Genomic DNA, 144,179 nt, shown 5'->3' with positions numbered 1-144,179 from the left:
ATGGACATCTCACGAGAGGGGCGAGGAGAAACAAGTGACTAAGAAACTGACCAACTGTGTATAACATCCCATTCACGTGAATACTTCATATAAAAGTCGGAGATCACGAGGATCTCGTCCCTTTTTGCCTTTTCCCTTCTGCTTATGGCCGACATTAGGAGAGGATCTTGCTGGTCGTCCCTAAGAACTGAGGCCTAGTGAGAGACTGAATCCAGCTCCAGTTGGTTGCAGAGTCTAATCCAGGACTTCGGGTGCCGGCTCTGCAGTTGCTGAGACTTTCAAGATTGGTTTTGTATATTTTGTATTATTTCTCTATTCTTATTAGTAGCATTAGTAAAACATCTTTAATTTTTCCAACTCTCTTCTCTCTGTTCTTCTTTTCCTCCCGATCGCCTGTCCTTAGTGGGAAGGGGGGAGAGGGAGGGGCAAAACGGGGGCAGTAGGGGGGAGAGGAGGTTAACAATACATCTGCCAGGGTTTTATTGTCACCCTGCAATCTTAACCGTCGACACCTGCACACTTGAGCTTTTTCTGCATCACGTATTTAAATTCAGAGGATCCCCTTTGCAAAAGCCTGTCTGAGTTCTGCTCATTTAAAAATGGCCACAATGGCCACAAATGTTATTCCCCTTCCAATACGGATATTATTTTAAATTCTTTTGTTTGTTTTGCTTCTTCATGCAAGCCATTAAGGATGCAAGTCTATGGTATGTGTGAAAAATGTAACAGTTCTTCTCTCAGGATAACAAACCCACCGATAAGCAGTTCTGTCAGCAGCAGAAACTAATGAAGCTTGGCTTGCTCTGGAGTTGTCCCATGTCTATGTGCTCTGATGTCTAATAAGGTGAAAAATGAGTGAAGCTTTCCTTGACTATCCATTGCAGCTCAGTGTCCCGTGGCGGGTCATGCTGGGCGAGTCCTATAAACCACCTCTCTGTGGGAGTATTAACATTTGTCCCTTCCACCTGGCTATCTGTTTTCACAGAGCTTGTAGGATCTTCACATCTTGGAGGTTTCAGGTCCTGTATCACATATGTTTGATTTGAGCAAAGGATTCAAAAGCTACCTGGGAAGATTAGGAACAGGCACTTGACCAGCAAACAAGACATGAGGCTTGTTTCCTTGGGATGCCAAACTATAAACTGTGCTGTGCTGGGCAGCAGAGCCCTTCTTCACCCCATCAGATCTACCCAGCAATCAGGCTCACAATTGGAAGGTTGTTTGCTTGCTTGTTTGTTTTCTTCCTGTTCTCTCATCTCCTGCATTTGAATATCACATTTCAGTAAGGATATTGAGCTGGCTATTATGTAAAAACTACAGACACAATTCCACTGGGAGAAGGTGAGGCTCTTTGCATAAGCTCTTGACCTAATCATTAGGAAAACTATCCCAAAATCTTTCCATCTCCTGCTGCTGTGATCCTGTCATATTGGAGGCTTAGAGATTAATGAAGATAAAGACTGATTTAGAAACTAACTCATGTTATTTCCAGTGAAATCTTCTTGCCTCATAGATATAAAAATTAACTTGCTATGTTTATTTCCGTGTCTTTAAAAAATAATCTGTAGATAAAAGCAAAACCATGTCTGCTTTGGGGATGGTTTTAGGAATAACTTTCAATGAACTGTGTTATACAATGTTTTTTCAATTTAATTGTGTATTTCATTCACATTCTCTCACTATGAAGTTAATATTTTACCTGAAGATACACCTTTCATGTCTGCCATGCAATTGCAGTGATGAAGAGGAAGGTGAGAGAGCAAGGAGTGATGTAGGGAAGAATATGCATCAGTCCTCCAATAAATACCACAGGCTGCAAAGATTTTCTGCATAGCAAGGTGAGCAGAATTCTTCGTGAGTACCAATAAAGGCAGCTGCCAATATTTAAGATATGGAAGTGTTATAAAAGGAGCCCGATGTTCTTGGATGACCAGTTTTCTCTTATGCCAGAGCATGAATCGCCGCTGCACCTGCTCACCAGCTCCCTTTAATGAGTCCAGGCAAGACCTTAATGGCTCCTCTTCAATTAAAAGATCTCTGTCCTCTTCCTCGCTCTATGCTCATCTTCTATATACGTAGCCAGGTGGAAGAGACAAATCCTGTGTGCGGGGGAAACAGCAGCAACTGCAGTTACAACTGTTCACAGTATTTATATTACTAGTTTAACAGACCGGGAGATGAAAGCAGAGAGATTAAGGCTGAATTCTTCTAGGGTAGTCCACTAATATCTGAGGCTTCTGATTTTGGGGGGGGTCTGACTTGAAAAACCCATAGTTAGAGCAGGAGCAAATGGGAGCAGGAGGTGCTCTGCACTTCTGCAAGTGGGTGTTCCAGAGCCTCCCAAATCAGATATTGCTTACGGAACTTGGCCCTTACTGGTAGTACCTGGCAACATTTCCTTTATTCAGGCAAAATTACCCAGTCACGGAGGCTGTGCTTTGACTTTAGAGTCAGACACATGAAGTACTAGGTAATCTGGCAGTATAAATTTGATTGAATTAGGCAGGACAATATGATAACGATTTTTATTTAACTAGCCAGAGCGTACGCTATGATATTTATATAGCCTTTGTGGTTTCTGTTGCCTTTCTGCCAGTTCTGTAAAGATAAATGATACCTGATATGTCATAAAATCTGCCGAGACAAAGTTCTTACATGACATTTTTGTAACAGACTTGAACCAAACAGAGAGTTTGCACTAGTTCAGCACTTTGTTCTGTGTGTCATCAGAGCTTTTGATCTGGTACAAAGTGCCAAAACCAAGACTCACTCCTTTGTAGAACTGCAGGCTTCAGCTATCAAATAAGCGTGCGACCTACAAGTGAAACCTTGAATGATTCTTTACAAACTACATTGTTGATTTTAATAAGAACAAATCTGATCATCATGAGAATTTTTGCAAGCACTGTAATCCAAACCAATTGAATTCCCAATTTGGTATGCAGGGACAACAGGCACAACTGGAATTCATGAAACCTCAGAGCTTCCACCCAAGCTCTTCCAATGGCAAAGAGTTTCTGCAGGGGATTCCCTGAATAAATTGTGTAAGAGACTCATACAGCGAGTAGAACTGGAACTTGTGGGAGTTTATTTTTCTTCTGTGGTCATTAAGGAGCGATGATCAGATTTCTAAAAGCAAAAACGCTGTGGCCCAGCCAGCACGGCAAACTTACACACTAATAGTGCCCTGGGCAGAAGAAGAATAGATGCAAGAGTGCACGTGACCCTGCTTTGTGAGTGGGCTTTTAACCCACGAGACCTTCAGCACAACACCCTGGGGAATTCTCTTGCACAACTTAATACATTTATGCTTCATTTTCACTAAAAGAGCTGTTTCTGCCAAGACCGTAATTTCTGACAGTTTCTGCAGACATTTTCACTCCAGATCACACGGCGCTTAGATAACGGATCCAGACCACCCAGTACATCACAACCCACTGCTTATCTGTGGGGAAATCCGATGGAGTCCTGCTCATATTTTCTATTGGTGAGGTCAGACAGAGAGCAATAATCCTACCAAAGGGCTTGTTTCTAACCAGAGGAATTATTTTTACATTAATAATAAAGTCTTTTGAGGACAGATGACTGAATTCTTAACAGAGGACAGGTGTGGTAGTTGTGAAGGGCTGTATGGAAACAAGTATAACAGGATCTCTAACATGAGCACGAGTGTTCAGGCCGTTTCAACTGTTTAGAGACATCATCTCACCTATCACAACACCATGATAATGTGCTGGGAGGCATCGATTCAGCATTAGCAGTCAAGTGAGTCAGAGCTTCAGTAATGTACAGCAGAGCAAACCGGGCCTGCTGAACTCAAACAGCAGAGGATCTTCATGGGGTTCACGCATTAGAAGTGGCCACCTCACAAACTTGCTGGGTCAGTTTGGAAACAGGATCTCTAATGAAATATGAGTTGAATCTCTGCCAGCCGGCAAAGATGGCAAATTATTTAGATAAGACTTCTCAGAAGCTCTGCTTTTTAACAAGCTGTAACTCAGGGACACAGGTACCTAACTTTGAATTTCTACTGATAAAATTCTCAAATCTAATGAACTTGTGCCACCCTGGAGACTATAATTTACATAGGAGATATGGAAATAGGGTATAGTTACTTGGAAAAACGTATCCATCTGTATTGAGGACCAGAGAAGGTGCCCTGGAGGTGGCTGCCGAGGGGAAGGGAGGAGCAGCTGTGCAGCATCTCTCCTGTCAGGCTTTGCTATGCCAACCAGTAGTTTTTTACAGATTACAGCATTCTCTTCTTAAATCTTCTCTTTCTCCGTCATTCAAATTAAGATATAGTTTTCAAGGTACCCAAATTAGTTTTGAAATGACAGTATGTATATATACTGCTTAGTATGGCTCCTGGAATGCCAGCGGTCTTCAGCTCTCATTCTCTGTATCGCTTCGTTTACAAACCAGGCATTCAATATAAAAGAGAATCCAGAAAACAGACTAGAAACTATTACAATAAACGGATGCTTTTGATTCCCTCCAGAAGAGAGCAAGCATAAACATATGCATTCACCCAAATTAATCATAATATTCATTTGAAGTTTATCTCACAGTTCATCTCAAATACCTGAATTAAATATTCTATTAATGTTTTCTATGCGGTAGGTCAGTGTGCTTTGGCTTTCACACTGACTTCTGCAAGAATAAGTTAACATAGAATTGCATCTTGGCTATGAGACAGCACCTTCAAACAGATCCCATTCATTCGTCCTGTTTTTTACAAAGCTGATTCAAACCAAAATAACCTAACAAAATCAAGACCTGGCAACAAAACAGTTGCCACACAGACTATCGTCAGCTTAGAGGAGTACTTCAGAAAGGTGATGGATGGACAACATCCTTGGGGCTTCTTTAAGAATTACATCTATCACGATAGTACTTCATGCACAGGCAATTTTTTCTCTGTATGTCCTGGTTTTGTTAAAAACAAGTTTCTCTTTTAGTGAATTTGCCTGTCAGCTAAAGCTTCATATCAGCTGCATTTTCCTGGAGAACCAGATACATGTTTTGGTAAACACAGCAATGGAATAAGAAGTTATTGATAATGAATGGATACAGCTCTCGTGAGAGGGGCAACGAGAAACAGGTGACCCAGAAACTGACCAAGGAAGTATAATATCCCGTTCACGTGAATATAAAAGTGGGAGATCACGAGGATCTTGTCCCTTTTCCTTATGGCCGACATTAGGAGAGGACCTTGTGAGTCGCACCTGCGAACTGAGGCCAGTGACAGACTGAATCCAGCTCCGGTTGGCTGCAGAGTCCAGTCCAGGACCTCAGGTGCCGGCTCTGCAGTTGCTGAGACTTTCAAGATTGGTTTTGTATATTTTGTATTATTTTCTCTATTTTATCAGTAGCATTAGTAAAACATTTTTAATTTTTCCAACTCTCTTCTCTCTGTCCTTCTTTCCCTCCCGACCGCCTGTGCTGAGTGGGAAGGGGGAGAGGGAGGGGCAAAAGGGGGAAGGGGGACGAGGGGGTTAACAATACGTCTGCCACAGTTTTATTGTCACCCCGCAATCAAAACCCTCGACACTGTATAAATATGAAACTATGGCAAAGAATCCCTTGTTAAAGGGATGTTATGCATAAAAACAGATGACTTGGTGAAAATATTATTTCAGGGAAAAGTTATGCTTTTCTGTGCCTGTATGAAGACAGCCTGATGCAGCCAGGGATTGCAAAGCCCATTACCAATTAGTTTCCTGTGTGCAACTCATATTATGATTGTTTTGTTGCTCCTGTGTGTTTTTCAGTGAAGAAAACAGACTCGTTTCTCAGTTCACAGGCCAGCTCTTCAGCTACCCATGGATGACATATGTATCTCTCACTAAGATAGTTCTGAAATGGCAGGGTAACATGGTCTGCTGTATGCAGACACTGTTGCAAGAAGTTCCTGCAATTCTAAATCTTTGCCATACTAGATAATACCAGAAATATTAAATATATTACTGCACTGTGATACTAGTTCTATGTCCCTGCTGTCTGACATCTCTGGGGTTTTGCCTCCATCCTCTTGCTTCTCCAACCTGGTTCCCTCCCACTTTACCTGCTCCTCACTGTTGTCTCAGGTTACTGGACTAGGTATCACACCAGTTTCAAAAAGGGTCAATGATGCCACAATTCCAACTTTATGCCCAAGTGAAAAGCCTTGGATCACTTAAAAATGTATGCAACCACTTATTTGGTAGAAATATACTTGAAAATAAAAGCATTTGAAAATTATTTTCTATTATTGAAACCCAAAGCACTGCTGCCAGGTCCAGCCTGCAGCTGCTGGAGGCCAACAGACATTCAGCGGCTTAACCACCCAACACAAGACAAAATGAAAAACCAGAACATCTAAAACTCCCTTTAAAGAAATCACAGCACTTTCCAGATGAATTTGATTCTCCGTGTCACAGGCAAATGTCACCTACAGACAGTCTGCCTCTATACCCACTTGTTCACTATTCTGCATCCATCTCCTTTGTGCCCAAACACTATGTGACATGTTTTTGTTTAAAATTACTTCTTAATATCACCTGAGTACAACCCTGGAAGGGGCTTAACTATGATGAGGAATGATGATTCACTTCTGCTCAGATACAATGTTAACGGATATCATGGTAATACTGAAGACAGATTATATAGAACCATCCTCTCATTTGTGAAATGATGGGGATGTAGAAAGCAGTAACATCACATCAGTGTCTGCCTAATAATACAGACTGCTGGTTTTCCATGGCTATATTTACAGAAGCGACCACAGAAGACTGTAGAGCACCTTCTGGCTGATCACAGCTCGTGCGTGGAAATTCTCTCCATGCTCAGTGATCATTTCTACAGGCGCTGCTGCAAATGATTTCATTTAACCATATATTACACTTTTCCTCTACGCTTATTCTGGAGAAAAACATCAATGCGCTGCTAAGCTAACCAGTCACAACAGCTTGTGGGGATGAGTTGTGAAAAGATTTTAAAGGGAAGGGAAAGTTCCAGCAGTACCTGTCCCAGCTGGTGAAAAGCCATCTCATTGCTACAGGATGCACTCATCAATGAGACACTTGGCATCAGTTATTCAGAGATAAATCAGCTGCAATCACAGAAGCATTCAGGAGCAAAGATACCCATCCAGCAACCCTGATATGCACCGAAGTCTCCCTAGGCAATAACAACTGAGCTGGCTATTACAAAGGCAAACACATTTATTTCAGTATCGCAATCACAAAAAAATATAAACAGAGGTCCCAGATGTATGAAAAGTGTTTTGCCAAACGGGGTATAATATGTCTCCTGGGTTATAAGTAATTTTTTGTCATCAGTTTCCCTGCTGCTTCTGCTGAATAAACAATCCCAACTGATTTCCCTGCTCCAGATGATCTGTCCCAGCAAATAATATTTTCATTTCTTTTCCCCTTGCCTAGGAGAAAATCTTTCTTTTCTATTAAAAGTTGGTTGCATGGGAATTTTGGTCAATGGTCTATGAAATGGTCTATGAAAGAATGAGAGTGAAAGTCTTTGTTGATAATTTATATAAAGATGTATCTAGAGCCATTCTTCTGGGTTTATCCTCTCGGTAACTGCCATTTCACAAAACACAGGAGGAACAATGTCATTCTCACTGGAGTGTGTATGTCCATCGCTTCTTTCTACCGGAAAGAATCAAAATTGTTGATCTATGTGTCACAAATCCTAGAATGACATAATCTAATGGAAATGTATCCCCAGTTTATTGGAAAGTATCACCATTTTAGGAAGAAGGAGACTATTTTTGCATTCTAAGCATCAGTGGGCACACCGCTGACATCCATAAAATGTCCAGAAAGCGACAGATTTGTTTCAATATAAGCTGTCGCTTTGAAGAGGAAAACAGAACCGTGTGACACCTGGCGTATCTGGGTAACATCCTACAAAGACACTGAGACATATTCCAGCGTGGTCCCCAAGAGCTGGGCTGGCACAACAAGGGGTAGAGCAGAGCCGGGAAGAGGCAACGAGGCACGACAGAAGTGGAAGCGTTTAAACAGGCAGAGCCAGCTAAGCCTGTGCATCCATTAGTTATCAGTCTGCTTCAGTTTTCTCTAGAGTCAGCGCAAAGACAGAGAAAACTCTAGAAGGTGATCTAAGACATCCAAGTGATGCTTTTGCTGAGTAGCCCTCAGAGATTTGCTTATTCTTTGCCCACCTCAGAACAGCAGCCAGATATTTCACTAAATTAGGCACTTAGGAGAAGCCTAAAGATAAAGATAAACCTAAAGATGAAACTCTTCCTCCAGATTTTGTAGCACATGTATTAATAACACTTGTACAGTGCTAAGACTGAAAGGGTCCAGGTTCTCTTTCCCTTCGGTGCTATGGAATAATTAATATATATATGAGAATAAGAATAATCTATTCTGAGCTCAGACCCATCCCGGATGATGAGCTATATACTTATTGTTTCATAAGAAACACGTGTTCAAAGGCGTTTAGCTATTTAAGGCACCATGTCTTCACATAATAAAGGAATCTGGGTGTTGGAAAGGGCAAAACAACCACCTCCTGAAATACAAGGTCTCTTTAAAATGTCTCTAGTTAGCAACCTAGAAATACACCCAAAGGCACTGCTGCAAGAGATAGTGCTGCGGCGGCAGAGATCTGCTCCCGATGGCAACGCTTTTGGGATTTCTACCTTACTTGTACACAGGTGATGAATTTATAAGCAGATGCAGGCAACTTGACAGCCCTTCTCTTTTTATCCTACCTATTCTTATTCATATAATTGTCTAATCCTTATTTGAAACTCCCCAAGCTATTTGCCTCAATAATTCAAGTTTTATTCATACTCTGGGGCTTGAAGAAACAGAGCATAGTGTCTCCTGCAAGAAAAATCCAAATGATGTTTCTTTGTGGCTGGAATTTAATCTGTTCTAAGTGGTGTCTCTGTTCCCTGGTGCTTTTCTTACCAGAGGTTAGCTCTGTAGTGCTGAAAATAGAAGATATTTTAGCATTTATGTGCAAGTGTGTGTATGCAGGAATGCAAATCTGTAAAAGCTCCAGAGTTCATCTAAAATGCTAATAGAATTATAGAGCTCCCAACCTGAAGAATACATGGTGCTCTTCGCTTCTTCCCAGAAATAAGAAATGCAGCGGGAGGTCTCTCTCTCTGTCCCCACTGGTCAGCAGGGAGGGTTTTGCACTCTCGCTGTTGTTACGCATAGAAAATGGCCTTGAATTTTATTGAAGCTGCGGGTGTTGCTCATTATACATTCTTCATCTCTAGAGGTGCTAATTTCAGATATGGGGGCAGTGATTTTCTTCAGGGATTTTTAAACCTTTATAATTCTGCTCAGGTGTAATCTAACTGAAGAGTTAGAGCATCCTTCCGCATACCAAAGGGAAAGAAACAAAACCAATCAGCTCTCTCAGCTTTATTCCAGAAATAACAACAGGCTAAATCTACCACAGCTGCCATGAAAAAAGAATATGGCAGGATGACACGCGGCGTGGGGACTGCTCTGCAGAGAAGTCGTGAATAACCACATGTGGGCTGCCACATGGCTCGCGCCAGCCAGCGTATCGCAGCCTTGAGTGTGTACACAGAGCATTCCTACAATAACTCTGCACCAAGAAGTAATGGACTGCTTCTGTTCAAAGAGCGCTCTAAATCACTTTTCAGGCAATCTAATTTGACAGATCTCCTTCCTCATCGTATGTAAATGACATGTTCTTTATTTGCATAGCGCAACGGGAGCAAATGACAAAATGAAGTTTGGCAATCTCTTTTCTACTTCTGTCTACCACTATCTAAGTGACTCCAGGCAAGTTATTTTATGCTGCGTCTACTCCCCATTCGGGCAAATGGGCACATCACCATCCATGGGTACTGTCAGGCCATTTCACTTATTAACATTTTAAAGTAAAATAATTTTAAATCCTTTGGTAAGAGCTCCTGAAAGTGAAGATTTTGACTGGCTCTGCATTTCTTGGCTCTCTCCACAATAGGATATGAGCTTGTTCAGACATCACAAGAAAAACTGCTAGTAGGTCACTCGCAGCATAATGACAAGGCCAAGATATACAGAACCTGATCTTGCCAACTCTATATCTGTAAACAGAAGCCCTGTTCCAACCATTAGGCCGTGTGGGTGAGGAAAAAATGAGGAAGCTTGCCTGGAAAAATTTCATCCCAAAGATCAGATTGTTTCTGAAACCTACACTGGTGAGCAGGGCTTGGAAAGGTTACACAGATCCCCCCTCACGTCTGCATAAATCAGCAGCTCCCCTGGGGCCAGCAAAGCACCCGAGTTCCTTTAGAAAAGGATCCTGCAAGGGAAGTTAAGAACTGGAAAGCATATTTATCAAATAATAGTCTGAGGTAAAGTTTAGATCTCTCAAGGGGCTCCAGCTACATAATTGCAAATACATATTATTTTATCTGAACCTCATAACTCTAACCTGCAGTGATTAAACTAAAATTCCCATCCCAGATCTGCAGGAAAACAAGTCCTAATAACATCTGCTAAATCTCAATATGACATTCAGCCACCTTAGTAATCTGTTTTAAAAGAGCAAACATCTGCAATCACGTTATCAACCAGGCAAGGGGCTGAAATCTCCCAATGAGATATGCTGAGTTAGAGAGAAATTTTGCTTAAAAAGGAAGCTTATATCATCAAAATGAAAAATCCCAACCAAAGCAAGCAACTATGTGCCGTGAAACCTAACCACTGTAATGATTAGCAAGCTTTTTTGTCTCTCCTCAATGCCTGAAGAATTAAAAAGCTTACTACAGATTCTTCCCCTCTTGAATCCAGGTCCAGTCTGTTATTTAAAAAGATTGCTTCTATCACAATGAGTGTAGAATTCTTTGTGGCAAGCACAACTAATACAATAAATACCCTTACATTCTTATGTGTTACTGGTAAACAAATAAAAATAATCCCTATCACTAACACAATCCCCCATATGTCATCACGATAACAATGCTCTGGAGCATCTTATGCCTGTGCACTGTCATCATCCCAACAGCACCAGCCGGCTGCGTGAGCCAGGGCAGGTTTTCTTCTTTAATGAGTCACAGAGAGAAACCAAATGTTGAAGCTGATCCTGCTGAACATTTTCTGGTGGCTGAACAGAACCCTCACAGCATTATGATACATCCATAAAAAAGCAGAGGCAGACTCAGTTTCACATGGCTAACAGCATTGCCGGCGCTTCAATTTCTTCTGTCAAGATCAAGTTTCTTTGGAAGAACTACAGCAGATATCATTCCGTGCAATCAGTTTATAGAGGCAACTGTTGCCAGTGGCAACTTCAGTCAGATGAGGGTAATGTGGTGCTTTAGGGAGAAGTTTGATTTGCAATAGATGACAAACATAAAGACCTCTGACATAGAGAAAGGTGGGTGGGAAGGGAAAGGGGCTGTCAGGGTACTCCCTGTGTCTTCTGTCCCCAGTTCATGTCATTGAACAGTGTCATTGTTCCGCGTTGCTGCTTCAAGAAGGATGCAATTAGGCATGTAACATGATGCTTCACAGGACACTCACCTGCTGCAGTTTGCATGTGCGGCTGGTCTCAACGCTCCCCGCTGCACAGTTGGCCTGTGCCAGTGGTGGCAGAGTCTCGACACTCAGATGATTTTAAGTGAGGTCTCAACATCTGTGAGGAGAAGCACAGTCCAAATTACAGCAGGCTCTGCAACAGCACCAAGTTTCAGTGGTTTAGCAAGTTGCCACCTTCCAGCTGGGCTAAAGGCACCATCTGGTCTGTGTCTGCCTGCCCAAATGGAGGTAATATGGCTTGGAGTAAACCTACACAGTTTAATGTAAATTACTTCACTTAAGGCACCTGATATTTAACCATTATCTCAACCACTTTTCTGTTTTTGTTGGATGTTGTAGTTGCAGCACACACAATGGCCAGCTCAACACCTAATGCTTTGTTATCTTCTTGATAAATTACACTCATTGACTCTACTATTTATTGTTCTTGAAAGCAGGTTGGAGCATGGAGGGTGTTGGTCTCTTCTCCCAAGTAACAAGTGAGAGGACAAGAGGAAATGGCCTCAAGTTGCACCAGGGGAGGTTCAAGTTTGATATTTGGAAAAATTTCTTCACAGAAAGGGTTGTTGGGCATTGGAACAGGCTGCCCAGGGAGTGCCCAGGGCGGAGTCACCATCGCTGGAGGGGTTTAAAAGACATATAGTTGAGGCTATAGGGTTAGTGCTAGCGTTAGGTTATGATTGGACTCGATGATCTTAAGAGTCTCTTCCAACCAAAATGATTCTATTCTTCTGCAATTTGAAAGGATTAAGAAGATTTGGACAATAAGATATTAACAAGGACTGCAAAGCACATTTTCAAGGACTAAATTTTACATCTTCAGTTCTCTGTTGCTTTTCAGTGACTGTGAAGTACAGAATGAGGGGGCTTTACCTAAAAGAAGCAATTGAAGTCTCCAATGCATACTTGACTGAGTGCAACTACCCACCAACTGTGCTGAACATCCATCCACAGACAGGCAGAGATGAAGCATGGAGAGAAGGGACAACAACAGCTTTTTCCATAACAAACTTGCATGCTCTTGGTTGGGAAGCAGCATGCTTAAGGCTAGGAAGTGCTCTGATGCCCCTGCTTTCTTTCCAACAAGCAATACACCGACAGTAGAAGGAATGTTTAGGATTAAACAATTGTTAATATGTTGTAGCTATTAAAAACACATGAATTCAAGTCTCAGCATTAACATTGGAAATGATAAAATACGGGATTGTCTAGACATGAGGTTTTACTTAAACATGCTGAAAAAGACAGATTAGAACCAATTCTGGCTTTTAAAGACCCTCAAACATGGAATTTCTCATGTACACAGAGAGAAATTATAAATGCTGGAGAGATGTCCTGTCAGCAGAGGACAGAATGAGGAGCATAGTGGGCAGCACTGTAAATCATATTCTGTTCCTGACTTTCTTGAAGCTGGAAAATTCTCTTCATCTCCCTAGCGCGACCCATAGCTCTGAAAATCAGGTCACTTTGGATGTGCTATTATTCAAGATCTTGCACTACTATGTTAATCTGCTTATCCTCCCACTGGCCCTAAAACCTAAATCAGCTGCCTTTTTTAGTCTTAAGTCTGGTATAGCCTGACAAGATGTCGTTCCTTCTGCACTTATTTTGCAATCAGTATCCCAAATAGTTTAAAGTTTAACTGGGTGTTTTCACACGAGATCACATCTCTGACTGTAGCACAGGCATACCCAAAGTTCCCGACTCTCCGTCTCATTACAAATCAGATTAATGAGCATTTTACACTCTATATAATGCTCTGCACAGTGTTCACGACCAGTGGACAGCCCAGGACAATTCTACGTACCAAGTGACATCAGAGCTGTTCTTGGCTGTGGTCAGGTCAAGGCAAAACAGAGTTCTAAATGAGAACACCCCTACATTTCCTAGTCCCTCTGCCACACCATCAAGCCACACCTGTTACACAAGATTTATCATATTAAAAATCAGAAACAGTTGCAAACCCACTTGTTAAAGGGCTGGTCATAGAATATTACGATGATTGCTGTTAAAAACATCATATGCTACAGGTCAGCTACAGCACTGTTTTACCATTAGAAAATGAAAGAGAGATGGTAGGTATTTTTTAAATGACTTTTTTACCATTAGGACAGTGTAGTATATCTCCGATGATAAATATATATGGCCCTCAAGACACCTGTAATCCATATATGTTCTTCATCTTCACAATTCCCTGGCAGTTTAGGCTTAACTGCATAAGAAACAAGCAGGCTGAGCATTTGTTAATGCGTGAGGAGCAGGGAAACAAAGATCTGAATGGCAGCAAAGAAGAGAAAGATAAAGGCACTCTGGGGATGTTTGGTTTTGTTCACCTCTGGGGACCCACCAGGCAACGTACACTCAAATTTTGGTTCACCAAAACCACATTGGCAACTAGTGAAGGAGAAAATACCTCCTTTGTAAGGGAATTGGTAGTTTGATCATCCTTAGTAGAAATATGCAGGCTGAATAATCACAGAATTTGTACTGTCAGCAAGAAGCAGCTGCCTCAGCGTCTTTGCCTTGTCAACCAACAGCAAAACCAGGCACCCCAAGATGTCCATGGTGACAAGCAATGGCCTCTGACCCAGCAAAACTTGGCATCCCTCTGGTCTGCAGAGGAGCGGGGATGAAAGAGGCAAAGGATACCCAGGTACAAAACCTGTATTTTCTTTGGGGAAGCTACTGGTCAACATCGCTGATGTGATGCTATAATGACAGTTCTCAGGGGGCTAATTCTTGTCAGCAGCTGGGTTCCATCTGTTGATATTACTCAGGTCACTAGGTTTTGGCTTGTTTTTTTGGTCCTAGATCAAAATCTTGCCTACAGATACTTGGGTGCAAATTACCACCAGTGTGGGAGTCTGCAAAAGTCAAGTATAAATAAGAGCCCTCAGACCCTACGCTCTGTGCGTTTGTGTGCATGATATTTTTTTAAGCAAGCCCTTTCCAGTTCCCTTATGAAAAATATTTAGGAAAGATGTATTCCCTTTTATTCCATCAAATCAGCTGAATCTGTTCATTAAAGATATGCTTTATTCCTTGCACACTGCAAGCTCCTGCTCAGCAGGTGTTGCTGGCAAGCAGGATCAGTATATTCACCTTCCACAGACCCCACTGTGTTTCAAAGCCTCCTTGTCCTCCAGCACCACAGGTCAGGCTTGGTTACAGAATAGCTCCTTAAACATTTTTTGGGATTCTGTGATTAAGTAATGTCTTCAACCTTTCACTTCACAGGAACACAGCACCAGTGAGGCTGGAAAGAGCCTCTGGGGGTCGTGCAGTCCAACCCCTGCTCACAGCACAGACAGAGCTCAGCACTGGGCCCATCCGGGTTCGAAATATTTCCAAGGACAGAGACACCATGACCTCTCTGGGCAACTTGTCTGAGTTCATTTAAATTCTAAATTCGCCCTCCACAATTATCTCCACAGCTTTTATCTTTATACTTGGTGACTATGAGCAATGTCAGCATGTAAAGATCACACACAGATACTCCATCCTTGCCTGTCCTGCTGTGAGAATGGTGCCTTTCACCAGAGGATTGTTGTTGCCCCTGTTTAAAGCATCATAATTAATCATAATCATAATTAATTTGTTTTAAAACAATATCCAGATCACATGATAGGACTGAGTCCACAGAAGTTCTACTATTTACTTTGCCTTATCACTGATGTTTGGCATTTTCATTTCAATGCAAACATTAAGACCAGAATATCTCCTGACAGTTTTATCTTCCATTTTTTATCATGCTTTTATTTTGCTATAGGCCTCTCTCTGATACTCATAATTTTAAAATGCTATCTGATCTTCAACACAGACGAGTTCTAAAAGAAAATGGCAAATTGCTTTAGGAGATAAATAATCCAATCCAAAATAACTACCTCTACACATTTTGGTACTATAACTTTCCCACTTCCTTTTTCTTCTCTACAGAGCCTAATAACAAGAAACAGTGCTGTGGCTTCTATTGACTGAGAAAAGAGATGACTCTGCTAAGAACTGAGAAATATTACTAAAAGAGTGAAAAAGAATATCTGAGACTGGCCAGCGTAAAAATAGTAATTTATTCCAAGTTGACAGATAATTTGACAAAGTAGAAGCAAAGGAACCCAAGACAGAGCTTGCAGAACTCTATCTGCAACTAAGAAAGGTTTTGGATTCTGTCCCTTCATTAAAGTTAACGCCACTGCCTGCTAGACAGGTAAAATCTGAGGGAGCTGAAAACTTCAGCCAGGTCATCAAGAAGTTCTAAGAGAACTTCATGGTTAGCACAGAAAGATGCTCCCAAATCCCAAAATACTTGGGAAAGTAATCCTTAAGCTTTGTTCATAAGCAATAATATTTCACCCCAACAGTAGCTCATGTTTAGCAATCTGTGGAGGAAATATGGACTTTCTAAACTATGGGGGTAATACCTTCCCTTGCTTTTGCAAAATTTGCCACACACTCCCTTGTAGGAGACAGTTCTTGAATGTCAAGCTTGAAGCTTAACATCCTTCCCTATTCAAAATTAATATTTTCAAGGATCTAGTCTGTGCCCAGTCCATATTGAGAGACTATAGCCAAGATGGTAACCGTAGTTTTGAGGCCCATATGTTACAGCCTTCTTAATGTCTACACAAGTGCCTGAAAACACAGATGTCCAGCAAAACAATTGGGCCCCTCAGTTCCAGCAGGACAGGGAACTGCTGGAGAGAGTCCAGCGCAGGGCAACAAAGATGCTGAAGGGAGTGGAGCATCTCCCGTGTGAGGAAAGGCTGAGGGAGCTGGGGCTCTGGAGCTGGAGGAGACTGAGGAGTGACCTCATTGATGTTTACAGATATATAAAGGATGAGTGTCAGGAGGATGGAGCCAGGCTCTTCTTGGTGACAACCAATGACAGGACAAGGGGTAATGGGTGCAAACTGGAACACAGGAGGTTCCACTTAAGTTTGAGAAGAAACTTCTTCATGGTGAGGGTGGCAGAGCCTGGCCCAGGCTGCCCAGGGAGGTTGTGGAGTCTCCTTCTGTGCAGACATTGCAACCCGCCTGGACACCTTCCTGTGTAACCTCATCTGGGTGTTCCGGCTCCATGGGGGGATTGCACTGGATGAGCTTTCCAGGTCCCTTCCAATCCCTGATATTCTGTGAACCTGTGAATCTGTGTAATTGTAAGACACCCATCTATGGTAGTTCTATAAAAAAAAAGAGCAAATAATAGTCAAATAGTCCTCACAAATAATGCAACTACAGTTTTACAGTCAATAGAATTATCCACTATTCTTCCATGACAATCACTAAGTTATTCTCTTCCTTGTCTACCCAGAACCTTAAAATCACAGGTGAGATCAGAGGCAAATGAAGAGGAAATTACCATTCCAGGGATAGATATTATTATCTTCTGCTTCTAACAATAAATATATTATTGGTCATAGAAAAAGACAAAATATTATTGGTCATAGACATGGACAATAGCCAAAGGCAGCCAAGGATACAGGTACAGTTCAGCTGGCACATCACACCAGCCAGCTAAGGAGATTTTGGCAATATTTCACTTATTTGGGGAGGGGAGAGAATAAAGTTGAAATGACAGCCTAGCTTTTAAGTTAATAAAGCCCCTGTAACTCCTGGGATTGTATCAGCCTAGATCAAGGTCACCTTACTCAGATGTTTCTTGTTTTCAGACACAAGCCTGATCTTGTGTTTAATGTTCTCTGATGCTGCAAAGGATCAAAATAATAGTAAGGCCCTGTTGTAAGGACAAGCAATTTTATTTCAGGTACGGAACATTTAAACACACATAACAGCTTCTGTTACATGTTAACGGAGCCACAGTTTCACTGTCTCATCTTACTCTGTCAACTTGGTGGCTGAATTATGGTTTTAATATCTTAGTCTTTGCTCTGTGATTTTTCTCTGTTGTTTTTCTGATCTGCACTTCAGAGTAATACATTGTTAGAGACACTTTAGCTGGTTATAACACAGCATTGCAAAAGGAAAATCTCTTACGAATTATGTATATCTATGGCTGTACATGATCTAAACATGTTCAGAATTTGTTATTCTTTCAGAACATTTGAGTACAAATGAGTACAAATTCCTGATAGAACAGAAATACATCTTTACACTTCATTTTTAATTAAAACCAGCAGCACATTCCAGCATAACACTCTTCCCAGTTTACATATTTTCATCACAACCTCCATTCAAAAAGCATCTTCCATCTGTTCTTTACAATTATTTTGCTTTAAATATTTAATGATAAACATATAAAATACAATATTGGGTGAATGTGGCCCTTATTTCCTAAACAATTCCCAAGGGACTATGGACATGCACACAGCTTAATACATACATCAGTATGCAGCACAGTCTATATTACTATTCATAACTGAGAGAGGACTATAAATGTACATTACTTTTAAAAATTCAGGAACAATGTAGCAGCAGAGTATTTGAAGTTGAGCTATCACAGGAGTCAGCAGGTGTTCTATGAATGAAGGATCCGAAAGCTCAGGGCCTCCTAGCTGCAAGTGTTCCTTGGTTTGAAGAATTCATAAAGCTAAGTAGATGCAAGAAATAATAATGGAAAATTCTATTTAATACAGGAGAAAGGAAGGGTGCATGTAGATATATTCCTAATGAAGGGAATAAAGCTTGACAAGGTGTTGACAGCCTAGCCAAAACCTTCACTTCATCTGGGTAGATAACATTCCCCAGCTGAATCCACCTACAGATTGTGCAAATCACAAGGGGACAAAAACTGCCTTCCACCAAAGCAAGTGAAACACTTTTTCCACCATACCTGTTCAGACTTGATACTCCCCGACTTCATTTCCGTATATCTAACCTGCTCCACAGTCCCACCAGGCAGCCCCACTCCCTTCACGAGCTTTTTGATAATGAATAGAGGGTTACAATGATTCATGAGATTCATAGAATACCAGGCTGGAAGGGACCTCAAGCATCATCTGGTCCAACCTTTCCTGGCAAAAGTTGCTAGCAGGATGGGATTTTCAAGCAAAAACTGCCAGGCTCTCAAGTCCACAATTCAAAATGCACGGCAATGTGAAGATACCTAATCCAATTCCAATTTAGCTGTGGAGAGCTAAATTCTTAGATGTTTAAAGGGAAAATATCCAAGGCTGCAAGTTTTTATAGCTCTCCAGCTTAAATATAATTTTTGAAAGCATATGGAGTTGAGGTAACGGAAACAGAATGATAGTTTAAAAACAGTTTGACCGTTAGGTTATTAAGATCAGTTCATTTGTTTCAGTTGCTTTTAATTATCTTCTTTGGGGTAATTTTGGTTTTATACTGGTGTAAACACGTCACATCCCATGCTGGTTAATTTCCTTGTTTGCCTGTTTTTAATTTTATGAGGATTTCAACTTCCAGGTGTTTAAATCAGCAAGGAAAGAAAAAGAAGATCATCTTAGAATGAAATGGAGTCAATTGAAACTATATTTTAACTTTATGAGTGTTCATTTTCTTACACCGGCAATTCCCAGTCACTAATCTCAGGCAAGATAGCCTGACACTTTTAACCATATAAATACCATAATTTTGAAATAACTACAGGCCTCTGTTTGTTATTGCTTAAGATTCAACAGAGGATACATTGTAAATAGGCCTTTAAGGAAACCAATTCTACTATTGCTGCTAGCTAGGGTACTGCCTGCCATCATGAAAATAAAATGACTGCCGTTAAATCAAGGAACTAATTACAATCAGAGCATGAAGTTCATTTTCTGCTAGAGGCTTGGTCTACTGGCATGAAGTAGAATGATTTACCTGAGAGCACCTCTCAGGGCTGTGCCAAATCTGTTGGCGTAGTATATTTCTGATACTCAAGCTGCCTGAAGGCAGATCAGCAGCTCAAGAAGGTTCCCAGGCACTTATAGGCCAGCAGGTCTCACCAAAAGGAAAGCTGGGAACACGTACATCTGGAAACTGGGCTCATGCCTATATATGGAGTCAAAGGGAATCAGACTCGAATCTTCCTCCACAATCCCAAGAGGACAGGGAGCCTTCAGACTGCATCAAAACCAAAGACACTATTTTCACTTTTCCCTTTTTTATTATCGACAGCCCTCCATCTCCAAACTCTGACAGCAAAGATCAATGTGATATCAAATGGAAAGGATTATGGTGTGTGTATGCTCAGGCTTCTAAAGTAGAGCTAATAAATCTCCTCAGTTCACATAATGAGACGTAACTGCATTTGACAGTATTTGCAAGATACTCTTTACACTGAAAATCCTCCTTATACACCGACCCTGGAAATCCCCTGTGCACGTCATCATTTAATGTGTCTGCCAAACTCAATGTCAGCTTCTTACTGTCTGCCTTCTCCCTCTGTAGGTGGTTCAGCAACTCAAAAGGCGCATAATTATTCCATAAATATCCACCAGTGAACTTATGAAATGTGGGAAAAAGGCACAGGATTTTATAAGTTTTGATCTCATCCATACTTGAGATTGCCATGAAAAGGTGATTCACTCCAAATGATAACATAACCAATTAGACATGTTTTCATTATAAAAAGATAATGTCACAGCAAGAAATGCACAATTAGAATCCAGGAATCTCATTCTGTCTGACCTTAAAGGAATCAGTTACTCTCTATGCATGTGATTGTCCACCCATAGTGTGGTAGCACTAATATTTTAGGTGTCTTTTCAGAGTAATTAATGTTTTGAATGTTCTTCAAAATTTTATGATGAGTCAGTTGAAAAAGTGTTCCCATATGTATACTTAATTGGTTTTCAAGGATATTTTAGGGGCATGCATGCTTATATGCCTAATATGAACTCTTACCAGCCTGTAACGATTGGAGACCAGAAAGGAAAAATCCCACCAAAATTTACATATATGAGGTCCATCCTACTAATGGGACATCAGAGTTAACAATTTTACAATTGTGTTTTCTTTATACGCAACACACACTGGAGGGAATGATAAATGTACTTAATAGCTGCAGCATTATTCAACACACAGCCTAGCGGAACGTTCCGAAAAGCACCGAGTGGTTTGTCTGATCGCCTCCAGCTCCTTGTCCCACGGGAGTTGGAAACATCAGCTGTGTTTCAAATAAGATGCTGTTAAGAATATGATCGCTTAACCAGGATGATGAAAATCTCTATTGAAGATTGTAGAGGCTATATTTGTTGAGATATTTCTCCCTTAGGCTATGATACTAAAGTTCTCAAACATCTCCCCATACATACAAACACAGGTAAGTGGCACAAACTGGTTGCCAAACTCCAGACTAGTGTCCATTTTCTGAGTTCTCAGACCCAGAAAATTAAGAGAGAAGTTCTTTCTCCAAAAATACAGTCACTCAAAACAACTCATCTTATGAGTAGGGAAATGCTCAGAGCAACGCTGATGTTCCTTCTTCCAGGACCATGAGATTTCACAGAAATAAACGTGCCTTCAGAAGAGATTATAAAGATCTCAAACATTGTCCTCTGAACAAACTATAAAATCACTCCACCTTCTCCAGTAGAAGTAATATTCCACCAGTAAAGAATTAGAAGAAGAAAAACAGAAAGAGCCTTGCTAATATGACAGCATGTGCACTTCACTACTGCAATGATTAGTATCACAAAAGCTTGCTGAGGAACAAATAAATACTGTGTTTTTACAACAGATGGATATGTGATGGGTTAAACAGACTGTCAACGTGAAAAGCTGCAATTTCCAAATTAAGGATTTTCTGAAGTGTCAAAACAACTCAGCAGTTTGAAGTAAATTCTGAAAGATTCCCCAAAGAGTCAACCTATTACCAAAGAAAACTGATTAATGAGTCTAATATCGATCTGTTGAACGCGTATGATGACTTTGCCTTTCCCTTTGAAAGCTCTCGCCACAGCAACACACTGGGAATTCGTCAGGATGGTCCACTGGGAAATCATTAAGCAAAAATAATAAAAGGAGAGAAGAAAATGAGGAAAATCTCAAACATTTACTATATGGGTTTCTGAGGTCTCTTTTTTCACATGAATTAATGTTGTGTTCAGGAAAAAAACCCAAACAGAACAATCTGTCCATCTAAGGGAATGCATTATTCCTCAGAAGCACAATGATACACCACTGGTCTTGAATACCCAACTATTTAAAGCACCTCCTTGAAGGCACCTACAATAACTGCATGAGGAAAAATTAAAATGAACTGATGCAAATGTGTATACAAGGATGCAGACCGAGTTAAAAAACAACACCCTTGTCCCTAAAAGCAAAAGCACCGTGCATTGAAACTTTGTTATGCTCAAGCAGCACTGCATCTATTCAGACACAAAAGACCAAAACGATTGGTGAAAGACATGATTTAGAGACTCAGTCCCACCCCATACAATCTTAGGTTTGGGATCAGCAAACAGACAATTACAAGTTAAGTACTTTGAGAGATCAAAAGTGGATCTAACTCTAACTCTTCTCCACTACAAGTTTTATGTCCCCTGTGAAAAACTACTGTCACGTGCCTGGTGAGTCTCTGCTATTCAAGCAGAGCACTTCCCACAGCTGTGTGTGTTCTCCAACAGGCCTTCAGGTCTCTGGTGAGGGGTTCAGATATTTTCATATAAATGGAAATACATACGTATGTACATACATGAATAGGTATTTTATAATGCTGGCTAATGGAACTTTATTGCATTTTCAGGTGTTTTCCCATAAGGTTATTGCAATTTCTTGTTATTATGAGGAGAAAGTACTCACAAGGAGATCTGCAATCTGTGTTTGCAGTTTGCATTGAAAACTCCCCCAAACATGAGAAGGTAGATGATTACTATTAACCACCTCCTTAGGACACATAGTGAGTAAGAATATTTATCCAGCTGAAAGCACAAAACAAAATCAGGAAGGCAAAGCATGGTTATGCTAACTAGAATCTAGTCTGTGCGCTGAGACTCATACCAAACTTTGGAAACGCAGCCGTGGCTCCTTCACAATCACAAGTGATAATTTCTGTTTTGCGTTTCATCCTAAACACAACCTTTCCTCAGGTTACGCCAGGGAGAGCGTACAACGCTCTCCAGCAGCTCACAGAAACAACACATTGTACAAAAGCTTGGCATAAAAAGACACTTGTCACGCTCTTCATGACCAGATAGTTCTCCCCAGGCTGGTTACCAGTTCTGACACAGATGAAAGTACAACCGCCTGCAGAGATGCTCCTGTGACCAAGGACAAGATCATAAGAGACAGTTTATCTTTTTCTCCCAAAAGACTTTTAGTTCTCTTTTCTCCATCAGGAAGCCTAGTAAAAATGCAGCTAATTGTGGTTTCCTACGAGCAACCCAAGTATAATTAACAACAGCTACCTACAAATACAGGTCTACATTTTTCTCTGCCGGAAATTCAGTGGATACTTTTTAACATTTAATTTGTATGCACACTTTTGATCTGCCATGGACACCAGGCAGTCTCTAGCAACTTTAAGCAAAGATGAGTCCATTTCCTAATTAGAGATGTGAATTAATAGAAACGGAAACAACCATTTAAACACTAAACAATCATTTCCTGAGATGCTATTATACATTCCCTAGAGTGTTTCCTTTGTAATATTTTCAAACTATCCGCTCTCGTCAATGATTTATGGTGTCTAGGTGCTACTTGGCAGTACTTTCAAGGTCTGTGCTGCTAAAGAAGAAAACCTTTATTTTATCTTGAACTGTCAACAAATGTTTTGAAATTCCATGTGAGTTCTTGCATTTGTCCTTCATATTTCCAGACCTTAGAAAAACCAGCTACAAACTACATTCCTTTTCATATAGAATAATGCTTATGAGCATCTCATTTATGAGTCAAATTAACTTTTTCCCCCATCAGAATATGCTTAATTCCATTGGCCTCATACCATAATTCACCAACCAGGCACTGAACCTCGTTGTGACAGCCCAATTAGTTCTGCTGGCAACATTAATGAGATTATGATTATATGAGAAACATACCTAGCAAGTATGAATTGTTATGGAGCCCTCTGGTTAAAAGGGATATTACAACATTAATAGAAGGAGACATCAAAAAGCATTTGCCCACACAAAGGAATTCAACAATTGTGTTTAAATTTAATATAGCATATGATAAAGAGATGAGCTGGAGTAAAAGCCTTTCACTGCTTCTCAGGTAATATTATTTATCGCTCTACATAGGACCAACTCCATGACATTAGCAGATGGAAACCTTAATACCTTCTGACACAACTGGGTTGAGCCATATATTATCACCCACAAATCCTTTAAAAACAAACACTGGTTCAAATATTTATGCCATTCAACATATTAACTTCCTGGACATCAACAAGGGGAACCTCGGTGATAAAATGACCTGTTTTAGGGAAGATCAGTGAAAATAATTATCTGTATCCTGGGCTTCAAATCAAAAGCCTTTAATACTAGGATCACACTCTCCACTGAATAAATGTCAGAGAAATAAACTTGATAGAACAATATATTTTCCATGCTCTAAAGTTATGAATTTTAAAAAGGACTGAGAACATGAAACTACAATGTCTTTAACCTCTTGGGAATACATTCAAATACCAACCAGGTCAGTAATAATCTAATGTCAACTGTTCCCATAAAAAAGATGACGATAAATACTGAAGTATCAAGCTACCAGGGAGGTATTTAGTGGGAACTGTGAGGATCTGTGTTCTTCTTAGTTATTCTGTGTTATTCTCTCTGTATCTTGACTAGAATTTTAAAGAAAAGGTAATGATATTTCTCCCAACCCTATTTCACCATTGTTTATAACCCAGAGCATGAAAACTGCCAGCCTACCTCTTAGATCCTTCCGGATACTGATCTTATTCAGCTTGGGTTCTTCCTAGCTTGTTTGCAACATTACTTTCCTGAGAAGGAAAATACAACATAGACAATCAATGAAAGGTGACTCTTCGGGTTGGAAAGGTTTAGTACACAATGCAGATTTTGCTGATGTAAATGGCATATACTTTCTTAATTACATTTTCCTCCCCGTGTAGTATTGACAGCCTAAGTCTCATTGGTATTCAGCTGACTCCCCCTCCTGCACTATGGATAATTGCCCCTTCCATTCACGGCTACACACCTCTCTGATCACTACTATAATTTGTATGGATGGAAAATGTAAAATAAATGTTTATCACATGCAAATTATTTTAATTTCTTGTAGCAAGCTAGATGAGAATGTAAAGGGCCAGTACCAAGCAGTCTACTCTCTGCAGAAAGCAGTGAATGACTGAATCTTAAAACATTTGAACAATTTGTAGGTAGACTTGTTTATTCCACTTTGCTTTACACTCCACCGCATCAATGCATTTATTTACTCATCTATCTCATTACACTGGCCAAACTTTCTTTATATTATGGGTATAGTTGCAGCACACAGAGCTCTCTCAAGAGAAACAAGAGAACTTGAGATGCACGTTGTGAGCTGCACTGAATCAAAAATGGGAGAAGACAAGATCTCTGTCCTGAAGGTCTCGGCCACGCTGAGGCCTTGGCAAGTCAGTCCAAACACAGCACGAGGTGCTTCAGAGGGTAAAACCTCAGTGACTTACATGTGACAGACAACAGGCTGTGCATCCCAGAACTGAAGAATAAGCTTCTCTTGATAAAAGCAATGACCTCCCTGAAAGGAAAACAAGTGGTATTAGCTAACCTGAAATAGCAATATCAACTGGGGGGGACTACGGTGGGTCCGTGGATTCCCTGACGGAGGGTATGGGAACAGAGATTGACCTTGAAGATATTAAGGTGCACCTGTGAGAAAGAAGGGAGTAAAAGAGTAACATTAACAATAGCAAAATTAGCCACTGATATGTTACTGTTGCAGCCTGTAACCAATAGCAAAAAGACACATGAGCTGGTCAAGACTATATAAAAAAAGCGTTTGTGGCAATAAATGGAGACTGCTGTTTGTACGTAAGAACTTCATCTATGTCATTTGTCTGTCTCAACCGTGACAATTAACCCCAAATCCCAGTGCACAGAAGAACTGCTTTTATCACAGTGCACCTATTGAAACTGGACCTCAAGCTACAGGTAAATTTCATCCCCTGAAACACAAACTCCTTGCACCTCATTTCTGTGATGGTGCCACCTCCAACCAGCAGGAACAGGGAGGCACCAGCCTGCCCACCAAGGCCCTGGTTTTCCAAGCCACAGGCCCAGACATAAAAACCGCACAACTATATAAAAGCAAAACCTATTTTAATGAAAGGTCAGCTCTGCCCCGGCTGCCCAAGGTACCGCAAGACCCGAGGCCGCTGAGGCCGCCGCCCCCTCAGCGCGGACAGGGCGGAGCTTCCCGCCTTCCCGCCTCAGGCGCTGCGCGATGGCGCCGCGTTCTCCCCGCCCCGCTCCTCTCGGCTGCAGCCGCGGTGAGTCCCGGCGAGCCTTGAGGCGCTGGGCCCGCCCTGAGAGTGTGGTGTCCGCGGCCCCGGTCCCATCAGCGGCCTCTCCGTAGCGCAGGGCCCCGGGGCACCGCTCTGTGCGGCAGGCTCTCGGTGTGCCGGGGTAAGGAGCCGGGTGTGAGGAGAGGAGGGCGCCTTGTGGGAGCCCGCGTGTTCCTGGAAGAAAAGGGCGCCTGGAGGGGAAGGTGCCGGCGGGGCTCAGGGGAGCAGGGAGCCTGAGGAGGCCAGGCACGGGCCTGGGGCGCTTCTGTGGGGTGTTACCAGCCTTGCGAGCAAGATTTTCCCTCACAGAACTCTTGGTCACAGCGGAGCAGGTTACTGCGCTGGAGGGGGCTGGTATCAGGGGAACCAGTGCAGTGAAACGGCCTGAGCATCTGGTTCATGTGAGGCTAAAAGGGAATTCGTCAGTTAAAATGTATGTTAAATAGTTTTTAAAAGTCACGTTTTCATCATGGAGTTGCAGGATGGTGAAATGAAAAAGAGAAAAAACCAAAACCAACCAAAAGCAAAAAACACCGCACTCTGTGGCCTTCTGACCTAGAAAGTGCGTGGAGAAGAGTTTCTTAATGGGCTGTTACTTGCTGGAAATGTAGGGTTTTTTCGTGAGTGTGTGTTGCAATTGCGTTTTTGCCTCTTAAGAGGATAGAATTTCTTTCCCTCAGGTTTTCTTTTAAGGTGCTTCCCGTTTTTAGTGACATTCAATTACGGCAACATCTTCTCAGCAGTGAGTGAAGGTTTTGTCAGCATGTCTGTAAGAAAAAGTGACTCTTAGAAAAGGAATTCAAACAGTTCTGTGGCTTCTCTTTTTCAGAACCCTTAATGAAACACTAAGCTTGCTTTCTGCCAGTCTCCTAAGGTAGATATCATTATACTTCGGCCTTTTGAGTAATAGAAGCTGTGTAATAGCAGATGCAACTTTAAAGTTGTTTGCAAACATATTTTATTTGCTACTTATAAGTATACTTATGGCTTCTAAGTTGATCTGCTGATGTTGTAAAAAATACCTGTTTTTTACTGTGAAAATTAGCTAATATCAGTCCTATCTGATATATGAAGCATTTCTTGTTCAGCTGGTCACTTTACTTGCTGAAATTAATCTTCTCACTCTTTAATTGGCCATGTGCAGCTTGTGTATCTGCAACTTCTTAGCTCAGCTGTGGGCTGGGGAACTAATTGATTTTCTGTTTGCATTTCCTATTGTTTTTCTCCAGTGAAACTGGTCTTTATAACTAATCTCTAGCCTGAATCAGTGGTGATGTAATGAACAGAAGTATTACTTAGTCTTTATTTAAAGTTTAGATCAGAACAATTCTTTAATTTTTGAGACCAGGGTAAAACAAAAAGAAAACCTTCAGACCTAGAAATTTGGCTCTACAGATTAGTTGTGGAAGTCTCACCTTGGGAAGTAAGTCCTGAATTTGTTTTAGGGACGCAGTGTCGTTAAATAGCGCACAGATGAAGGAGCCGTGGCTGACCGCTGCAAACATCTTTCTGGAGGGATGTTGCCTGTACATTTACTCTCATTACATTACAAGACTTTGTAGGAAATTGGAGCAAAATTATTCAGAACAAAGTTATTTAGGTCCTTAAGTTCAAAGGAAGAGGGGTGTTGCATAATTCTAATTTAAAAGGGTGAAAAAAGTAATAAGAAAGCTTTAAAATAAATTTGTTACCTGATAGGTAACTGACTGAGGTCTGTTTTGTTACTTGAGCTTGAATCTGGAGAACTTTATTTCTGTTTTCCACAGTGGGAGCATGACTCCTTGTTTGAGAGCATCAGCTAGTTGATGCTCGTTATTTTTTCCTTTTAATTTTTCTAGACAAAAATCTAAGAACAAGGAGGTTTTGCGTTTCTGAGTGGTGAGAGGCTTAATAATAAACTCAAAGCAAAAAAACACCCAATTTTTAATTTTTTTGTTTGTTTTCTTGAGTGTTTTTATCCATGTGTTACTGTAATTCACTACAAATTTGAAAGGAATGCTGCGCAGAAGTCATTGCTGATATTTGGTGATGACTGTTCCTGTGTGCTTACCCAGTAGATCTTAGTGATTGGCAGGAGTGCTTTGAAGGGTGTTGCCTTGATCAAGTGCACTGATTAAGTAATTATTTTGACCACCTTTCATAGCTAAATTGGGTGTGAGCTGAGCTGTAATAGTCCTCCATTGCTGTAAGTAATCCACTCATTCTTCTTGGATAACTGAACCTGTTTTTGTTTACAGTGCTGCAGATATAGTACTGGTTACCATGAAAAGTGGTGGACAGAATGGAGCCAGAGTTACAGGAGCTCTGGTGTGGGCTATGGTGAAGATATGAGCCCTTTGGTGGGGAGGAAGAATCCTGCTGGCAGCGAGTGAGCGAACTGTCTGAATTGCGTTGTTCCACAGAGGATTTAGAGGGGTCTTGCTGTGTCAGATGATGTTGGAAGGCATGTCACAGCTGGCAGGCCGAAATCATGCAGGTATGCAGAGTTTCCTATGCTTGAGACCTGCTTTTCACAGCTTTAAATCAGTGCAGTGAAGACTTGAATCATCAAAAACCAAAAATGTAAAAATTGCATACTGCATTCTTGCTGTGCAAAGCAACGGAACCTCAGTATGCTGACTAGATCTGTGTTTTGTACTCTCAGGATTTGCTGACAGCTACGTGCAGAAGGGTGTGATTTGGTCATGGAAACCCTTCCTTGGTAATCTTGTGATGCTGTAGTTTTGTTGGCACATTAAGAAAAAATTCTGCAAGATAATGTTGACTGAGTTACCATGTAAAAAGATAGTTGGCCATAAAATAATTTTTCCAAGTACATGGGGAAAGTTCCAGGACTTCAGATTTTTTAGAGGCTTAGATAGTACCATAAAGCTGCATCAGATGAATGATAAGAAGCAGGCAGCAGGTCATAAGCTAACTGCTATAATACATTGTTGGGTTTCTTCTGTCTCTGTGGGGTTCTCTGTCATTCTTCTACATTTTCCTTTTCTCCAAGATTGGTCTGGTAATTATTTTGAGTTCTTGAAGAGGTGAATTTTTTTTTTTAAATCTCTCTTTAACTCAGGAGCTTGTCAGTGTATATAATCACTTTAGCTTTAAAATTTAGCTACAACACTTCAAATATGTTTTTTTAAAGTAGCAGAGACTTAAGATTTATTTTAATGTCTGTTGGCTGTTGCTCTTGTAATCTGCTTCTACTCAGGCCAACTTGATCAACTGGCATGTAGCAACGTATAATTAACCTTGTCTATACTTCAGAATTGCTGGTAGAGATGTTCTACCTTTCCATCATCCATTCAATGTGTTACTGTTGTGTTTGTGGTTTTTTTTTTGTTTTGTTTTTTTCTTCATTCTGCAGTATTAACCAGCACTGTTATAATTAGGAATCCCTTTCAAATACTGTTTAGGCATGATATCCCAACAATGCAGGACAAAATTTGCCGTTGGATATATATACATAAACATAAACCCTGTTTATCGTAGCTTAGAATATAGAATTAAGTATCAGTGCTTCAAAATATGAATAAAGAGATGATCATTGCCTTAGTGTTAGTTCATGTTACATTGGTATAAATGAGCAGTATCTAATAGATTTAACAGTTTGGCTTAAATTTTTTACTTTTTACAAATGGTAGGTTTTAATAACCTTTTTTTTTTTTTTTTCTGGAGATAAAACAAGGGGTTTTAAAAATATTCAGTGTCTAACCACTGAAGTCCTTTTTTCTGATATCAAGGAGTACATGCTGGGAGGAGTCCTTGCTGTGTGCACAGACATGTTTTTAATAAGTGTTACTACTTTTTATCTTTACAAGGTTAATGATTCATAAAATTACGGAATATTCTGAATACTACCAGTTAACTGAGAAACTAGGGAGTAATTAATAGAAAAATATTTTGGGAAACAGATACGCTGTGGTGCATATCTTACTGAGAGCAGCATATATAACTAATAAAAACCATAGAAAACCTGTCATGCCGGTGTCCCCATAGGGACATGTATTTTCTTTGTATCATATAAGCACACTGAATTTGCTATTAGTACCTTGAAAAAAGAGAAGTTAGCTGCATCCTGAGTGTTCTCAGTATTTTGAACTGGGACTATGCCACACGCATCTTGTTCTTGATGGCAGTGACCTTTCTGCCCTCTAAAGTCTTTTGCCTTTTCCCAGCTATTCCCTTTTAGCTTCTTTGCTCTTTCCTCAGTTTCTGCAGAGGTGGAGTTGTGCTGCAGCAGCCTGGAGAATGGGGAGTTGATACAGGTTTTTTAATTTCCCCTGCCTCACCATTATTTTCCCTTGGAATACCTTGAGACAGTTCACCTGAGCTCCCGATGGTACCTGAAGAGCCTGTGTATAGCTAAAAATAAGTGATGGGGTTGAATGAGGGAGCAGGTAGACTGCATTTAAATTAGCATTACAGATTAAATTGGATGTGTCAACAAACTCTAAGCAGTAGTCACTGTTTTTTTCAAAGTATGCTATATTGTCTTTTGGTGGAGTGGTTAGAAACGAGCACTACAAGATACTTTGTGGGACAGAAGCTTGCTCAGAATTTTACCTGGAAATCACTGATATTTGTATAGTCCTATGGCTTGGGGTTTCTCTTCTATCTACAGAGAAAACTCTCACGTTCAAGTGGAGGATCATTTGCCTCCCGCTTTGTTTTTCTGCACTCCTGCTTTCTTTACCATGTGTGTTCTGAGCTGCCTTTTTTCCATGTAGATGAGCAGTTGGAAGTAGCGGTTTCTGCAGCCGTAGAAAAGGATGTCGTGGGAAAATGGATTGATCCAAAAAATCCAGCAGCTGACATTAAGCGAGAAAAATCTCTCATCAAAACTCATGCTGGTGAGTTTGGTAACTTTAGTAGACATTATAATTCTTTTTGAAAGGTGATGTAAACATTTAACTAGGCTTAAATTTTATGTACAGCTTAAGACAGATAATTAGCCTGTCTTAATTAGCCAGGTAATTAAGTATGACGCTCCTCTTTTATGCTTTCTTGGAAAGCAGCTTGTTTCCCATAACACACGTGGCTTTGATTTTTTTTGACATAGTGACATTATCCTAGTGATGCATTATCACAAGATCTGTATAAATACATTAAAAATATATCCACATCGTAAATTTAGTTGGACTGTTTAGTTTTTCTCTTTTTTTCTCCAGCTGGACACGTACTAGGAGTGTGGTGGAGGTTTTTTGGTTTTTGTTTTGCCCCCCTCCAAAGTAAACTTCAGAATTTGTCTAAAATGTTTTTTCCCGTGTTAATCAGTTGTATTAATTACTGAATTACTTATTTGCCATGTTTTGGTTCCTGAGGGAGGCAGCAGGGCGCAGATTTTGGCAAGAACGATGAAGCAGCTTTAACCAAGGCAATGATGTGTAGGGAGGAGGAGGGAGGAAGGAAGGATCCTGTTTGCATGTGCTGGTTATGCAAGCAACTGTTGAGAGCAGATGGTGGGATGCAAGTCCTACTTGAGTCTTTCAAAAAAATGGGTCAGAGATACTATTTTTAATTAAAAAAGAGCAAGAAAACTGTAGTTGAGCAAAAAATAATTGAAGCAGAAGGGGCATCTTCCTCAGTCTGTACGTACATGAAAAGTGAACAAACTCTGAAGTTTTGCAGCTTACCTGTAAGACTGATTATCCAGGGAGATCCTCCTGCCTAGGTACTTCACGGCATTGCATTTGCATACAAGCATTCTCAAACTGTCCATATATTGTAGGAAAACATGACCCAAGATAATTTTTTAGGCTATTCTTAATTGCATAGCTCATTCACGGCAGTGATGAGTCAATGTGATGAGTTCCTGACTCATCTTCAGCATTTATCTTTCTATTACTGGTTTTCCAAGACTGCCATGTAGTCAAGTGAGAAGACAGTCAATGTAGATCATCTCATCTATAGTAGAGGCTTCTCCTGGTGAGCTCCTCCGAGATAGTCTGCCTAAAATACATGAGAATCTTGTGACCATTTGATTCATAGAGAAATTGGAAAAAAACTGATGAGTTCAGATTCATTGAATGAATTATAAACACCAGTAGAACATTGAGGTTTTCCATCACTGCAGAGCTTTCCCTTGAATGTTACACTTGGTAAGGTTTTATCCTCTTAATTTCCCTGCACAAAGGAACATTGTGCCTTTGGTTTATGGACTTGGAGTAGCTAGTTCTGTTTCATGAGCTTGTGCTGGTTTATGCAGTGATGTGTTGTATTCTGTCTGCTGTCCTAGCACTTGTCATGGTAGCAGCAAAGCACTTCTTAGGGACATTGGTAGCAGTTGGAAAAGCTGTAACAATGTGAAGAGCACAAAATAAGGTTCAGGCTTTTGCTGCTTTCATGCAAACACAGTACAATGTCATGGCATTGGCAAGTTCTCCCTGAATTCATCAGTGTCAATCATACTTAGCTATGTACTACATTTTTTATTGCAGAATATTAACATATAAACAAAATAAACACAGCAGCTGTTGTATACTGACATCTGTAAATGCCTGCTTTTCTTTGACTTAATTCAGTACTTGGTAGCCCCCAAACCTCTTACTTTATCAACTGGGGGCTTTTTTTCTTTTTTAAATACAATAGAAGATGAGCTCACCTAGAACTAGATTGCTGCACAGTTAGGCCTCTCAGTAAATTCAGCAGAATGAATGATGTATGCACTGAGAATGCATGGTACTTTTGATTTTGTCTTCAGGTAATAAACCAAATTATTTTTATTATCTTGCTACTGATAGCGTTAAATGTGGATAGGGAGGGCGGTGTGTGGAAATCCTGGTTGGCATATGGTAATGTCCTGGAATGTGATGCTTATTTTTTGTAGTTTTGTTTGTGGGCTGAAAGAAGACAAACCTAGATGTTGGCCTCAAGAGAAGTGAGGAGTTTCTGTCATAGCTATCCTTCAGTCCTCCTCTTCTCTGACCTTCTACCCAACTGTGCAACACAAAATGACTAAGTCCTCAATTCTGTATGTTAATAATATATAATAGGTTATTCCAAAGACTATTAGCTTTAAAATTTACTACAAGAAACTGCAGTTCTTCAACTTGGATGTATCTGAAAATTGAAGTGGGACTGTTTACCACTTCTGAGTTGTACTGCGTGCAGAAGTTTACTCTCAGCCTTTGTTTGTGGTTGTGTCTACATTAAATGCTTTGCTCATTTATTTTTCTGCAGTGTGTCCACTGCGCTATAGCTGGCAAAAGTGAGAGAGCTGTTACTCCTAATGTGTGTTATCTAGAGGCATAGCAATGTTTGAGCAGCATCAGGCAGGTTTGTGGCTGAAATACAGTTCAGTCAATATTACCGATTTAACCATTATTGTTGTTATGATAGTGGTGTCAACCATGGGAAATCTAAAAGTTAAAAAGGCCAGTATAGATACAGGCAAACAAATACTTGTGGTTTGTGTTGTTAAGGTGAAAGGCTCTAGCAAATATGTGTGTTTAGATATGTGTGCCCTGAGGGAAGTAAAAGTGCTTATTTTTCTGTATCAGATTTTTTCCCAGCTTGTCCAGAGTATTTTTGAGTAGATCTAGTTTATATTCATTTTGTTCACAAATTTTCTTATGTCCAAGCATTTAATTATTGACTTACCAAACAGGAGTAGTAATAGTCTCTTCATAAGAATTGAGAAAACATCCCCCTGTTATGTTTGGAGAAGGGAGCAGGTATTCAGTAGTCTATACTGTGTCTTTTTCCTATTTCTGAGCTTTTCAACACCAAAGTTTATTGCTTGAGAAATGTGCACGTTGTGGGATTCCTGCAGACCTAGTTAGGCCCTGAGATTCCACACTTCGCTTCTGATTCTGCAGTAGAATAAAGTAGTGATAATGTGCACTAGATGGGGAAATCTCAACCAGCAACATCTAAATGGAAACCCCTGCTAATAAAGAAAGTTCAAGTTAATTAATGCCTTTATGGAACCGGGAAAGAATTAGTTTCTTCCAGAAGACGTGGATTCTGCAAGATTCTTAATATTGTCCCATCTCACTAATGTTGGCGGAAACTGAGGGTATCCTTCAGCATCCTGGAGGAAACTTTAGTTGCTTTAAATTCATATTTGTTAAAAAAAAAAACAACAAACTTGGTATTTCAGACCATTTGTATCAGTTCTGTGTTATCTGCATGAATCTGGCTGTCAGTGTGTTACTCTGAGCTGCAGAACTCAGTTGTACAAATGCTATTTAGATAATTATGAAAATGTTATCTTGAGATGCAAAGTTAAAATCTTTCTGAGGAGTAGTTACCAGTTACTGCCTTTCACAGTTATGTTGCCTTTAACTGGTTTACATTTTTTCTTCTTAAAATAGAGTATTAGTAGAGAGTAGTAACAACAAAATGCCTGCCTGATTTCCTTTCAAATCAAAGTTGGACATCAAAGGAAAAGGAACCTCAATAAAGATTTTTCTTTATTCTTCTCCCTGCACTCATGTAGATTTAAAATGTCATACTTAAAGATACGGTTGCATACAGAAAGCAAAATCTATGTAGGTCACTTAGTTATAAACCACACAGCAGGGTTTAGAATGTAGACACAGAGATTAGCTAATCTCTGTTGGTACACACTGAGTGCTTCTGTCATCCAAGCAGCTTCTTGGTGCAGTTTGTTGTGCTTTACTTTGCAAATATTCTGTGCTGTGACCTTACTGCTCTGACTTGGTGTCTGTTCTGGTGTCTGGTTTTGCTCTTCTTGTCACCTGTTCCTGCCTCAGTCCTCTCCAGCGAAGAGGGGGTGGGAATGCAGGATTTGGGGCAACCAAGCGTCAGCAAAAATGTACTTCTGGAACGGTAATTGGCACTGGCAGGGACTCTCTGCAGACAGACATGCGGTGACATTTAAGTCTGTCACCACAAACGGAGACAGAGCATTCGAGCATGTCTAGTTCAAAGATGGAAAGGAGGGAATAGATAAAAGACACAAGAAATAAAACCAACTACCAAAGCAAGTGCATAGATCTCTTGTGTGCATCTTTTTTCTTCCAGCTGAAGGACAGGTGAACCTCATATACCTAGAAGAAAACGTGAAAGTGTAAATAGTTAACTTGCAGTTAAAATACTAGATTTCTCAGAATTTAACTGCATGCTGACTTACCATTTTTTTGTTCTTGTTTCAGTAAAATGATAGTCCTCGATAATTTTATTCTTTCTGAGCTTATTTACTGCTAAACATGAATTAATATTAAAGTAGTAACTTTTTGAAATGGGTTGTGCAGTCAGGTTTAAAAACTGCTGTTCTCTTTAGCATTTCTTCCGATGTCTGTAGGTGCAAATGAGCAAATGGGTGGGCGTATGGCAGCACACAATTAATGTGCTATTAGAAACCAATTTTTAATTAAAATGCTCTTCTGTATTTCAGGAGAAACTTCCGTGAATTAATTAGACTGGTATTAAATTGTCACTAAATGTTCAACAGACCCCATGTGTTTTACTTAAGCATTTGAATACTCAACTTAGGATATGTAAATGCTTTGTTCTAGGATTTTTTTCCTCCCTCAATAGTAACTTTTAAATCTTTTTACTCATTCTATGTGCAGCATAGATGAAAATGCCACTATTTTATTAGTGTGATTAAACCCAGTAGTGACACATGATTGACACTGTTTTACAGGGATTCTGCATTGCAATTTTAAGGAAAAATGGCCTGATGACTGAAATGGTGGTTTCTACTGAAATGGTCATGATCCTACCCAAGAGAAATCTTTTTGTTAAATTGGATTCTAAAGTATTGTTAATTGTTATTCCTCTGTCTATAAAGTATCACTATGTCTTTATTCAGTTTAATACGTTGTCTTCTAAGGAGGAATAAATTGCTTTATGATAACTGATTCTGAACAGTGGTAGTTGCACTTAAATCATGTACTTTCCTTGTTGTCCATAAAGCAAAGCTCATTGATTCCTGCTTGGCTTAGTCTTAATTGTAGATCCACTCATCTGTTACACAGATCAGCTGCATTTCTGAAGAGATACTTGGTTCCCTTGCAAAATTCCACAGCTCTATCTTATGTACTTGAGACTAAACTCACTGCAGCATATTTAGGCAAAGTTTCACATTAATATTGTTCGGTGTTTTGGGGATTTGTGTGGTGGTTATGGCAGGGTACCCCACAGGACTGGAATGCCAATGTCAGACAGACACCCTGGAATATGCAGTGCTTGTCTAGAAAATGTAGAACTGAATTTAATCACTGAAAACAAGTGAAACAGACAATATGGAGGGACTATTTGGATGATATAATCCTACTTTCTAGCTAAATGGGCAGTATAATTTGTTTCTGAATGCTTTGGGTTAAAACAAAGTGACCATACCTTACCTGTGCAGTCATTATTAGATCTCTGACCTTTTTTGACTGTGGAAGCAGAACCTGGAGGAGGGAACTGCGGTAGCGTTAGCGGAGTGCAAAGGTATTCCTGAGTCTTCCAGTAATGCTTACTTGAATGTTTTGTCTCCTCTTCATTTCTTCTTTAATTACACACATTAAAGTGTTTAGTTTGGCTTCAGTAGTAACAGAAAAGAGAAATCTGTGCAATAAAAGTAGAGAGGTACTCTCCCCTCTTTATATAGTTGAAAACAGCAGGGTGCCTTAAGGTCATGTAGTACTGTACAGCATCATTATAAGCTGATGCTAGCGAAATACTGAAATTGTAACGCAGTGACTCATGTTAGCTAGTCTGTATTGATTGGTTGTGTTTAAGCCTGTGGAAAATCTCCCACTAAGTGTTGAATGAAGTTGCAAATCCATCCTTACCTGCCCATCTGAAGTATAATCTCTCAGTTTTTATTTATTATTTCTTGCCGCTGGGAAGGATAAGAGAGGATAAAAGAATGAAAGATATTGTTTAAACAAGCTCGTATACAGTATTTAGGAAATTATAATTGAAGCTCTGTAGGTTGTAGAATATATTTGAGGTGTTCTCCAGAGTTAGAAATAGACTCTGCCTCTAATTGTTCAGTGTCTTACGAATTGCTCCTTAGAGGTACTAAATGAGTAGCTCTCTTTAAATGTTAATTCATTTTGTTTTAGCAAGTTGCAGTTTCAGGCAGGAAGAAGCTAAATCTGTATCAGACAGTCATTGAAACTCAGTTTATTTAATGGCATAGTATTTAAGTACTTGCTTTACTAAAATATTTGTGCTGTATCATTAAGTAGCCTCATTCTTTAGGGTTCTTATACCCTTTGCTCTTTGGAGACTATTTGTAGAGACGTTAATTGTGCGAGTTCCTACAGTTATCATCCATATTTTAAAAAAAATTCTGCACTGCTCTTATTACAGTCATTGCCTCTAGGCTTGACATTTGGTTTGTTTTTTTGCTAAATATATTAGGAGGTCACACAGATATAGTATTTCTTCTCTTTCCCTGATACAGTAATTGACACTTTTGTTATCTTGATTTATGCCTGACAGAAACTACTGAATTATTAGATGGAGAACTGGATGCTCTTCGGTCTTTTTGCACCATTAAGATAAGCAAGATGCGTCAGCAGCTGCACTCTAAGCAGGCAGACGGTGGCAAGTCAAGAAAGCTGCAGCCTGGATTCACAGCAAAGAAACGGGAGACAAGTGATTTGAACTGCATCGTTCCTGATCAGCTAATGAATAGAATCCGCCTGAAAAATATCAGAGAGACTGTTAAACAGGTACTGCAAGGAAGGAAAAAATGTAGATTTTGCCTATGCTTTTTGGAGAACCACTAGAAAAAATACCCACCAAACCCTGTAATATAAGGATCAAATCAGACAGACCTTACTGATGCCGCTCTCAGGCATCTCTGAAAGAGATATTTCGCTTGGTATCTCCAGATTTACCTTTTTCATGTTCTTGTTAGACACTACTGCAGAACTGTTGTTGGTAAATAATCAAATCATTATTTTATCACCACACAATATTTTATAATGATTTGTGTGATTGAGTGAGGCTGGGATGATCAGTTATTGCAGACCACAATAAGCTCTGGATCAACTGAAGAAAAAAAGTCTTATTTTCTGGTTATGTTTGCACCTGTTACTTATAGAAGTATTCAGCATTTTATTTTATTATGGAGGCTTTGTGACTACAGTATTAAAAGTATTCCAAAAGCAGAACCTTCCCCCCTGCTCCCAGCTGTCTTAGACATTAGGTAAAATTAAGAACTAAAGCATGTCCTATAGAATCTTGTTTACATCCGTTCCTTTATGAAGAAGCCTCTGGATCATCTTTATGCAATTCCCAGTGCTTTTCTTATGCACCAGCCCAGTGTTCTTTCTCACCACAGCTCTTCCCTTCGGCTCTGCTTCTAAGTCTGGTATTTTTTTGGGTGGTGATACTTGCATTCTTGCTTTGTGCTTGCAGTTGGATTTGAATATGAGGTTATGTGGATTTGAGCAGTGACCATTGCCTACGGATGCCTTTACCCATAAATCTGGGCCTTGGCGAATGTCTGTGCTTTGTTTGAAATTGGTACAGAATGTCTGCAGCTGGGGAGGTATTTCTGATTAAACAAAAAATGAGCTTTGAATAGTAGTTAGTAATTTGTTTTATCTCTATCATGTTTGCTGGCTTTCATTTATTGCCATATATCATAGTAATCCTCTGCAAAGCCTCTGCCAGGTGAGCAGGGAGTAATACTTTTAAAGTTGGTTCTGACATGATGATTATTTCAGGCTTCCTGTTTGATTAAATTGTTTTGAAATTTCAGCAGTCTGCAACTGCATTCTTCTATTGTATAAATGTTAACGCACCCACCATCCAAATCTTGTAGAATTTTTACTGCCTCTTTATTTGTCTTACAAGTATGGTAATACATTTTCTAAGAAGAGTAACTGTGACTGCTGTGCCTATTTGCTTCTGTCTTTACCTCCACATAGTAACATTTTTATGTAGAGGAGAAGAAATCAAGGAAGATGACAGAAAGACTTTAGATGTGACTTTCTAGGATTGATTCCACTGCTTTTGTAGCAACTTATTGTGTTTGTGTAGCCAGGTGGAATCTCTGTAAATTAAATCAGATAAAATTATTGATATCGGGATTTGTGTAATGATATTAAATATGCTTCAGATTTCATGGTGGATAAACTAATGTAGGAATTAATAAGTAGTATTGTTTATCTTACAGAGAAAACTGTAGAATTTTGTTTGTATTCTGACTCAGAGCTGCATGTAGATATTTGAACTCATTGCTTCAGAGTTTATTTACCTCTTAGAATTTGTAGAGATAATTATAACCTCTTATAATTTGGTATTTAAGGCCTTTTGTATACTGTCAGCACAGGAATACTGCTGTTGCTATAGCCTCATTACAGACAAGCAGTTATCTGATGAACAATTGCCATTACTGACTTGTGATGATCAGGTATTTGAAATGCGGAGTAAAATGCGTTAATTTAACTTAATTGAGCCTTCAGGAATTAGAGTATTTGCTGTTGTGTAAGACTGGGTAGCATGCACAGGCTGGCTTCTGGAGCATCAGGTACTCATTAAGCCAGAGTAACTAACAGCTGGTGGTGCTCTAAACGTATTTAGCACTAGCAAAATATGTATAGATTTACATTGGCAAAAATAGTAATTTCTACTGAGCATCCACCCAGGGTCAAATGAGTTATGCTTATTAAAACTTTTTTTTTACCAGTATAATTGTATCCTCACAGTTGGTTTTGGCTGGTCACTGATGTGTTGCTTGGCAATAACATGACTTCATTTTTTTTGACTCTTATAGTATCTGGAAGAAGTCGGAAATGTCTATGCAACCTCAAGCATCAGGGAAACTTTGCTTCTTATAAGAAGAATTAGCATGTTACACATCAGTGCTGTGGTTCTGAAATACAAAGACTAAGTTATCAGTGCTGGAAGGGACAATACCTGGGCAAATATATTTAGTGTGAAAACATTCAGACAGGCTCATGAAGATGATACTGTGCTGAAGATTATGAAATAATTTAAAACTGCCTACAAAAGCAAATCTTTGTCTGCAGACAGTATCTGTATTCTTATTGCTTGTTCTTAATGGAGTGGCCCTCTTGCTGGGACAGACATTGCTCATTGCAGTGAAGTCTCATCTTTCAGGTGACAGAAGCTCAGCTCCATGAATCTTCAGTGTGCCCTGACTGTCAGAAGCAGCAAGCAGAGCTAGCCAAGATTGCCTTTCTCAGACGGAAGAAGATGCTAATGGAAAGTGCTCTAATCCAAGAGAAATTGGAAGAACATATTTACTCCAGAGTAAGCAAATGTTGTTTATAAACAAAATTGTGGTACCTTTTATACATACTGTAACTGAAGGATCTGTGAGATTTCCCCTGATTTATGGCAAGGAGATGAGATTGACCTGAATGCAGTGCAAGTCAAAATAGAATTTGGCTCCATATCTTTAACAAAATGCTTAAGAGTAACATACTAATCAGATTATTTGAGCTTGCCTGATTTATGTAAGATGAAGGTCTTTACCAGGATGTCCTAGAATTGTTTTGCGGTACATCTTGATTATTTTTCCACAGTTTGTTTTCTGGTGGGCTGTCCAAGACAAAATGGTAAACAACAAAATGATGTGGTAGTAGGTAACTATGGCCATACTAGTCCTCCTTACTCATCCTTTGGCGTAGTGGTGTCAGAATAGGATGCTGCAGCACGTTGTGGAGGCTGAGGCCTCTCAGATACATGGAGATTTCTTGGAAGAACTGTCTGCGTCTCTTGTCAAAAAGATTCAAGCTGTATTGTTAGTAAATACTTCTGAAATAGACAGTAGGCACTGTGAGCTGAAACTTAGGGAACTCCTTGGGTCGTCTGTGGCTGTTCCTCAGGATGATCTTCCTGAAGGAAGAACTATCCTCTTTTTGGAAGGGAGTCAGATTGAAAGCAGGTTGTTTCTGAGCAGTGAATAATCGTTCTCTTGGAAGCCCCAAGATCTTTCTGTGTTTGTGAGCAGGGTGGGAATTTGTGCATTCTACCACATATTCTTTTTTTTAACCTAATAATGCCAGTCTCCTGATTTTTGACTCCCATTTACTTGGTAGCTAAGATGTGAGAACTTCAGTCTCAAGTGAGGCTTCACTTTTTTCTCCCAGCTTCCTCGAAATGGCCAGCTGCTTTTTCCTTCCCCTCCTTAGGGAATAAACCTACTTTATGGGGCAGATCACTGACTGCACTGTTTGACAAAGTTTTTAAGCAGGATGCTTTAAAAGTCCAGCAAAACTGCCTGCCTATTTGCTTTTTTAGGGACTGGATATGGCTGCCAATGGTAGGCCTGCGATACAGGACACGAGAAATGTCAGGGATACAAAACCAGGTAATTTTCATGTTCCTTTTTTATTTCAGGATGTGCTTACACGTATAGGAGAAGCACTTGAAAGCTTTCCCAAACCTTCAGAGGATCCCAGGAACTTATGGCAAAGGCTGAAAGGTCAGAAAATGTAAAGCCTGAAGGCAATAAACGTAACTCAAGGACATAAAGAACTGGGAGAGTCGTCTGCAGGCAGTCACGTACTGAATGCCAACGATTGTGGATGTAACCTGTGTTGTCAGTGATGAATTGGCTGGTGGTTTAATATTCTTGCAGGTAGAAGCAGATATGCCCAGCATGTGGGTGTCTGGGTTATGGTTCAACCCTTCATTTTCCCTAAACACAAATGTTGCAATATATTGTAATCCAGCTCAATACGTTTTTCAAATTATGAAACCAATGCTTTCTGTTATTAATCTGACAAGTAAAAAGTATTGTTTTTTGTGGGATTGCTTGTGGAATTTCAGAGCAGCTCACAGCTGCTTCCATCCATAAGAAAAACAAATGATTCTGTTTTTCAGGGCAGGGAGGTATAATTACTGGATTTCAGCTCAATCTTTGCCCACTGTGTCATAGTAAATTGGAAGCGAGAGCCCCAGGTGGAGGAGAAAAAGAAGGTTGCAAAGTAACTATAGAAAGGAGTAAAATGAAATCGGGGTATTTATAGAACTGAAATAATGAGACTATAAGAGAAATTAATCAGCAAGACTGAGGATGCCAACAGGACAAGAAATGATGATAAATTAATCATAGAACTTGTATAGGATAGGTTTCTGGGAATAGAAAAAACAACATAGATTAAAATTGGAGTAAGATGCCAAATAATATTTTTGACCATTTTTTGAATGTACTTTGGAATTTGTCGTAATTTTCTGTGATATTTTCCTAGATGGCCAAGTCACTGTATGTCAGAGTGGGTGAAAGATTGGTATTCAGTACATATCTAAATAAAATGGCTTTATGCTGGGGATCTTGGTGGGAAATCATCTTCATTGCAGCCTCAAAAGATGTGCTGATCAGTGGGCACAAATGCAGCCACCTTGCTGATCAGTGCAGATGGCGAGAGCTCGTGTCCCTCTTGCAGCAACCTTGGGCCGTTGGACTTGAGTGAGTCATGAAGTTACTGACTCTCACCTATCTCCAGTTTCCTGACTTGTGTGCACTTAGATGTCTGAAGGCTGCAGAAATCTTGAAGGAATATCCTTATCTATGATCTTTTCCTGAATTTTTCTTACAGAGAAAGTAGAATTAAATGTTACTGTTGCATTTTGTTTTCCCATTTTGGGACAAGAATATGTATTCTTGAAGTTGGTTTTGTGTTGTATACCCATGTAGTTATTTTCTTTTGTATGCTACATCTTGTTTTAAGAGTGTATGAAGGTTGTTGAGCCTCTTGTTTTCACTTCCCACAAATCAGTGGAAAACCTGATACAGAGGTAGAGAGGTCCTTCTATTTTAGCCAATATCTGCCTTTTGGTGCTTAAAACCTACCTTGGGTGATCTCACTGGGAGTTGATCCTGAGCGCATCAAGCCCCAAGTGAAAATATAATGCAGGCCGGAGTTGTTCAAAGCTCATTGTTCTCCCTGCCTTGGCACAATTTATTCTGGTTTCTTGTAAACAGCAGGTTTAATAGTCCATCAAAAATATTCCCCTAAGCTTGGCTTTCACTTTAGAATTGTCACTGCAGATTATGTAGCTACCTATATAATGAATGCAGCTTTTTGCTTCCTATTACTCTATAATCCTTAGAAATGTTTAAATCCCTTAAATCTCCTACCTTCCAATCTTATAAACCTTTTCTTTTTAGATAGTGCGTCTCTGTTTCTTATTTGCTTTGGACTATGCTCCTTGTTTCTTGAGTCTCTCCAAGTCTCTCACAACCTGCCTAACACCAGGCAGAGGTGCCTGTTACTCCATGTGAAGTCTCACACGGGCAGTCGGATACAGAAGTGGTGATCAGGAATGGAACCCTTTGAAAACGTAATTTTGCTGTTCTTGCCAATGAACACAGTTTTCAGCCCTTACAAAACCACAGAAAGTGAGTTCCAGGACTCTAAATGTAAATTGATTATTTTTATAAGTAAAAGACGACATTTTGATATTTTTGCTTTCAGTACTTAGGTGCTTTCTAGAAATACTGAAATATTTTTTTGCAACTCTTGTCAAGCCTTTATGCAGATATGTTGAACTATGAGCTATTTGGGTTAAGCATCTGACAATATTTCTCTGTAAAATAGTATTCATACTCGCACAGCACAGTGGCTGTATAATGCTTGTTTGTTCGCGTAAATGTTCCTAAGACAGTTCAGATAGCTTCTCCGAAAAATCAAAGCATATTTTGCTTATGTCTGCATGCGTTTCTCTACTGCTCACTACAGTTCTTTCATTTTTTATCAAGAATGACTCTGAGATCCAAGTGTTTGTCTTTTGCTTTCTTGTAGCAGCTCTTAGGAGTGTACAATGGAATGAATGATCTGAGTCTCTAAATAATTTATGTTATAATCCTGCAGTGTTTGAGACTAGAGATCTAAAAATTCTGACATGGAGGACGTAGGAAAAAAGAGTGGATCACGTCTCTTCCTCTTTCCCCTCACAGGAGCTCCCCCATCCACCTTCCTCAGCAATAGATGTTTTCTTTTGATCCAAAGAAACACCCTAAAACTATGATCAAGAAATATTTATTCCTCTGCTCCCTTGTTTGTGCTTGCTCGGGTATAAAAGGAGCGAGATGGATCAAGGGTGATTCATCTGGTGGGCAGCTGTAGTACTGAAACAAATCAATCTGCCTATTGAAAGTACTTGGGAGCTTTTGCTTTCTAGCTTCCATGCTACACATAGTGGTGTTATTTAATCTTCTGAATGATTTGTTGTGTAGCAGAGTTTATTGCGCTGAAGTTTGTACAAATACAGATGGGTCTTCCATATATGCATTGGTTTATTATGTGTATGTTGATAACTGGTTTCATGATGTTAGACTTCATAACTGACTCTTGGGATAAAATGATATTCTTCCTATGGAATGCAGCAATGTAATTTCCACTTTATTTTGTGCTTTCTCTGTACGAAAATGAACCTGGCTTCCAGGCTCAGTCATTCCTTAATCTTGTTTCTAACCATCTGTTGGGTCATGGGACTTCATTTGTTTCTCCTCTAGGATAAACTTCCATCTCATTCACAATAGGCTACTAGCATGCATTGGAAGGGGAATGAAGTTTTAGTGGAATTGACTTGCCTGGATATGAGCTGGGAACAAAGATGAATGTGTTTGAACACTGACTTCCAGGCACTTGTGAAATGTGTCATGGTGGAGTCTGGAAGGGACCTCTGGAGCTCATCTGGTCCAACCCCCTGCTCGAGTGTGGTCAACTAGAGCCAGGTAGGACCTGGTCCCACTGGTACCCCCTTATGTTAATCTTGAGGTTTTTCTCTGAAGCTACATTAAAATCTCAAAAGCTTCAGGCTCCCTTGGGGCCACTGCCCTTTTATAAATCCCTCTCCCAGTCTTGGTTTTGTTGTGTGCGAGAGTCAGTTGTTCGCATGTGTTGGTGTTTCTACTGCAGCCAGTGTGATCAGCTTCCAAGAGGAGCTGAACCCATTTATTCAAATCGGGAGCTTGACAAAAACTTTAAACTGGCAGCACTGAGGACAGGGGTTTGTGGCTGGTAGGGATCATGTTCCCCTGCGAAATTGTTACCTGGCACAGCGCCCAGATTCCTCAGTAAAAACCCGAATTGTAGCTTTCAGTGCAGTTATTCCGAATCAAACATACGCCAGCAAGACCTGGTGTGCTTCCAGCTCTGTATTTTTAAGGCATTTTGAAATATGCCTGCATTCTTCAAATTGTAATTTTATTGCCATTCAGTATGGTTTTCAGAGAATGACTTTTTATTGTCTCCACTCAGAGCTCACCTAGACACCGTGCAAATTGTTACTGCCTGCAACAGAGCTGGTATTCTAAATGCCGCTGTGTTTAAAAAATGTTTTTTAGTTTTGTGAATACCCATATTAGTCTTACAAGCACTGCATTTGCATTGTTTGTATACAACTAGCTAGCTGTTCCTTTTTCCTCCACAACTGATTTTGAAAGTCTTTGCCTGCACCGACAGCTGTGTGATCTGTGTGTGCAGAGTCACAGAATCCCAGAATGTCAGGGGTTGGAAGGGACCTGGAAAGCTCATCCAGTGCAATCCCTCCATGGAGCAGGAACACCCAGATGAGGTTACACAGGAAGGTGTCCAGGCGGGTTGGAATGTCTGCACAGAAGGAGACTTCACAACCCCTCTGGGCAGCCTGGGCCAGGCTCACTGGGAACAAGTTTCTTCTCAAATTTAAGTGGAACCTCCTGTGTTCCAGTTTGTACCCATTACCCCTTGTCCTGTCACTGGTTGTCACCGAGAAGAGCCTGGCTCCATCCTCCTGACACTCCCCCTTTCCATATTGATCCCCATGAATGAGTCCCCCCTCAGTCTCCTCTTGTCCAGCTCCAGAGCCCCAGCTCCCTCAGCCTTTCCTCACACGGGAGATGCTCCACTCCCTTCAGCATCTTGGTGGCTGCGCTGGACTCTCTCCAGCAGTTCCCTGTCCTGCTGGAACTGAGGGGCCACAACTGGACACAAGATTCCAGGTGTGGTCTCCCCAGGGCAGAGTAGAGGGGCAGGAGAACCTCTCTGACCTCTGACCACCCCCTTCTAACCCACCCCAGGTACCATTGGCCTTCCTGGCCACAAGGGCCCAGTGCTGGCTCATGGTCACCCTGCTGTCCCCAGGACCCCCAGGTCCCTTTCCCCTATGCTGCTCTCTAATAGGTCATTCCCCAACTTATGCTGGAACCTGGGGTTGTTCCTGCCCAGGTGCAATACTCTACACTTTCCCTTGTTATGGGAAGTATGTGCCTTCTGTCTATAAGGCACTAGGTCCTCTTTCAAATTACCTATAGAATTGGTCAGAGCACCTTAAAAAAAACTTCAGCTTTTGGGCATGGATATTCACTGCTTATTTATTCATTTATTTATTTTGTAATAAAATAGTACTGTTTGCTGTCACATAGACTAGTGTGTATGACCCATAAATACGTTTGTAAAATATATCCGTAGCATGTAACAGAATCCTTCTGAATATTCTGTGCAAATTCATATTTCATAAAGAACATTTACATCCTTCTTCTTGACATTTTTAAATAGAACATTTTTTTGCCTACAGAAGTAAGTTTACAGCATCATCACAGTATTATAGCTTGTTTAAAAATACATACAGCATTCATGGTAATTGCAAGCAAGCTATATACTTGAACAGGGGTTTTGGTTGTAATTGTACATGTTTTCTACTTTTTAAAACAGTTACATATATTAATATTACATCCATCACTTTGTTAGAAAATATTACTTATATGCTACTCACAAGAGATCTGTCACTTTTCTGTGATTATAATATTACAAGCTATGAAAATAGAAACACACCGTTGTATGGTTGGTTTAAAAATAATTACAAGCCCGGTTTAAAAAGCGTCTTAGGCTTGCTCTTTCCTTGGTAAGTTAGGTTCCACTACCATTGGAAGTCCTTAATCCACATATGGTTGGAATGCCACTAGCACCTCTCAGCACTGAACCTTACGGGGAAAGAAATGTGACTTTCTGCCTGCTGACAACTTCAGGGTTTGGTCCCCCACACTTTCTGCGTGGAACTTTGGCCAAACACGTGAAGAGTTCTCCAGCTACCGGCTGCCAGGGCCAGGCGGCTACTGCTGGGGATCCAGGGATCCCATTTACTTAATACTCTGGATTTTGAAATCTTAAGGCAGATGATTAGTTCAGTGCAAGACAACACAACTCCACTTTTTAAAAAAAAATTAGTTTTATTTTATTTTTCCCCAGCTGTGTTGGTTTGCATTAACCAAAATCTGCCCCTTTGCCTATATTAACCAAAGTCTGACCTTTTGCTTTCCACAGGCCAGCAGGTTTTTGAAAGAGCGTGAGCAGCAGATTTAAATTGACTGGTTTGGTTATACAACAGAGGTTAAAAATACGTGATTGCATTGGTTTTACTCTGCACAAATGAGACTAAATATATAAATATATATATTTATAGTAAAGCTGTAGGAAATCTCCAAACTGCTAACAACTCTTATAAATAAAACAAGGATATATTTGCTCGGAAATTTCATAGTTGCTCTTCTTTTATTATTTTCAGGTAATGCGAGAGTATTTTTTGATGGACCCTTTTTTATGAAACTAGTCCAGGCGTGCTTTGACAAATGCTCTTTTCGTGGTCTTTTTGATACTCCTCTTGTGCTCTTTGCAGTTTTTTACCTCTCAGTTTCCACTTGTGAAAGCAGTAGGTTACTAGAGATGTCATTACCAAAGAGAAAATAATAATCAGCACTATAATCAGTGCAATAGTGGATGAGAGGGACCCCTCTAGCTGCTTAGTTTCAGTGTCTCTTGTTGTGTTCAGTTCAGCAAAGTTTTCATAGTCTGTTGAGGTCAAAAGCGCAGGTACAGGAACTTCTTTGAACTTGGGCCTCATTGGGATTCAGTGGTTGTTCTCACACGGTTAAAATTTCTGAAGAAGCCAGAACTACGAGTCCCTCGTCACCCGTGTCATTCGTAAAACTGTTTTCTCCTCAGGTTCTCCAAGCATAGATGAGGCTCAGCAACTTGTTTTATTTATGAAGCCAGGGAGCGTAGGAATAACTGCACGTGGCACAAAGTCTACAGCACAGATCATCTATATCTGCAGTTGTGTAAGTCAGAAATGCGTGTGCACTGTTGTCTTCTTTCTCAAGGGGTCTTTCTAACATTATAGGCATTAACAAAATCTGCTACAAACCAGGAGCTCTCATGTTAATGAAAGGTTTTGCTTTTCCCCTCTTCTTTAATATTTTCTCTCAGACTTGGCTTGTCTGGAGAGGATTGCGATTTGTGGTTTTTGTCCTCGTTCTACTGGAGTTTAGATGTCCTCACTGATTGCAAGTCTGGCATCTGGAAAAATGACCTGGGTGAAAAATGATACAGGATTACTTCAGAGGTGAGTTCCTCTAAAGGCAGTGAGCTGTAATCTAGAATTTAAAAACCTTACTCTTTAATTTGGATAGAATTTCAAATACATTTAAGTAATTTGGCTTTGATACGTGCTGTGTGTGACAAATCCTAAAGAATTTCCTCATCTGAGCGGTTCTGAAGTTAAGAGCTGGACTACCCTCCCTCTTCCCTCCCCTCTTCCAAATCTCCAGGTTAAATGCTGAGGAACAAGGCTGGTCTGCTCTCCCTGGTTTCTGCTTCCACTCAGGACAGTAGGATTTGGCTGCAGGATGTTTTGCTTTGAGGAGCTGTAAGCACTTCCAGAGCTATTTATTTCAAATAACAGATTGCTCCAATCCCTCTCCACCCTACTCCCAAATGCTTTGAGGCCAAAATTAGGTTTCGGAGGTCTTGCAGCACAACTATTTGTTCAGAAGTGCTCAGTTCGATGGGATGCAGTTGTAATTCATCTGCTTTAGAGAAATCTGTGGTTCATCCCACTCAGGCTAGCAGAGAACTGAGGGTCTCTGTTACTAATTAACAGCACGTTCTTATTTGTAATAAAGACTGTTTACTATAGATTAGCATTCTGTTTATGTTAAAAGATGTAAATGAGCAGTTCTTGCCAGTTTGGAACAATATGTTCACATAATCAAAACTAAATGTTGATTTTTTTTTTTTTTTAAGTTTAAAAGCCAGATTTTACTGTATTTTAGGACCAAAAAAAAAGTGTTTGTAAAGCTGATTGAAAGTTCATTTTGCATAAGGGAACCAGTGCGACATCGTACATCTTTGATGAATGTCTACATGTTGCACTACTGGCAAGCCATATATCAGGAGGTTATGACAACAGAATATTTTAGTGCTACTTGGATATGTATTCAATATCTTTCTCAAGTTGCCTTAGGAAAGGAACTGCAATAAAAGAACGTAAGAAACTGAGGGATGCCTTTCTGATTTATGGACTAGCTAAGTGTCCACCACCCACATGAAAGTCCAGGAGGGCAGAGTGTCTCAGCACTAATGAAAATCAGATTTTTGCCATACTTGCCTGAACCTGTATCTCATCTCATCTGTATCCACAGCTATCAGATTCCTATGGGGAAGATATAAAATCATTAAGCATCTGGTACTGTATGGTACTGTTCCCAGAAGGTGAGTGGATGTTACTTGTAACTCCATTTCACCGTCAGGTCAGGTATGTGCATTTTCAAAAACAAACCAGGAATGCTTTTAAAATCTTAAGCCTGCAAACTACTGCTTGTGCTTCAGCCATAATTTGGGAGAAAGGAGACTGCTCTTATGGACAAATCCCTCCTCTTCACAACAGTGTCTGAGGATTCTGCTTATGCCTCTGCTGCAGACTCTTGAGCAACTATGACCAAACCATTCAGTGTCTGTGGGTAATACAGCAATGCTACCACTGATTTCTGGCCTGCTTTGCGTTTACATTTATTAAGGGCAAAGTATGGTTCTTGCTCTTGCTTGTGGATGAATTGGTGAACCAGGTTGGCAGGCAAAGGGTGCGGGGTGATGTGCATGAGAGAAACTTCAAAAATTGCAAACCATGGCTGAAGGAGGCCCACCTTGGTGTCTGCACAGCAATAAGCAAGTGCCAAGAAGATGGCTTAACAGAAGAAGCTCTTGCTTTTTCCTGGGGATATCGATCTGAAGTGCCTGTATGGTAATACAGTGTGGAGCAGAAACAAGAGGAGGAATGAGAAGACTTCATGAAGTTGCAAGGTAGTGACCTCACTGGGATCACAGATGTGGCTCACACAACCGAGGCGCTGCTATGGAAGCTGAGGAGAGCAGACCTTGGCTTTTTCAGGGGCCTGCTTGGAAGACTCTTACGTAAGACACTCTTAGAGAGAAGGGGGCTCCAGGAGATCTGGTTGCTTGCCAAGGATCACCTCCAGACTCAGGAACGTTTCATCCCAATATGCAGGAAATCAAATGATGGTGGCAGAAGGTGTGCGTGGCTGAACGAGGAGCTCCTGCCAAAACTCCAACATAAAAAGGAAGCATGCGGGAGGTTGATGCAGGGACAGGTGATCCAGGAGGAATAGAGCAACATTGAGCATGCAGGGATGGGGTTAGGAAAGCCAAAGCCTCTTGGGAGGTGAGTCTTGCAAAGAACATAAATGCAGCAGGGAAGGGCTTCTATAGATATATCTGCAGCAAAAGAAAGGCTGGTGCAGATGTGGACCTGAATGGTGCAGGGGACAGGATGACCAAGGATGTAGAAAAGACCAAAACTGGTCGGATTTGTCCTCAGCAATCTCAGCCCCCTGACACCAGTGGAGAAGTGTGGCACAGAAAGGACTTACCCTTGATATGAGAATATCAAGTTAGGGAATGCTTAAAGAAACTACTCAACGTTGACAAACCCATGGGAGCTGAAGTGCTGAGGAAACTAAATGGTGTCGTTGCAAGGATGTTCTCAGTAAGTTTTTAAAGGTTCTGGTGACCTGTGGGGCTTTCAGAGGACTAGAAGTGAATTTCATTGCTATCTTCAAGAAGGACAAGGAGGAGGATCTGGGGAAGTACAGGCTGGTCATCCCCGCTTCTGTCCCTTGGGAAGGTGACATAACAAATCTTCTTGGAAACCATTTCCAAACACATTAAGGACAAGAAGGTAACTGGGTGTAGTCAGCATGGATATAGGAGGGGGAAAGTAACCTTGACCAAGCTGGTAGCCCACTGTGATGAAATTATTAGCCCGGTGGCTGAAGGAGAGCAGTGAGTGTTGTTTATCATTACTTTGGAGAGGTTTTTGACACTGTCTCCAAGACCATTGAATAGACAAACTGATGAAATATGGACTGGATAAGTGTAGAGTGAGGTGGATTTAGAACTGGCTGAGCTGCTGGTCTCAAAAGGTTGAGATCACAGCACAGAGTCCACTTGGAGGTGAGTCAGTAGTGGCGTACCTTAAGGGTTGAAACTGGGGTCAGTGCTGCTCAATGTCATCACTGGTGACTTGGGTGATGAGATAGTGTCCACCCAGCAGGTTTGCAGATGATATAACACTAGGAGAATTGGCTGATGAACCAGCTAGTTGTGCTACCATTCAGAGGGCTCTCAACAGGCTGGAGAAGTGGACAGAGAATATCATCATGAGGTTCAACAAGGAGAAGTGCAAAGACCTGTGCCTGGAGAGGAACAACCTCATGTACAAGTACGTTCTGGGGGCCAACTGGTTGGAAAGCAGCTTTGCAGAAGAGGACCTCGGGGTCCTGGTGGACAACAAGCTGAACATGAGCCAGCATTGTGCTCCTGGTGTAAAGTCCTGTGACATCCTTGTCTGCATTAGCGTTGTCAGCAAGTTGAGGGAAGTGATTGTTCACCTCTGTTCAGCGCTGGTGAGACCACAGGAGTGGTAGAGGTTAATGTCTTGGCATCGGCTTATATTGGAATGTGCTACTGAGATTTCAGCTGTTGAGGAGGATTTGGGCCCCTAGTGCTCTGCTTAAATTTCGAGAAGACTGTTCATGTTATTTGTAATCATTGGACTAGGCAGACAACACACAAAGCACACATTTCAAGTTGAGTCAGGTTCCATCTACTGAACTTTCAATGTCAACACTTTCTCGTGAGGAAACTTTCTATTAAAAAAAATCCCAGAACATTCTTCATTGTCCATGCTACAATTTAGTTCAAACAGTAGAGAATAAGTTATTACATTGGTTGTTTTTGTGTGAGTCATAAGTCTTCAGTGTATTTTGAGCATTATGAACATGCAAACTAAGTATCTCAGGACTGCTCACATTTAATTCCCATTAGCATTGAGTGAAATATATTAAAAAGGTTCAGGTATTTATAAAAATAATTTGAGTGATATTTTGATCCATGTCCTCACCTAGAGATGGACTTTGCTACCATGGCTCATGTTTTCATATCTTTGTGGTTTAGAAAGTTCATGTTTAAAGTAAATACAACTCTATGAATGGGGAGGCCAAAAATCTGCTCCTTTTTTTTGTAATATTCTTGGGACAGGCATTTTCTTTCATTTTTCAAGCTCAACCTCTGTGCCTCTGAGTACCCCAACAAAGTAGATACAAATATATTTTTGAGGTTTTGTGTAGCTTTTGAGGGTGGAAAGTAAGAGCAGGTTGGGTGCAATTTATATGAGAAGAACAAAGGAAACTACAGTAACAAAAATCAGTGTCTTATATGTTAATTCAGGTTATTGGCATCTGTCAAATTCTGAATTACTGCAAAGAGGTAAGAATGTTGGTCAACAGCTTTTTGGTTTCATTGAGACTCTGCCCTTTTTATAAAGGCAAAACTTGTCTCTTATTTGCTGGTGCATTGGTCATAATGACATTATCAGTGTTATATTAAAAAGAGTAATGATGAGTTGCATTGAATCCTTAAAAAAAAAAAGCCAATTGGAAGACTAGACTTCTATGAAGTTTTAATTGGCTGTGGGTTGATTTTGGTTTTGTAATTGTTAGGAAACTCTGTTTTCTGATTCTGTGTTTCGGTTAAAGAAAGGACCGAATTTGGTGAATGTCTGAAATCTTCAGCTTCATCGGAAGGATCAAGGCCAGAAATTATACGTGAGTTATTGCAGTTTTGTTGTTTTAATAGGAAGCTGGTTGTACATGCGTGACCTTTAGGCCAACTCAAACTTCCTTGCTTTGCCTTCCTGATTATGTTGGTCTGAGTAAGAATGGTTGATAAGGACACGTAAACCAGCAGCAAGTGAGAAATATGTATCATACTGTTCTCAAATGAACACACAAACATCTTTTGAAGGAAAAGAAAACTCACCTGTAAATATAAATCTGCTCTTTGTGAATTAACATTAAAAAATCTCTTTGATTTCAATAGTAGGAGAATCTTTGGTTTCTACCTTTGTGAGCTGCTGTTGTGTGCTCATCCATATATACGCTGTGCTTTTTCAAATGTTGAGTTACTTCTAGTGTTTATATCATCTTAAATATGTATTGGCTTTTTAATATAGTTTCAAGCTTGCTTGCTTGCTTTCTGCCTTCAGCTTGCTTGCGTATTTCCCTGCTGCCTTTCAAATTCTCTTCCATTTTTATTATATTACAGAAATGTAATATGCCTCCTTTCTCTAAATTTGCATATTTTGGATATAAAAACATTTATGTTAAATGCATCTATCATGTTGTAAACCTGATATGTAAAAGCTTCTTTTCTCCTTTCCCAGAGCTAGAGTAGCAAGACATCTACTAATACACTTGTGTGCAAAATTGCAGCTGAAAGCCAGGGTGGGAGTGAGTAAATGAAACTGAGGACAAGAAGGAGGGAGGGAAAGGAGGAAGGGATGGGAGGAGGAGGCAGGAAAGGCTTAAAAAGCAGGTAGTGAGATGTTTTAGCCTTGCTACTTATTTTTCACCACATCTTCTGTAACCTCACGTGTAAGAACAAAGGGCCAGGTTTTATGAGTGTTTTAAGTATGTACATGAGACCACCCTTGCTGTTTTCAAACCCCATGCATGCACTAGTACGGATCTGTCTCTATCTTGCTTAAAGTACTTTTGGAATCCTTAAGGTTTCAAGTCTGTGAAGAACTGATCAGCTTCCAGCTGAGAGCCACTCAGCCTTTGTACTTCCAGGTAGGTTTTGGTGCTTTGAGGGGATGGGCTTAAATAATAAATATGGAGTTGTTACAGAAGGACATTTGAGGTATGTTTGTAGTGTCACTGGGTTTGTAGGTGTTAAACACTGTAGATTTAGCTGAGAAGTCCTAAAATCAAACCACCTCTTTATGACTTTGTCTTCCATAATATTAATCTTGGAACAAAATAGAAAAAACTTATCTAGATCAGATTTTTACATGTGGTTATCTTTAGAAACTTAATCTGCATAAAACCTGTGTGATTATGTCCAGCGATATAAGTGGCAACTTAGATAAAGATCTAAGCAAGTCAGTCTTCTAATTAAGTGTATAAAATTCTAGCCCTAGTCTCTTGGAATGCTTTACACTGTTTTTATCCTAGTGAGCAAGAAAACTCTGCTTTTAGCAGTTGTTGAGCCTGTTCTGTCTTCGTTATACCTAACTTTTTCTCCCTTATGCATGAAGAAAAAAAACCTGCAAGTTTTGGAAGCACTTGTAATAACTCATTCCAGCATTGGTCACATCCATGAGCCAACAGAAAGTTCAGTCTTGTTCCTAATAAAGGACCAATATTCCTGTTCTCCTTAGAGCTGCAACGGGCTTGGCTAAGTTTGAGGGACAATCTGTGTATGACAAAAGCAAATGATTTTACAGTAGAACCTGATATGATCTTACCTCTGCATGGAAAGGTGCTGAGCAGAAGAGCTTCCCTGGGTTGGGGTGGAAGCTGCCGGCTGTGTGGCCACTCAGGACATCTGCTTTTGTTCCAGAACAACTGCCATGGGCAGGTGTCTGTGCTTAGCGCAGCCCGTCAATTGGAACCTGCAATTTTCCTGGGCATTTGGTTTACAGAGAACCCATATGGAGCTAATTCTGCTTTTTAAGGTTATAATTAAAATGAAGTGGTCCCTGAAGCCAGAGCAATTGAAGCAGCAGACCTGTTGTGTTGTAGATTTTGACTCTCTGAAATGGATATTCATCCCACTGATTTTATTGGTGACTTCTCATGCTAGTATAACTTGTTAATTTAGTATAACTGATTTGATAAACACCAGCAGCTTTTTAGGTGCGATTACGGCCTCCTCGTACCTGTGTGTTTTGACAAATCCTGTCTTTTGTCTGTACAAGGTCTAAATCCTCACGGAAGTTGCTGGTGCCTGTTGCAGCAACAAGCTGCACATAAGTCATAATATAGACTGAACGCTTGACGAATTCCCTCCTTAACCCAGTGTCACTAAAATATACCTGTGATACGTATTTTAGCCTTGTCTGTGCAGTGGTGTGAGGAAAGTTGATCATCCTGATCAGTCAAGTCCTTGCGTAACGTTTCTAGGTTTGCTTTGAAACTGTATATTAAGTGCTGCCCACAGCTGTGCTGGCTGAGGCTTGGGCAGGCTGTAATAGAACATGTTAGGAGGAAACGGCAAGTCTTAGTCCTTCCACATGCTTATATTTGGGGAAGGGTTTGGGTTTTTTTCTCTTTTGAACTCAGTAAACAGTGTTGTATTGAAGTGCTTTTCTCTAAACAGTAGAAAAATCTGTTCATGATGTCCACTTCAAAAGAGACTTCAATACATTTAAAAAACTATGTTGAGGTTGTTTTTCTCGAAACAGCACAAGAAATTCCTCTTTCTGGAGAGTGGATTTCCTTGATAAGTCATTCTTTGTTTTTCCTACTTACATCATCAGCTAAAAAATATACTCTATAAAATGTGGATTTTTTTTTTATCCCTTTAAAATGGTCTTTCCTGGTTAACTTTTGACTAATTTGGTTCATATTTATTCCTCTTGCACAACATTCTATCCTGTTCTTCCCACACGTGTTTCAAAATCAGGGGCAATTACATTCTGTGATTACAGAGGCGGCCTTGGAATTTTTTTCGTTAGTCTATATTTTAAATGGTATTCTGTAAAAGTGCGAATCCTGGAGTGATAAGCATCAGTGTAGACTAGGGAATGGTTACACTTGCTCAGTGAATTCTTTTTTCCGTTTGCCTGTTTCTCGGATGAGTTTGTCCTAATGCCCTGTATTACATGGATTTTGGAGTCAGAACAAGTACTTACCAGCTCAGATACAAGTGGATGTTTAATTGTTCCCTTTCATTATACAGGATAAACTGAAAGCTGTTTAGATCTGAATTCAAATGAACAAAACCAAAACCTAAGCAGCTTCATAAAATACGATCTTAAGACAATCAGTAGCCTTTTAATTAAATTCTCATATTCTTTGCAGGTGCAGGAGGGTTCTGATTCTGGGCTCACTGCTTGTAAAAGGGAGATGAACAAATGCCATCTGCTTTTGTATCCCCCTCTTTTAATCTCTCATCTCCTTTTCTTTCCTTCCCTACTGCTACCAAGGAATGTAATTATGGATGGGACGCTTTGCAGCCTTTCTCTTGGGTCTAAAATCTGCCAAGATTGAAACTCCTGCAGGAATAACATATATATATATATATTTTTTTTTTTTTTAAATGTGCAAAAGAGTTTTTGAACATTCAAGTATTCATTGAACTAATTTAAAAAGAAAACTCTTTCCAGCTAGCGTGCCTGTTCTTGTTTAACAGTTACAGCGCAGGACTACAGCATATTTAATACTCAAGGAGTCTCACCTTTATAATTGTGCAAGAAAAGAAAAAGATAAAGGGTGGGAGGGAGCAGGGGGCTGAGAGGGGGCGTGATGAATGTCATTTTAGATTCAGCTACTTTATGTCTGTACATTTCTGGAAGAAGAACACACTTTTTGTTCCCCCGCAGCATGGGCTGGGGACGCTCTCTGTAATTGGAGAGGTGTAGGTAAGTACCAAGCGCCCTTCCTTCCTCCTCTCCCAGTCTTAAAGCTCAAAGAACTTGTTTCTGGGGTGGCTGGAACTGGTGTTGGGTAAGCTGGTCCCAGCACAGAGGCTAAAGCAGGAGGTGGTGGTGAAGGGAATAGGGACTTTGTTTAAGCATTCAGTGGTTACTCGTGAGTGTGGGTTTTTCTTCTAGATCCAAATCACATTCCAAATGGGAAAAGTTACGTGAAATGCATTTGAGATCAGTTAATCGGGGGTTCCATGGGAGGTGCCTGTGCGCTGCTTTAGCTGGGGATGGGAGGGGATGAGGGACATGTCACCTTCCCCCGTTGTGGGCTGAGGGGTTCAGCCTTCACACACAGGTAGCGAGGCGTACTGAGCAGGTGTGTGTGTGGAGGGGCAGGGACGGGGGTGCTGCTTCTGTGGGTGAGCAACAGGGACAAGTAACAGGGATAACTGGGCGGGGGAGGCTTAGCATGGGCATGTGGATGGGAAAGGGTGAGGGGTCCATGGGGCTCCAGTGGGGATGGAGAGGAAGATGAACATGGTGTGAGAGGAGGAGGGGGTGTTCATAGGGGTGTTTGTTGCCTCTTTGTGCTGTGAGGGAGGATGTTATTTAGTCTTTGTGAAGGGTGTGTGTGGAAAGCTGCTGGTACTGGGGGGAGGAGGGTCATGCCTCTGCTAGAGCTGGACGGCCGGGCTGGGGGAAGCAGAGTGAGCAGCACAGCCCTGGGTGCTGCTCTGCTGCAGGCTGGGCCACCCGTGTACCGCTACTGTGCCACCCCGTGTGCCGGTACCGTGCTGCCTGGTGCTGCACCGTGCCATCCCATGTGCCGGTATGTGCCATCCTGTGTGTCGGTACCACAGTGCCCAGTGCTGTACCACCCGTGCCAGCTCCCCACGCTGGGTATGGCGATGCCGTGCCGTGCCAGCCCCGCACGCTGGGTGCCAGCCGTGCCGTGCCAGCCCCGCACGCCGGGTACTGCACCGGGCCGTGCCCCGGCGGGGAGGCTGCGGAGGGCTGGAGCAGGTGCCCAGCCAGCCAAACGGCAGATCTGCAGCAAGCACTTGCTGATGCTTGGGCTTTTTGCTGCTGTGCTTTGCGCTCCACGCCAGGAAAATGAGCTTTGTTGGGAAATCAGCTCATTAGGTAGATCCCCTTTGAAAGGAGCATACATACCCTTCACATAATGGGGAAGGAAAGGAGGCTTTTGACTGTGTCCATTTAAATAAAAAGTTGTGACCGCTGCACCCTCCCTCTACTTTCTAACGAGGCTCCGGTTCCGCACAAAGGATTTATCGTAGCCATGCAGTACTCACCTTCTCCAGCCACATCTTCCCCGGCTCGCTGGGCTACTTTCAGAAGGGGAGAGCGCTGAGGGCTGGCGAGGCTGGGAGCCCCTGCCGAAGCCTGACCATGGAGGTAGCCAGAGAGCTCGCAAACTGGCCCGTCTCGTTCCCCTTTGGTCTTTAAAACCGAGCGGCGGATCGTGCTGAACAGGCGCCTTCTTTGTGCTGCAGCTGCGGGGAGGGTGGAATAGCTCCGCACACCCGCTGCCTCAGCAGCGCTCGCTGATCCCAGCCAAAATTTTCAACTTTATTTAGGGGGAAGAATAGATCACATGGGGAGCTTCACCAAACTGGGAGGAGCGTGTTAGTGCAGAATCAGGTCACTAACATAAAAACCCAGGAGTTAGTCACCGCCACAAAGATTGATAGTGTTAGCATAATCCAGGCATAAAAAGCAGGCTGAGACAAAGACGAGAGATGCTTCTGTTTTCCTCCCTTATCTGTCTCATTAAGCAGGGTAATTTTGTGCTGCTTTTATCGGGTGAGTTTTCCTAATTGAATAAGAAATAGAATAGAATGTGAAAGAAATATGCTTTTGAGCATATTTTTCTTGGCTGTCAATCTAGCATTTCTGAAATGCCTCCTGTCGTGCTCTATCGATCCAGTCCCAGAGAAATAGATGCTACAGACCTGTTCCAAAACATTACATATGCCCACATGCAATAGTCTAGGTTCACTAATTGTCTCTGACTCCAATCTTTAATTTGCATCTCGTGCTCAGACAAAGGCTCATCCATTGTTGTCCCACTGGCTGAGAAATCTTTGCGGAATTAAGTTTCTACAGTGCCTTTTTCTAATCTCTTTCATTCATTAATAGATGGCAAAGCTGCCAACAGTAGCAAGGTAATGTCAAACTGTCCCCGAGTGCCGAAGAGCTGATCGCTGCCAGGACCGCAGCATGATTCCTATGACTTTTAATATCTTTGTTTATTTCATCAACTGCACGTTCCAAACCCGTGATGGATTTAGGTTATTTAGAGGCCAAAACTCAAGTACAGATGCCTAAAAATGGGAGCCTAAATAATATATATCTTGTGAAGAAGTGGGCCTGACTTTTTTAGGTGCTAAGCAACTGTTCTTCTGCATTTCCATCTGCTTTTAAGTCACATCCCACCCTCTGCCACCTTCCTCATGTCCACACTTTTTAAAAGAAATTAGCGTTGGAAAGTAGGCTGTTTTGTTCCTTTGCTTACAGAAGCATCCTGCCCAAAAGCTCCTGCTCCGTTCTAGGAACATGATACCAGATGAAGGAGAAATCAGGAACCAAATGGATTGCTGCAACAGAGCCAAGAGGCCTGATGTGTGTAGCATAAAGCTACAGGAAAGCCTGGCTGCCGTGCACCTGAAAATGGCTCAAGCAGTTAATGAATAAGTTGCACCCACCTAGGGAATGGCTATCCTTCCTGCAGTTTGCAGAAAGATTAACCAGCTTTGGCGGTGAAAGGTTTAAACAGTCAAAATGATGATTCTTGGCAACTTCTTAATGAAGTGTCTCTGGCTTTGAGATGGTATCAATCAGGATATCACGTCAGGAGAAACAACATTCATGGCAAGGGAGAAGAATTGCGGTTGCAGTTGGTTCTTTTTATAGGGCAAATCAATGGAGCGGAGAAAAAGCACGTCACATCTTTACTACAATACAGACATGCTGGAAACACAGCGAGAAGCTGTGCTTTAAACTTGAAATGGTGTATTTGTCTTGAAGAGAACCTGAGTTTTATTATCTGGAGAGTGACATTGATGTCTAACTTTCATTTCAAGTGTGCAAAGGCCTGATTTTCAACAGAGATGCCATCTCTTCTGTATGTATAGTTTGAGATATTTTCTTTAGTTTGTTTTTTTAATAATTCCTCTGTATTGCCAGCTAGCAACGGAAGATAACAAGCCTAACAAAGTCTTGTGCAGGTCTGGTTAGCCCTTATTTATGTTCTTTTTTCTTATTGACTGAAATTTTCTGTCGTGTGCATATCATAAAACTTCATTTTCCATGTCTTCTTATACACAGCTTCTTACTGAAGTGTCTTATGTCAACTGAAAAAGCTATATATAATGTGTGTGTATGCATACATATTTATATGCATACATATACATATGCAAAGACCTGGTAATACAAATTTCAACCAGTTTGTGTTAGTGCAAGGGTAGTTTCTACCATCTTTACATTTAACTCTCTAACACTTTGCCTATGAATTCATAAATAAGCCAATAAGGATTGTCTGGAAATGTTTTAATATATTTTTGTGCTACATGGACTTTTTTCCCCAAATATTTGTTCTTAAGCCAGTATGGCTAATACGCTAAGATTTTTCACGCTCTCAAATCTGCCACTTCCTGAATCTTCTGTATTTCAAGGCCTGTAGCTGGTCAGAAGCTCCATCAGTGTGAAGATTGTGGCTTTGTCAGAAGACTGACCAAATACAGCAACAGTATTTGTCGGTGTAGCCCTATCTCCTCCAGGAAAATGGACACTTCCAGAAAACCACTGCCTCAATAAATACTCGATATCGTGGTTTAAGCCCACAGATCCAAATCAGCCACGACACCCAAACACCCAACTCCCATTGATTTCAATAGGATTTAGGCCAGAGCGTTGTTGTTTTTGTGATCTCTTGGCAATGAAAGCTATTTGAAGTTCATGGGAGCCATTAGGAAGACCACAGTATGTTCTGACAGTAATTGAAGACATAGAAGAAAAATGAACATTTGTAACTCCTTGAGAAGTTCTTCAAGCTTTGAAAAATGGCCCGAAGCTTCTCACCCAGTCTGCAGTGAAATGTTCCTTATTTATCATCGCCAAAATCTCCCATGGCCCAGTCAGATTGTTGACATTTCCATTGCTGCTTCTATTTCCGATGTTGTAATTAGTGATTTTTCAGGCTTCCTGATTGTCCCTTCTCTAAGAAATTCAAACTGCAAACAGTGACATATTAAAGCGCGCCGGGTAGCACTGGGATGGAGGTACACAATGCAAGGAGATTACGCCCAAGGTAACTTGTTATTGCTTTTACATTCAATGCTTATATTGTTGTTAAGGTGCTATTCTTATTATATAGAGATTGAAACAGGTCAATTAGGTGTAATGGGTCACCGTTTCACCTTGGTGCGGTGAGAAAGGAATATGGCTTTCCTTATTTAGAACTGAGCAAGCATGCATTAAAAATATATATATATATTAAAAGCAAAGTTTCTCATCAAAGTCAGGCCATCAAATTCCTCTTCATTTGATAAAGTTATAACTATTGACTGCGAGGGAAGAGCAGAATTTATAGCCAAACATAATGGAATGAAATCGCATTATTCAAAAAGTTTCAGTGCTTTTGTGGTGTTGCTCTTGAGTCCTTACCAGAAGGTTTGATTTTATTAGGAGAGATAAAATTTACTTAAAAAAAGAATCAGTTAGCAGTCTATTCCTGGATGAGTACATAATGTAAAAATGGCTTACCCTAGTACTGCTGCAACATCTATCAGTATTGCTAATTTTAATTGAATGCGGCCTGATCATAAAACCTGGAATGAGCTTTGAGATTTCAGAGGTATCGTTGGTGGGAATTATCACACTGTTCCACTGGTGTTGCTCGTGGGTATCTGTGAAATGGCTCCTGTGAAAGACAGCCCCTGAATTCTTTATTCCAGAAAGAAGGCACCAAGAGGGGCTGTGGTAGGACTGTGGAAAATACACAAAACTGAGGAAGTCAGTCAGAAATTCCTAAATAACCTCTACCATTTTTTTTGAGAGTGAAATTGAAAGGCATTCCAGATAATATTAATGGAGGGAAATACTTCTGTACGCAGCACATCATTCTCCTGTAGAATTCATCGCTGCGTGTATGCACCGAAGTTGAAAGCCTTGAAGGATTTCAGTAAAGGTGTCGGTGTTCATGTGGGAACACAAACATCTGCAATTATAGGCAGCAGGTTTTTATGGTGGCCTCTGGTTGTAAGACACACATGTAAAGGGGAAATTCCCTTTTGGGTAGATTTCTTGTATGTATTTTTCTCTGCAAATGTAAAAGCATTCTGACAAGCATCTGGGGCTGACCAGCGTCGGAAAACTGGGCTGCATAAACAAGATGATTGATCTTGTATAGCAACTTTTCCTTTCCTACCATGAAGCAGTTCTGGTTTCGTGTCTACTTGGTGAGGAATAAATTCTCGTTCAGCACCAGCAACATAAATCTAGATTTTTCCACTGAGGTCAACTCCTTCTGTGTATATCTACATAAATTTCTAGTCCAAGCGCTGGTGGCTAGAGAGTCAATGTATTTCTTTTACCAGATCAAAAATCTCCTCAAAACAGCTTGAATCAAACAGTGAACATTCTGGAAACATGAAATATATTATGAGCATTCTAATGCACGTCGGATAAGGACAGGTTGTTTTACACTGCTGTATTGCAAAGGTCAGAACTGTTAGAGAAGCTGACATGTTCTTTGAAACGACCCTGAGTAATCCCAGAATAGATCTTTGCCGGCACCAACCTTGTCATTTCGTGGATTTTCTTTTGTTGCCTCTCTTGCCTCATGTAGAGCACCGGTTAAATTTAAACACCAATCGTGTCTCTGGGCAGTATCTCCCATTCATGCAATAGATACATATTCTTGTAAGCGTGATGGAAATACAGCAGCATTTGGAGCAGAAGAAAGCCCTGTTCAACAGTTGGCAGACCTCAGGTTACCAGTTTGTTGTTTTCTTTCTGTAGGGAAGCTGCAGCAGCTTCTCCCTTGCTGGGAGGGGCAATGGGTACAAACTGGAACACAGGAGGTTCCACTTAAATCTGAGAAGAAACTTGTTCGGGGTGAGGGTGGCAGAGCCTGGCCCAGGCTGCCCAGGGAGGTTGTGGAGTCTCCTTCTCTGCAGACATTCCAACCCGCCTGGACACCTTCCTGTGTAACCTCATCTGGGTGTTCCTGCTCCATGGGGGGATTGCACTGGATGAGCTTTCCAGGTCCCTTCAACCCCTGACGTTCTGGGATTCTGAGGAATGACAAAATGCTCTGAACACGTGTGCCTCCGCAACCCCATGTGGAACCACAGACCCCTTGCCATTCCCTTCCTCCCAGCTCAAACAAGTGAAGCCCACTGACAAAGAGTCTCATCCCTTCTTGCACTGGTCCACACAAAGCATACCAGTTCAGGGATAAACTGGAAGCCTGGCAGACTACATTGTGAAAAAGTCTTTGACTCTTCTATGCAGCTTCACTGGTTGAAGGAGGTTGGAAATATATACCACACAATGATTTAAAGCACAGAAAAAAAGGAGATGGTCTCAGCAGGGGAATTGACATACATGAGTATGTCTGACATGGATTTTGATGTAAAGAGAGTAATGAGGCCCCTCATCCTGTTGACTGTAGGTGCTTCTCCCCTTCTCCCCCTGTCTTTCCGGTCTGGCACTTGAGTGGTTTGAGTCTGTGGGTCTGGGTGCGTTTGCACTGCTTATTCTGTTGATAACCACATCACTAGGTCTCGTTAACGCAGCTAAGCGCAGCCTTGGAAAATTTGATTTAATTTCTGCATTTACTATTGAAATTCTAACACCAAGTTGCTGCAAATGAAACCTCTTATGAAGTGTTCATTAACTAAATGTTCCTCATTTTCTGGGTACTCAATTTGAAGAAATATCTGATCTACAACAGCCCTATATACTTAGAGCTGCAGCTGGACCTGAGTTTTTAGATTTTAGAGTACCACATAAGCAGTCTACAAAAAGCATGGCCTTGTCTTGTAAATTTGGTATCCCAAATTAACGAAGACTTTTACGACACAGAAACTTTCTAATATTTTTTTCACCCGTCAGCCCAGATAAAATGGAAGGAAGTGTTGGGACAGTGAGTTCATCAAAAATGTATTAGTAATGTGAACCTTAGAAAAGCCATGAATAAATTAATCATGTACACTCAGAGTGGAGTTTGAGTTTGGCGAGGTGGGTTAAACTAAGCAGAGATGAAAAGATCTTGTTCTGTGATAAAGCGTTCGACTGTCTCTGAGTAACTCCCAAGTTGTCAGAAACGGGCTGTATGCTAAACAACAAGGAGAAAACAAATACTGAATCGTTTTTTATTAACTGAGAGTCATCCACCCTCTACACTGAACGAGGCAAAGGTCCTGCACAAAAAATCATAGGTGATCATGTAACTGATGTGGTAGCATACTGTGCAACACAAGAGATTCAAATTAAGATTGTCTAGGCAATCTTAATTCTGGAATTTCTTAACTTTTGACTTAGCATTTTTGATAATGTTCTTTTGACTTGGAATATTGTGTATAATATATATAAATGTTTTTAAATAAAACTGGTTTGTCTCCAAGTCGTGTCTTTTTCACACTGCCTGCTGTCAGCGTTGCTGAAGGAGAAGCAGCTGGTGTGCTAAAAGAAGTTATGGACTTTGAAATCCTGCAAGGTTAGGAACTGAGTGGTTGGAGGCAGATATTTACACAAATGTCATCTTTTTTGGCCTGCTACATTCCTCCCACTGTTTTCCCCGCTGTATTTTATGGAGCAAAGCGTAAACATTTGCTTTGAGGTATTTTGTGGCTCTAGTCTAGGAGTGATCCTAAGAGTAACTCGGTGGGGTTCCATGGTTGTGGTTTCTCAGTGGCTTCTCTCTCCGGTGTTCTCACTTCATAAATAGAAAGTTGAGGTTCTTCATAATTGCCAGCATGGGATCCGAGAGTCAGACTGAGCTCTGCAGCCTCAGATGCTACAGCAGGAGTGGTGCTGGGACCACAGTTGGGTTAACTGCTCTGTTCATCGCGTTTGGGCCAGAACAGGCTCCCACTCCAAAACTGGTGTAGGCTCTGCCGTGTTAAATAAAAAACAAATACCAGGAATGGGTGATCATCATCAAAGTGAGCAGGTGTATGTTTGACTACAGGGAACAGATCTAGTAAATAGGACCTTGTGATTTTTCACTTATTTGCTTTTGAACAAATGGCATTTTAAGGGAGTGGGGCATCTTCCTTATGAGGAAAGGCTGAGGGAGCTGGGGCTCTTTAGCTTGGAGGGGATTGAGGGGTGACCTCATTAATGTTTACAGATATATAAAGGGTGAGTGTCAGGAGAATGGAGCCAGGCTCTTCTCGGTGACAACCAGTGATAGGACAAGGGACAATGGGTGCAAACTGGAACACAGGAGGTTCCACTTAAAGATGAGAAGAAACTTGTTGGGGGTGAGGGTGGCAGAGCCTGGCCCAGGCTGCCCAGGGAGGTTGTGGAGTCTCCTTCTGTGCAGACATTCCAACCCGCCTGGACACCTTCCTGTGTAACCTCATCTGGGTGTTCCTGCTCCATGGGGGGATTGCACTGGATGAGATTTCAAGGTTCCTTCCAACCCCTGGGATTCTGTGATTCTGTGAAGGTGGTTGTAATCTTACAGTAGTTCTGTTTCATGCTTTCATAGCTGCAGAGCGTAAATAAAAACTGCTTACTTTTTCTTAATCTCATAATCTTGGCACAAAAGAAAGGGCAATATGTTTAACTCCTTGAGAAAGACTGTTTCATGTAATACTGTAGTAAGGGATAAAAGTCAATGACTAGTGGTTTAGGTTTTTTTAATGAATCTCGCATTTAAGCTTGTCCAGAGCTGCTCCTGGCAGCATAATATGAGTTGACCAGGAGCGGGAAGAGCTGGGAGGAATGTTTTGCCCAGTACACAGCACTGTTTGTCCAGCTATATTTGTTTGATTGAAGGTTTATCTTCCTCTAATACGGATTTCATCTTCGATGACAACCTCTCATGGAATCATAACCAGCTTTTAGACTGGGCAAGGTTATAGTGATACCATTGAGACAATCTTGATGAGAACTGAGCGATCATTACACAATTTGGTCCATTCCGTGTAACGAATACTACAGACATACGCTTTTTAAGGTGTTCTTTGAACAAAGTGGGGTGTTGCTGGTGCTTTTGCCAAAGTGAATCTCTTGCCTTTGGAACTGGGATTCTGGAAGTCGATGCTTAATCGCTGCAGAAGACTCAGGGCTCAGTTTGTGCTCTGAGACAGGAGTTGGAGCTGGAGGGAGGAGAAAATATTGCTGTGCCTTATTTCACAAGGTATGTAAAAGGAACTTTCGTGTGTATTTGTAAGTTAGCAAGAAAAGCTGCCCAATGGGACCAGTGAGCTCCAGGTTCTGCCAGTAGCATCCCATCACAGTAGTTCTTAATATTTTCCCTGGTTTGCCTTAGTTCTAGTCACAGGTGGAATTACTGTTGAATTTCACCGCCACAGAATGATTATTCGCTTAGGGCTTCATATGGGACTTTAGAAACAGATTTCAAGTACATGACCTGTTTTATCAGGTTCTGTCAGCAGTGCTGTGTTTGTACTCAGGGTCATTTAAGCCACAGCATAATCTTACACCACATTTCTGTGGATAGTTTTTTAAGGCAAGGGGTGCATTTCCATCCCCCTCTTGCGTGAGTCATCCGCTCTATTGCAAATGAGCTGACTCTGATTTTGTTCTCAGTCAAAAACTCTGCTGTAAGAGGTGGCCGTAAGGAGACTGTTCCTGTTTCTTTGCCCTATCCAGCTTCTTTTTTTCATAAAGCATAATTTTCTCTGGGCCGTTGTGAGATTGGATTTGAATTGGCCAACGGCTTCAGAAGTTATGAGCAGCAGGACAGTTCTAGACAGACACATGCAGATGATCACCTAATACAAAATGTTTGAACTAAGCCTGGGTGTTTGTAAGAGAGTGATGGGAAGGGGGCTGAATCCTTCGTCCTAGTTTGATCTCCACTCCAAATCTATGTGATGAATGAACACAGTTAAAGTAGAATTTGTAGCTAGTTGCCTTCAGGTTTGCTATGTGGTGTCTCAGGGGTTGCAGAGCAAATTTCCAGTTTTCCTTGCAGGGCAGTGCCTGTCAACCTTCAAAATGGAGCAAGTGGGGCAAGTTTTTGCTCCTTTTCTGTTTTGCCTCTTCTTCCTCTCTCCTTCCTTCCTCTCTCCTTCCTTCCTCTCTCCTTCCTTCCTCTCTTTCTTTTTCCCCAGCAGCTGGTCTGAAACTTCTGTGTTGCTGTTTAGATAAGGAGCTTTAATGGCTTTTTATTCCCAAGTGCTAGATCTACATACCCTATATCTGCCTGAGCCTTACGAGTTTGTTTGCATGCATCTCTGTATTCACAATTGTGTTTTCTCATCTTTAGGGGGAAAGAAAAAGTAACTTTACACCTGCACTAGTGGTGTTAACTTGTGAAAAGGTTTGTTGGCTCATCTGTGCATGTATCACTTGTTCCGTTTCACAGACACTAGCATTTCTCCCCCTTGCAGTTTTATTCTGAAAAGCTTTGTTCCTGCTGATCCACACACCAGATGCTCCTGTATTTGCTGGATGCCTGAACTTTCCACTCAAAACCTGTCAATGTCTTTTGTATAGTTATTCCATGGAGCTAGCTTGAAAGTGGTATTTGTGTCACTCTGATGCTGATGCGGTCTGATTTCTTTTTATCCTTTTTATTTTGCTGGTAGAAACTCGTAGGTAATTGCTTTTGTGCTGGAAAAGTAGCGGCTTTACTAGTGTAGCTCAAGTCAGGTCTGCACAGTAGGTTTCTGATAACTGCATCATGCGAGAACAGGAAAAGACGTGCGATGCCAAAGCCCACGTGTCAGCAAATCTCGTCTTTGTGTGGTGCGCGTTTTCCTTAAGGAGATAGTTTTATTATATTTGTACAACGTACAGCTTTACTGGTCCAGTTTTGAGCTCTTTGCCCCCGAGGGAGATTGTAATCCTACCCCAGCTCAGTGGTGCTGACCTTGTGAGAATTCTCTCGTGTGTGCATTTTAAAACGTGAAAAATGGATCTGTACTTCAGAGTTTTGCTGACTTTAATATTGCCAAGCTGCGCAGTTCTGCTCAAGGTAGAATTAGTAGATAAGTCAGTGCTCCTTTAGGCAAAAGGAGCCTCTGGACAGTTGGGAAATTGGGTTAAGATTACCACAAAAGGACACAATTGGCTGGTATAAGTGCCACCTCCCTGAAAGTGTGTGGGATATAACTAATAGATAGCTGTTAATATGTAGTATATTGCATTATTATTAATTATTACTTCTGATTATAATAATTCAAATATATATTTATAGAATAAAATATATCTAAGACTGTGGTAAAGCCTTTCCAAACACTTTATCTGTTAAATGCCAGGAGAACGTACCTAGAGTAGACAAGTCTGGATACTTACTTTTTCTGATTATTTTTGAAATAATAAATGACACAGAGAATCTTGTCTAGAACTGCAGCGCGTTGGGATGCAGGTCCAGTACTTTGCAAGGAAAGCTCCAGCAAACAAAAGTGAATGCGTTAAAAAAACCCTGTCAAAGTGCCACACTTCCCAGCAGACTGTGTTTCCTACCTTCTGTTGTAGTGGTTTTAAGCTCCATTAGAAGCTTCAGCATGACAGAGCTGCTTAAGCTGGTATTTCACATGCACAGTTCATGTCTCAACATCTGCTGAGCACCCAAAATAAATGATCTAGAAAAGCACCTCTTTGAACCTCAATCAGCCTTTGCGAGCAGATCGGTTTCTCTCCATATTTCTCAGTGGCAAGAGGTAAAAGCCTTTAAGCAGTTTAAACCAGTGCTTCCTACTGTCCCCCCCGAAGTTAAATCCCTTGACACAGTAATTGGCGTGTCCTCATCACCTGGAGCCCTAATACTTTTAATGATGTCCAAAGAAATTAACTATGAAACAAGTTATGAAGCAGCTCAGCGGGAACTGACTGGTGGAAAGAGAGGATCAAAGCGCAAAGCTGTAAAATGACTCCTGAAGTGCTAATAACTTCTAATACTTCTAAAGGGAGAGAATTAAACTGTGGAAAGAGCAGCTCTGTCGTATTCTGATTATTTAAACACAGGCGTGCTTGGGGTGTAATGCTGTTTGTATTTTGGCTGGAAGAAAGTAGTAAGAAAGCTTTGAACTAAGGAAGCTCCAGACCAAAAGTGAAAAAGAAGAACCAGATTGGATGGATGAGTCTCCTGAGCGCGAGTGGTGTCTGCACAGCCCATAGACAGCCAGATGTGCTCCTGCTTTCCTGGTTCCCGTTCCCTCCAGAGGAAGTAAAGCACACGTTTAGAAAGGACCATCATTTTGTTTCCGTGTTCAGTAAGTTGGATACAATGTTTCCCTTCCTCTTCAAAGCGGTCTTAGGAACTGGTGTGGCTTTCCTGCCTTCATCCCTCTTCATCTGCTTTCTCATCTTTGCTCCCTCTAGTGTCCCCATGCCGGTGCTGGCTTGCTCTCCTGCTCTAGACAGGGAGACAGAGTATGAAACGATTTCGATTTATTTTCCCTGCATTTCGCATAAGACAAGAATGACATCAGCCTGTCACTCTTCAAAGAGTCTCTGCAGCCTCTCTTGAGCTCCTTATACCATCCTAGCACTGCACTAGCACCAGCCTTGCTCAAACCTTGAGGCCAACTTAAAATTCATTAGATTTTCAAAACTACACTTGCATCTTTTTGATGATTTCCAAGTCTTTAATTCATTCTCAGTTCATGGGTCTAGGATTTATTTTACAACCATTAAAATGCCTTTCTAATTCAGGGAGCTGAGAATACTGGAATAATGTAGGATATGACACTTGGGATTAGAGCCACAAGATTTTGGTAAGTGCAACAACATCCTTTGCATCTAGATATTGTGCTGGCTCATTTTGCGTGGTTAGATTTGCTCTAGCAACAAAAGCTTTCCATCCTTTGTCCATCCTGCTGTGGAGAGCAGGATGAGCATGAGCCAGCACTGGGCCCTTGTGGCCAGGAAGGCCAATGGTATCTGGGGTGGATTAGAAGGGGGTGGTCAGAGGTCAGAGAGGTTCTCCTGCCCTTCTACTCTGCCCTGGGGAGACCACACCTGGAATATTGTGTCCAGTTGTGGCCCCTCAGTCCCAGAAGGACAGGGAACTGCTGGAGAGAGTCCAGCGCAGCCACCAAGATGCTGAAGGGAGTGGAGCATCTCCCGTGTGAGGAAAGGCTGAGGGAGCTGGGGCTCTGGAGCTGGACAAGAGGAGACTGAGGGGGGACTCATTCCTGGGGATCAATATGGAAAGGGGGAGTGTCAGGAGGATGGAGCCAGGCTCTTCTGGGTGACAACCAGTGACAGGACAAGGGGCAATGGGTGCAAACTGGAACACAATAGGTTCCCCTTAAATCTGAGAAGAAACTTCTTGATGGTGAGGGTGGCAGAGCCTGGCCCAGGCTGCCCAGGGGGGTTGTGGAGTCTCCTTCTGTGCAGACATTCCAACCCGCCTGGACACCTTCCTGTGTAACCTCATCTGGGTGTTCCTGCTCCATGGGGGGATTGCACTGGATGAGCTTTCCAGGGCCCTTCCAACCCCTGACATTCCGGGGGTTCTGTGATTCTGTGATTTCTCAGCCATGCGATGTACTGTCCTGTTACTAGTTGAAAATCAGGAAGTATGAAAGGAGATTGGAGATGAGTGTGTATCTCTGAATCACTGCTGCAGAGAGAATGTGGAATCAAAAATGAAGGACTCCTTTTTGCATCACATCAAAAGATTCTTTACAGAGTTTTTACTGAAACTTAACTGTTCAGTGTGCTCTAAAACTGTGTGTTACTCTCATATACATTCCATTTGCATGAGAGTATCTGCATACTTGTATGTGCACATAGGTATTTCAAAGATGAGAAAATACTTTGAGGGCTCTCTTTTTAACTTGGTGTCCAGATCTAGACTGTAGAGGTTAGTCTTTCAAGTTTTGGGCTTACTTATTGGTATTTAACAAAGAAGTTTGGAAGGTTTTGAACAGCCTGCTTAAAAACCACACAAAGTCATCCATTGTCACTGGTGATGAGCTGACGTTTCTTATGTTAGGAAAGAAGACTACAGCTAAGGAAGAGCAAAACTGGGCTTCCTGCTTTAGTTTGCAGAATGATCCATTTGTTATTTAAGTTATGTAAGAGTAGCAAGGTGAAGAAGAGAGCTTCAATTACTGTGGCTTGCATGTATTCTGTGGATAACAATATAGATACAATATAGATAAAATACAGGTACAATATAGATGTGTTTGAGTCAAGTCAAATAGTTCTCTCACTGTTATAGTACTAAATTTAGTAAAAAAGAAAAAAAAAAAAAGGATATAGTCAAACTATAACAAATTGAAAATGGGTCCAGCAGAAAATTGTCAGATGACGTGACATTAACTCTCCATGGACCTCTCAGCACCTGATGTAGAAATCTGACGTGATCTTTGGGTGGGATTCAGATTTATAACTATGAGGAGGAATCCCCCTGATGCTGGGCAGATCTGGAGTTGGTTGGCTGGAGACAAGTCGTCCTCTGCTTTAGCAGGAACAGCGAAGCGGAAGAGTTTCCTTCACAGATGCCCGTTTGCACATTCCGGGGAGGGATGTTATCTCCAAGAGACGGGAATGGCTTCCACAAGTTCCCAGGAGCGCGTGAGTGGGTGAGTGACAGCTGAACACGAATCCATGGTGATGCTAATTACCACCTCCCTCCACTCACCCTTCCGACAACCGACTTCCTGAAATCTGTTTCAGGGAATTTCGTATGTTTGTCACTCCGCATTAGGCTGCGGTGCAGTGCAGCTTGTCGCTTCGCATTACGTGTGACCGTGCTGTCTGGAATCGGGCCCAACCTAATGGACAATGACGTGGGTATAGTGGGATTTAAGTCCTCGGGTTGCTTGCAGCGCATCTTTCGCATTGTGTCATAGCTGTGTTGCAGAGCTGGGTGCTGCGTGTCTGTTGCATCACAGGGGAACAGAGCAAGTGATACGATACAATAAAATACCCCATCTAGACCAAAATGTTTGTTCTCCAGGAGTACTTGGACCTGTTGCTTCTAGCTCAATGGAGTAACATTGCTTGGTCACACATATTAAGAATGTAGAAAACCAACGCTTTTTTGAAAAGCCCAAAATATTACTGTATAGCATATGGCACCCAAGATATGAGTAAACTTGCAACATCTGTTTATGTTTCTCTTCCTCTGGTACACTTAAGGTGTTGCTTTGGGATTTTTAGTGTAGAAATGGAGTTGCTGCAGGGCAAGAAAGATGTTTTGTGCCTTGTGGTCTGTGAAGAAGCAGCGAGCAGATATTCTGTTCACCTCTTTGAGACTGTGTGTGTATTGCATGTAAGTGCACGGAATATGATGATCCATAGGGAGACTTGACTCCTAATTACCCTGTCAGATAATGCAGCCCCATCCTGGTGACCCTGGTTTTTGGGGGTGTCTCCAGGGTGGGCTGAAGGCTGAACACTCTGCTGCAGGCCAGAAGGTGCTGGAACCTTCTCCTATCGCAGAAAACTAAACCACCACCGCTGGTCCACAGCCCAATGAAATTACTGTTTGATGAAGTTACTTGTCTATCTATGTACGTGCCTAACTATCCCAGTATATTTGGGATCATTATCTGCACTGAGTTTCTGCAGCATGTGTAAATTGTGTGACATTGCTGAAGACGCCATTCGCATTTTCAATGAAGCTCTTTTACCAGTAGAGCGGCTATATAGTATTTTGGGCATTCAGGAGCCTGTTCTGGAAAAGCAGACTGTCCAGATTGCGCTGAGGACAATGTCTGTTACAGCCCTGATTGTGCAGCGTGCAGAGGTTTGCACTTGAAGTGAAACAACCAGCACTTTGCTGATAATAGTCCGTGACCTCTCTGCTTCCCAACAGCTGGCTTACAAAAAAGAAGCATATGTTGAAATGGCACCTGCTGAAGCCCAAAGCAAGGGATGGCAGTCACAATCCAGGAACGCCTCATTATCTGATCAGCAGTAATACGTATTTTCCTCTCATTGCTGCACACAGCTAAATACAAGGTGCTTTAAGGGTTCAGGGAGGGCGTTTTCAACAATGGTAATGCTGCCAGCAAATTGGTATTATTGAGATCTGATTGTAGAATCCTACCAACGGGAGTGAGCGGCAGCAGAAGTGCTGCTCCTTTTGTTCCACTCCAATGATACCAATCACGGGCCATGTTAATGATACCTTCGTTAAAATGTGCCAATAGAAAGTGGCTATCTTGTTTTTGGTGTATGCATTCCTAGATCACTTTGTTCCAATGTGACCATAGGGGGCTGACACAAATCACTCTGCTGCCAGCACAGCTGTCCTATGTAATTTGTTGTCGCGTAAAGTTAGAATTAACGATTTTCACACATATCAAGGCAGGGATATGAGGATTGCACGCTACAGAGCTTCTCTAATAAGACCCCTCTGTTATAAACCATATACAGCGTAGCAGGAACACTAAACAAGGGGTGGCTCCCTTATTGCAACTGAAGGATGTGGAAAGAATAAGCCCAAACCAGTACAACTGGAACTCTAACCTGGAAGCTGTGAGTGAACCAGTATGATGGCAACCAGTGGATCTATAAACCAGAGTCCCATCTAGAATAGAGAACACTTTCTGTGTCCCTTTATTTGCAGAGATGAATATTCTAGAGCTCTGGGAAAGCCGAGGTTCACACCCAGAATAAGCAGTTCAGGCCTATTGATGCGCAGCCTTCACTCTGGAAAACCAGAGGAGGTTGCAGGAAGGTTGCAGGAAAGTGTAGAAATAGTAGCTAACACAATATTTACGTTTTTCCCTCACTTCTGATTATTCGCAATGGCACAGAATAAAGAGGATAGACAGCTATATGAGGTTAAGTTTTTTGTTCACTTAGTGCTTCCTTATATTGTAGGTCCTGCCAAATACCAACTCTTCAAAGAGAAAGGGAAATCAGGTATGTTTAAAATAGTTGTTTTTTCTTTTTTAAACAGATGAAAATATAAGTCCTAGGAATTTGATTTTATTTTCTACTTCTGAACCTTACTAGACCACAGAGAAGTACTAGAAGAAGCTTTATTGATTTGGAGTTTAGGCTGAAGCTCAATGAGTCGTGACTCAGAAGACCTAAGGGAAGGGGAAAAGCCAGTGAAGGGAGAGGAACAAGTTACTTATATTCAAGGTCCAGTCATGGAATTCACAGATCTTCCATCTTCCATCCCCAAGACAGCTGAACACAATCTTCCCGTTTTTGTAAAGAATTCTATTGTTGCTGTTGCCGATTTATTTTGGGGCCTGGTCTCAAGAGGTGCAGGGCACTGCTTGCTGTAGTTGGTAGAAATTCTGAATGCTGATAGTTCACAAGATCAATACTTCTGCTCTCCAGGGCCTTTCAGTCTGATCCCTTATGAAAAGCATTTTTCTTTAGCCATGCATTAGCAAGTTATTGCTCAGTGGGAAGAGGAGGCAGAAGTTTAAGCTTGTGAAAGGTGCTCCAAAGGTCCCAAGAAAAGTAAATAATTCCAGTGAGTCTCATTGCAGACTGGCCATTAGCAGGATTACATCTTTATATCCGCAGAGCAAATAAGTGGAACCAAAACCAACAGTTTCAGAGGAAGGAGAATCACTCCCTGAACTGCTTTAAATGTTAGCAACAGCAAGAGACAATCAATGCAGACACATCAAGGGGTAAGTTAAAAGCCTTTTGGTTCATCTTCAAGCACTTTGTTGTAGGGGAAACCAGGGTGATGTCAAGATCCTTTTTATACAGAGCTTGTTTACTCAAGCAGCACAAAGCAGGAACCCAGCTTGGTACTATGAGATGTGCAGAACATTGTCATTTTTGTTCTGTTCGCTATTATCTGAGACAGTAACGTCGGATTCTCTGGTTCTTCCATTCTCTGCAAAGCAGTTTTGCGGTCGCTGCTTTCAAGATGCTTTCTGCTGGTGCCGGGAAGCCTGGGAGTTAGTCCTGCTGCTGCACCCATGGCTGATATCCAACTTTGTCTCCTTACAGTCAACAGAGAAAGGCAGATATAGTAAGCAATCTGAAAAGATCTACCCCCCGCCTTTGTTATACAGCCTGAAGGACGTTTGTTCTCTTTAATGTAGGTGTCTGCAGATAGCTGCTTTGAATTCAGCTTAACAGCAGTAAAACTTGAGCAGAGACCATTTCCAGGAGATACCAGCACCAGTGGAGCAGATATGAAAGGGTGCAGAGAAGAGGGAAAATAATGGAAGTGTGAAAGGCAACAGGTGGCTTCCTATGCAGCTGTAAACAGGAGAGGAAGAGCCCTTGGCCTGATGAGAAATCCGACTGGAGATTTTGCCAGTGGTGATGCACCCCAGCCTCCCAGTGGGAGATCTGCTGCTGATTGTATTTCTCTGGTGGCATGAGGACGTATCACCGCATCCTTACAAACAGCAGCTATCTCCCACCTCCAGAATGTTAAAGAACCGCAGGTGCTGACAGGTCAGATTTGATTGTTGGTCACTGTTACTGAGACCTTCCACACTTACAGATGCTATAGGATCAGACTATTAACTGATGCTCCTTAAGAATCTGTGGTTTTCTTTGAAATTGGGTGTTTTCTGGTTCATGGGAAAGGCTTGTCACATCAGCGCTGCTATCCAGCTTCTTCACAGATGGTTACGGAGAGGAGACACCTGGCGCTCTCTGGGGCTCTCTGCATTGCTCGGATGATATTAATTACAGCTCCAAGCGAAACAGCCACCTGCCAACCTTTGACTTGGTGCTGTTTGTGTTACAAATGGCACAGAACACAGTTCTTTCTCTGCAGACATGCAGTTTACCCTGCTGAGAGTAATTCATTGCCACTTTCCAGGTTTCCGGCTACTCCATTAGTGTTGCAGAGCCTGAGGACACTCTGCTGGTGACAGCAAGGGGTGAACATCGGGGTTGGTGACTGCAGGCTGCTGCTTTGTTCCTGGCTTGCCCTCCTTCACAGAGGTGTCATCTGGCAGAACACAGTCGTGTGTATAGAAAAAGTGGTTTGAGATCACTGGATGAAAGGCAGCAAAACATGCTTTATTCAGAGCTGGGTTTTTTCTATGCTTTAGAAGGTCTTTGTGAGCTTCATCCAGAGCCAGGGAGCTAAATGCTGTCCCAGGTCCCTCTCCTGTCCTCTTGTTAACAACCCTGTCCCCTTCCAGCCTGATCTGCCACAGCGATGGCCGCAGGGCAGGGGGTTGGGAGGGAAAATGGGGAGATTTAAGAGGGTTGGCACACACAAAGAGAATGAGCACAATTGCATAAGAAGGCTGGGCTCATTATGATCGCCCAAACACTCCTTCCCTCTCTCCACACCCTTACTTCAGCTTTCTCCATATATTTTCTCAAATGATTTCTCACAACTGCAGTTCTCTCCCATTAGTGCCTCACAGCCATGCTGTATTTCTTCTCCCAGGGGAGGTTCTTTTAATCTCAGTTGAAAGGGGTTTCATTTATCCGTAGCAAGGTACATTTACTGGTCTACCTGATGTGTTTGTGTGGCTGCATTTGTCTTCGCTGCCTGGAACCGGGCGCCTCTTCCCTTCCCCACAGTGACGTGGCACCACCCAAGAGCTTGGTCCTGTGAGTGCAAATGAAGTCAGTGCTTAACCCAGGTTGTTTTTACTGAGTATCTAGGTGTAAGATCAAAAGTTGCTTTGCCTTTCTCGTCCCTGCATAGTCAGGTTGTTTCTTAGCCAGAAAGAAAATATAGAGCGAGTCACTGATGTGCAAGACACAGCCAGAGACTTCCAAATCACGATGAAAGGTTTGATGGGAAGCTGTGTGCTTCGGAACCCTGTTAATAGACTTGAAATGCTCTGGAAATTTGTTGCCTGCTCCATTTTCCTGCATGTTACTAGGAATCAGAAGTTGTTAATGTCTCTGGGCCAGTGGTATCCTCCGGGAACTCGATCGCTGATCTCTGTTCTGCTCCCAGAGGATGTGTGGATTCATCACAAGTGTCCTCTTTACATCCAAGAAGGGGCCATAATCTTGAAGAAATATGTCTCCCTTCTTATTTTTCAATTCCCTTTCAGGTTGGCTGCATGAAGTTTTAGATGCCACCTCGTATGACCAGGTTAGAGGAAATAACACGTGCCCATCACTTTAGGCTCTGAAGGACAAACCAGCTCATTTGAAAAAATGGATGGGGGGAAATGTCCTGTATACACAGGCCCGAGGAGGGTGGCAGCATTCTGTGAAATCCCCTATCTTGTTTTAAAAATCAGAACCAGCGTTTAATGAATGATCAGATCCAAGTATCCCGTGTGCAGCCCCTGGATTTAGGCATTCTGGGACTCTCTGAATTTTGGGCCAGATTCTTCTTAGCAGGGGATGAGCTGATGGACCCATTCATCCCCTAATGGGCTGTGGCATCTGTTGGGCAGTTCTGCGTTGGGCAAACCAGTGAATTTCTGCTCCTCTGGTATTTTAAAGGGGCCAGTGAAGTGCCAAACCCTCTGCTTCGCATCCATGCCCTGGTCGCGGTGGCCAACCTTCGCAGCTCTTGCACATGGAGGTTTGGAGGGCTTAGTGCTCCCATGGGACTGCATTCCCTGCGCCAGGTCCTGGCTTCGTCATCTGCTGAGGAAGCTGCTTTGGTTAGGACTTTATTTCCAAATACTGGAGAAAAGCAGAGCTCTCCTGGCTCCCTTGGTCTCTCAAAGGGAACTTGCTCTGGCGTCATGTTTTCTCCTTCATTTTTTTACTGTAATGAAAACCATTCACAGTGTTTTCTCTTTGATTCTACCCCCTTATTCTTCCATGGTCTTAGTTCTGGATTTGTTTGAAAGATTTCTACTAAAGCTGGTTTCTATTAGAAACTCTTTATGTAGCCACACCAAACCACTTCACAGGAACATCTACTTACACAAAACTTCCAAGAGACAAATGCTCAGACATTCAAGACCTTGTGCTGTAGGCGTGAGTGTTTCACACTGGTGATGTAGGTCAAGAGAGGTTCTCCTCCCCCTCTACTCTGCCCTGGGGAGACCACACCTGGAATATTGTGTCCAGTTGTGGCCCCTCAGTTCCAGCAGGACAGGGAACTGCTGGAGAGAGTCCAGCGCAGCCACCAAGATGCTGAAGGGACTGGAGCATCTCCCGTGTGAGGAAAGGCTGAGGGAGCTGGGGCTCTGGAGCTGGACAAGAGGAGACTGAGGGGGGACTCATTCATGGGGATCAATATGGAAAGGGGGAGTGTCAGGAGGATGGAGCCAGGTTCTTCTGGGTGACAACCAGTGATAGGACAAGGGGCAATGGGTACAAACTGGAACACAGGAGGTTCCCCTTAAATTTGAGAAGAAACTTGTTCCCGGTGAGGGTGGCAGAGCCTGGCCCAGGCTGCCCAGGGAGGTTGTGGAGTCTCCTTCTGTGCAGACATTCCAACCCGCCTGGACACCTTCCTGTGTAACCTCATCTGGGTGTTCCTGCTCCATGGGGGGATTGCACTGGATGAGCTTTCCAGGTCCCTTCCAACCTCTGACATTCTGGGGTTCTGTGATGTTAGACTGTTTTTCTCACTTCTTTGTGTCCTATCATTCTTCAGAATGATAAAGCTGGAAAGAAGTGCTTTGACCTAGGAAAGTAAGGCCAATGAAGCTGTTTCCAGGTCACCCTTCTTGCATGTATTTATTTCAGGAGAAATTCCAAACCTTCAGTTTTCTGCTCCAGTTGAGGAGAGAAGAAAGTTTGTGGACCAAAAAAAGTTCAGTCGGTTCTTAGTCCCTAGATTCAAAATATATAACATGTAAATGAAAAGAAGCAAAAAAAATCTAGAAAAGAATATCTAAAGCTCTTCATGATCTTTCAGTGTTGTATCCCTGTCCTCCCATACGCTCTTACACATCATCTTCCCTTGATATACTCTAATTATAGATTCCCCGAGGCAGAGACCTGCAATGTTTCTGTCAGTAAAGTGCCATGTGCATCCATGATGCTTTACAAATAATCATAGAGAGTGTGTATTTTGTGAAATGTTTAAGCTTTTCCAGTTAAAAAAAGCCACAAAAACAACCTATCTGCCATATCAGTCATGATTAAATTCCAGTGTGCCATCCTTCCTCTGTTAAGATGCTAAATTGATGTTCTTTTCCTCTGTCGTTCTTACTTGTTGCAAATTAAAGATAAGGACCCCTCTCCCCTCTTCTTCTCACATTTAATAATTTTGTTTCAAAGCCCAGCAGCTTAGAGACCAGCCCCAGTCCTGACAAAATCATTTCAATATCTAAGGTGTGTATGAATAAGGGACAATCATCTCAAATCTTTTAGCTGCCATGGAGTCTTTGTATTTACTGAACTTAAATGCTTTATTACCTAAAATGACACAAAATACCAAGAGTATAAGAATCACCATGTCTAAGGCTACGTAATTCTCCCTGTCTTCCCTAGAACTCCCCGGGACCTGAACACATCGAGCATCTTGCAGAGGGATGACTGGATCTGACACATCACCTGTGCTTGTACAGCCTGGTTTCCAGATACAAGTGCTGCAGAGAGCTCCGGCAAAACGAGGCTTCTCAACTTTCTTCCCTGAACAAATTATTCATCATTAAAAGCAAACAGGCATATAGCACTCAGGAGACACGGGGCCTCTCATCACCAGACGTGTCATTATAAATTCGCCTGCGGGGCTGTCTCTGGAGCTGGGTGTCCTGCAGCACCGACCCCTCTTCAGCAATCAGCCGCATCGTAACGCTGCTACTGCTCTGTAATTTACACTGGAGGATGGGAAAACATTTATTCATGCCTCTATGTAGAATCAAAGGAGACGAACACCAAGATTCAGAGTCTGAAGGAGCTGGCAAAGCCTTAAGTGTCTGTGGGAAATGCTGACTTGTGTTTGCAGAGGTCCTCAGCGCTGTTCCCCACTCCTGCTTCCCAGGCTGCTGGGCCTGCAGCAATGGGCGTTCCTGTCTGTGTCATCCCACCTGCTCTGTTTGCAGCAGCGTCTGGGGTGGTCTGTGCCTGTTGTGTTGCTCAATATGCATCATGGAGGCTCAGCAGTTGAGATTTAAATTGCTTCATATCACTGTTTGCTTAAACCTAAATGCAGATGTTGCTGTTTACTGTAATGAGGTTTGCCTTTGGTTACCTTTTTCCCTGCTCGCTCCCATCTTTGCAAAGACAACACACTTTTTCACAGGGATATGGCAATTCTTAGGGAAACACGCAGAAGAAAAGACTGAATGATCCCAAATGAAGTGAGAATCCACCAGCAATAAAAGCCTCCTATGATATCAGAACTTACGCATTTGTGTGTGCAAGGGTGTAGGAGTATAAGAAAGGAAAAATCTGCAGTTTTGAGGCCTCAGATCCTTTGCAACAAGATAATGATTTCAGGCTGAAAGCAGCATTTGACTGATCTTTTAATAGAATTCTTGGTCAGAAAAGATCTATTCAGAGAACAGAGACAACCAGTAACAGCACTGACCCTGTGTTACATTAGACCTAAGGTAAGTCCTTATGAACACAGTTCTTTTTCAGATAACAGAATGTTGTTTTCTGGTTACAAATCCAAACATAGTTGCTCCAAATTTGCTTCATCAGAAAGGAGAAAGCTTTATTGGCTTTTTGAAGTCTTTCTGAAGTCTCCTTTGCATGAATTTGCCTTTCTTCATCTGTCAGGAGTCTTTCTTGAAATGAAATGGTTTATTCTTCCCTCCACAGTAAGGATTTGGGAATAAGTAGTTTTTCTTTAAGATCTTTAGTGTTTCAATAATTTTGTATTAAGATCACTGTGTTACAAACTAAATTATACCCATATATGCTGAAGGAGCTTCAAACAGATAGTGATTCCCTTTGTGTCATCACAAATAGTTCTGTGGATATTTCCAGACCTGTGAAATTTGACCCTCCAGCTCAGAGTGATTCAGGATAGTGACATTAGGGATATCAAAGTAAGAAAAAATTCCCTATGGAAATCAATTTTATCGCTTGTCTTTATAAAAATAATTTATTAGTTCCATGATGTGTTACCAATGAGTCCTTGCCCCACTGTCAGGTTACACAGCTATTAGCTGCCCATAAATCCAGCCTATTAATGATTTTTGCTGCTGATCTGCAGTCACAGAATCACGGAATCCCAGAATGTCAGGGACTGGAAGGGCCCTGGAAAGCTCATCCAGTGCAATCCCCCCATGGAGCAGGAACACCCAGATGAGGTTACACAGGAAGGTGTCCAGGCGGGTTGGAATGTCTGCACAGAAGGAGACTCCACAACCTCCCTGGGCAGCCTGGGCCAGGCTCTGCCACCCTCTCCGGCAACAAGTTTAAGTGGAACCTATTGTGTTCCAGTTTGTACTCATTACCCCTTGTCCTGTCACTGGTTGTCACCGAGAAGAGCCTGGCTCCATCCTCCTGACACTCCCCCTTTCCATATTGATCCCCAGGAATGAGTCCCCCCTCAGTCTCCTCTTGTCCAGCTCCAGAGCCCCAGCTCCCTCAGCCTTTCCTCACACGGGAGATGCTCCACTCCCTTCAGCATCTTGGTGGCTGCGCTGGACTCTCTCCAGCAGTTCCCTGTCCTGCTGGAACTGAGGGGCCACAACTGGACACAAGATTCCAGGTGTGGTCTCCCCAGGGCAGAGCAGAGGGGCAGGAGAACCTCTCTGACCTACTGACCACCCCCTTCTAACCCACCCCAGGTACCATTGGCCTTCCTGGCCACAAGGGCCCAGTGCTGGCTCATGGTCACCCTGCTGTCCCCAGGACCCCCAGGTCCCTTTCCCCTACACTGCTCTCCAACAGGTTGTTCCCCAACTTATACTGGAACGTGGGGTTGTTCCTGCCCAGATAAAGGACTCTACACTTGCCCTTGTTATATTTCATTACATTTTCCCCCGCCCAACTCTCCAGCCTGTCCAGGTCTCTGGATGGCAGCACAGCTTCCAGTGTCAGCCACTCCTCCCAGCTTGGTGTCATCAGCAAACCTGCTGACAGTCACTCTGTTCCCTCGTCCAAATCATTGATGAATATATTGAATAATGCAGGCCCCAGCACTGACCCCTGAGGTACTGCACTAGATCCAGGCCTCCAGCCAGACTCTGCCCCACTGACCACGACTCTCTGGCTTCTTCCCTTCAGCCAGTTCTCAGTCACCTCACTACCCGCTCATCCAGACTGCACTCCCTCAGTTTAGCTGTGAGGATGCTGTGGGAGACTGTGTCAAATGCCTTACTCAAGTCCATGGTATAACCCTCAATATCTGAAGAGGTTGGTCTGAATTCAGGGACACGTAATGATCATTTTGTTCCCCTGTGATACACAGTTATTCATAAGTCAAAAAAAATTCAAGGGCCCGAGCATTATTGCATGGAGAGATAGAGAGACATAACTGTTAAATCAGGCAGCAGAATCAGAAGATGTGGTAAAGGACGAGGATGATCACAGAAGGAGACATCCAGCATCCCAGCAGAACAACCTCCTCCTGAGGAAATCACATGGTGATTATTGCTGGTTATTTGTCTTAATAAGCAGATTATGAATTCTTTTTTTGACTTCTGAAGCATTTGTCAGTGCTCCATTGCTGGAGACAGGATGCTTGAGGCAAGCATCTGGGTGAGATGAGCTGTGAGCTCATCTCGTGAATCATGTCCTGTAACTCATACTTCTGTTAGATACTCGTGTTCCCCAAGATGAAGGTGATGTTTTCTAGGTTACCTTTCATGAGCAAAGGGGTTTGACCCATGAGATCCAAGTTTATGAAGAATTATTGTCATGGCACGAGCTCCTCAAAGCGACCAAAGGAGGGAGAAGAGAGTTGGACAAAGCTTCTCTAAAGGTCTCCCTGAAAAATGTAGGTTGTGCTGGGCTACAGCATTGGCGAAACTGTGATATGAGTGGAATTGTTGAATAATGTTATCAGAATTGTGCTTTTTATGATTTCTCTCGTGACAGTCCTCAAAATGTTGTGGTCTGCCAGAAGAAACCCACTGATGGGAAGAGTGCTGCTGGATCGTCAGCTCCAACAAGTGTCACCCCAACTGTCCTGAACAGGAAGGGCCATTCTGCCCCCACACATGGAAAGAGGAGCGAGATTAAGAATATAAACAGGCGGTAATGGTGTTTTGAACAAGAGAGCAGAAATGGAGCAGGTTGCTACTCTGTAGGTGTGGTGGATGGAGGTATCCAAGTGCACCAGCTTTAAGGCCTTAACTTAAGAGATAGTGCTCAAGGTGTGTTTTCAGTTTGTAAGCTGTGCCTTGAGTTTGTATGTCTAGTGCGTGCCTCAAGGATTTGAGATGGCAGCTGGGGAAGCAATTTGATGCTAAAATTACATTTTGGTTTCTTTTCCTCTTTTTGTAATCTTCTTTCTCACTTAATAATTAAGAACCAGCCTAACCTTTTTCTGTGCTGGAGTTGAATTACAGGCTTTCACCTTTAATCTGCTTGACACTGAGTGAATTCAACTGAAGCTAGCAAAGACAAACCAGATTACTTCTCCAGAGGAAACATACCCATTTAGAACAGTGAATGTTGGAAACCTTTTGAGGTGTATGTGCCATTTGAGGTGAACCTTTCAATGGAATGAGAATGAGCTTGATGCCCGGTATTACCACCTGTGGGGTGCTAGAAACAAGTCTCTGTATCAGTAGAAATCAACAACTTATATTAATTTATCAGAGTATGAGATTGATTGAAATCAGTCTTGCATTTCAACAAAATATGTGGATTCTACATATAATTAGAATATTATAGAGTATCTAAGTGGAGCCACAGGGTCTTGATTTCTCACATGTGGTTTCCATACCTTATACAACATCTCAACATTGTGGTTTTTTCATTAAAACCTTAATCATTAGATCCCACCTCACTGGGATTATATGCTCTGCTTGTCCTCAAACAAGGCAGCAATAAACAAGACCTTCCTGCTGATCACAGCATGTCTCTGTGCTAATACGCTAATAAAACCATCCAGGCAGAATAAAGGCCAGTAAAAGGATTTGACGGGGTTGTAGGATCTGTGTGGGGTTGGTCTGCAGGCTTATTCCAGTACCGGGGAGAGAAATTCTCCCCCTCCTCATGCCACGTCGGCCAAAACTTGAAAAATCCTCGAGCAAAGGTGTGTCCCCAAGAAATAAATGACTATTGTCATTCCAGTGGGATAAAATATTAATTTGGTGCATATGTGTGTGTGTTAGGAAAGAAGAAATCTTCACTGTTGAATGTAATGCAGTTTCAAAAGCAGTTGAAGCTGGAAGATGGAAGATAAGACCTTGAGGTACAAAAATAGTTGTAGAAGCAAATGTGTAATGTGACATTACACAAAAGGATCAGTGGGAGTGAGAGTAGCGTTAAACTTTGCTCTTTAACAGGCAGTGTGGGACACAGTCACACTCAAAAGAACCAGACTCAAATATAATTACTGCATCTTCATCTAAATGATGGACCGCATGCTTATAGTTGAACAGAATAGCTCACCTTGGCGTGGAGGAAAATTATACTCATCAGGATGGAAGTCAGAGCACCGAATAAGGGCAGGTAGCTTTGAAAAATGTCCTTGAAGCTTGAGGACACCCAAAAAAGCTGCTGTGACCTCCTGGTAATACTAGCCTAGGGTAGCTGCCAGCAATTTCTTTCCTTGTGTAGAGAGGAAGATGAAGGTATGAGAACAATGATCTCCAGAAGTGAGAGAGGATGAACTGCAGAGACAAGCCAAGCAAGACACGGGCTGTGAGCCCCGAAGGACATGGTGCTGTGATACCCAACGGGCTGGCAGACACAAGAGTTTCTCACCACCTATTTGCAATTTTTTCCCTCAGCCGCAGAGCTCCGGGCTGCCTTTGGTGAAATAAGGATTGTCCTATAGACAGAGCAGCACCCTCCTGGTGACAGTTGCAGGGAAATGACACTCGACAGATCCATGGACAGGTGAGATTTCATGATGCAGATGCATGGCTGTGATGGGTCTTTCTCATCCGAGCTGATGGATGACCTGTATTAAAGACTCAACGTAGAAGCTGTGGCTCTCTAGGTACATTCAGACGCCATCCAGAAGGGTCAAGGTAACTCAGACACACTGGCTGTTGTATTGCCACAGTTTACAAAGGACAGGGGAGCAAGAACTTAATCGTATTCCTACTAACCTCTTTGCTATCTTTGTGACCCCTCTGCGTAATGCCTCTTCCTCCTTTCTTGTCCAGTAAGAATCTCCAGTTGTGGCTTTTTTGGGGAGCAGAAGCTACAGACAAGAAGTTCAGACTGTGTCCCCCAAAGCAGCTATATCTGTATGAACACAGTAGGTTTCAGCAAGTTAAATCTGCTTCTAATTCTGTATTTGAAAATGAGCTTAAATGCCAGTGGTGATGTAATGTTCATTTACATTTAGATTCTGTTTCTATTTATTTTTACTCCTGTTAGTCAAATCTCAATTCTAACTGCTTGATTTTTTTATCCATCCAGGCTCTTTTTGATATGAACAGCTCATTTTTTACTTAAAGCCTGCCAAATTTCATGCCTTATTGATTCAATAAACGAAGAAGAATGACAGGTAGAAGGGGAAATGGATGTTTCCTCCCCAAGGGCAGGCTTATAAATTTGATATGAACTGATTCTCTAGGAAATGTTTCCCCTGATTGCCACTAAAATGGCTCTGGAAGGAAGTTAGAGGGTATCATTCACCTCAGGTTTGCCCTGGATATGCACAGCTGGAGAGATGCTTTGGTTTTAAGATATCTCCTGCACCATATTCCATAAACATGAACTGCCTGGATGTGAAAGAGGGCTTAAAAATAACTCCATGTCTCTGCAGCCTGTCTCTGCGGTGCTTTGCTCTCGGCGCTGCTGCGTTCTCTGCCGCTCCCAAGGACTATCCTGGAGGTAGGAGCTACCAAAGCACCCCGCAATTAGTTGTGTCCTCGTTTGCAAATAGGCACAGTTCACACGCAGGCGTTCAAGTAGTTTCTCAAGCACTTTGTACCCCCAGAGCATGAGGCAAAGACAAAAGAGCCCTGGGCACAGATCAGGAGGTGGCAGCTGGAAATCAGAGGAGCAGCCCAGGGAATTAAGGCAGAGACCCAAGTGCTTCTGTGCCTTGGGTTCATTTGTTCTCCCAGAAAGATCAAGGGGATTTATCATTAGAAGAAACAGAAGTAATAACAGCTAGGGTCATCAACAAGATTTCTCCAAGTATTTCCTCCCCAAAATACCCACTGGGGTGGCAGGGTTCCCTAATGGGATGGTGTTAAAACAATTGCCAGAATAATTAGTTTTCTGTTAGGATACACATGACATTTGATATCTCTCTAAACTATTGTTTCAAGCTCTCCACAGACACAAACACGCTGGTTACACCGGCTTCGCCTCCTCACCCTTTTCTTCAGAACAGAGAGGTTTACAAGAGTCCTATTTTTTAATTTAAGATCCTGAGATAATTACATGACTTCAGGAGGCAAGAGACTCATTGTGCTGTGACTCAATCCAGGCAGGCATGCAAGTGAGAGAATAGACAAACCACAGCTAATAAGAAAGCTCTTTATTGTACACAAAAAGTTACATTAAACTAGTATTAAAAAGGCTGCAAATTGAAGAACTCTGCAATCAGAAAATAGCAGAATGGAGGTTGATTTTATGAATTTAATTAGCCCCTTTGCCCATTTACATTATGATATACTCCTTAATTACACTATCACATCTTTTTCCAGAGGACTGCTGTCTTGAGGTTGGATACTGTTGCCAGCTTTACGTATCATTAATTTACTTTTTTAATAGAGCAGACAAACTGAATGTGGCAATTGCTTTCTACTCATTTTTCTGTTATGATGAGCTGTTCTTACAGAAGAAGGTTGCAGGGAATATCAGAGTGTGGAACAAATAGGTTGCAACCTATCCTACAGATTTCCACAAGCCTCACAGAAGAGGTGTGACTTTCTTTTATTTACTAGCAAGGTTGCATCATGTAGGTGAGCTCAGAGATACTGGTCTCCTCAGTTAACCAGCTTTGCTCGTAATGAGGAGATGTGTTGTGCAATTATTTCTGTGCTGGGAGTTTCCAGTGTTTCAGACACAATGAGCGTTATTTACAAATGGTGTAAGCTGAAGCAGCTGCAACAAAATTTGGACATCCATATACCGGGATGAAATTTGATCCTTTAAATAGATCCAGTCAGATTCACAGGTAGGAATTCATCCAACCCTGAAAGATACTTTTGTTTTGTTATAGTTGTGGTTTGTTTTTGTTGGTTTTTGTTTGTTTGTTTGTTGTTTTTTAAAGTTGTTAGAATCATAGAATCATTTTGCTTGGAAGAGACCCTTAAGATCATAGAGTCCAATCATAACATAACTCTGGCACTGCCCCATGTCCTGAGAACCTCATCTCCGTCTGTCCACCCCTCCAGGGATGGCGACTCCACCACTGCCCTGGGCAGCCTGTTCCAATGCCCCACAGCCCTTTGGGGAAGAAATTGTTCCCCAGATCCAACCTCAACCTCCGCTGGCGCAACTTGAGGCCGTTTCCTCTGCTCCTGGCGCTTGTTCCTGGGGAGCAGAGCCCGACCCCCCCTGGCTCCAAGCTCCTTTCAGGCAGCTCAGAGATCAGAAGGTCTCCCCTCAGCTCCTGTTCTCCAGCTGAACCCCCAGGTCCCTCAGCCGCTCCCATCACACTTGTGCTCCAGCCCCTCACCGGCTTTTATTTCCTCACAGTTGCTTGCAGTTTGAGTATTTCTCGAGTTAACTGCCCCTTAATTTTCCACTTTCCTCTCTTGCTTCACTCCTCATCAGGATTAACAAGAACAACAGGCTTTTAGAAATACCCTCTGTAAAAATCTTCCTCGTCAGAAATTGCTCCGTATCCCCTGTCCATGCTGCTCTATGAGGTTGTGAACAGGACAGCCCTGCACATTGGCCCACACAGCGTGTGACTGGGGACACGGCTCACTGCGCGCTGCTCTGAGATGGCCACGTTCTTCCTTTGCCACTGAGTGGGGATCCTTCTAAATAGTTGCAATTCTGTTCTTCTTCTTGTGTTGTATATACTAGCCCTAAGTCGGAGTGGAAAACAGCCCCTGACTGACAGTGTCCCTTGTGGCAGTGGAAGCATTTTTACCTTCCTGAGCTGAACCTCTTTGCAGTTGTCGGCTGAAAGGCAGGAGTAGAAGTTAAATCAACTCTGCTTCTGAGGATTGTCTTCTTTTTCTCTACTTCAACATCAGCTTGAGAAAGCCAACCATCTCCCTTCGATCTTTGCAGATGCTCAGTCAGAAGCAACTTTGCCTTTCATTTGATGATCATCTCTGCAGACAACAGAGAGCGATGGACTGTGCGTGTCCTCACTGTGCCAAGAGCCAAATGCAAACAGAGCAACGTGTATGTGCAAGGAAGTACCACACGTGTGGTGTAACAAAGCAAGCGGCAAGCAAGGACATCTGATTTATGGAAGAGACATTGAGACCGATTCTCTTCCCAGTGCTGCACTTTATAGAAATGGACCCTTCCTTTTAGCCTAATAATGACTCCAGAATGTGGTCTAATGAGTGCTACCCGTCAGACAACAGATCTTTGAGTTTTCTCAGCCTTTTAACAGACACAGACAGACTTCCAGCCTCTTTGTCTGAAGCTTTGATTAAACTCTTGCTGAAGTTTCCCTTTGTTGATACGTTTCTTTTCAGGCAAAGGTGAAGCGTAGGAGAAAAAACCAGCCGATGTCTGAGAGCGTGTCGGCTCCCGTCTCCATACCCAGCACCACCATCCAGATCTAAGCCACTTGTTGCCTTTCCCTGCTCAGTGTCTTGACTGGTCGGGTCATGTTCCTTATGAGATGTCCCGCTTAGTGAGGGCACTGGCTGAGGTGATTTATAGCTTTTCTGTGTCAGAAGACCAAACTGTCTCGATCCATGGAACAGAGCTTTAAAGCCTTAAAGAGCAGAATCTCCAGTGCTCACAGGAGCCCATTAGTGATTTTCTGCTTTTGAATCTCAGCTCAGGATGTACCATTAGGATCCCAGACAACCTTATCAGAGATGTCCAAAGGAGTTAGCAAGACACTTGCGTTGTTTGATTCCTGTCTGACCACAGAAGCAAAAGAAAAATAAGAAGATGCAGATAGAGGGGGAAATACTCCCATGGGGAGGGTTCTCCTTGCCTCTAAAGGAGTGTTAACAAGCATTACTAGATACTAGATGACAATATGTTCATAACAAAATATCAGTGTTTATCAGGTATTACATGATAGGTGAAACTCCTCATCCCAGTGTTGATAACGAGTCCATCCAAGAGAAGTGTTTCAAATTGGCTGCAGATTGTAATTAGCTTTTCCCTCTGCCTTTTTTTTTCCCCTTCTTTCCTCCTCCCATTCTGATCTGTCACTCTCATTACTCACACAATTTTTCCTGTCAGGATTCAAGAGTAAAACGAAGCCATTTCTGATCTTTCACCATGAGTGGCTCCTGAATCTTGTTAATATTGTCAGATCTTATCAGAAAAGCGACGCAGACGTCTGCATCAGCCCTCTGCCTGACCGTGTCTGCCACCAAACCTGGCAGCAGAAGGATGTGGCACCTCTGCCTATTATCTCTAGCTAGCGTAAGTCCTGACACAAAAGTTGTGTTAAACTTTTCCCATACATACTTCTTGCAGAACTTCTACAGCGCTCTAAAATAACAGAGAGAGAAAAGGTGACTTTTGGTTTTCTTTGCAATTAAAGGTTTCTTCTTTCAGGCAGCCGTCGATGTGAAATGCAGCTGCTGCTCTGTTGCAGGTGGCCGTAGCCTGATGTGGACCTAGCACAGCTTGGCTGCAGACACAACGCACTTGAGAATGCCATTAGCGTTTAACCTTAATTACAGGGTAAGTGTTAACTACTTTATCTGATCTTCATTTCACCATATAGCCATACCTGTAACCCAGGTGTCAACCTAACTAGGATCTGATAATTCTCTTCTTGCTACACATTAAGCTCAGCAGAAGGATTAGGCTGGCTAGTTGAGGCAAGTAATGGCCTTTCAGCCTAAGCCTCTGCTTGGTTGCCTTTTTTAAAAAAATTTCCTCTTCAAACTAATCCAAGACCACTGGTCTTAATTTTAAATGTATAAGAGCTTTCAAGCTTTCAGCATTAGGATCTGGGCTTAGGAGTCTGGTTACCCATCACTTTGCTTACAAGGCTTCTTACCTCCCATCCATGTGTCTGGAAGTTTTCATGATCCAGTGGAGATCCGAGAATGTAGCAGGATGATGAAGGACAATAAAGATCTAAGAAAAAAGGTTGGGAATCTGTGGGCAAGGGCTTCTTAGGTTACTTATTCCTCTGCCTGCTTAGTGGAACATCATGGGACACTTCCACATTGCCTCAGGCTCCTCTTCAAAAATCCTGAAAGAATGTTTTCCTCTGACGTTGTTAGGGCAATCTCCCAGACCTGAGATACATTCCCAGGTATTTGTGGGGGAACCTGGTAATTAGTGATAGTCATGAATACCTTAAATTTTAATCAAAAGGCAGAGAAAAATAGTAAAACCAGAATTCATGCAGGTTGGAGCTTCATGAGCACGTAATGATTGTTGTACTTTCTCAGGAAGCGAGCAGACTGGTTCATACTGTCCTTACTGTAGTCCACAGAAAAAAACCACTGATTTTCATGCAATTCCCAGTTATGACTGTGGATATTTGTGGTGGGAGGGGGGAAACAGAGAAAATCAGTGTTTTTTCACTCAGCGCTGAAATGCATGATGAAAGCATTGAACAATCATAGAGGTTCTGAAAAACCCCGATTCTTCTACCTCTGAGAACAGAAATCACATAAGCGTACCTCAACACGTTATCGTAATGTACAGCAGCAGACACAGCTATTGAAATGTCTGCACACACTGCAAGTGTCTTTCCACTGTCATCCTGCCTGAGCTACCGCTGAGACCTCAGGAGAGAAATCAGTTCAATGCCTCCTGTTTGTCTCCTTCTCCTTGACGAGGATCGTGACTGAAGCCTTTCAGCCCCTTGAGATATTTGTTTCCCAATAGCCAACAAACCCTGACAGAGCATTGGGACAGGTCCTTACAATGAGACACTTGATCCTCAAACAGTTGTAGGTCTGGTGTTCACTCCTCTGCCCAGCCAAGACTGTCTGGTGATATGATATAGTGAAGACCTTTGAGTTCATGAGAGAAGATTGTGGCAGGATTAGCAGAACACTTGTATCTTGATATACAGAAAGCATAACACTACACAAAGCTGGGAAAGGTCTAAACCCAACCTGTTAGGCGGCTCAATTCTAGTGCACCATGGAAGGCTCCTTGGCAAACCCCGCTTTTCAGGATTTTGGCCCCTCTCCGTCAAAAGCCAAACCCATGCCCAGGTATTGTTATTTCTCAAGATGACACAGCCTGGAACAACCGTGAGGAGCGAAGCCAGCCTGAGGGATTCGACAGGTCTGAGGAACATGAGTGTATATTGATGCCCTGGGTGAGCAGCCTTGGGATGGTGTTCTTGGCAAAGAGTTTAACCAGGCTTTAGCTGTGAAGTGTTTGATAAGGGACAGGGTAACTCGGGAATGAAGGGATGTGAAATGGTAAGGATGCCATCTCTTAACAAAGCATATGAAACAACTGATTTCCACTTAAACAAGACCCTGCACAGGGATTGTCTTCCTCTGTTTTCCCCTTGATGTCTCTCTTCTTGTTACTGTGTCACTTCATCACTGAGAGGAATGTGCTGAGGTGCAAGAACATGCTCTGTCTGCTCACAGTGCAAGCAGCTGGTAGCTAAGAAATGAGCTGCTCAGAGAGCCATTTTAAAATACGGCGTGATTTTTATGAACATTAAATGTCTGTTAGAGGACAGCACGTTTCCATACAGAGACACCAGATCTCTTCCCTGTGAGTAGACAGCAAAATATCAATCCTTCCTTTTTTTTTTTTTTATAAAAAGGTTTTAATTGTGAGACAAATGGACATGAACGCCTCCCCCTCTTTCATTTTACAGAAAAAGTGTGACTAGGAAACTTATTAAGTGGTTGGTTAACTTTATGCATATAAGTAGCTTCATTTAATTTTAAGCTACTGCAGCTTCCTATTGAAAGCATCAGCAGAAGGGCGGGCCACGAAATCTCCATAAAAATGCTGTTAATCTTGAGAAGACCTTGAATGGCTCCTGCGTTCCCTAATGGAGCCTTTCATGCTCTTTTCACAGTCTCATTCCTATGAGGTGCATTTTTGCTTATGCGCCGGTAAAAATACAATAATTCAGGGAGAACCATGAACTGTCCTTGAAATAATAATAATCTGTAACTCCCGTTGAATAGGAATAGAAGTAGGATGCATATTATGAACCTGATGTTGGCTCAGCGGTGCAGCAGGCACACAGGACAGTGGCAGCTGGTACCTCAAATGAGACACCTGTCGCATTTCTTCAATGCAGGCTACTTAAATTTTAGAAGAACTGATTCATCATGCAAGATTTTTGTAGGCCTACAGTGAAGTTTTTTGGTGTTTCTCGTTATTACATGTCCACGATGTGACACTTTGCACAGGAAGATGCCAATTTGTGCATATTCATCCCGAAGGAAAAGGAAGATTTTAATGTATTTAGGCTTGCGCTCACATTAGAGACGGCAGGTAAATTTGTATGATATTTTGGGTGTGAGGTTGCATCAGTGCTTGAGTCCAAAGGCCACTTATTTGCCCTCGAAGCGACGCTCACGCACAGCTTTTGGTGAACTCTGGGACGTAGGGAGGGAGAGCCTTTGGGTGCACACTGTAGACTGACATATTAAAAGCATTTTGACATATTCCATGCTGGGCCTGACGCTTTGGGTCTTTCAGGAAGGAGCAAAGAGCAAACGAGGTCTTAGGCTCAGCCTGCTTGTGACTGCGCAGGCAGCCCGGGTCTGCTGGACTTGGGGGCGGGCAAGTGTGGGGGCCATGACAGGTTTTAGCACTTTCAAACAAAATGCAAAACGCTTCCGATTTTTACACGCTCTTTTTCATGTTCTCTCTTGCAGAAATCACGCCCCCCTGGGAGAGATCCGCTGAAAGTTTTGCCTCCCTCTTGCACTTTGCCCATCTCGTAGGACTCGGCACACCGAGACACACGTTTCTCACTTTGAGCGGCGTGGGCGGCTGCCGTGGGGCAGGTGGAGAGACTGCGGAGCCCCAGGTGCAGGCAGGAAGGCTGTGTAATCACCCAAGTAGAAACGGTAGCAGAAGGCAGATGCTGAGCCAGAAGCAGCCAGCAATGCAGAAATATATTCAGAAAGAGCAAAAGTAAAGGGTAAGGCAGGAAGAAGACGGAGCATCAGCTGAAACAGGGACGGCAGCATCTCTCTTCCTCACGTGCTCTGTCACACCAGCCACTGAACACTTTTACCCGCCTGTACCCGTCACCGTGAACGGGTGACACCTTGTTGCTGCCACAGATAACTTTACTAATTCGTTGAGCTTTCAGGGGTATTTAGAATGGAAAGAGCCCTCATCTGTCATTCCCACGTGCCCTCTCCCATGTCGGCTGTTGCTGGCAATATTGCTGTTTGTCATTGCGTGGTTCAGCTGGTTTGCCTGCTGCTTGGCTTTCATAGAGGCTTTCTGCCTTAAAAAAAAGGTGGAGTTCCAGTGCAGCATGTGAAATGCCATCTACCCGTTTTATTTTAATCCTGTGGGGCGCCATGATGTGGGGTGGCTAAGGCTGGAGAAGCGGGCCATCTGTTAGCTTGATGTATGGCTATATCATTACCTGCATACCCCTCGCTGTTCCTGATCACTGGATATATGTGTGTGTTTAATTTCTCCGATTCCTCTGAGTATACCCACTGTTTTTGGTGTGCATCTGTATCTCTTTAGGGACTGGACTGAAGAAATCAGTCAGCCTTCGCCCCAGTCCATCTTTGTCGTGGTTTTGTTACAATCGGCTGACGTGAATTGGAGAGCTGTTTATCCCCCGAGAAAGCCCTTTACTGTCAGGCTCAGTTTTTGTTCTAGCAGTTTGTTTCGCTCACGTACTTTACTCTAGAAACTGCAGGATCCAAGGCTGTCAAGTGCAGAATGGCATTTTATCCAGGAGCCAAATCTAAGATACAAAAGTTCAGCCACGAGTTTGCCTGGGTTTTTTGGATAATCCAAGAGGCAAGAACAGAACTGTGTAGGATGATGGCCAGAGAAAGAGGATCACTGCCACCCTGTTACAGCTAGGACAATATTTATGACAAGTTTAGAAAAACAGACTGGGTTGTACTGGTTCCTACCAGACATTGGACTTCAAGGAGCAGCGTTAGTGCCTGACTTGGTAGAAGCTTTATTCCATGCAGCAGCTGCCTGCACTGGGAGGAGCTGGCGTTGCCCAGATAATGCTGGCAATCGAGGTCACTTGCACTTTTTAAAAGATGAAGTGGCACATTTTCCGATGGTATTTGAAGTCTGGGGCCTTGGTCGTATTCCATTGTGAGTTACTACATCGCACCGTTGCAAGACTCATTTGGGGTCTATGATTTTCCTTTTGTTTCCTCTTTCAAGCCATTATTTGCACTGTTAAACCTTTGTAACTTCATTCCTGGGGCAGCAGCAAGACAGGGGAGGTGAAATTGCTATTCCGTGGCCGATCCCGTGGCTGTGGGTGTTGGAGAGGGAGTTGAGTGGACAGGGGGTGTCAACCCCAGCTTTACAGGATGGGAGAAGGTGTGAGCTGAGCCCCTCATTAGTCTCTGGATTAATTTCTGCCTCTTCCAAAGCTGTGGAAAGACATAGCAGATTGGCACCTAGTATCTTAGGTACAGTTTTGATATTTAAGATCCCTTTTAAGACCTCAACATGAGGTGCTTTATGGGGTAGATGTGCAAATGAATGAAACCCGTGAAGATACGATGCATTGCGGCTGTATTACTGCCTTTAAATTATATTCATATGAGCGTGCATGTGTGTGGTAGGGAGAAAAAGGGGAGACACTGAACTTTAAGGAAACAGTTATATGGAATTGTAATTTCCTGTTATTTTAAGCGTGCTTTATCGCCAGTATTTGCTAGCACAGAAATCTCGGTAAATGGAACTGCTCGTTCAGCATATGCTAATTGTTTTCAGGATATGTGGCATTATGGCACTGATATTAATCGCATGTCATTGTTCCTGAATTAAAATGTTCCCGTTTACCAAGCCCTTTTCTCGTTATAGTCCCAAGCCACTGGAGAGTTTGGAGTTCAGCTATTTGTCAAATATGTTTTTTGAGTTAATTCTTCTGAGACTGTTGTTGGGTCTTTGTATCCACTGCTAACAGCCCAGGAATTGCCATTTTACTCAGAAACGGATCAGCTAACCTGACTGTGCTCTCAAAGATTATGCAAATAAATAAACAAATAACTTGAGATATTATGTATCCGTGCTAGGAATACCAAGTCTGATGTCAATGTTATGTTGGTAAATTAACCAGCGTTAATGATTTATAATCATTACAGATAGATGTTCATTATGAAATGTGTTGCTTTGTTTTCTTCTGTTTGTTTTTAGTTATAAGCTGCTCAAATACCGAACAGCCTGCCTGTTTTCAAGCTACTTAGGACCCAGAACAAATCATTTTCTTAAATAAAGGCAGGCAAGAAGTTATTTTTCCTGGAAATTATGTAAGATTTTTTAATGTGCCTTCCATGCCAAAGTGGGATGAAAGGTCAAAACTCATTAAAACTTTAGCAAAACAGAAATCTGCATGAAAAAATTAGTTTAGTGTTTAATTTTTTAGGCCTTGATTCATCAAAGTGCCTAAATATATGTTTAATTTTCTCTTTCATTTCAGCCGCTTACTCAGGGTTTATTGAGTTATTGAGTTGAAAATTGATGAGATTTCTGGGAGTCTGGTCTTGGAGTGCCTGGGGAATAAGCCTGAAGAACAGAGAAAACCAACATGCTTTCCAAGATTGCAGTGAAGCCATGAACCTCTGCCATTCTCTCCTCTATGCCAAGCAGTCTGTGATGGTAAGAACCCATTCTTTGGAAAGCGATGGCCCTGCGGAAATTAAATGGTGCTTTAAATGGCACATATAACATAAAACTTGGGCCAGACTGCTTGTCTGGAGTACTTGCAGGAATAGGTGGCTGCAATATGTGGAAATGAATCCGTTGTTCAGACCAGTCTAAATCCGGTGCTGTACAAAGTTATGGATCTTCTGGATGAAGAGAGCAATCACGCTTTTTTACTCTCGTGTTTAATGTTTTCCTTTCTGGGACCTCTACGGGCCCTCTTCTGTAGTCTCAGGGTTCCCTTCCTCTGCCCTGCTAAATAACAGCTGGGTAGTAGAGCAACCAACTTGGCTGAAGATTTCAAATTGTCTCTATCAACGTCAACCGGGATCTTATTCCCATAATCCCATGGCTGTTCTTGGCAGTTTGTAAATCACAGATGTACGTCAGTGGGAAGGAGTGGATTCCCTCTGTCTTAATCCACAGCCTTTTATGGCTCCTTCGTATCATATGTCTTTATTTCATTTCCATCACGTGGAAAAGTGTCTTCTCCCAGCGGCTGCATCCGGATGAATGTGTTTTATTCTTGGCAAGATCCAAGGAAGGCGATTTACAAGGGTTGTGGGCACTCAGGACGCAGGAGCGCTGGTGCTTTTGAAACATGCCTTGTATATGATGGATGGGGCGTATTATCTAAATGCTAATAAATACCAGACCACAAATTGGCTCCATTTTTCTTCATTCCCCTGCTGCCTGTGGTTGTTGAATGGTGCTAAATCCAGCCTCAGACACATTACAGTACTAATTAGTTCCAATTTCTTTCTTTGTTCTTTCTCGTTGGTAGGGATACGGATGTGCTGCCTCTGGGCACGTTTATGCTACAGCCTCATGGCTTTGCCTCCACCAAGAGCGCGTTGCACAGCGTGGTGTGAGACAGCCGAGGTACAGAGCTGCTGTAAATCTCTTCTGGCACAGGACTCTCGAGCAGAATTTAAAAGGGTCGGTAGGTTTGTATTTCTTACTAAAGTCGGCAGGACATTCCTGTAGGGATGATGTCCTTTGAGTGTACGTTTGATCACATATACATGATATATTGCACTCTATCAGATGAATGCTTGCTACAGCATCTTCTGTGTAAACTGAAGAACAAATCAACTGCTCTTTTTTAGCATTCTAGATTTTAGCTTCTTAAACATAAGCTGATGGCAATTGACTTTTTCAATTTACATTTTGGGCCAAAATTTGAGAAGCAGGTGTGTGACTTGTGCTTAAACAGCTCTGCTGCTGGCAGGGGGATACCTGGACCTACAGAACCCCTTCTGGCGAGAGTTAGAGCAGTTTGCACGTGGATGAGTTGGAAGTGCTGGTGCTCACCAGCATGCCTACATAAAATCTGCAAATAGATCAGAGCTGCTCTTTGAAAGTCTGTCCCCAGACTCTTCAGGAGGTAGACCTCATTTGCAATTCTTTGTATTCAGGACATTCTCAGTAATAGCACCTGTTGCTTTTTGGCCAGGAAACAAATAAACAAGCCACTTTGCTCTCATGCATCCTGCAAGTCTTACATGTTATTCCAAATTAAGTAAAAGCATAAATAGTATTCATGGCTCATAGGCAGCCTCTAGCCAGGCTCTCTGGCAACTTCTGGGAGCTTTTGGGACCAATGCTGACTTTGTAGCAGCTGAAAACTTTGAATAACTTGGCACTTCAATACTAGGAAATAATATGTCCTTTCGTAAAGATCTGGTTATTAAAGATTCAGAGTCTTTTCAGTCTGCTGTGAAATCACTAACAATTTTCCGTCTCAGAGAACTCAGGTGTTTGCTGGGTACTTGGGGAAAAATCTTTGCAATTTAGCGCAGTGGAAATGGCCCATCCGAAGCAAAGGCAAAATGAACAAATACGCATTTAAGATACCCACCACTATCATATGTTTATCCTATGAAATACAACAGCAAATTTTTCCATCAGTTGCTTTTTGGTCTTCTACCAAAATACTCCAGCAACTGAACGTACTGAATTTAGCAAGCAGAGGTTATGTGTGACTTCATGACAGCCTGTGCACAGGGAACAAAACTTGTTTTGCTCTTCAGCGTGGCAGACGAAGGCGTAACATAAACTGCATTGGAGCAACACTGGGAGTGGGGTTCTCATTTTTAATTATGCCAGTGATGAACTGCAGGAAACCCTGTCCAGGCATTGCAATCATTTCTTACAACCAGAGTTTTTGGTTGGGCTCACCTTCTACACTCTATTCTGTAGTTCAGATAAGAGGTTGTATCAAGGATATAGTTCATGCTTTTTTAATGCTTTTTGTAATAGATCAGGTGAAATTATTCAAACAATTCTTTCTGGCCATGAAAACAGAGTTTGTGATTCTTGTAAAAAGGCTGCTGTGTGCCGTCCTCGCTAGAGAGTTCTCCCAGGCTCGCTTAGGACGTTGGGTTATGGTCTGAGACTTACATGAGCTGCTTCATGATATTTAGTTTAGAGATTGCTGCGTTTGTGGTTACCCTGTGGTACAAGTGAGGCAAATCATGCGGTATAAAGACAGAAGATCTATTGGGACGTTCCCTTCAGCTCCTTCTGCAGAAGAGGTTGATGCTGTGTGTGCATTTATCCTGGGGAGTGGCTGATGGACCTTCTGTAAGTGAAACAAAATACTGGAAGTGGGACAGATCAGTGTCTCTTACCGACTCCTGCGGTCCTTGTCTGAAAGATGTTTTCTAACTTAATATTCCTCTAGCTTACAAAATGGCTAAGGGAAGACATTTCACATTCGTCCCATTTTAGATTTTTAAATAGCTCAGAAGAGTTTGATGGTACTGAGCTGATGATACGATCTGGCTCTGGTCCCTAGCAAAACTGTCCCCTACCCCACATGCAGGTGTGCATGGCATGCATTTACTACCTGTATTTCTGTGTTATTACTGTCATCTGTGTTTATTTGTTCAGAGCCAAGTCTGGACTCACCTGATGTCCTTCATTTCTGTAGGATCAAGCTCAGTTCTGAGCATCTGGCTTTGGTTTTTTGCGTTTATTTTGTTAATCTTTTCTAGAGAAGGCTGATAAAAATCAATTCAGAGGTGCCCAGTGGGTGCAGAGGTACAATATGCCAGCGCTGTCTGTAAGCGGTGATGAGACGACCTCAGCAGTCCAGAGGTTTGATCATACTCATCCGAATACATAGACGAGACAATCTTGTTAAATAATTGAAGTGGTATTAAGTTCAGGCCTCTCACATTTAGTGCTTTTCAACTCTCCTGCCACTTATTTCACTGCTCTTTGCAGAGAAATTACACTTTTCTAGTTTCAGCATTTGTTCTGCTCTGTGCCACTGGCTCCCAGCAGCTTCTGAGACCTCCCGACCTCCCCGGTGCAGCCGGTAAGATCATGACTTGTTTCCATGGAGACCAGAGTAAAGTGATAAATAAATGTGGCTGGGAATAGCAAGCTTTCACCTCTAACCAGGATAAAAACAGAGGGAGAATCGTGGCCTCATTGTGTAGTTACACAAAGGGGATACAAGAGCCCCCAGTTCCCTCTCCTCCGCGTCCCCCAGAGCCACGGCCACATGGCAACGCTGGCTTTGTGCAGCCTCAGCATCGCTGGGTGCAGGGATGAGCAAGCCCCAGCCAGAGGGTTGTTCTTCACCACAGCTGCCTATCGAGAAACCAGCATCTTGGGTCCCTCAATTCCAGAAGGACAGGGAACTGCTGGAGGGAGTCCAGTGCAGCCACCAAGATGCTGAAGGGAGTGGAGCATCTCCCGTGTGAGGAAAGGCTGAGGGAGCTGGGGCTCTGGAGCTGGACAAGAGGAGACTGAGGGGGGACTCATTCCTGGGGATCAATATGGAAAGGGGGAGTGTCAGGAGGATGGAGCCAGGCTCTTCTGGGTGACAACCAGTGACAGGACAAGGGGCAATGGGTGCAAACTGGAACACAGGAGGTTCCACTTAAAGATGAGAAGCAACTTCTTCCTGGTGAGGGTGGCAGAGCCTGGCCCAGGCTGCCCAGGGAGGTTGTGGAGTCTCCTTCTGTGCAGACATTCCAACCCGCCTGGACACCTTCCTGTGTAACCTCATCTGGGTGTTCCTGCTCCATGGGGGGATTGCACTGGATGAGCTTTCCAGGTCCCTCCCAACCCCTGACATTCTGGGATTCTGTGATCTTCAGCACCCAACAGTATTTATTTCAGGGTGTGCTTACTTTCACTGACCAATGTTGAAGACCATCAGCTGGCAATGCACATTTAGGTTATGCAAGTGAAAATACCTGTGCTGCTTTCCTTTGATTTCGCTGGTGGAACTGTGGCCTGAGAGCTGGACAAACTCAGGTTTGTATCCCAGACATGTTGCTGAGTTGCTTTGTGGCCTTGAAGGATCATTTCTCATTCCTCCCATTTTGTTGGTGAGGTTATAACACCTTTGGAGCAGGGAATTCCTTTCTGAGGATCGTTTATATGCTGTCTGTCCCAGGGATGACTTTGTCATGGTTAAAAGCTTCTAGGTGAATTGTAATAATAAAAAATGAAGGGATGCTCCTCAGGGCCAGTACTATGTTTCATTCTTGCACATACGTCTGGTTACAGGTCCTGCAGGGATTAGTAGGGGCTGCTAATGAACATGGGTCTTGTGAAACTGCCCTGGCAATGAAAATAGAAATCTAGTCTCACACAACTCCAATTTGCTGCCGAGAGGGAACTTGTTCTCAAAATACATGACTTTTCTTATCAATCTAACTTCACCCTGCAATGAATATTTTCTCATGTGGTAGAGTAGGTGAATTTTGTCAGACTGAATGGTGTTCTTTAAAGTTGTGGTAGGTCCAGTCCAAAAATTCTAACCCCAGATCCTCCTCACTTCTGGTGGAACTAAAAACTGAACCCAGATCTGAGTGCTGAGGTGGTTTGGCTTTAAAATGAACTAAACCATGAAATTCAGAAGTTAGAAATTGAGAGAGGAAATTTTAAACTGCATCAGATCTGAACTGTAATGTGTTCATGTTTTACTTTACTATCAGGTCCTTTCAGCCTAGTCACATTTATTAATTACCTCAAATACCACACTTGTCTGTAAGCAGGCAGGCTTTTCTGGGCCTTGTTATTACTCATTACTTGAATCACTCTCTCTTTGTCGTGTTTGATTCTGCTGGGACACCCAGGCAATTTTCCAAGGCTGTGAGCACAGGATTGTGCAGAAATCATTGCCCGGCATTGACACTTCAGCTGAAGATGCTCTCTCTTGTGATTTACCAATAAACCAGCAAGATACTTTGCTGCTAGCAGCCTTATAGTGCTGAAAATTGTTTTTCGGGTGAGATGGTAAATTATGGTTTTTCGCTTTCTGTAGACATAGCTGTTTGATAGCTCTAGTTTTGGTATCTTATAGAGTCAAACTGAAAGTCCCTTGTGCTTTCTGTCCCTGATGTTAAAAAAACCAGTTCTTTTGTGTTCTGTGTTTTGCAGAAGAGGCTGCATTTCATTCGAATTTGTATATGCAGTGTAGATGGGGAAAAAAGATTAGCATAGCAGGAAAACCCTCTTTCTTCTCTTCTTGTTCCGAAGGCAGCCAGAACTTGTGTGCCACCATGTGCTGGGTATTGTGCTACACTCGTGTCTAGACATCAGAATCATGGAATTGTTTAGGTTGGTAAAGACCTTGAAGATCATCAAGTCCAACCATTAACCCAGTGTTGCCAAGTCCACCACTAAACCATGTCCCTAAGAACCTCATCACCGTCTGTCCAACCCTCCAGGGATGGTGACTCCACCACTGCCCTGGGCAGCCTGTTCCAATGCCCAACAGCCCTTTGGGGAAGAAATTGTTCCCCACATCCAACCTCAACCTCCCCTGGCGCAACTTGAGGCCGTTTCCTCTGCTCCTGGCGCTTGTTCCTGGGGAGCAGAGCCCGACCCCCCCTGGCTCCAAGCTCCTTTCAGGCAGTTCAGAGATCAGAAGGTCTCCCCTCAGCTCCTGTTCTCCAGCTGAACCCCCCAGGTCCCTCAGCCGCTCCCATCACACTTGTGCTCCAGCCCCTCACCAGCTCCGTTCCCTTCTCTCCACTCGCTCCAGCACCTCAAGGCCTTTCTTGGCGTGAGGGGCCCAAAACTGACCCCAGGATTTGAGTTTTGGCCTCACCAGTGCCCAGCACAGGGGATGGTCACTGCCCTGGGCCTTCTGGCCACACCAGTGCCAAGATGCTCTTGTCATTTTGTCCACCCGGGCACACACTGGCTCATTTTCAGCCGCTGTCACCAACACCCCCAGGTCCTTTTCCACCAGGCACTTTCCAGCCGCTCTTTCCTGAGCCTGGAGCGTTCATGGGGTTGTTGTGACCCAAGTGCAGGACCCAGCACTGGGCCTTGTTAAACCTCAGACAATTGGCCTCAGCCCAACAATCCAGCTGGTCCAGATCCCTCTGTATGGCCTTCATACCCTCCAGCAGATCAACACTCCCATCCAACCTGGTGTCATCTGTAAAATGACTGAAGATGCAGTTGATCTCCTTGTCCAGATCATTGATAAAGAGATTAAACAGAACTGGCCCCAGTACTGAGCCCTGGGGACACCACTGGTGACACCACTGTGAGGCATTGCAATGATTTCTGTACATGCCTGGCTTTATGTACTCCGATCTAGTTCTTCTGTGCTTTATGTTGCTAGTGGGGTACAGGTCTTATGGCTGAAGGGACAATGAAGGGAACCATTCCTTCCATAAGCCTTTGGCCCTCTGAAGTTTGTCCTGTGACGCTGCCTTATACCTTAGGGGTCCCTCATTTTCGGTTGTCTGAACAGGTCTGTGTTAGCAGTTTACTGCTAGTGAATACTTCTTTCTCTCTCCTACCCACTCTGCTTCCTTCTTGTAATAATTTCTAGTTTTATCATTGAGATTCCTTCTAATTGTAAGTTTTGAAATGCGCTTCTGATTGACCATCACTTATGAATGCCATAAAAAAAAATGCCAGAATCATCCTTGAACTTTTCCTACTCCGATGGGACTGAATACCTAATTTTAAAGAAGGAAAATTAAAGAAACCTTTCGGTCCTTTCTAGAATCCTGTTTGACAGTCTGATTATCCTCAAGAAGAAAGAACCATGCTGGTGCAGCCCCAGAGGAGGATTAACAACCCTGGAAGCAATGAAAGAAGATTCACACTGATGCGAGGAAGACAGATGCGTGTGTAGTTCAAGTTCAGCTTGGCAGACTCATGCAGAAAATGCCAATCTGACACTTTTAATCCTGGTAGGAGAAGAAAAGTATGAGAGGGCTGGGTAAATGATGGCTCATTCCAGCTCAGTGTGAGCTGCTGCATTGAGGCTGCGCTGCCAAACAGCCCCTGCGTGCCCAGGGTGGCTCACATCAGGGTGACAAAGGACGCCAGCGCAGAGATGATCATTCATCTTGGGCCGTTGCTGCGCAGTGGTGGCAGAGATGTGGGCTGAGGTGTTTTTGCCTTGAGCAACAAGGTGGATCTACAGGGAAGACAAAGATGTAGCTGAATGCACTTTGAAGTCGCCAGCGGGTGCTGATGGTGGGGCAGGTTGCACAGCTCACTAAAGAAGGGAGGTGGGTAGAGCAGGAGAAAGCTGCTGCTGGAAAATCCTTTAGTGCCAGCTGGTCATTGAAACGGGTCTCCTTTGAACACCCGTCTCTCAGGAGTTTGGTTGTATTTTTGGTCTTCATGGTCACAAAAGCAGTGTAGATATTTGTCCTTCTTCACTCTTCTTCAATCGCATGTGCAGGACCTACCACCACACAGGGCTCTTGTGTGCAATTGCCCTGGTACCGGTATGTCACGTTATTATTGGATTAACAGGCTTTAAGTTTTAGTGTTGTAACATTTGGATGTGGTTCTGCAGAAATTCCTCCGAGGCTTAATGTCTGCCAGTCCAGAATCCTTTAGCAGGTTCTCAGGAGGGATTATATCCTATGGGAAGGTGTCGGTATTTCATCTTACGAAGAGCTGAGGAAGGGAAAGCATCCCTCATCTTTCTGTCCAGTGCAAAACAAGACGATGCAGAATTTCTTCTGCTTTCTACGTTGGGAATATGGACTACCATAGTCTTTGCTGTAAAATAAAGGAGGATATGGCCATGTAATAATTCTCTGTGGGTTTGGTTCGCTGCAAACAGCTTCTGTGAGGTGCCCAGGTGAAAGAAGGGAAATGGGGCTTTTTAACACCCTGTCTTGCACTTCACTGAACAAAGTAAATAGAATAACACTAAATAAAGTAAATAAAAAAGCACGACTGCCCCATCCATCTACCAAAAGGAGAGTGGCACACCCTAGCCTTCTTACAGAGTGGAAGGGAATGAAAATCTAAGCAAAGGGTACAATAGTTTAGTTGTGTTTTGTTTTGAATTCGAACACAGGGGTGTTGGATACCTACTGGATGCCGCAGAGCTGGAAATCCAAGCACTTTTATAAAGAAAGTTTCTGTGCTGATGGTAAAAGAGAAGAAGGCTTGGATGAGGCTTCCAGTAATCTTGCACTGCTAGCTTCAATCTGGGTTATTTTTTATGCAGAAAGAGTCCATCGATGCACTCTGATTTGGCTGAATAAAATGAGGCAAATGTCTGCTGGTTGGAAACCAATGAAAACCCATTATGTGTATGTGTGTTGAGGGGAAGCTTTACCACTCTTAGTATGTTTTAGCTCACAGTTGGTCTCCCGAGTCTAATAGAAATGTGGTTTGCAGAAGGAAGAGAGGAAGGGAGGGAGGGAGGGAGGGAGGGAGGGAGGAAGGAAGGAAGGAAGGAAGGAAGGAAGGAAGGAAGGAAGGAAGGAAGGAAGGAAGGAAGGAAGGAAGGAAGGAAGGAAGGAAGGAAGGAAGGAAGGAAGGAAGGAAGGAAGGAAGGAAGGAAGGAAGGATGTCCCAAAGCAGGGACTTGTAGGAGGCAGCAGGTCGGGCTCTGATATTAATATCTGTTGTGCTGTCTAAATCTCATCAGTGGCAATTGCCATTCATCTGTGAAGCAGCTGGCACACTGGCAACTGGACACGCAGGATAATGGGATTCTGTCTCCACAAATAACATCATGTCTTGATTTTGAAATTTAAGACAGGATTTCAGCAGCTGAGTAAACCCAGGTTTTGGTGGTGCTGGTTTTATTAACACTGGTCCCTTTCCAGTGTAACTTTCTGAAGCTGGAAAGTGTTTTCTTCTTCTCCTCCCCTTTTGTTTTGCCATGAACACACAAACACCCCCAAAGTCACCCTCTTGCTGCTCTGCACAAACATACCATGAGCATGAGGGTTGCCCAGGCAGCAACGATTCCTTGCAGATGTTCTCATAATCTCTTCAGTTTGGTTGTTGTTACCGTAACCTGCTTTTATAGGTTTTGCATCTCAATCCAAGCTGGTTTTCTAGCCCCATCATGGACTGTCACATTTTTCTTCTGCTTTATGCAAATTACATGCATTTACTTTTGCAAAGCTAACTTTCCAATCTAGCTCTGTTGAAGAATTAATCAGTGCAGCCGCTTAGTGTTTCACAGATCATGGATGTTATGGGGAAATCTAAGGAAATACGTCACCTCTGCTAGGTGAGCTCTGCCTCAGAAGACAGTATGAAGCATAATAAATATGATTTATTCCCCTGTTTCTCAAAAGATTCTCTTCATTAAGATACTAGTCTGTGCTAATTTCTCATGTGGCTACTTAACACAGGTCTGTCTGTATTGATTTTCTCCTGCAGATCACTTCAGCCCTTGCACACTTCTTGCGTGCCTGACATGGTTTGTTGCCTCTGGATATATTGCAGGGCCCAGCAAGCTGGTGAGTCTCTGAAACCATTTTTTTTCCATTTGAACATCCAAGGTCTTCTCTTACCATGAGAATGACAAGCAAGGGCAGCTCTAGCTGAGATATTTTGTAGCCTTCTGGCTGATTTCTTCCCAGCTGTTATAATGAAGCATCTGTGAACAGATCATTTCTGGGATCTAGAGCTGGACTGGCTTGTAGATGACAGCCAGAAATAGGCTGTCCATGGAGAAAGGGAATTTGAATTTTCTGCTGCGTGTCAGCTCTGTTCTCAAGTATAAATCTAAAATAAAGCTTGTATGGAACAGGACGCATTCCTCAGTTCCAGTGGCAAGCTTTGCTGAGATATTGAGATGAATTAATTTTTAATACCATCAACAGAGCTGCAGGGTACAATGCTAATCTCCACAACTGTCTCATACTTCATGTGGCAGATTTTTGGTTCAGGGTGACTTGTTACTGCAACAGAGGCCTCAGTGAAGAGGAGGAGAAACTAGTGATGGGAAGTGTTGTCACTATGGGAGCTGCGTCAGGCAGGGTAGGGCAGAGGGAGCATGTGGCTGGGGAAATAATGGTTAAGGAATTGGAAGGGCTGACTTGGAGAGGTGGTTCAAATTGCTCAACCTGCATCATTTGCCTTGCGGGCAAGCGGGGAAGGTACGGCAGGGAAGTCAGGAGCTGGGAGGACATGAAGACAAAGGAGAAACAGGCTGTTCATAGAGGAGACACTGCGGTCAGTGAATAAACAGCAGGAAAGCAGACAAAGTATATTCTGTTCCCAGCACTGAAACTGATTTCTGGGATGATCTTGAACAAGTTACTTAATTTATTTGGCTGTCACTTGTCTTGTACAGTGCTGGAAACTTGATTTCTTGTTGCTGCTGGAAAAATTTCAGGTGGAGTTGTGAAGCCACGTTGCTGCCGTGGCATCTCCTTCAGTTCTAGTATAAGAATTTAATTGAGTCTTTTCTCTCTACATTAAATATTAAATATTATGAGATGCTTTGAGTTCTGTGGATGAAAAAGCATTTATATACGCTAGCATCTTGTTTTAAAATTACTGGAATGTGTAAAGTTATGGTCTGAAATTGTGTCATACACAGCAAACACAAAGTATTGTTGTAAAGTGTGTGTCTAGATATACTGCTGCTAAAGACAAAGCTTTTGTTGCAATTACATAGGTAGGGGTTATAGCATGGAGTAGCAGGTCAGTTAGAGACTGAAAGTTAAATACAAGGTGGAAATGCAGGCTCAGGAGATTCGCGAGCTGGGGATCATCTCCCTGACAAGGCGCTGACGCAGTGGCTGGTGCACTTGACATTACAAGGGTAGAGAGTAATCTCGTGATAACACAGCGGCATACTGAATGAAATAAGAATCCTTTCCTGTTCACTTGCTGAGACTCATGGCAAGGCTTGAAGAAGGACAGAAAATGCAGAGCATTTGTTTCCCCTTCCTCTCAGACTTGCGTTTCAGGGCACGACTTACATGGTTGTTACACTCTGCCTGGCTGCCACCCCTCTGCTTTGGAGAAATAAGTGTTTAGAAAACAACACAGAGAAGGAAAGCAAGTGTGCGTGCATTGTACATACCGCTATTGTTATCAGTGAGCATTCAAAACAAGCCTCAAGAATATCCCGGAACCCAGGTAAGGTTAACTGGCTGCTGGAGGTTGCTGCTGCAGGCTTTCCAGGAGAGAATGATTTTTATGGGCTAAAATCAGCGGCCGCATGTCACCTGTCTGTGTGACTGTCAAATGAGCGCTCTTCTCTCTTGAAACTGAATTTTCTAAAGTGGCCAACTGGTACAGAACCGGTAAAGAGCCATGTTTGCAGCACGTCTCAGTGCGATTGACATGTTGTTTAAGGTGTCTTAAATGGGAACAGCAAGGTGCTGGAGAGATTCCGCGCAAGGACGAGCAGCAATAAGTGGAATTTTTGGCAGCAGGCAGATTCACATCTTTCCAGTCACTGCAGACAGACTAGTCATAGGTGGTCACAGATATGTCAGAATATTAAACATCTAATTATTTCATATTCAGACAGGGTTCAAAACTGTATTTCACAAAACCAATCCAGAATAATATTATCCTGTGACTTAAATGCCAGCACTACAGAACTAGCTGACTTCTGCTCCAGGGGCTGGTGCATTTTTGTGATAATAATTCATCACATCTGAGTCTCATTACAGGAAGGTGAGCTCATGCTTAAGGTATAAGTGGAAGCGATGAAGGAAACTGAAAATATAAGTCCAAATCTTTTAGTGATTCAGAAATTTCTGAGATGGTTTGCACATTCCAAGAATGATCTCCAAGGTCCCTGCTCTACAAATCAGTATCTTGTGATTAATGTTCTGTAGGAACATTTGAATACTTATCTGAATGGTATGTTCACCTGAGGGTTTCGTGAAAAAGTTGTCACCGTGTCAATGAGTTTAGTGCTCTCCAAAAGGCCGACAGAATCGTAGAATCATTTCAGCTGGAAGAGACCCTCAAGGTCATCGAGTCCAACCATAACCTAACCCAACTCTAGCACTAAACCATATCCCTAAGAACCTCATCTAAACGCCTTTTAAACCCCTCCAGGGATGGTGACTCCACCACTGCCCTGGGCAGCCTGTTCCAATGCCTGACAGCCCTTTCCGTGAAGAATTTTTTCCCAATGTCCAATCTAAACCTCCCCTGGCACAACTTGAGGCCATTTCCTCTGGTCCTATCACTTGCTACTTGGGAGAAGAGACCAACACCCTCCATACTACAATCCCCTTTCAGGTAGTTGTAGACAGCGATAAGGTCTCCCCTCAGCTCCTGTTCTCCAGGCTGAACAGCCCCAGCTCCCTCAACTGCTCCTCATCAGACTTGTGCTCCAGCCCCTCACCAGCTTTGTCACCTCCTCTGTGCTCTCTCCAGCACCTCAATGTCCTTCTTATGATGAGGGGCACCAAGCTGAACACAGTATTCAAGGTGAGGCCTAACGAGTGCTAAGTACAGTGGCACAATCACTTCTCTAGTCCTGCTGGCCACCCCAGTGCTTGTACAAGCCAGGATGCTGGTGGCCTTTTTGGCCACCCAGGCACACACTGGCTCATGTTCAGCCGCTGACACCAACACCCTCAGCTCCTTTTCCACCAGGCACTTTCCAGCCGCTCCTCCCTGCAGCGTTCATGGGGTTGTTGTGACCCAAGTGAGGGACCCGGCACTTGGCCTTGGTAAGCCTCATAGAGTTGACCCAAGGATCTAGCCAGTCCACATCCCTCTGTATGGCCTTCCCACCCTCCAGCAGATCAACACTCCCACCCAACTTGGTGTCATCTGCAAACTTACTGTGCACTCAATCCCCTCATCCGGATCATTGATAAAGAGATTAAACAGAGCTGGCCCCAATACTGATCCCTGGGGACACCACTCGTGACCGGATGCTAACTGGACTTGGCTCCGTTCACCACAGCTCTTTGGGCCTGGCCCTCCAGCCACTTCTTCATCCATCACAGATACACCATCCATGAGCTGCAGCTTGTCCAGGAGATGCTGTGGGATACGGTGTGTGTGTCTATAACCAGTGACCACGTAGCTGAGGCTGTCCGCATTTCCATCTGCAAACCTGACTGTCTTTGAGCTGCAGGATTTTCTTTTTTGCCAGTTTTTCAAATGACCACATTAATCCTGTTCACAGTGATCTCAACACAAACCGATTTTGGAGAGAGAAGGAGACTTGCCAAGTTCAGAACAAATGCATTTAAAAGTATATTCCCACCATTGAAAAATGGGTGAGTAAGTTTTCAGTAGAGTTTACATTTCTCTACAGCTGTAAGGTTGTTCTGTATATTTCAGACACTTTAGTGCTGTCTATGGAAACAGTGAGTCAAGTATTGAGATGCTTAAAGGGATTTGTATTCAGAATCTCCGGGGTATTTGAAACTTCTATAGTCTCTGCTGAATCACCAGCAGAGCTGAGGCCAGAGGCTTTCAGCACCGCTAACGTCAATCCCAGGGCTGGTGGTGTCACTGGTCAGGGGACAAATGTGTTCTCAGGAATATCTAAATCTGACAGTGCAATCCCCCTTTTGTGAGCAGTAACCGCGGTACAAGAAAGCTTGTCAAAATTATTTCCATGCCTCTTAATACCTTGTTCCGCTAAAAACGTTACAAAATACAACCAAGTGAAGCCAGACTTCTCATCACTACGTGCCTGCTTTTAAAGATGTTTAAGGCATAAATTATGCAACAAATGTCGTTGGCTACAAAGGGAATAAATGTGCACGCTGAGGCTGATGTGCTGCTCAGTTGTACTAGAGCTGGAGCTCGAGGAAGCAGAAAGGGAGAGAGGAGGAAAACGGGTGCAATGTCAGCCCTTCCTAAGGGCTGGGCTGGGAGGAGCGAGTTTCGGGATGCCTGTTACCATTTATGGTGCTGTCTGCATCAGGAAGAACAGTTTAAGTAATGAGTTTAAAGAGACCGTTTCAATAACTGGTTAAGCAAATAATTGTATTCTTGTTTTGAAGCATAGATTTAGTTTTTGCTACTTCTGGAAGGTCTTCAGCAATTTGGCTAGGCCTAGCAATGCTGATAGTGTGCTTTTGGTTGGTTCTTTGTTTGTTTGGGGTTTTTTTGCCCCCGTTCACTTGGCACGCTTTTAATGTTTAATATATAGCAGGATGAAAATAGCAACCACACAAGAAATTCTACTCTTGCTTAAGGATACGGATCAGCAACACAATGGTCTGCAGGGGGTTTAGAGTGGATCTTGAGATTTCTGTAGTACTTTAAACTCAACCAATCCATCAGTGCTTGGTAACTATTTTATCCACATGAAACGGCAAGTTACAGTGCACATCAAAAAGCCTCCTCATTGCTCCTTCCTCCTCTTTAACTCTCAGACTCTGCAAAGTGCTGAAGTATCTTGCGTAAGGCTATGGATACAATCAATTACAGGGTTGTAATTACAAGTCTTAGCCTGCTGGTCATTCTTTTGGTCTCTCTTATCTTGATTTTTCAGACTAAGAGCCCATCTGAGGTGCTTTTCAGAAAATCCAGGGCAAGTTTTTCAGCTCTTGGAAATCTAGGAAACTTCGTGTCTAGTCCCAGATTTGATATTTAAATCCATCTCTTATCAAACCAACACAGAGATGCACCACACCATGAGCAGTCAAGACCTGAAACACGGTAGAGGATCTGAGGGATCCTGTCATCTTAAAGAGATGTCCTTTTAAATTCTACATTGCATATTTTGTATTTGTACTCTATGTGATGAAGCCCAAGTATACTCCACTACTAAGACATGTAACCAGCCCATTAATTTAGCATTCTCAGGCCTTTCTCATCTTAGATACTCATGGTAAGTAGGTCTTTCTACTGCATTTCAAGAAAGGAGCGTGTTTCTTATCAAGAGTGGAATGCTAACATGTCATTTACAGAATCTTCCATAAGCTTCTAGCAAGTCAAGAAAACAAAGTATGTTCAATTTCTTGTGATTTTTTTTTCCTTTCTTTTTGGAAGATTGGGAATTTGTACTTTCCAAATTCCAGCAATATTCTCTGTGTATGCATTTTATGAATCATTCTATCCTGTGAACTGTTTTAAGGGGTTGCAGTGTGCTTCCAGACTTGACTCCCCTAAACTCTGCCACCTTTCCTTTTTAAGGTACCTGAATCCCAAAGCATTTCTACTTGGTGCTTGACACATGCAACATGGCACGTCTGCCTGTTTCTGCAGAGGATGTGAGCAGAGAGTGTGGCAGGAAGAACAGGTAACAGATGCACAATGTTTCTCAGACATTTCACTGCTATTATTAGGGGCTGCAAGAACGGATACCACAAAAGGGAAGATCCATGTTTAGGGGGTAGAAAGGAGAGGGAAAACTCATTTAAAAACAGCTCCAGCTTATTTGACCTACTGCATATTTACTTACTGTTCAACACAGGGAGAGTGAAGTAGAAGCTTGTGTTTCTGCAAAGGATTTTTCCTCTCTAGGAAAGCTATTTTCTGATTTGTTCAGCGTGCCAAGATACAGGACTGTCAGATGGACCAGAGATGCTTACAAGGCCAAGCAGATCAGTGCTGGCATAGACGTTCTGACCCAGACACGCATGCCACTGGTTTGCGTCTGGTAGGCAGAGAAATCCTGCTCTCTGCGCAGGCTTCGTGACAGAGCTTTGTGTTGTGCGAGGCTGCGGAGAGACATCGGAAAACAAAGTGCACCCCAGGGGAGCTCCCGCTGCTGAACCATCGGAGATGAGCTGGCAGCGCACCAGCCCCAGAATAACGAGATTGAAAATGAGCTCTGAGAGGTGAGATGTGATACTGCAGGGTATCAGCCTCCATGCTGGTCTGCAGGGGGATTTCAGCTGCGATAGCTTGTGCAGGGAGAAATACGCATTCCACTGTAGGATGGAAGCAACAACGTCCTTGGCTGCTGAGACTTTTTGAAGGCTGGATTCAGGAGAACAACTTCTCGTGAAGCAGGGATTAAAATCCAGTGCCTCTGTGAAGTGTGATAGAATCACAGAATAGTTTGGGTTGGCATGGACCTTCCCAGCTCCCCCAGGGCCCCCCCTGCCATGAGCAGGGACATCTTCACCAGCTCAGGTTGCTCAGAGCCCCGTCCAGCCTGGCCTGGGATGTCTCCAGGGATGGTTCATCCACCACCTCTCTGCCCAACCTGGGCCAGGCTCTCACCACCCTCAGTGTACAAAATTTCTTCCTCATGTCCAGCCTGAATCTTCCCTCTTTTAGTTTATCATCAGCCCTTGTTCTGTCTTAACAGGCCCTGCTGAAAAGTATGAACAGCTACAGGGCAGCATGCAAGAGCCCCAGTGCCAGGACTGCAAGCTCTAGGTCTCGCTCTTTCGGGAAATGCCATTCTAGCTTCCAGCCACATCAACCCCTGAATCCTGCCAAATGGACACACCTGCCTTTCTGTGTGCGAGTCCTTCAGTCCTGGAATAAATTGCATGGTGCAAGTAGGGACTCAGATGAAACCACTGAGCTCTAGGATGGCTCAAGAGGTGAAGGCAGGAGTGGGTGGGGATGGAAATGCGCTCACTGCCCAGGGAGTGTTTGGACAGAGGATTTCAGCACAGCCAATGCTGTAAATCTGTACAAAGTGTGTCGGTGGAGCTGTGTTTTGACAGGAGCTCTCCAAATCCGAGATCATAAAGGAGAGTTGGAAGGAAATGGTTCTGAAATGGTAAACTACTGACAGACCCATGTAATGAGAAATATCTGTCAGCTTCTCCATGCACACTAGGTTTATTCACTTAAACAACAACTTTGCTAGGAAATTTATAACCATCCTACTCCAGTGGAAGACTGAGCCCTAATTACTGTGCTAGTGTTATTCCTCACTCAGGGCTTACGGAAAGATTTCCAACCCCTCTAAGTCTCTTCCAAAATCAAGAAGAACTTAAAAATGTCACCCAAATATAGCTTGGTTCCAAACCAAGTAGTGGTTTAGCTTGCCGAGCGTGGTGGCTGTATCCATTACTCTCCAAACCAGGAGAAATGCTGGTGTGTGGGTCTGGTATGACAGGGACTGGCTTTTAGCAGAGCGGAGGGAAAGCTGGGCTTAAGAAATCTGTGCATTCCCTTTGCTGAAGAGCTCTGCCTACGTGCAGGCTAGAGAAATGAATTAAAGGTTGGAGTTGGTGCCACGAAGCGGCGCATGTTGACCATGGAATGTGTGGACGTGCTCTGAGGAGGAATAAGGGACAAGGGTTGAAAATAAAGGATGCGAGAAGGGTACCGCCCCACTTCCACAGCACCAGTGCAGCTCGTAGTCCAAGTCTGGATATATTAAGACCAAGGTAAAGGATTAGGAGCCTTATTTTTAATGGCTTCTACCCCACTGAGCCTTCTGACAATTGCCTTGAACTTGAGCTTCATGAGGTCGTTGTGACATTTCGCAAGAGAAATTCAATGTACAGCATTTTGTGCTGGTGCCCGTAAGTATGGCCTCCTTAACTGAAAATTAGTGTCTTATGTGGGCACAGAGAGAGGTTCATCTTCACCATTCCTGGAACTGCCTGATTATTCACACCAGCTTCCAGCCTCCAAACAATTTATAAGTTCTTATGTCTCCTTCTCTCAACAGTCTCCACATTGATTAATCAACTTTTCTAAGTTGATTAATAGCTTGACAGAGACCGCATGAAAAGTAACTCTTATTCTTACATCAGAATTCCTAACTGAGGTCCCAACCATCTTTCAAGATCAGATAATGGCAGCAACAAAACACTAATGTGGAATTTGTCTTTAAATGCAAAATCTTTGAAAATTAATACTAGAATCTGAAACTCTTTGTCTACCCAGGACTTTCTTGGCAGATCTGGGCATGTGTTGCAGCTTATTCTGAAGTCTGGTTAGGTTTTCAGCTAAAGGAAACTTTGTTTTTCGTGTGGGCATAAAGAGAGATTTTCTGGCTTTTTAAAGCTGTTTTCCTCTAAGAAGATCTATTCAATTGTCCATCAGAAGGTGTCATTGTATTTTACATTAAAAAAAAGCTTTGCAGTGCCTTATGAAAAAGAGCTGATGCTTATCTTACAGACTGAGAATGGGAAGTAGAAGTAATAAAAGTGATTTACCAGAATGAATGAAGAAAATCCATGATGGAGCTGAGATTAGAATCTGAATCTGTTTCCTTCTCTATACCTTACTCTAGATTTAGGTCAGCTCTCGCTGGGCTGAAACTAGGATCACTGAAAGCAGCAGCAAGCCTTCCAGCAACTTCAAATGCAACAAGTTTTTCCCCTTAATATGTCTGAAATAGTGATATGGAAGTTTATAATGATCCTTTTTCTATATGTCCAGTGCAGACCACCACTAGTTCCCAGGCTGCTTTAGAATTTCTCCATGGCATTTGTCTTCATTTAATTTTCATTCCGAAGCTCTTCATCTTCATGGTGATACAAATGTTGGGTGTTAAAAGTTGCTGGCCCTACAGGGGTTGCTGTAGTAAAGGGGAGGAATGCCTTTGATTCCCTGAGTGGTCACTGAGTTTGGTGCTGATGTCGCATCGGTGGGAGTTCAAAATGCAGCTGCAGCGAAGTCTCCAGCTGGATCAGAGAAAGAGAGTTTATCTTCCAGGGTGGGAGGGTTTGCTTTGGGCCACAGTGGTTCAGAGAGGGATTTAAAGACTGTCACAGAAAGTAACTTCCATACCTGTGCTTGGTGCACAGTCACAAAGACAGTTTTTCGGATTATATTTATCATAAGGGCATAAAAAGGAATATGAGCACAGAGAAGAAGATGAAGTCTTGATTCCAGGAGCTGACTTAATTCCTTGCCACTACCACCAGTAACCAAGCCAAATATTTTCCCGTGTATATTGATGTAAACTGTTTGTTTTCCCTGCAGTGGCTGTTTAGAGAGGGGGAGCGTGCGGGACAGCCTTCTGGACCTGCAGAGTTGATGGCCCGTGTTCTGCCCTTTGGAGAAAGCTGAGTTGCGTGTTGATGTGCTCCCCTCCATGGCCAAGCAGCGCCATGTACAAGTAAGAAAGCAAAACAGGAAAAATTGGAGAGGAACTGTGACACCGTATAGAAAAGTCTGGAGTCTGTGTATTTCACAAGAGATTTTCTTTAAAACTTAGCTTAATCACAGAATCACAGAATTGACTGGGTTGGAAAAGACCTCAGAGATCATCAAGTCCAACCCTTGGTCCAACTCCAGCCCATTGACTAGATCATGGCACTAAGTGCCATGTCCAATCTCAGTTTAAAAACCTCCAGGGCCGGTGAGTCCAGCACTTCCCTGGGCAGCCATTCCAATGCCTGACCACTCTCTCTGCAAAGAATTGCTGTCTAATATCCAGCCTAAATTTCCCCTGGCAGAGTTGAAGCCCATGGCCCCTTGTCCTATTGCTGATGCCTGGGAGAAGAGCCCAATCCCCACCTGGCTAGAACTGCCCTTCAGGTAGTTCTAGAGAGTGCTGAGCTCACCTCTAAGCCTCCTCTTCTCTAGACTAAACAAGCCCAGCTCCCTCAGCCTCTCCCCATAGGTCTTGTACTCAAGTCCCTTCCCCAGTCTTGTTGCTCTTCTCTGGACCCGCTCCAGCACTTCAATCTCTTTCCTGACCTGAGGGGCCCAGAACTGAACACAATACTCCAGGTGTGGCCTCCCCAATGCAGAGTACAGGGGAACAATCACTTCCCTTGTCCTGCTGACCACGCTATTGTTGATACAGGACAGGATACCATAATATTTCATCCTTCTTGCCCATATAGTTCCTGCAGGTAACAGTCAGGAGTTATGGTTTCAAATGTCATTAATATCACTTAGTTGTTTTGTGGCATAATCTTTTTTATCGATAAGTATTATCAATAAATAATAAGCTTGTGGGTCGGAGGTTTGGCATTGCCAACAGAGAAACTGAGGCACAATCTGATATGAGTGTATAAGAAAGAAATAGAGCGTGCAAGACTTCTCGAGCCAGATCTGGGCAAAACGTGACACTGCACAAGGGGGGAACGGGAGGAAGGTGGCGGAGCATGGAGGGGAAAAACTGTAGAAGAGAAGAGAGACAGAGGGAGCAGTGGATTTGTAGAGGCGAAGGAAACGCAGAAGCCAAGTGTCTATGGAAGGAAATGAAATATTGGGTATGATAAACGCCAGAAAAGGCTGGGAGAGCCAGATCAGTACTGGGAGAAGACAGAGTCCACAGCACTTGCTGCAGCGCTTACTCTGCTGTTGGTCCCGCGTGTGTCCCTCGTGCCGCTGTGTCGTCCATCTCAGTCTTCAAAATTCGCAGAGAAAATTCCAGTTCAGCCTCCGGTGATTTAATCCGTTGCTCTGTGTCTTTGCTTCTGGCTCTGAATTCTCCAGGAGGAATAGAGGGCAGCAAAGGGCTTAAACAACAACCACTTTTGTTGTTGTTGTTTTTAAACTCTCCATTGAAATCCATGGTCTCTTCCAGCATTAGTCTGAAGCCTCATTTAGTAGAGGAAACTTTGCATTTAATCCAGAGGCCTATTAGGGAAACAGCACAGCGGGAAACTAGTTAAGACTGTTGAGTTGAAAATAGACTTGCTAATAAACCTCTTGTTCTCATTACAGTCCCAAGGTGCTGAGCATTTTTTGTTTTAATAAAGAGACGGTGGTTTTGGATGACTTTTTCTTTTCCCCTTAATGTAATACCTTGCAGTCTGGTTCAAAGGCAACAAAATGGGGTATTTCAGACAATTACACACTTCTTGTATATAACTCAGCCCTTTGCTTGACATATATAATCACGAAGAAAACAAAAACTTGGCTTTTTTGACTCAGTGTAACTTTTTTGTCTAGTATGTCTTGGGATGGCATAAATAAAAGGAGGACAAGGCCCCGGAGGTTCTGTTTCACTCATTGTTTTGTCCTTTCATCTCACCAGTCCTTGTTTTAGATTATGTCTGTCTAGAGCCGAATTTCAGTTTGCTCTTTATGCCCGTTGTTTTTTGGAGACCTGTGTCTCTGATTGTTTCTGTGTCGATTTGTGCTTTCCTTAGGAGCTGAGAAATACCGGCTTGGCGATGCCTCTTTCAGAGCTGTCACCGAAGGGCTGAAGTGCAGCGAGTCGTACAGCTAAGGATGTGGCAAAGTCTGTGTCCAGTTTGGGTTGGGAACGTGGATATCCTGATCCCCAGATCTCAGCTTACATCATTTCATTCTTCCCCAATAAATTTCGGATGTAGCTACAATAAGCAGGAAAATTCTTCACAAATGTTCAAAGGTGAGGCTGCTGAATTTAGAAATAATCCTTCAGGCCTGTTTTGGGGCACTGGTAGCCCAGAGTGGTCTCATATGGTTTCTTTTTTGTTTCCACATGCAAACCTGTCTCTGTTGTAGCTGGGTTTTGGGCATCACATCAAAGAACCTGTGACGGTTATGTTATTTTAACTGGGAAGAATGAGCTTGTAAGTTCCCATCGATGTAAAAGAAAGCAATGGATCTGTTTTGGAAGACAGGACAGTTACAGATGCACAGAGTAATCATATAAACGTCACCAATGCACAGGCTTATGGGACAAGAGCACCTACCATCGGACTAGCATAGGGGTAGAAGGCGTATGTAGAAATCGCCTGTATTCCCTTAAGTAGTATGTTATGGAAATTCATTGGTTTATTTTGACTCTAATCAGTGTTTATTAGTCTTAGTAGTACTGATTTTAGCAGTAATCACTGGCATGGTTCTCACATGAACCATTCCAGATTTTTATTAATTTTGTGTCATAAACATGCCATCAAAGGATGTTCTGCTTTCTTCACAGAGACCTTATATTTGGTAACTGAAAGTCAAATCCAGCGTAAGGACAAAGACCTCGCATGCTTTTATAGCACTTCTGAGGGTAAATCTTGGTTTGGCTGGAATAGATGGGAGTTTCTTTTGATTATACAGTTCTAAAAAGGGATTTCATATTTTCCTAGTCCGTTCACAGAGTTAAAAGTGGGGCAGCACTGGCAAAAATGTAGCCCTTCTGCTGGCTAGGAGATTAATTTGCTGGCCAGTTTTGCATGTTCATGTAACCTGTGGGACTGGCAGGCAGCGCCAGTAGCCACATATAGAGTGTGAAATCCTACAGTTATGGTTTTTCAGGCAGTTTTGGCTGCAGGAGGATGGGAACTGCTGCAGGGGTTATAGCAAGAGCCTCATCTCATCCTTTCTCCAGCGTCGAAGAGCAGCCACCTGCCCTTTAAAGAGTCTTGTAGAGGACAGTTACAGAGGTACCTGTCTAAAGAGCAAGAGTGTCTGACACAGACCACATTTATGCGTATATTCTGATCATCTAACCATATACAATGTCTCTGAGGCAAATTGTCAGTGAGTTGTCATTGCTCCAGTGGCTCTGAATCCCTCCGAGCCTGCTCTGCTCTCTCTGCAGCAGCATATTTCTGAAACCCACTCCCTTCTAGTTGTGTTCACTTTTCAGTCCATCACAGTACAGGGCTCTCATCTCCTGACCCCACATGCCAAGATTCAGACAACTTGTTTTAGGCATCAGAACCATCTTAAGAAGGAATTTCCTCTCCAGCCTGTGCTCAGAATCATTTATTGCCACCGAGGGATCCAGAGCATCAAAGGGAGGCACCATCCTCTCTCCGCTGGCTGCAGAGGGGCCCTAAGTGGCATCAGTAGGTAATTTTGGTGGTTTTGCTTTAGTTTTATTCCCCAACTGGAGCAATGTGTCTGCATGTCCCTGGACCTTGTGTGCCTGCCACGGGGCTACGCGCCAGCACAAGATGCAGAGACAACCCACTGACTGTAAGGTCGGAGGGGTGCACAGAGCATCAGTTTTCTGAATCCTCTGCGGGACTATGGCATCAAATGCAAACCTGAGGGATGTTTAGATAGTCTTAATCTCATCCTAAAACAATCAGGAAGAGTTTTTCAGTTTCTCAAAACCCTTACGAGGTAGATATCAAATGCAAACCTGAGGGATGTTTAGATGGTCTTAATCTCATCCTAAAACAATTAGGAGGAGTTTTGCAGTTTCTCAAAACCCTTACAAGGTAAATCTCACCCTGTCTGTAACAGATAATTTTGTTGATATGTTCAGAAGAGGTGGCTGCTATTTCCTATGGGGAAAACAGTGCATGAAATTCCCTTATCATCTGATACAAGTAAAGAGTCTGTAGCTTCTTTCTCGTTCGTTTTCAGGCAGCTTATCTGTTTGAGTTGCAACTTGATTAATTTTCTTAGGACTCAGGCTTCTTTAAGGCCCCCTTCTTCTTGCCATGCTGCTAAAATCCATTGATTTTCTGGAGAACAGCAATGACGCCACTTAATTCATAACTCTTTTCAGAAGCCTTAGCCATTCTATGAGGTTGTTTACTCTGCATTTATTTTCGTTGCCGATTTGATTAGCTCAGTCTTTCATACTTCTCTTTCTTTACTGGAAGATACAGTTCTGAAGTACATATCTCCACAATGAGAGCTCTGAGACAAATCAATCAGTTGGCTTCTTTGCAGTATCTCTGCTTGGATTAGTTGCTCTCCGTCCTTTCTACAAGGACTTGTAGCATCAGCCCCAGATTAGCTTTTCTTGATTGGATCATCTATCTTGTAAAAGACATTTTCTTCTCTTTTTTGCCGCTCTGAGCTGGTGTTCATGGAGATGACTATGGCAGCCCTAGCTTCAATCCTTAGGAGAGTTTTATCTTGAACAGTATAAGCAGCCAGAACCTTCTTTGGAAGCCCAAGGATAATGTCTGTTTAGGTTAGAGAATGTGAAACTCTTGAGAGAAAATTAGCGCTCTTTTGTGCTATTAAAAGTAACTTAATCACGGGTGATCAGTAATAAACTGTGCCATTTGTTGGGCAAGTTCTCTCGTAGAGGGCACTGGAATGAAGACTTTGGCACTAGAAAGACAGAGACAACTACATTTATATAATTTAGGAAAGAGATTTCTCTGAGGAGACATAACCAGAGGCTCTAACTGTCTTCAAGGTAACCCAGTATATTTCCCTTACTTTGTTAATTCCTTTCCTGTGGGACAGCGTAATCCATTTCACACAGTGATAGGACAGAGAGTGATGACCTGAAGCTAAGGCAGCAAAAATTTAAACATCCGTCAAATTATTCAGGAGCTCTGAAAGCACCAAGAAAAGGCACAAATGGTGGAGGGACTAAGTACGATTTCTTAAGGGAATCAAAACTGGCAACAATTAAGGGTGACACACTAATTCACCAAGGTTATTTAGAACATGTTTAGCACATTCAAGAGAACATCTGTGTTTTAGAGAGCCAAAGCACTCTGTACAGTTGTTGGTGTGAAAAAGCATTACCTTCCTTAGCACCGCACACTTTTATCACCGCAGCGAATGTTACCAGGATTAGCATTATCTTTGTGTCATTGGGTGGCCAGAGAACGTGTTGGATGGGAGCAAAATTCCCAAAAGCATGAGGGAGCACTGATTGGTTTTGTTTCTGGACCAAATTTTATTTTCTGAAGTAAATTAACCTAAGAAGGAGTTTAGCTAATTATCATCCAACAAAGCGACCTATCAGACTAAAGTTATTTACAGGTCAGTAACAAGGTTGGTGCAAGGAACTGAAAAGAAATGCTAATATTTGAAGGCAAAGAACTCCGAAATTAGGAAACAATCAAATTACTGTTTCTCAGAAACGTTAATTTGTTGAATATGTATGTTCGAGTCCAAGACTGCCGGCTCAGTTTTGGTCTGTTTCAGTCTTGGTCTATCACACTTAGGATCAGGAGATGACCAACTCTTCTCCTTCTGTACGGTTTTCTTCTTTGGTGCACTTGCTGAGCTGAGCAGGAGCATCTACATAACATTGTAAAGGTCGTGTTTGTGCATACCCTGTGTGTCTCTCAAATTAAAAGGTTTATTTTCCTTGCTGCTTTTTGCTGCTTCCATTTCTGAGTTCGGTTTTGCTAATTCAACCTTTTGGGGTTGACTTTAATTGTTGGCAGCACTCATGTTTTTGGAAGGTTTCAGAAACCACTGTCTGTGGCATCTTCTGAAACTTTTCTGCAGTGTTAGGTTGATTTTCCAAAGACTTAAATATTCCAGTGTCACTATTTTAGATGGTACACAATTACATGTATCACCAACAGCAAGAATTAAACCAGGAGAGCGAGTTCAGGCTGGTCTGTGATGACTGCAGGATCCTGGAGGAGCTGAGGGGGTTGTTCCTGTGGGTGACTGCAGACAAACTGGTCTCTAACACCTATTTACGGGTCTATTTACCAATGAGAATTCTGCTGTTGTCAAGATGCAAAGCTAAAAAGGGGTTTGGTCTGTCTAAAGCTACTTTGCACTCAGGAAATCCTGTATCTTACAATCTACCAGGCTAAAAACAACCCAATAAATCAAAGCAGAGGAAAGGACTTCAGTTCATTCTTCACTTAGGTGGAAGGTTAGTGTTGTCCAGGTAAATCTAGTTCTTGTGAAGCTAAGAAAATGCCTTATGAAATAACCTTAAATCAGAAGTTTTGTCCTGAAGGTTGTGCTTAACACATGTATCACGTATAATTAAGGTTTCTTTTTACCGCAGGACACAGTTCAGCTCCCTGATTAAAGATCATACTGGAAGTGCGCCAGGCTTAAATCTATTTTGGTAGACAAAAATGGGTTGAAAGGGAAGGGAAAGGTTAAAATATTCCATTATTTATGGGGAAAACACGAACCGAAGTAGGTCATACTGGACCAGTGCCTGAAAAGCCAAGAAGTGAGGAAAACTACAAATGCAAAGGGAAACTAAATCAGTATATTAGTATGTGAGCAAAAGAAACAAAGTGGCTTAGCAAATGATTTCCTGTCAACTGAGCTGCAGGAACAGTTCATATGCGTGTTTTCAGTCTACACCAGTGGGGAGATCACATCCATGTCACACACACAGTGTCCTAAGAGTGAACGTGCGCTTTGTTGTACAAGTTAGCAGCCTGGTGGCGATTTGCAATAATATATTCATTTTCAGCTTGTGCTTTAAGATGATGAATGACGATAAAATGCAGATTAACTACTATTTGTAACAGCAGGAAGTATCACATAACTGATTTTTTTTTTTCCTCCCCTTAGGTTTTACATCACAGAATCACAGGATCACAGGTTGTCAGGGGTTGGAAGGGCCCTGGAAAGCTCATCCAGTGCAATCCCCCCATGGAGCAGCAACACCCAGATGAGGTTACACAGGAAGGTGTCCAGGCGGGTTGCAATGTCTGCACAGAAGGAGACTCCACAACCTCTCTGGGCAGCCTGGGCCAGGCTCTGCCACCCTCACTGGGAAGAAGTTTCTTTTCATATTTAAGTGGAACCTCCTGTGTTCCAGTTTGCACCCATTGCCCCTTGTCCTGTCACTGGTTGTCACCCAGAAGAGCCTGGCTCCATCCTCCTGACACTCCCCCTTTCCATATTGATCCCCAGCAATGAGTCCCCCCTCAGTCTCCTCTTGTCCAGCTCCAGAGCCCCAGCTCCCTCAGCCTTTCCTCACACGGGAGATGCTCCACTCCCTCCAGCATCTTGGTGGCTCTACATGGGTCAGCTTAAGTTGGTACGGACTCCTGGTTTACTGTGCAGCAACAAAAGCAGAGAAGATGCAGAAATCTTGCTCAGCACGCTCTAGGTATGTACTGTTATTAAAACCACTGGTGGTACATGACCATCTTTCCTTGCCAAGATCCCCAAAGCCTGGCTCTGCCTCTGGAGACCTCGACCAGCAGTTTGTCTCCAGCTCTTTGCTGTCCTTTGTCCCTCGTGCAGATCCATTTCTTAGCTGACTCAGCTTTACTGTTTTCCACTAGAACACTGTTAGCAAGTTGAGTCCCACTGGGTGCTTAGGGGTTGCTTTTTGCACCCCCACCCTGCATAGTTATTAATTTAATGGCTGCGTTATAGAAGGTGGCAGCTGTTGTTTTTTATTTTGAATACAGTGTTGATTTCTCTCAAGGAGTCTTAGTCCCCATATTAGGAGGGAACAGAAAGAATACTGTACTGGAACCATCTCCTGATATTTTTACTACATCCTACTCGTCTTTTTTTTTTTTTCTGACAGAGGGTTATATATCTTAATTATCTTTTGGCAAATTGTTATTTTTTCCAGTTTATCATTTCATGTGTTTGAAACTGAAGCTATTTATAGCCTTCACTTTCACTTGCTTCTGTCTAAATATATTTTAGGGTTGCTTGCAAAGGTTAAGAACAAATACAGACATCCCCTTTTAAGAAAAAGGGGGAGACATATCACAGACTCCTTTTTTCCTTTCCTCTCAGACACAGTCACATACATTCTACTATTAATTATCTGGTCGTTGTGGAGAAACAGAATGAAAATAAGTGAAAAGAGATAAATATACGGCAGTTGTACGCTAGTAAGGTGTAAGATATACAGGGCATCATTGTTGGACAAAAGCAAACGTGCATTCCAGCGTGCTTAGAGCGCTTATCTAGGAACCTGCTCCCCACTCTGCTTTAAACCATTCCCCGGACAATTCAATCTGCAGTAATATTACCTTCCTCGGTTCCTCATTCGTGTCTCATTCAGTGATGATTTTCATCACCCTATGAAACAACTGGAGGTATTGCTAAGTTTGTCATGTTTTTTACACGTTAACCAGGGGAATCTCCGTGTCAGGACTGCACGAGAGCGGCTGCGTTTGAGATCCTGGCGCGAGGTGCTGAGGGAACAAGCTGCAGCGCCGGCACCAGGTGAGTGAACCGCTGAGGGATGGAAGTCTGTTCCCACCCACTTAAATCTATGTTCCCTTCGTCTCTGTTCTGTGGAAACACCAAAATTGTAGTAATTTCTTTTGGCCAGGCCTCTGAGTCCCTTCAGAGTTCACCCCTGTCCATAAAAGAGTTTTAGAAGGATGCAGAAGATGGTAAATCCATCAGTGTGCAGCATGGGGGAGCAGGAGAGACCTTCACAGCGCAGCACGAGTTAAAAGTCACTGTATTTGTAGGAGGGACAGCAGCACTGGTGAAAGGAGGCACCACTTTTTGTGCCCCTTCCTCTCCCACCACCTCTATTTCAAACTCAGAATTTTCCTGGAAAGGGCTAAAAGGAGACAGGTTCCTTCATGTGGTTACTGCTGGTTTAAAGAAGAAACTGCAGTACTGGCTATCGGATCAGTGGTGTCTGACTTGGGAAGAAGAAAGAGACCTGCAGTTTCTAGAAATGACACAGCCAGTTTACTTGGTGATGTTCTGGAGACATTTTGTGAGCCAGCTAGCGAGGGCTTGGATGAGACCCACTGAATCTCCGAATTAACGATAAAAGAATAATGCAAACGCCAATTCTTCAGCCAAGGCTAACAGCCAGATTTGCTCTCTGCTTCGTTAGAGTGAAACAGGGATTTCAGTGTAATCAGCAGACTCATCGTAGTTTTACACTCAGGTAACAGAATTTGGCCCAAAGAGACTGGAAAGAACTGATGTATCACTTTTATTTAGTTGAATATAGCTGTCGTGCTCCGTTCAGGAGAATATTTTAATCAGGCCCCATATAATATTGCCTCTATGACTAATTTCAGCAGCAATACTAATTTAATTCTGCAGCAATTTATTGACTAAGAAAGAACTAAATTGCTTGACACGATAGTGGAGAGAAGAAAGAACCTGGCAGGAGGGTTAAGTATGGCAGATTACATTGACTACAAGAGTACTAACTGTAATACAATCCAACAAAGTTCCTGTAAGAACAATAAATAAGGAGCTTAATATATCGCTATCAGGTACGAGCCGCATGATTGCTAAAGACATTGTGCTTTTGCCTGCTTGGAAGCCAAGCTCTGTTTTGCCTGACATCAAAATGGTTTCAGAGCCTCAAGCCATTAGCTCATGAAGAACACAGGAAATAATGTTGTTATTGTAGTACTTCTGCTAATTTCATCTCTGTATCATTGCCTTGCTAAAGCAGAAAAAAAACAATGTTAAAAGAAGTAAATTGCTCTTAAAATCAAGGGGGAGAGCGTTTGTGTGGTTTTATTGGTGTTTGGGTTTGTTTTAAACATTATGGATGATGTTGGTAAACTCAGTATGTGGAAAGTGGTTTCACTTCTTCCCCTGCAGGTTTTACAATTATTAAAATACAGAGGTTATAATGGAATTTATTTAAATCCGTTCTGAGGAATGCAGAACAAAATATTCAAAATGACTCGGACCTGCTGAGTTTTTGAGGATCCTTTCAAAAAGATTTCTAAGTGGCTGAATGAACCCAGGAAGATTAAGCAGCAGAAATACACTGTTTAAATAATGAGCTTGTAATTGCAGCTTTTATCTACTGGGATTTGGTCATTTGCTCTCTCCTCAGATGGGATGGAAACTGGCTCCCCGTAACTCACTTCTGCTCTGCTGTGGAAGATGGTTTACACAGAGCACTGAGGCTCTGCTTGCTTCAATGGTGAGGCTGTAACAGCAAACTGTCAACGGACACCGTGTTTTTCGTTTGAGTAGCTCTGATTTCAGATTTCTAACTTGCCAAACCAGAGATCAAGATCAATAGTCACTGCTGGTGTAAGCAGATGGAAATCCATTGGTCTGAAAAGGTTCAAGATCCTTGGAAATGATCCCAGTACAATCTCGGAATAACAGAACTCCTGCATCACGCAGGATTTGTTTAAATCCAGCCCTCCCTCTCCACCCCCTAAAAAAAAGCAGTGGTCGTGCAGCGCTTCAAATGGACATATTCTCAGAGCTGGGTCAGGAGAGGATTTGGGGATGATGAAGAAAAATAAGGGGGTTCCCCTCTCTCCACGCAGCTGCTCCCTTTGCAGAGCCAGCAGCTCAGCCCCACAGGGGCTTGTGTGGCGCCTTCCAGCCCCTGGGGCCCAGGTGTTGAAGCAGCAAGAGCAGCTCAAAGATGGTGCCACCTCTGCACAACCTTTTTTCCACAGCAGTGGAAGAGTACAGAGCACTGAAAGGTGAGACTTTTGCATTATTACGTCTATGTGGTGCTGCATGGGGTAGGTAGGTTAACACACACCCTTTGGCTAACTAGTGGTTGTGCATTTGTGGCGATAGCACATGCATCTTTCAGCCACAGTTTTGTATCTAAACATTCAAAACATTATGTCTAAGTCTGCTGTTTGAAAAAGCAGCATAGTCATGGCTTTGCTAAAGACAGGCCGTGAGCCCTACCCCAAAAAACAACCTATCGGACTTAAATCCTGCCTGGTTTTTGAACCTGTACATGATGGTTCTCGTGTAACTTTTCTATCTATGTATTTTTCCTCCTGCTCCGCTGCCTGTGAACAGGCTGAACCTGTTGCAGTGTAGGAAGGTCCAGCTGCTGTGTGCAGGTCAGTTCTGCGTTACCGAACGCGGCTTTCATGCAGGGTGAAACCCAAAATTATTCAAGAGACAAGTGGTGAGAAATGTATTAGTGAGATCCTTTCCAAACCCAAAGGCTTGAATGCAGTTTTGATTAGAAGCTGGTGAGCTAATTTCTTGGAAAGATCAATCTGGGTCCAGTCCTTCCTCCTCAGTTCCCTTCGGTGGCTGCTGGCCCCAGGTGGCTCCTTAGTCACATCCAGCTGGATGTCACCCAGCGCCCGTCCCTCTCCACCAGAAGCTGAAAACGTGTTTTGATGTAGATGAAAATTGCGTTTCCATTTCATCTGCGGGCTCCAGTCTGGCGTGCCTGTGACTGGAATTGAGAAGAAGGTTTTTCAGAGCCATGATTGCTTGCCTGGCTGTTCGAGGGGACAAACAGCTATCAGCTCATTACCTGGCCATAAAAATACATCGCCTGTATAGAATGTGTCAAATCCTGTTCCTGGGATGACTGTAAATGCTAAGAGGGTTGTCAGTCTGGGACAGATGAACTTGAAATGGTGCTGGAGTGTAGTGTTCGGGGGGGGAATATAATGCTGGAAAACTGAACCAGCTTTGCAGTTTGGGTATATTAACTCCATTAATCAAGAGGGCATGTTCACCCATAGCTTCAGGAAGTCAAACTTTCTTCTGTGATCTCTCCTCAGTGTAGCTCAGCCATGAGTTGAGGAGAAATCTGCTGGTGTGAAGAATCAGAAAGCGACTTTGAAGCTGTTTGACACCCTCAGTCCTTGACATCCCCAAAAATAATACCAAGAGGCAGTTATGGGCCTGTCTCACGCTGACATGAGTGCTGCCGTAAGAAATACCTGTTCGTTTCCTACTGCCTGGGGAAACATTTGGTTCTCCTGAAGCATTGTAAGAGCTGACAGGAAAGGCTTTGCTTTTCTTTCTTATTTTTAAACATAACTTCTCGAGCAGGAGCTGTCTTCCTCTCACTTCAGGAGCGCACAGATCATGTTGATTCTTTCCAGCTCTTGGCAGCGCCAGCACAGTCTGAAGTAGCTGTTTCCCCTTAACTGCCCTGGAGTCAAGCATGGAAGAACAGGAGTGCGGTATTCAAACTGGGGAGAGGGACAACAAGGACAGGACATATTAACATATTAAAAAGCAGCAAGTTTCCGACAGTGAGGGGGCACCTGGGCAGCACGAGCACTGCCCAGGGCTGGCAGAGAGGAGATCCGCTCCGTCCTGGTTTCTGCAGGCAGCGGGGGTGCTGCCAGGTGAGGAAGCCAACCCTGCAGCAAAAGATGGGCTGGTGCTTTGGAGCAGCTGCGTTTAATTGGACTCAGGCTCCCTGTACAGTTTCCTTGTTCTTGCACTTCTAACAGGAGTAACCATGGTGTAACTGTGGGAAGGAGGTGATACAGGATTGTGCTGTACCCGACTGCTCAGTGCTCTGTCTGCCCCCATTTCAGTAGCAAGGGGATGTTATTTAACTACACATTTGGTGGTTTTGGCTTTGCTGTTTTTGAGGTATGGATGGATGATAGTGGCAAGAATAAGGCACCTTTTCTCAGTCACAAGGTTGTTGTGAGACGTGGTGTCTTCTCCATCTGCTCTCTTCTCCAGAGTAGCAAGTGATAGGACAAGAGGAATTGCCCTCAAGTTGTGTCAAGGAAGGTTCAGATTGGATCTTGGGAACAATTTCTTCCCCAAAGGGCTGTGGGGCATTGGAACAGGCTGCCCAGGGCAGTGCTGGAGTCACCATCCCTGGAGGGTTGGACAGACGGACGTGAGGTTCTCAGGGACGTGGGTTAGTGCCAGAGTCACATTATGGTTGGACTCAATGATCTTAAGGGCCTTTTCCAACCAAAATGAATCTATGATTCCATGCTCAGGAAAAAGATCACAAGTTGGGCAGACGGCTGGACTGAAACAGATCAAACCTGATCAAACCTGACTCTTCTCAGGTCGTGGTCTCTTGAGGTGGTTTATACACTACCCTGCTAAACCACCCCAGATACAGCCCTTAAGGTTTGGCTGTATCTGCTGGATCCCTCTTCAACAGGTTCCAAGTTGGCCCTTGTTTAAAAAACTGTTAATAAATGGAAGTAGGTGTCTTCCCATCCTGGAAACTCTTCCCTCAGTATCTTCTGGGTCGTCCATAGGCTGTGCTGTTCCAACCTCAGATTCACATTTCAATGTAATTAGATTGTCATCCTTATCTCAGTCTTAATTAAATAACAAGCCAAACACGGGCAGATAGGAGACTTAATGCTGCTGGGCTGCCAGCTTTGGAGAGGAGATCCAGGTAATTTGTTTTAACGGGACAGTTTATTACCAGCTTTTCTTCCCCTTAAGACAGATGACCCTTATTTTCTCCTGCCTGTTGACGACAACAAAAAAATGTGAATGAAGAACTGTTTTCCTGCAATTTGTTTAAAAATATAGTTTTGAGCACAGCCAGTGTGGGCAGCCCTCGTCTTACTGGACCAGTCACCCGCGCAGTGTCCCTTGTCTTCCAGCTTGACAAGGAGTTTGGGCACTGCGTAATGCAATGACTTACCCCTTGGTTTTTTTAATAGCTGTGTCTGGGAGAACAGGGAAGCCCCTGCTTTTCACTGGGTTCAGTTCCTGCTGTCTCTTTGCCTTGTTCTTCCCTTCCATCTCCCCAGATCTCTGGATGTCTCCTGCTTCCTCTGGCCAGCTGGCGAGCGCGGCATTTCCCACTCCCCCAAGACCACACGGATCCCTGCGCCAGCACCGCCCCACGCCTGGGATACCTGGGACATCGGGCTGAACCAAAACACCGGGCAGTGGGAGCTCCAGCTGCTCAGGGAGCCCAGGGGTCGGCTGGGGCGTCTGACCGGCACCGGGCAGCCAGCGATGGGTGCGTGGAGCGCGATAGCAAGAGGGACAGTGAATCAGAGCGGTGTGAGTTAGACCTGGGCAGAGCTGTGGGTCTGGACACAAGCGCACGGCAGAGACTAACACAGTAATGAAGGTTTAGCACAAGGGATTTTGACAGCAGGAAAGATTTCTTGCCTTTAGAATGGGGGATGGTTAAACAGGGAGAAATGGGTGGAGGAGGAGCAAGTACAAAAAAGCCAAAAAGAACAGGGCAGGAGGGTGGGGTCTTTAAATACACATTTGGAGCTAAGGAACATCAGTACATACCTGGTTACTCTGCATCCAGGCAGATTCCCAATGTTCCAGCCACTACAGAGTCTGCTCAGCGCTTGATGTGAGGCTTGAATCACTCTAGACCATGTTTACACCCTGAACACTTTGGATGTGAGACAATTCCAGATTCAGACGTGATATTCTGGCCCAACTCAAACAACAATGTAAACGTAGCTGTGATTTACCTGGTGGCAGTGCAAGTTATGAAAGTGTTGAAAGGCCTGTGCCATGCATTAAAATACATAACAGAGCTGTTGAAATACTTGATTTTCTTTTTCCTTAGATCATACGTTCCTATAACCAGTGACATATTTATTGATGAGTATTTCGGCACATTAAGAGACTATTAACTTTTGGCTTCAGCCAACTTAACTAAGAATTTGAGGGCTGCGGCAGCTCCATGTTCACTCCTCACATGAACAGTATCCCAAAGTCATTTCTCTCTCTGGCCTCAGCTGCAGCACTTTGGCACAGGAAAAGGGCACCCACTGCTGCTAAAGAACTCGCTGCTTTACAGATGAAAACTGAACGTCTTGAATTGCACCTGGAGCTGCTGGCAGCGAACGCAGGGCCGCAGCACTTACGTGATGTTTTCTCACGGCGACGCGTGATTCGGTAAGCAGGATCCCATGTTACCTTTTGCTCCCCGGTAGTTTCAAGGTGCAATCCCGCAAAGAATGAAGTGCACAAATCTAATCTTGAGGTGACAAAACCAGATGGTTGCAGTGAGATCCCTGCATAGGCAGGGGGTCCCAAGGCTTGTCTGCAGGACACTGCAGCTTGTGAAGCCTTTTGTGGTCGCTCCAGGAGGAGTTCTCGGGTGTATGTTATATCACATTGCAGGTGGGTTTTGCTACCTAGGTTCCATCCTGCTGTCCCACCCGAGCAGCCTTTCTTGGATAAAAGCCTGGGCTAGTGCCCTGCACTTAGGAGAGTGTGTGTATTTAGTAATTACAATTAATAATTTAGTAAACGTGTGCCTGCTTTACCCAAGTTTCAAATGGCTCAGCATGTTTGTACTTCCTGTTTTCTCATAATGAGCTGTCTACAAAAGCTGTATCTTAAATTTCATTCCAGACCTTTAACAAACTGAGCTCAGTGAGAGAAATAAACTGCCAGAGGAAGCAATTAGCTTAAATTTACCTGAAACCAAAATCTTACCCAGTGGTGTGAGCGAATCCCGAGTGGTTCATTCCTGGGAAGGAGTTTCAGCAAGTGGAGATCAGGTTGCTTTTCAGCTTGGATGCTCTCACTTTACATCCCTTGTCAGACACCAGCTGTCACACTCTTTTCCTCAAGAAAGGCTCCATCAGCCTAAACTTGGCCCAAGGCCCTCCCTGCGTTAAGAACAGTTCTATGGATATAGAACTGAATTTGGCTGATAGAACAGACATTTTGGGTGATGCTTTGGATTATCTTTGTTAACTTCACAACACTGAAAGCTTGACTTGTTTATTGGCCCAGACCTGATGGCCAGTGATAGACCGGAGGATCCTGTCCAGCAAATTCCCTAGACGAGCTTTGCACCAGACGGGAGAGTCAGTCTGCATGACCAGACAAGAGCTCTGGGCGTCAGGATTTCATTGAGCTGATGGGCCGGGTAGTGAGATGCGAGTCCTGAGCGACTGGGACTTTCCTTTGGAGTCTGTTTAACTGTGTTTGTGCGGAGGCAGAGATTACATAAATGAGGGGGAGACGGGGCGGCGTTATTTATATTACAGGTTCATCCTGCATGTGTGAAGTGCTGGATGCAAATAGTGTGATTTAGAACCCGGCGGTGCATACGCTGAAAACCGAGCGAGCCAGGCGGTCGCAGGGTCTGTCACTGTCCCGAGTGTCCCGCGACACTTCAGATGCAGACAGCGCATCCTGGGTGGAGGATTCATCAAGGGATGGTAGGAAAAAGACAACAGTGCTAGGAAAGCTGATACTTAAAACCCAATCTGATTCTGGAAAATTATTTCCCACCGTTACGATGCGCCTGGGATTTGGAAACCGCCGCACGCTAAAGCATGCAGGTTGCAACCCTGAAGAGATCATGCGTGCTGCCACCAAGTGCTAAGGAACACGGGTGTTGTGTGTCCTTCCTGCCTGTTTTAACACTGCCACCCTGTAAGCCTGTGTACAACCATGCAATCTACGCAGAAATGGCACGGGTTTGGTTAATAACGCTTGGCAAGCAGCGTGGCCTGGGTATCAACGTCATGGTCTGATCTCTAGGCAACAGCTTCTCCTCCGCCTCGTCCTGTCGCTCTTTCTGAAATGGGAGGGATAAAGAGTATTAATAAGAACCCAGGCAGGCTGTGAAGGCAGCACACCACTCGGGAAGAGGGTGCTGCTGTATCTTCACTAATAAATCAGGATCGTTATCACACCAGGGGAGAGAAAGAACCCAGAGCAAAGGCATCTGCTGTGAATGATGTCTCTGGGCCCGCTGGAGCTCTCCATCTTCCCCCAGCACTTGCTCAGCGCAGCCGTGCAGCCTGCCAGCAGCCATTAATCCCTCCGCTCCTGCCGGAAAGCTGATACGGGGCCGAGGCAAATATATCTTGTGTCTGACGGTTTGGGTTGGTTTTCTCTTTTTAATACTCGCTGTAATGAGCAAGGGCCCAGAAGTGCTCGCAGTGCTTTCTGCAGGGTCTTTCCGCAGGGTCTACAGATGTGTGCGCCAGCGAAATACAGAAACCAGTGAAGCTGTTTCTTTGTTCAGGTTCAGTCGCCCCTTTTGGCTCCAAATCCGTGTGCATATATAAAGAGAGGAGCGTCGGCTGCCGAGCACAGGGACTTCACAACAGCACTCTGTCTCTGCAGAATCCATTTCCGACACAGTACGCTTCCTTCAGGGGAATTTGGGGGGAAATGCCAGTAGCAAAACTGATTTCATTAGTTGCTGATTTCACCCAGACTTGTGCTTTTCTAAGAGTAATCCTGATTTATGCAACTAATCCTGTTTCAGGTGATGTGTGGTACCATAACACAGCATGTCAGAGAATATTTTATAGATATTTGCTCAGTATTTATGTCAGGTTTTCCCAGGGTTTACCATGGTACAGTACTAGCACGTATGTAAGAACTTGCATTTTTCAGCTAGTAAAACCTTATGGGTTTGTCTGATAGTCTTTTGTTCCTCAGCAAAGAAGGTGGAACCTGAACCCTCAATAACCAAGTGTGTGTGTTTTCAAAACAAAGGTGAGTCACAAGAATAGACTTGATGTACTTCTATAAAATGACCCAAGTAATGCCAGCAAGGATGTCTGTAGGAAGCTGCGTTATTTGGGCGTGTGCAGTGCTGCTGCCCTCTAACAGAACGTGCTATTTCATGTCCTGCACGTTTTCAGCATCCCCACTCTTCCACCACATCCTTCTGCTGCTCATCTGGAACCCAAATACTGGATTCCCAACACTCATCGTGAGGCTGTAACAAAGGGGCTGGGTCTCCCTCCGTTGTTTGTTTGGAGCTGGATCACTTGGTGTGGCAGCACAGGACAGGGGTAGACCTCAGCTGCTGTTCTCCTCCATGGAGACTGACCATGACATGTTGGAGAGGTGGGCTTGTGCCAGCCTGGTGAAGTTCAGCAAGGCCAAGTGCAAGGTCCTGGGCAATCCCAAGCACAGGCTGGGCGGAGAGTGGACTGAGAGCAGCCCTGAGGAGAAGGACTTGGGGGTTTTGGTTGATGAGAAGTTCAACATGACCTGGCAATGTGCACTTACAGCCCAGAAACCACCCGTGTCCCAGGCTGTGTCACCAGCAGCATGAGCAGCAGGTTTGGGGGGATTCTGCCCCTCTGCCATGCTCTGGTGAGACTCCTCTGCAGTGCTGGTCCAGCTCTGGGTCCTCAGCACAGGACACACATGGACCTGCTGGAGAGGGGCCAGAGGAGCCACAGGAATGATCCGAGGCTGGAACAGCTCTGCTGGGGGACAGGCTGAGAGAGCTGGGGTGTTCAGCCTGCAAAAGGGAAGCTCCGGGAAGATCTTATCGTGGCCTTTCCATACTTAAAATGGGCTGATAAGAAAGATGGGGACAGACTTTAGCAGGGCGTGTTGTGACAGGACAAGGGGTGATGGTTTTAAACTAAAGGAGGGAGATTCAGGCTGGACACAAGGAAGAAATTGTTGGCCCTGAGGGTGGTGAGAGCCTGGCCCAGGTTGGCCAGAGAGGTGGTGGATGAACCATCCCTGGAGACATCCCAGGCCAGGCTGGACGGGGCTCTGAGCAACCTGAGCTGGTGAAGATGTCCCTGCTCATGGCAGGGGGGGTACGGGGGGAGTTTAAGGTCACTTCCAACCTAAACTATTCCATGATTTAGAGTAATTGTTTCCAAATGAATGTACCCAGCAGCTGGGCAGGGTCTTGAAGCTCTGGCTGTCACCGCTCTGCCTTGTGTGAAACGTGTTTTGATGACTGGGAGCGGGCGAAATGCATGAAATTCTCATCCCCAGCCTGTGGATGTGCAGTGCCTCCTGCCAGTGCCCATGAGAAGCTCGGAGAGAGCCGCGTGCTGGATGTTCACCAAGTGCTGAGTGATGCACAGTAGTGAATCACACACAGATTTCCTGTTCTTCCTATCAGAATTATGGCAAGCGATAATAAGATGGACCCAGAACAAAAATAACTCCACCAGACTATGGTATAGTGAGCTATTAGGGGACTCTCTATTTAATAACCAAAACTTAAACTGAATATACTCTTCCAAAAAATTTTTAAGGGCAATGCATTACAGCAAGTGGTGTACTAAATACGAAGTTTATCTGTTTGCTATAGAGATGGAACTAACAGTAACAAATGGTGACAGGTAACATGAGAGGGGATGGCTGAACGGGTTTTTCTGATTAGCTCCTAATGAACTGGATACAATAACAGCAGGAATATGATCTTTGATGTCACCAGAAACTCCTCCCGAAGGAGGTGTCCCAGCCTGGGTAACAATCATTGGTTATTTCTCTTTCCTTGGGCTGGCACAGAGGACTAAACAAGCCATGGGGATATTGTTAATTGCTCCTGTTAATTTCACTGTTTGTTTTGTTATCAGATTGCCTGTGTGAAAAGAGTATTTATAAATTCAAGAGACAACAAAAAGGCAAACTGTCTGTAGGAGTAAAATCAAATGGATCCAACTCACAGCTGCCTCGGTCTCTCCAAACAAGAAAACCCCTGTTTCTGGTGGAGAAGGAGCAGGAGGAGGGTGCAACTCGCACTGCCAGTACTAGTGATGAGGTAACACCGCACCGAGACACCTTTTCCTGCAGCACCTTTCTCTTCTGGTCCCTCCAAAAAGCTTCTGCTCCCGGTATTAATAACATTGAGCTGTAAATCGTTCCAGTCAGCAGGTTCCAATATTATTTGTACCCTCGGGGCAAAGAACCGTGACAGCTGATGTGTTCTGTGGTTTTACACTCTGGATTTTGTTCTCGTGAGTTTGAGAGAACTCGCTGTGCCGTAGCAGAGCCGTGGGGTTACAGCCCCAGCAGCACCAGCGCGGCGGCACAGCAACACCGCGCTCTGCGGTAACAAAACCAGCCCTACAACACCCTGCGTGGTACTGAAACATGGTTGTTTTCATTAAAAATCACTACATGCTGCTGTTATGCACCTGAGTCCAGTTCTGACGGGCTGTGCAGAACAAGCAGCTCCTTTTTGTAGAGCAGGGGTTTTAGCTTCAAAGATGTTCCTGTCTGTACAGCTGCTGCCTCCGCTCTTTCCTCACTTAGGAAAAAATCCTGCCCTGGTCAACCGGCTTCCTCGCAAGGACTGACAGTTGCTGCTGTTTTCCCCAAGACAGGAACATCATAGCTGCACATTTTTGTCATTTGCTCTTCATCCCCTCGGTAACAAGAAACCTCTTTGTCGTGAACTGGATGATGAGGACGTCCCGCACACCAGCACCGTGCGGTGCCTGGAAGGGAGGGACCTCTGGCTGCCGCCCAGTGCAGTGTTCTGCTCTTCCCAGATCCTGATTTTCTGTTACATATGGAGATGCTGGTGATCCGTTAATCACCAACAGGCAACAATAAGCCAAAGCACATTGATCCCTAGTGAGAGAAACAGGATTTCTCCCCTTTGGAGGTGGAGGTGAAATGAAGAAATAAAATTAACAGCAGAGTCAATTATACTGTTAAGTGACATTCTTTATCGGCACTGGGGAACACTGGGAATCCTCCTCCATAAGTGCTCCAAGGACTGGATGCTCTTGCGTTGTTTATATTCACATAATTACTACATATGCATTACAACTTTTGAAAATTTTGACATATATCTATACTAAGAAATAATTGATTACCTTAGTTATAATTGTTTCATTTCTTACTTACAATACTTCTATTAATAGTTAAATATAAACTAGGCATTCTGCTTCTAAACAATGTATCACTTAATCTTCTGTCTCCCTCTTGTCATGCAGAAGGATCTAAAACTTGAAAAATATCCCCTTTTTTTGCAGGTGGTCAGAAAACATTTCTCTCATGTCAGTTGGTCAACGATGGGTACATCTTTCGTAACTTAATTGCAGTATACTTTAATTTGGCAGCTTCTCTTCAATGGCAGCTTTTGAGTTAAATCCATGTCTTGCTGCTTCTCCTTTTGGTCGTTCACAACTTGCTCTTTAACTTCAGCCACCGTAGTTCATCTTTAAAAGTGTGTTATACACACGCTTATCCCAGAGTTCTCTCAGTCCTTCACTACCTAGAAGAGGGACAGCACTTCATCTTCCGTTTCCAACCTGTTGCTTTTTGATCTCTCTCTTAGATTCTTTCTGTACACGAGCGCTCGCTTCAGAGAAAACTACTAAAATGAACCCAACTGTACCGTTGTGTTGTCATTATCACGTAAAAGAACGAATCCTGTCTGCAGCTGCTAACCTAAAGCCACATAAACCCTTTCAGTTTTAGGTCAGTCTGACAAAGATAAGAGTGACTTGCAAAACACCCAATCGCAGACTGACCTTGCAGCTTTAGACATTTTGAAGCGCATGTAATTCGTTTACTCTTGTTTTAACACAGATCTCGAGGCTGTTGGATGAAGTGTCCATTAGCTGAATGTTGCTTATTATATGCTAAAAGGATTGTGTAATGCAATATGCAAATGTGTAACCAATTGGCTCTTCAGAGTGTGCATGTGGTGATAAGATTTTGTATATAATAGCTGTTACTTTTCTTTCTGGTGCGCTGGCTTTACTCCAGCATCCAGGCTTGCGCAACTCATCAAGTCCAACCATTAATCACTCCCCCATGTCCTGAGAACCTCATGTCCGTCTGTCCAGCCCTCCAGGGATGGTGGCTCCACCACTGCCCTGGGCAGCCTGTTCCAATGCCCCACAGCCCTTTGGGGAAGAAATTGTTCCCAGATCCAACCTCAACCTCCCCTGGCGCAACTTGAGGCCGTTTCCTCTGCTCCTGGCGCTTGTTCCTGGGGAGCAGAGCCCGACCCCCCTGGCTCCAAGCTCCTTTCAGGCAGTTCAGAGATCAGAAGGTCTCCCCTCAGCTCCTGTTCTCCAGCCTAGGGCAGATTTTGAAAAAAAAAAACAAAACCTGGTAGCCGTGCCTGCCTGCCCTCGCTTTCTTCATCGAGAGATGCTGACAATGTCCCTGTTCCGTAACAGACGCCCCGTGTTTCCCGGCGGGAGGTTCGCGCCGGGGCGGCGGCCGGCAGGGGGCGCCAGGGAGCCGCGCGGGTCACGCATGCGCAGTGCGTGCCCCGGCCTGGCGGCCGCGCTCCGCTGTCCGCGGACCCTCCCGGCCCCGGCGAGGCCTCCCAGGCCCCTTACCCGCCCCGCGGCAGGCGGAGCCTGCGCCGCCGGGCCCTGCGCACCGGGAGCGGCGCTGCCGGCGGGGCGCGGAGGCAGAAGCCGCCGGAGGCGGTGGGTCGCGCATGCGCTCTGCGGCGGGCGGCGCGCTGGTGACGGCGCAACCGGAAGCGCTGCGTCGCACTTCCGGCTGAGGACGCGTCCGCCCGTCAGCGGGGCAGAGGCCGGAGCGGCCGTGAGTGAACGGGGAGAGAACGGGGAGAGAACGGGGGCGCCGGGCCCGGACCGTGGGGGCTCCGGCCTGCGGGGCCGGTTCAGTGCGGCCCGAGGGGCGGCGGGGCCTGACCGGCGGCAGCTCTGGGCCAGGCCGCGGCTTCGCGGTGCGTGTTTGGCGCGGGGTGAGCGGGCCCGGGGCCCCGCTGCGCGGTGTCAGCTCGGCCGGGGGGTTAAACGCTCACAAGTATTTATCTCTCCCCTCAAATTTTTGTTTTACCTTCAGAATTCCTTTGCTTTCGTGTTGTCAAGTGTAGCGGGCAGTTCTGGGCTGGTTCCTGAGACACAGGGCAGTGCTCATACAATCCCAGAATGTCAGGGGTTGAAGGGCCCTGGAAAGCTCATCCAGTGCAATCCCCCCATGGAGCAGGAACACCCAGATGAGGTTACACAGGAAGGTGTCCAGGCGGGTTGGAATGTCTGCACAGAAGGAGACTCCACAACCTCCCTGGGCAGCCTGGGTCAGGCTCTGCCACCCTCACCCCGAACAAGTTTCTTCTCAAATTTAAGTGGAACCTCCTGTGTTCCAGTTTGCACCCATTGCCCCTTGTCCTGTCATTGGTTGTCACCGAGAAGAGCCTGGCTCCATCCTCCTGACACTCACCCTTTATATATCTGTAAACATTAATGAGGTCACCTCTCAGTCTCCTCTTGTCCAGCTCCAGAGCCCCAGCTCCCTCAGCCTTTCCTCACACGGGAGATGCTCCACTCCCTTCAGCATCTTGGTGGCTGCGCTGGACTCTCTCCAGCAGTTCCCTGTCCTGCTGGAACTGAGGGGCCACAACTGGACACAATATTCCAGGTGTGGTCTCCCCAGGGCAGAGCAGAGGGGCAGGAGAACCTCTCTGACCTACTGACCACCCCCTTCTAACCCACCCCAGGTACCATTGGCTTCCTGGCCACAAGGGCCCAGTGCTGGCTCATGCTCACCCTGCTGTCCCCAGGACCCCCAGGTCCCTTTCCCCTACACTGCTCTCCAACAGGTCATTCCCCAACTTATACTGGGACCTGGGGTTGCTTCATGTTTAGGCAAAGATGAGATTTCTGCTTAAAAATCAGTTTTTTCCAAAGCTCAGATAGTCGCTGACCATTTTCTACAAGACAAACACACTGCTAAGAACAGGCTGGGTGAGCGTCTGTCAGTGCTAAGGCTGAAACGGGTGCCCTGGTCCAGACCTGCGGCAGCACTCGCCCATCCTGGGCACAGGGACAAGCGGGAGGATGGATTTTCTCCTCACACATTCAAGTTTCGCATCCAATTTGTCCCCACAGGTGCATGTCCTCAGGTCAGTGTGGATTGTCCCTGTCCGTGGCCGCAGGGAGGGGCCTGCATGTCACTGATGTCACCTCAGGCTCCATCTACAGCTTCTTACATTTTGTTTTGCCCAGGTAGCAGCAGCCTGTTCTCTGGTATCAACATGGTGAGTTTAAAGAGTTGCAGTCACTTCCCCTCTCTGTGTATTTTACATGTTCTTTTTTCAGAAATATTCTGTATATTTATTCTCATTCTTCCCACTCTGACCACAATTTTGTAGAATTTTACAACCTCTAATCGCAACAAATCATGGAATAGAGCGGTGATTAAAGTCAAACTAAGTATCTCGTCATGCAGCCACAACCCTTTGGAAGAGACACAAACACCCTTGGGTGGTTTGTAAACTTTCTGCAATGACTCTGGGGAAATCCTAATGAAATTTTGCATTGTTCCTACAAATTAATTACTTTGAAAGCTCAGCTTCAAACTAAGAAAAATGTTGTCTTGCTTCTAACGAGAGCAAAGCCGACAGTGGGCTCAGTGGAAAATCTGTGTATGATTTCACATCTGTAATTTCGTTAGTTCTTCTCATAACTCTTAAAATGCTTTCCCTTGGTCATATTTCATGTGGAAATATATATGTATTTACAACAATGTACAGTACATTTGTGAGCCATTATGTGGTAAACAAGTAAGATTCTTATTATTTTAAGAGTAATTTTAGTTTCTCTTTTTTTTCTGCTGTCACTGTTCATAGCCAAAATGTTTGCATCAGGTTCTGGAACAACTGAAGAAAAGGTCCATGTTGTCCCAGCTGCTGCTGAAACACAAAACAGAATTTGTGGTAAGTGGAGTTTTTAGAGGCTGGGGATAGGAAGGGGGTTACATCTCATGAAAGAAGTTGGCACAGAGACAAAATGTGGTGTTTAGTTGGTCAGAGTTGTGGAGTTTTGATGTAATTACTCTGGTAAAGATTTGAGTGCTAGAAAAACTACAGGTATTTCTATGGTTGTTCTTGCACATTTTAGAGTTGAATCCCACTGGTACCACAGTCACAACAGAGCTGTCCCTGTCTTTATTTTCCCCGAGCTTGACACTGCCATGTTTCTTCAGCCCACATTTCCTACCCCTCCAGTGGTTTCAAGATATTTAGGACAGAGTAACATGATTTCTGATTTCAGGTGCATCTTTACCTTGTTTTGTCCAATGTTTAACCTACTTTCTTCTCCTTCCCTGTGGATTTTTTGGCAGAGTGGGGATAGCGGATACGCTGGTGGGCTCGGGATGTAACACGGGAGGTGTCTGGTGAGCACAGCGAGTTCAGGTGTTGCATTTTGTTAAGTCCCTTACTCACAGCACTGAAGAGGTTTTAAAGGCCAGAGCTCGCCCGGCCTGGCCGGCTGGGAATAAAACAATTCCAACAGCAAAGTAAAACAGCATCAGCAAGTGGAAGTGGGGAGCAATGAGTTCCCCCAGTCACAGTGATGGATTGATCTTTAGAGGAGTGTTCCTGCAGAACCATGAACCAAAAGGCTCTGCTGTATGAATTCCTGCTAAAGAATAAAAATACTATGTTCAGCTTATCTTTTGGAAGGTGTAAATGCTTAGAGAGGTTTGACCTCCTGAGGTGAGATTGTTGAAAGAAGAGCTAAAATAATCTGAAGTAAATTTGTCTTCACCAGTTTAGCTACAGGGCTGCCTGAGGGGGAATTACACTGTCGCTTTCTTGGCCTTTGAGTGCAAGTGTCACCACTTCTGGGTTAAAAATTTCAGCGGAGGGAAAGCACAGAAAAGAGGCTCAAGTTGTGCCGATGCCAGTTGTGCCTTTAGCGGAGCAGATCTAATCGAGGGATGTGGGAGAGGCGGCTGCTCGCATGTTTCGCACCGTGATTCCCTTTGTGTTTCAGAGCTCAGAGGCGGCAGCAGGAGAAGAGCAGTGACTGGAATAGCCGTGGTGGAACCCTGGCCAAAATCTGGCCAAAATCACCTTCCGTGTGCAAAAGCTGGGGGTGGTCTGACCTACTGGACTGTGATAATCCTGGAATAGTCCCTCACTGGAGAAGCTTCTGTGGCTTAGCTGGCTGAATGCAAAGAGACGCTTCAAGTTGTGGTTTATCCGTGGGGTTTCGCATCAGATGAGCTTCCTTAAATCACTGCTGTTTGTGCTCGTGCTGCTTTTCCCTGCTGCCTGGCACATTATTAGACCCATCAGATTTCCCAGGACAGTTACGTTGTGAGAGAAGGAACAGCTCCTGTTCCTGCCCATGAGTTAGAGTGTGAATGCTGTATGGATTTAAAGATAAATGCATGTCTGTGAGCTAAAGCAGAGATGCTCAGCGTCCCAGTTTGCGTTCGGAGCTCATTAACAGTTTGGCTCCTTGCTCCGTGTAATCCTGACAGGTTTTAGAAGGGATTTTGTAATAGTTGTCTTCAAAGTGGAAGATAAGAAAGGAATGTTGCAGAAAACAGAAATGTGATTATAGCTGAGAATCGGAGAAGAGCAAAGCCTTAGCGTGTAGACTGACTGCACAATTTGAAAAGCAGAGACAGTGTCTGGCTTGCAAAATAAAGTTAATAATAGAAGGGGAAATCTCAGCATGAAGCTGGAGGATGCATCTTAGAAGACACTTGTGCAAATAAGCGTTCATTGATTTTTCTCTTTTTTTCCTTCCACATACTGCATGATCATTTTAGGTGATAACAGATGACACATAACAAAGCTGAAAAGTGGATTACACAGAGACTACAAAGCTGTTTGATACAAAAAGTGACACAGGAGTTCTTAAGAAAGAGCCTGTTCTGTCAGCTTGAATTTTAAGCAATTTTATGACATCCAGATATTCTTAGAAAATACAGAACTAAGCAGTTTGGCGGGGCATTCGCTGTGCCCTCCAGACTGATGGGTGATCAGCCCCAAACCCAGATGTAAACTGACCCTAATGGAGGTGGATTTCAGGAATTAGCTGAGCGCAGCTTCGCACTCAGGCGGAGGGACAGAGTCCAGGTGCAGATGAGCCAGGTTCACACGCTATCGAAAGACTTCAGGACCTTCCCGAAGTATTTTGCTTCTCCTTTTTGGTTTATCATGATGTTTGTGTGGTGAATCCCTTTGAGATTGTTGAACTTCAGTGTTTTAATTTCATTCCAATTTAACAAGCACTGTCATCAGCCCCTCGAGACTGTGTGTGGTCGCAGAACTAAAAGTATTTAGAGACACAGGCTTCAAAAAGGAATGGGGGAGAGGCCACTGAAACTCTGTGAGACTCAAATCTGTTTATCTCAAGGTTCATAGTTTTGCTTTATTCACTTTCTCATAGGGTGTCTGTCACCTGTCAAATGAAGAAGCTGGAACAGCCTGTCCACAGCCAACCTGACGAGCACACGAGATCTCCGCTACACCCCGAGCCTTTGGTTGGAGACGCGCCTTCGGGTGTCTCTTCCCAGGCGCAGAACATGGTATTTGATCGTTGCCCAGCTCCTGTGTTGTGGGGAGGCCACTGTACAGCTGCTGGTTTCTGCAACGGGCTGCTAGCGGGAGCGCTGGATCTCAGCTCACAAACCAGCTGCCCCGTTGGCTCTGGGCAGACGTGCCAGCACTGCGGCCGCTGCTTGAACGCTGGTAACTCACAGGCCAAGGCAGTTGTGTGGGGCTCTCTGTTGATGTGCGTTGCAGCCTGGCCTCAGGCTTCTGGGGAAATAAATGTGCAGAGTTCTGATTCTGTGCACTTCACGGGCAGTAAATCAAGAAGAATGGCTGAATTCCAAATGGCTTCTGTTTGTATTTATCTTCCATGTGTTGATTTTTTTTTCTTGCTCTCTTATTCCAGGCTCACCCCTTGGAGAAAACCATTACTGCAGCGCGCTGTATTCTGCAAGTGGTGATATATTCACCAGGAACACAAGAGTTCACGCTGTGGAAACGGGCTTCAACATCAACATGCCCCTGAGCTGCCCCGTGGGCATGACATGTCAGTTCATGCCTTTCTGCTGGGTATTTTTCCTAGTTGCATCCTGCCATCCTCTGCTTAAATTGCTCTCTCAGTGTCTTGGAAACGCTTCTGGTAATGCTGTAGTTCAGTGAAACATTGCCTTGCCTCCTGCCGCTGCAGCAAGGGGAGGCAGCGCTGGCACAAAGAAGTCACCTCTTCAGCCCACCTCACCCACTTTGGAGAGTTTTACGGTTAACGTACAGCGGGGGTGTTTGTAAAGATGCGGCGCTACACACAGTGCACTGTTCTCCCATTCTTTTAAACAGGATTTATTGATGTCCTTCAGGCTGGGGTGGGGGGAGAAGGGAGAGCTGGCTGGATATTTCTCTCGCAGTTCTCTGTGTTAAGTAATGAGGGGAAAAAAACAAAGCTTGAAGCTTAAAAGCCTAAAATCATCTGGGGCAATCACTTCCATTCCAACGCCATTAAACAGTTAAGGGTCATTTTGCCAGAGTGAAAATGTTGAACTATTTTGACTGTACAATTCATGCTTTTTAAATTAAACTAAGTAATTCAGCTTACTTGCCGAAGGGAGGGGAATCTTCTAGCGGTCTACCAGCCTATTATATATTGTGTATCATTTGGGTGTGTGAATTAAAATAACCCCACGCACCAGTGCCTGCTGTGGCTGAGCAGCTGGAAAGCGGTTTTGCAGAGGACCTGGGGGTCCCGGTAGCCACCAGCCGTGGGCCAGGAACGTGTCCTTGAAGCAAAGGCTGCGTGAGGTGGCACCAAAACATCCAGCGAGGTGACTGGCACCAGTGAGATCCATGGAGTGCTGTGTCCAGGCCCATGCTCCCCAGTGTGGGACACATGGAAACATTAGGCTGTTCAGTTTGGGAAAGCGAGAGCTCAGGGAGGAATCTCTGTGTTACAAATACCTGCTGTTCAGACTAAAGATGGCTCCAGACTCTTCAGAGTGATGCCTAGGAAAAGCAGTGGACACAAATTGAAATTTGGGAATTGCCACTTAAAAAAGCCCCAAAACATAGTGAGCGTGATCAAGCAGTGCAGCAGGATCACAGAATCCCAGAATGTGAGGGGTTGGAAGGGCCCTGGCAAGCTCATCCAGTGCAATCCCCCCATGGAGCAGGAACACCCAGATGAGGTTACACAGGAAGGTGTCCAGGCGGGTTGGAATGTCTGCACAGAAGGAGACTCCACAACCTCCCTGGGCAGCCTGGGCCAGGCTCTGCCACCCTCACCCCTAACAAGTTTCTTCTCATATTTAAGTGGAACCTCCTGTGTTCCAGTTTGTACCCATTGCCCCTCGTCCTATCACTGGTTGTCACCGAGAAGAGCCTGGCTCCATCCTCCTGACACTCCCCCTTTCCATATTGATCCCCAGGAATGAGTCCCCCCTCAGTGTCCTCTTGTCCATCTCCAGAGCCCCAGCTCCCTCAGCCTTTCCTCACATGGGAGATGCTCCACTCCCTTCAGCATCTTGGTGGCTGCGCTGGACTCTCTCCAGCAGTTCCCTGTCCTGCTGGAACTGAGGGGCCACAACTGGACACAATGTTCCAGGTGTGGTCTCACCAGAAAGGTTGTGGAACCTCCTTGGAGATACTCAAAGTGCAACTGGCCACAGCCCTGGACAACCTGTTCGAGGTGGCCTCGCTGGGGCAGGGTGGTTGGACCATGCAGGCCCAAGGTCCCTTGCCAACCTCAACAATTCCGCAATAAGCACAAGGATAGTTGGGTGTCATCTCACTTCGAAACCGGTCTTTT

The 144,179-nt window shown here is 43.4% G+C and overlaps 1 protein-coding gene and 2 long non-coding RNA genes across 5 annotated transcripts in view; all 3 read left to right on the top strand.

Annotated features, from left to right (window-relative positions):
- Nucleotides 1-25,922: 25,922 nt before the first annotated feature.
- LOC309444387 (uncharacterized protein C8orf48) lies at nt 25,923-95,671 on the top strand. The gene is made up of 7 exons (XM_082062152.1): nt 25,923-26,032; nt 28,149-28,387; nt 30,633-30,755; nt 37,315-37,547; nt 39,949-40,101; nt 41,194-41,278; nt 95,378-95,671. Exons 2-7 carry the CDS (start codon nt 28,342-28,344, stop codon nt 95,410-95,412), a joined length of 675 nt encoding a protein of 224 aa, XP_081918278.1. The 5' UTR covers nt 25,923-26,032; nt 28,149-28,341; the 3' UTR covers nt 95,413-95,671.
- LOC309444127 lies at nt 48,140-89,388 on the top strand. The gene is made up of 4 exons (XR_014184953.1): nt 48,140-48,183; nt 52,673-52,741; nt 84,444-84,552; nt 89,339-89,388. It is a non-coding gene; the product is annotated as an uncharacterized lncRNA (long non-coding RNA).
- Nucleotides 95,672-137,042: 41,371 nt separating the features above from the next.
- The window catches only part of LOC309444321, a 7,620-nt gene continuing 483 nt past the window's right edge, over nt 137,043-144,179 (top strand). Inside the window, exons 1-5 of one of the 3 annotated variants that reach the window (XR_014184991.1) lie at nt 137,043-137,169; nt 138,480-138,628; nt 139,220-139,306; nt 141,780-141,918; nt 142,290-142,430. This is a non-coding gene — a long non-coding RNA (uncharacterized lncRNA). The other 2 variants (XR_014184992.1, XR_014184993.1) reach the window with 2 other exon arrangements.

This window comes from Streptopelia decaocto (genome assembly GCF_964273445.1).
Source record: "Streptopelia decaocto genome assembly, chromosome: 10".
Classification (NCBI taxonomy): domain Eukaryota; kingdom Metazoa; phylum Chordata; class Aves; order Columbiformes; family Columbidae; genus Streptopelia; species Streptopelia decaocto.
This window is presented reverse-complemented; position numbering and strand designations above follow the sequence as displayed.

Excerpts from the sequence above, each read along its gene's own strand:
- LOC309444387 (XM_082062152.1), top strand. The coding sequence starts at position 28,342 with ATGATGTTGGAAGGCATGTCACAGCTGGCAGGCCGAAATCATGCAG. Across the intron at positions 37,548-39,948 it reads TCAGAGAGACTGTTAAACAG|GTGACAGAAGCTCAGCTCCA; the intron begins GTACTGCAAGGA and ends CTCATCTTTCAG. Across the intron at positions 41,279-95,377 it reads CTTATGGCAAAGGCTGAAAG|CCGCTTACTCAGGGTTTATT; the intron begins GTCAGAAAATGT and ends CTTTCATTTCAG.